This window comes from Callionymus lyra, chromosome 16 (assembly GCF_982586985.1).
Source record: "Callionymus lyra chromosome 16, fCalLyr1.hap1.1, whole genome shotgun sequence".
NCBI lineage: Eukaryota > Metazoa > Chordata > Actinopteri > Syngnathiformes > Callionymidae > Callionymus > Callionymus lyra.
The window spans coordinates 20,964,856-21,079,774 of NC_141833.1; the positions used below are offsets into that span (position 1 = coordinate 20,964,856).

The window sequence follows — 114,919 nt, forward strand, 5'->3', positions numbered from 1 at the left end:
TTTCACGACTTTTTTCTTGATGATATTTTGCTCAAAACATTTCTTAACACTATCTCAGATCACCCTTCAGTATCCTGGCTGCTGATTGGCTCGAAGAAAATGTTTAGAAAAATCTCATTTTTCTAAGAATTAAAAGCTAAATAACACACGAGGGAGAAAATCCAACATTTCATCAGACTGTAAAACTGTTTTTTTTACGTACGATAATAAAACTTTTCTCTCTCTATTTAGCTTATACGCGTAGTTAGCTTGCTGCTAACTTAAGTGCTAAATAAAAGCTAATTCAAGATTTTCGTTGATGATTTAAACATCTTAACTCGCAATAAATTGGTAGTTCAGCTCTTTAAATGTACTTGTATATCACTGGATTTCTACATTAAGCGGATTTAACTGATAATGCTAGCTTATGTGCTAGCTTATGTGCTAGTTTAGCGCTCATGTTAAGGTGTTTCCGAAGGTCATTTTTCTACAGTTGACATTCCTTTTTGCACTAAAACGTAACAATTTCCATTAAAGCTTAACAGGTAACATTAAGTTAGTACTTTAGTTGAGCTAATCATGTGTTTTGTTTACAGAATATAGCACGAAAATAAGTAGCTAACAAAGATGCTAATAAAGACGCTTACAAATATGCTAGCTACTGTAAGGTAAATTAATAACAGGCCAAAAATTCCACTCGAAAGCTAAAACGATTTTTAAACTTTAATACGATTTAAACACATTTAATAGTATTTTTGATTGTTAATTATATAAAGTTTTATATAAATACAAAGACACAAAATAAAATCCCAAACATATTTCAACACATCCTTCAATAACAGTTTATTAGTATTAAATATCACCTGTTATCACTATTATATGATTCATTATTTTAATCTGTTTACAGTTTTATTATTTTAATCTATTTACAGTTTTATTATTTTAATTTATTTACACTTTTATGGACGCGGTGACTGCGCAGATACCTGTGCCCTCGTGACCCGTGACGTCACGGGCCTGTCATGTAAATGACGGACACTTTGAGCAACATTTGCACCTGAATGGGATTCGAACCTTGACATCAGCGCGGGATCGCGCCTGTAGAGCCGTTTGAGACGCGCCTGGCGCCTGTTTGGACAAACCTGCTGAGTCCAACAAAACAAACCCGCTCCATGATAATGAGCCGCAGACACTGACCCGGGATCAGGTCCACGAGACCCGGGATCAGGTCCACGAGACCCGGACCGACCGGTCAGCACTGACCGCACGGACACGACGTGGAAACATCACACGCGCACGTTTGTCACGGACTTCAGTGGATCTGATTCAAGACTGAGATCAAATTAATCATAAATATTTTGAATAAATGACGTCATATTTCATTTTAAAACGATTAAAACACGTTTGATAATGATTAGTCTGACCATAGAAAGGTCATTAAAAAAAGTATTGTTTGTACAGTATGTTTGTAATTAATATATTTAAAATATATGTATTTGATTTCTATCACAAAAGTTCATGTGAGAAGTTTTATTGTATAATATTGTTTTTTTGGGCAGAAAAATGTTATAAATGTGTAATAAATGGATAATTTAATGTGTCCACTTTACACGCTTTTATATGAAGGTTGTTTTTTTAAGTATATTCAAAAAAACAAAAACAGACTTAAAATATATTGTAGAATGAATTGATGTCATCAATATGGAATTATTTTTTTACTTATAAATGACTCGTAAAAAGTAAAAAATAAAATAAATAAATAAAGTATTAAAAAAAACGTTTTTAATAAGAATTTTTAAGTAGATGAAATTTTTATGACAATGACATTTTTTTTTACTGTTTTGAAGTAAAATGTTTTTTCAAGTGTAGATACAATAAATTGACATGATCAATATAATAATAATAAATAAAATAAAAAACATGACTTTAAAAGGTGTTAAAAAGATAAGAAGCAAGAAAAATGTCTTATTTATGTAATAAAATTGATGATTTAATCTGTACTTTTTTTTACTAACTAAAGCTTGAAAAATGATACAATAAAATAATATTATTAATATGGATTTATTTATTTCTTGCTATAAAAATATGACTAAGTTTAAATAAAGAGTCTATTAAGTAAACTTAGTTGGTTCAGTTCAAAATATATACGTTTCTTTTACACTCAACTAATCTTATATAACGTTGTTAAATCAGTTAAAAACTAGAGTAACATTTAAGTAACATTAAAGTAACATTTAAGTTACATTAAAGTAACATTAAAGTAACATTAAAGTAACATTTAAGTAACATTAAAGTAACATTTAAGTTACATTAAAGTAACATTAAAGTAACATTTAAGTAACATTTAAGTAACATTAAAGTAACATTAAAGTAACATTTAAGTAACATTAAAGTAACATTTAAGTAACATTTAAGTAACATTAAAGTAACATTTAAGTAACATTAAAGTTACATTTAAGTAACATTAAAGTAACATTAAAGTAACATTAAAGTAACATTTAAGTAACATTTAAGTAACATTAAAGTAACATTTAAGTAACATTTAAGTAACATTAAAGTTACATTTAAGTAACATTTAAGTAACATTAAAGTAACATTTAAGTAACATTTAAGTAACATTAAAGTAACATTTAAGTAATATTTAAGTAACATTAAAGTAACATTTAAGTTACATTAAAGTAACATTTAAGTAACATTTAAGTAACATTTAAGTAACATTTAAGTAACATTTAAGTAACATTAAAGTTACATTTAAGTAACATTAAAGTAACATTTAAGTAACATTAAAGTAACATTTAAGTAACATTTAAGTAACATTAAAGTAACATTTAAGTAACATTTAAGTTACATTAAAGTAACATTAAAGTTACATTTAAGTAACATTTAAGTAACATTAAAGTAACATTTAAGTAACATTTAAGTAACATTAAAGTAACATTTAAGTAATATTTAAGTAACATTAAAGTAACATTTAAGTTACATTAAAGTAACATTTAAGTAACATTTAAGTAACATTTAAGTAACATTTAAGTAACATTTAAGTAACATTAAAGTTACATTTAAGTAACATTAAAGTAAGAGTTGAGTTGAAGTGACGTAGAAACTCGTCCCTCGAGCAGCAGGTAATGATCCTGTAATATCAGTTTCGTTGTGTAATAATAATCCTCGAGTCCGTGTTGATGCTGCTGCTGGAGGCGCGTGCCCGCGGGTCCCGCGCGTCCCCGGGTCCGAGGAGGAGCCTCGCGCTCATAGGTCCCGGACCCCGAGCCCGGACTCCTTTATAAAGTCTCTGGATCCAGCAGCAGCGACGCTTGTTTCCTGAACCCTCGCCATTAGACGCGTGCATGTGTGAGAAGCGCAGCAGCAGCGCAGGGTCACCCGAGAGTCCACACCCGAGAGTCCCGAACCAGAGATGGCGTCACCCGCAGTGATGCTGCCCTCCTTCTCCACCTTCACCTCCATCAAGACCTGGGACCAGGACGCGACCCCCTGCTGCGTCCAGCTGGCCTCGGACTCCCCCGGGGGGTTCCCGCGGTGGCGCGTGGACGAGTCCGCGGGCGTCCGGACCGACGACGAGGACCTGAGCGACTACCTGGATCTGGACTTTATCCTGGCGAACACGACCGGGTCGGAGAGCGCGGCGGCCGCGGCGGGGTACGCGGACCACCAGCACCACCAGTACCCGGCGTTCCCGGGCGAGGAGCTCCGGTGCCCGCCGCCGCCGCCGCCGCCGTACGGGCTCATGACCGAGCTCATGCGCGCGGACGCGGGCGAACACTTCACGTCGCGGCACCACCTCCAGGCGCGCGTGTACGCGTTCCCGCGGCCGGACATCAAGGTGGAGCCCGCCGGGGACGGGTACGGCCCGGTGCTGGGTCACGCGCCCCAGGGGGCCAAGATCAAGCAGGAGGGCAACGTCTCGTGCATGATGGGCTTCGAGCGCCAGCCGCGCGTCGCCGTGTCCCCGCGCGCCGCCGCCACCATGACGCCGCCGCTCAGCCCGGACGCGCCCGCGGACTGCGGGACCCGGATGTGCCGCTTCACGCCCGCCTTCGCGCCGATGCAGTACCACGTGCCCGCCTTCATGTACGACGAGGGTCTGCAGCCGCCGCGGGTCATGCTGACCCCGCCCGCGTCCCCGCTGGAGCTGCTGGACCAGAAACCCAAGCGCGGGCGCAGGACGTGGCCGCGCAAGAGGACCGCCTCGCACACCTGCACCTTCGCCGGATGCGGGAAAACCTACACGAAGAGCTCGCACCTGAAGGCGCACCTGCGGACTCACACCGGTAAGTTCCAAACTCACCTGTGCGCATGCGCGCCCCCTCACCGCACACCTGTCCAGCTCACCTTCATCTTCTCTCTCCTCCAGGTGAGAAGCCGTATCACTGCAGCTGGGAAGGATGCGGATGGAAGTTCGCGCGCTCGGACGAGCTGACGCGTCACTTCCGGAAGCACACCGGCCACCGTCCGTTCCAGTGTCACCTGTGCGAGCGCGCGTTCTCCCGCTCGGACCACCTGGCGCTGCACATGAAGCGACACATGTGACCGAACTGTTTATCTCTTATCTCTTAATTTAAAAAACGACCAAAGCCATTTTTTTTTTATATCTTTAATTATTGAAATCGTTAATATTGGCGGGAAAAACGCTTTACGATGAGGTTCGCGCCAGTTAGCTTTAGCCGCGCTAGCTTCAGCACCGACAACAACTTCTGTAAATATGCGCCCGTGACGTCACAGCCGAGCACTTTACAAACGAGTTGAGCTCAAGTTTGTAAAAACGTCGAGATGAAGGAAGAAAAAAAGTTATTTATTCCGCAGTTCGAACCTCATCGTAAGGTCGCCATGGTAACGTAGCTGGTACTACACGTGTTGTTGTTGTTGTTGCTGCTGCTGCGGCTTCAGAGAAGCTTTCCTCAGCAACAGGGGCTGGAACCTGTTTCTTCTCCTGGAACCTTCGACAAAACTGGACCCGTGTTCGTGCGACACAGGAAGTGCCTCGGACTCTGCTACTGTAACTCTTTGATGTTGTGATTGACAGGAGTGAAACGTGCACATACAGCCGCGCACGTTTGCAAAGACAATGTTTTTTTTTTTGACCCGAAAACTGCCTTTTATTTGTATCTCGGTCGGGGCTTGATGTCCTGCGCCTCCTTTTCTACCTAAATTTATATAATTATGGACTTTTATACTGCAAGATGTGTATTTATTGTAAATATTAAACAAAATCAACTTCAACCTTTTGTGTTCGATGGGTTTGTTCAAGGATTTAACCTTTGATCTCGCTTGAGATTCGGGTCAAAAGGTCAAAGATAAACGACAGAAAAGGAAACGTTACGTCAAAAGAAAGCGATATTTAGATAAAAAGTGAAGTTAAAATGTTGTGTAATTTGTAGAAAGATACAAATAAACGAGGACAGATTTGTTAAATTAAAATAAATCAATGTAAGAAGATGAAAAAAAGAAGATATTTTAAAATAAAGGGTAAAAAATATAAACAAGAAATACAAATTTTTGGAAATATATTCAAAGAAAAATTAACTACGAATGAAAAATACAACAAAAATCAAAGAAGGATCACAAACAAAATAATGGATCAAGGAACCAAAATATACAATAAAAGATCAACTTTTATTTTAGAAAACATATTAAACTTTGTTTTAAATACATTTTTCTAAAAATAAATCTGAAAACATTGAATCCATTTATTTTTAGAGATTCAAAACTGTATTTGTACTCGTAAAATATTAATTTATAGAATTTATATCATGATTCAGAAATAAATACGTGGAATAAATAAAGACAAAAATGAAATTTATTTAATTAAATTTGATTTTAACTTGAAAAATACCGACAATTATTTCTGTATTATTTTCTTTCTTTATTTACAAATGTATTTGATCATTACGTCACTTTAATCATTTAATTAAATAAAATAAAGAGATAAATTAAATATAATTACGACATATCTCGGAAAAACAATTAAATTAAAATTAAATTAAATTAAATAACCTCATGTTTCACATTCAAATAAAACACATTTTCTCGCCGCACGAGTCAAATAAACACAAACGACTTCAGCATTTATAGTTTCATTGTAATTTATTACTGGTCGAGGTCAAGGTCGTGACTCCAGAGTATTTTTCTCTCACAATCCGGCGACGGGTTGCGTCACTCGTTAAGATGAGGTTCCTGGAAAGCCGGCGTCGTGAGAGGAATCTAGTCGAGGAGCTCGATGCTCTGCAGCTGCTCGACTTGTGTCTCGGCCTATAAATACAAACACTGCATTTCCATAATTACAGAGCACGCCGGAGCCGTCTGGACAGGGGGGGTGTGGGGGGGTAGTGTGTGGGGGGTGTGTGTGTGGGGGGGGTTGTGGACCGGGCCCTCATCAGGGAAGTCCTTCTGATGGCCCCGAAATTATAGTCGCACATCAAAAGACTCCTAATACTACAATTACACACACGAAGACTCAAGAGCTGCTTTGTCTGAGTCGAGACGTCGCTTCCACGACACACAACTCACAGTAGACACGCACGCACACACACACACACACACACACACATGCAGAAGTACACACACACACACACACACGCACGCACGCACACACACACATGCAGAGGTACACACACACACACACACACACACGCGCACACACACACACGCACACACATGCAGAAGTACACACACATGCAGAAGTACACACACACACACACACGCACGCACGCACGCACACACACACACATGCAGAAGTACACACACACACACACACACACACATGCAGAAGTACACACACACACGCACACACACACACACATGCAGAAGTACACACACACACACACAGAAACGCACACACACACACACACACACATGCAGAAGTACACACAAACACACACACGCACGCACGCAGACACACACACACACACACCTACACACACACTCACACACACTCACACACACACATGCAGAAGTACACACACACACACACACGCACGCAGACACACACACACACAAACGCACACGCGCACACACACCCCCACACACACACAATAACACACTCTCTGAACAAAATAGTTTAACTTTCTCTCCATCGACCGCCTTCAGTGAAGACTTGACATCCCACTGCTGACGCCATCTGTCGCCGACACTACCGTCTCTTTACGCAAGAACATCAGCGTCATCAGTGTCTCTAGACCATCCTACTGCTGACGCCATCTGTCGCCGACACTACCGTCTCTTTATGCAAGAACATCAGCGTCATCAGTGTCTCTAGACCATCCTACTGCTGACGCCATCTGTCGCCGACAGACACACTAACATCTGTTAGTATGAGTGTCATCACAATATTGGATTTAACGTTTACTTGAAATGTTTTTGGATTGTTCTGGTAAAAATGTCTCCATGTTGTTTTTATTTTGAATTTGAAAGACTGGAAATTAAAACATATTTAACTCTGAACATTTATTTTTGAATAATTGTATTTAGAAAATCAAACTATGTGTAAAAATAATCATTCACTAAAACATATGTTCACATGTTTAGATTATATTATTCAATAAAAAAAAAACGAATTGAAATATATATATTTAAATATAGAAAATATTGGATGAAATAATTCAAATAAATGCCTAAAAACAACAACATTGTAATGAAAAATAATCAAAGTTTCACCGTTTGAAAATGTTACATAAATATACTATGTTGGAGGAAACCAGAGTTCAGCGACAGGTGTCACCATCCTACTTCTGACGCCGACAAGTCCGCTCTTTGAGGCGACTCTTGCGTCGACTCAACTTGTTGGTTTCTGCGTGGACCCCCTATGTATGCATCCTTGAAACTCTGGTTTAACTCCCACCGGTCCTGCCTCTCACCCCGAGGAGCTGGGAAAAACATGCTAAGCTAGCCGCCTCGACGACACGCGGCGCAGAAACAAAAAAAAGTGTAAAAACGTTCAGTTTGTGTCGCGGCGGCGCGTGTCGCGGCGAGAGAAACCGTCGTGTCGGAGAGAAAAGAGGAAGCGAATAAGAAATATTTGCAAATCACTCTCACTTCAGATCTGGAAGCAGAAGTGTGACCTCTGACCCCCTCGTTTGTTTGGAGAGAGAGAGAGAGAGAGAGAGAAAAAAACAAGCGTTTTTCAAATCACTTTTATTTATTAAAAATAAGGCTGGAAGAGACTCCGTGCTCGGTGATCACATGTGCAAGTTCAGGATTAAAGCACTTCTTTAAGAACATTAGTGTCGACGTTAAAAACACGTTAGTGGACGTTTGAACCTCGGACCATAAATAAAGTGTTTAAGACACTAAAACAAACAAACAAACAAAAGGTATTTACAGGAAAAGACGTCCAGAGATTTTGGTTTAAAAACCGTCTTTTAAAAGAGTTTTTTGTCGCAGCTGGTTTAGGTTTGAAGCTGCAGGAGGAAGAAGAAGAAGAAGAAGAAGGAGAAGAAGAAGAAGAAGACGTAATGATTATAGTCGTCCTGCGGTGGAGCTGCAGTCAACCCTGGCTAGCTGCTAAACCTGGAGGCAACTGACCAGAGGCTCCGACACTAATTGGTAACAGGGTCTGGAGGAGGAGGAGGAGGAGGAGGAGGAGGAGGAGGAGGAGGAGGAGGAAGAGGAGGACCAGGAGGACCAGGAGGACGAGGAGGAGGAGGAGGAGGAGGAGGACCAGGAGGACCAGGAGGACCAGGAGGACCAGGAGGACGAGGAGGAGGAGGACCAGGAGGACGAGGAGGAGGACGAGGAGGAGGACGAGGAGGACCAGGAGGACCAGGAGGAGGAGGAGGAGGAGGACCAGGAGGAGGAGGAAGGGTCAGTGTGGTGCCTGGTCAGACCTGGTCAGCTGCCCGGCATGTGGGCCCGGCTCAGAGCGAGGGCCAGGTCCAGGTCCTGCTGCTCCTGCAGCCTGAGCCTCCGCAGACGCTCGTCCTCCTCGCGCCGACTCTCCCTGGTGGCCCACTCCAGCTGCCGGGTCTCACTTCCAAACTACACGAAAACAAACAAACAAAAAGTCATTATTAGTCCAGAACATGTTTGACTCTCCGTGATCTTCTCCTCGTATTGCCGCTGCCAAGGAGGTCGAGGTGAGCGTCCGAGTGTCCTTCAGAAATATCTCAAGGGAGTCTCGAGTCTGAGGGATTATTGATTATTGATTATTGAGGATTTATCCGATCATTTTCTACTTAGTTGAGTTGTTGCTGGAGCAAGTCAGGAATGCTACTGCCCCCTGCTGTCCACGTCAGCAAATGTGACTGAAAATATCATTTATTTATTAATTAAGAGCTCAAAAATAAATATCAATACACTTAAATATTGCAATATTGTTCTCCTATCATACAGTACTGGAGTAAAAAAAAATGTAAACTTCTTTTAATTCACCTTTCAATTCTAATTTTTCAAAGTTATTTAACAGTTTATTTTTCTATGAAGAGAGTATGAATTAAATTTATATTTAAAAGTAACATCCGAATATAAACGGCGTTTGTTAGTTTCTGAGTTGCTATTAAACTTCCGGCCACTAAAGAAAGAATTAAATCCTGCGAGATCCTAGCGATGACTGAGGACGAGAGGATACAGTGAGTCCAGTAGTTTTTAAAGCTGATGTTTGGACATATTTTGGTTTGAAAACAAAAGAAAGCAGTTACGACTGAGGACGAGAGGATACAGTGAGTCCAGTAGTTTTTAAAGCTGATGTTTGGACATATTTTGGTTTGAAAACAAATGAAAGCAGTTACGACTGAGGACGAGAGGATACAGTGACTCCAGCAGCTTTTAAAGCTGATGTTTGGACATATTTTGGTCTGAAAACAAATTAAAAGCAGTTACGACTGAGGACGAGAGGATACAGTGAGTCCAGTAGTTTTTAAAGCTGATGTTTGGACATATTTTGGTTTGAAAACAAATGAAAGCAGTTACGACTTCGTCAAGAGTCATGTGGTCTGTAAATACTACAACACCAGAGTAATTTACTGCACAATACTACACATATATACTTGTTACTACACTATCACAACACCAGAGTCAAGTACTACATGATACTACACATGTATACTTAGTTACTATCACTTTATATCGTATCGTTGACCCTGTATTCAGATTCTTACCGATACTCACTCCTACTGCTAAGTACCTTTGCCAAATAAGTCTTGTACAAATCATTAAATGACAAAAATACTACTTTTACAATTTGAAGTAAAACTTTTAGGACGTGTATAAAACTGGAGAAGAAACCAATGATTAGATTTGTTGCTGATCTGGATGATTCATCAGGATCGAGGAAGGATTTGAAGAAACAAAGCTTCACTTGAATTAACTTCTCAATGTTGCGTCTCAAGCGGCTACTAAGTTCTAAATTAGCGGAAAAAAATACAACATTCTTACAACACTTCACACAATCCAATCAGTTAAAATTTAAAAAAAAATCAATGCCACTGTCCTGGGAAATTTGTTGCCACTATTAATTAAAAGATTTAATTTTTTTTAAAGATGGGATTGTAATTGTTTTAACAATATTTTGCTAAGCTAACGTCAATGTTGCGGTGAGTTCTTAGCAATACTCATCGATACCTGGATTGTTTGTTTTTTCGGGGAAATGATTCTGGAATTATTGACTTTTCATTGATTGCATTTCATAAAAATAAAAATCTGAAATGAGGTCCTTGGCAGAGGTATGCATCGCCTCAGTGCACGTCTAGTTAGCATATTTACCGAACATCTGCATCGAGATGTTGATCATCAAATTGTTTGTGAAATAAATTAAGTAATTTTCTACTCTTTGATTGGACGATTCATTGAAGATCAAGTCATCACAGCGTTTTCATGCAACTTCGTGTCCGATCGACGTCTCAAAAGCACAAAAATCAAACACGGCAGAAAAGCTGGACATCTTCACCAAAGAAGCTTCAAACGTGCGGTTTTTAAACGAGACTCTCGTGCAGACAGTTTCTTCCACATGCAAAGGTTCACCACAGAGAGACGTCTTACCTCGACTGCTTCAGATCCTGCCGGAGAAACAACAACACAGTGTGACACACAAGTCATGCTTCGCCACACATGTTGGAAGAAGATCAGTGACGTCGTGACGCTCCATGGATGGAACTCATGTTGAAAATATTTTTTTCATTTTAAGTAAATTAAATATCTTTATATTTAAAGGTTGAATTCGTTTTTATTTAATAATATCTATAATAATATGTATGTTATATCTTATTATCATTATTATTTCTTTACTCAAAGTTTTAAATTAAAAAATAAATGTTCTTCATTCAATAATTCTTTAGTTCTTAGCATTTTCAAATTGTCTACATTTTTTTACATTGAATTAAAAGCACGGAGATACTTCATCAAACTTTCAGCCAATCACGCGACGTGCAGACGATCACGTGACCGGTCATCTCGCTCTAGTAGCTCAGAGAATTATTGGAATAACAATATCAAACTTATTGAGTAAAATAAATAATAATTGATTTAGAAAATATGAAATGGTTTTAAAAGCATCAAATTAACCTTTAATTTAATTTTCTGAACAATTAAATTCAATATTTTGCTCATTTAAATTCCTAAAAAACAACATTTTAATTAAAAAAAACAAACCGTTTCAACATTTGAAATGTTAAACTCAAGCAGTGGATATTTCAAAGCCTCTGATATTCTTCCAAACAGCCGACATGATGCACCGGACGAGACAAAAAGAGACTTCAAGTGTTTAAACTCTTAACTGGTCACAGATCAGGTTTGCTGCACCTGAAGCGACGACTCGTCTTCACCTGTCAAACATGCAACTGACCCTGGACCACAGAGTCCACGACGAGATCTTCTCACGTAAACACGGACCTCTTCAGTCGTCTCTGCTCGTGAGGCGACAGAAGTGTTGCTCGTGTGCGAGAGAGAGAGCGACGGCGTGACTCGACGACTCGACGACTCACGCTCGTGTCGAGAGACGACTTCCGTCCGACGAAGGCGACACTTACTGAGCCCGAAACCTGAAACCCACCACACGGTCTTGACTCGGGTGCGTCCGCACTAAAGGGTCAGTGAGCGGACCTCCTGGAGAGGGGGGACAATCCAGTGAGACTGGAATTCGATGTTGAAATTTAAAAAAGAAAGAGGAGCGGGGAATGTTCCGTGAGGAACACCACAGCCATCTTAATAAAGTCCCAGGAGGGACCCAGGAAATTCTTGTTGATCCGGGAACATCGTGATGATGGAATGAAGGAGATTTTGAAGGTCACTTGTGTGGCCTCTGACTGCTGCTGCTGCTGCTCACTGACCCGACTATGTTTAGAATTAACTCACAAGAAACTAAAGACATGAATTAATATCCAACAACCTTTGACTGCATCTCTGCGGCCATTATGACGTCGAGTACATTTTTCAGTTTACCATTTTTTTTAAATACATTTTCTTTACTGCATTAACACTAAATACAACTCGGCCCTTTTTTACTTATTCCTTTTGGTGTATATTTGTTCCCCTCAAAGGTTTTGAGTGATTATTTAAAAGAAAGTTAATTTATCTAAATATTTTTTATTAAAAGGTCTAAATATTTTATTAGCATATTTAGGTTTATTTTAAGTTGACCTTCGTGTTTGATATTTTAATTCCAATAATGTAAAAGTACATTTTCTAATTTGATGTACATTTTAATTTGTTACTTTATAAAGTTGCTCTGAAATCTGGGCGAACGAGAGGTTACGAGAGTCCATGATGATGTAACAATGGCTTCACTCCTCCAGCCGGCTGTGATCAGGCCCTGCTTTGTTTATACAACAAGTCCCTTGGAGAAGGAGACTTCCTGGATTGATGACGCGCGGTGACCAACCTCAATACTTGACCAATCACAGCAGAGTGGGCGTGGCTATGATCAACAAGATTTTTTTTCTTTTTCTTGCCCCTTATAATAATTCGAGTAAATATTGAGATTAAACCCAACATATATTTTTAAGGTCTACAAGTATGTTATTTGCATATTTAGGTTTATTTTCTTTCCTCTTTTCGTACAGTTTTTCCATCATATTCTGGCTCTTCTCTCTTTTGGCCCCACAGCAGTCTCAGTATATAAAGTGGCCCCTGAGGAGATTAAATCGCTCAACCCTGATTTACACAATAACAAAACCTAGCCTTAAAAAGGTTTTTTTTGTTGCCAGGGCCGATGAAGCTCCTTGGCTGAGGTATGTTTTCCAGTGGCGCATCAAAAACCATTACAATACAAGAACGCCGATAATGACTCATCAAGAATCGCAGAGGATTCTGAGAATCCAGAACATGGAAGAAGATCCCAGCACCAGCTGCGTCTCTTTCGTCTCTCACTTCCTCATGCGACGGGCGAGTGGACGGTCCAGCAGCGCCGCAGAGCAAACATCTCCACCAGCTCGACGGGTTGGAAAAAAAAGAAAGAAAAAAGGGGAACACACTCTTTCTCACGCTGTGGTTCTGCTAAAATAAGTGCTGGGTCAGAGAGGAGGGGCAGGTGATGGGCACGCTTCACCAGCCACTTCTCATGTGAAGAGTCTCCGACGATTACGAGAAGAAGCTTATCAGCCTCGCGATGGAACATCTCAACATCTCAACGCCCGCCGACTATCTCCGCCCGCAGGTTTCCTGTCGACCGCTTCAAAAGCAGAAACTAATTTTCGCCGCCACGGCTTTTACTAGCATCGTTTGCCGGAGCGTCTCCGGGGAATCCAACCCGGGACGGTCTCGGAAAAAGATAAAACCGTCCCCCCTGACAACAAGTCGAGTCACAATCACCTCAGAGTTAGGACTCACCGTAGGGAGGCGCGGGACGGTTCGGTACGTTCTTCTTCGACGGGAGGACCGGAGGGTCCGGCTTCTGTCGGGGCAGAAAAACATGTTCCGCTTTTTTTTTTCACACAAAGATGAACGACAGTTTTCATGCATGTCAATCAAATTTTAGTTTCTTATCTTCATTAAAAATGTTTTTCTCAAGAACAGATTTTAAATTATTCCATTTTTTTTTTTGCAAGCTGGAAAATTTTCGATCAGACGTATAAGACGTAGAAGTTATACATATAAAGATCCAGTTAAACACAAATGTATTTTTTTTTTTTAGGAACTATCATCAAAATTTAACATCTTCACTTTCGGGGTCTTTAAATTCTCCCTTTTTCTTATCTTATTTTCACAATGAATTTAAAATGTAACTGTTTAAGAAAACACTTTATAACAGAGACTTTAAATGATTACGTCTCTGGGTCCGACTTTAGCCATGCCTGATACGAGTCATGTCAGCAAAAGACTTCTAAAGTAGCTACTAAATGAAAAGTTGTAAAAATGTCTATTCATAGTTTAAAAGGAAAAACATTTTTTGTTCTATGACAAAAGTATCCGGCTTCATGTAGCATTTTAAAAATGTATATTTTTGCAAAAAGTACTAGTTTACCATGATAAGTGTCATAGTGAGGATGGAAGATGTATATGTATATATATATATATATATATATATATATATATATGTATACGTTTCTATCGACTATAATATCTTTTGCATTACAACTAATTAGAAAAGAGAGGAACTTGACTCTAAGTTCTTCTGAGAAAGAAAATAATTTTTCAGGGATTAGCATCAACACCAGTAAATCTACACTTCGGGGGATTTGGATCTTGTTTTTTTTTTTTACAATTAATTGTATATTTTACAGGCAAAAGGACAAATTAAAAGAATACTTTATATACTTTGGACATGCCTGATATAAGGACAGTAAACAACTCAGACCATGTGTATAAGAAAGTTCAGAGTAGACTGGACTTGGAGAGCACGAACGCTCCTTCCCATGATGCAACACTAATAGACTCAGGGACTCATTCATTCCTCGTGATATTATACTTTATAATTCTAAAGTTTGGGGGCAGGAGTGAAAAGATGATGATCTTCCATTTTAATCTTGGTGTGATTTTTCTCTATATTCTTTATATTTGCCCTTTGTTCTTGTTTTAATGCAACTATTATCTGCTGTGAACTGGAAAACCCAATTTCCCGAAGGAGATCTCCAGAGGGATGAATAAAGTGTATCCATCTAGTCAGCAAAAGACTTCTACAGCAACTACTAATGGAGAAGCTGAAACATTATTTTCACAGCTTCAGGGGAAAAACCGTTATGTTACAATAACGGTCTCTCCCTTCATATGGCATTAGAAATACACTTTGAATAAACTACTTCCTCAACACGAACAAAGCTTTGAGATGATGCTCGTTCTCATCCTGGATAGAAAGTTACGAGAGACGTTTCATGGCAGTGATGAGCGTCATATATTAGTGAGGATGGAAAAGTGTGTCGTTGCTGCTGTGTGTTCGATGGACTTGAAAAGAGACTCGTTGGAAAAGCTGGAAATTCTCCCCAAATCTTTTGTATTTTAAAGTCACTTTACAGGAATATTTAATATATTATTTATTTATTCTATGTATAACATATTGCACTATTTTTAACTTATTTATATTTATACTTTTATGTACATTCATTATTATATGCAATATTTAAACGTTATTTATTTATTCAGTTTATACTATATTGCACTTTTAACTTATGAATGTACATAAAAGTATAAATATAAATTATTATATGCAATATTTAAAACGTTATATATTCTGTTTATACTATATTGCATTTTTAACTCATGAATGTACATAAAAGTATAAATATAAATTATTATATGCAATATTTAAAACGTTATTTATTCCGATTATACTATATTGCAATTTTAACTTATGAATGTACATAAAAGTATAAATATAAATTATTATATGCAATATTTAAAACGTTATATATTTATTTATTCCTATTATACTATATTGCATTTTTAACTTATTTATATTTATACTTTTATGTACATTCATTATTATATGCAATATTTAAAACTTTATTTATTCTGTTTATACTATATTGCATTTTTAACTTATTTATATTTATACTTTTATGTACATTCATTATTATATGCAATAATTAAAACTTTTATTTATTCCGTTTATACTATATTGCATTTTTAACTTATGAATGTACATAAAAGTATAAATATAAATTATTATATGCAATATTTAAAACGTTATATATTTATTTATTCCTATTATACTATATTGCATTTTTAACTTATTTATATTTATACTTTTATGTACATTCATTATTATATGCAATATTTAAAACTTTATTTATTCCTATTATACTATATTGCATTTTTAACTTATTTATATTTATACTTTTATGTACATTCATTATTATATGCAATAATTAAGACTTTTATTTATTCCGTTTATACTATATTGCATTTTTAACTTATGAATGTACATAAAAGTATAAATATAAATTATTATATGCAATATTTAAAACGTTATATATTTATTTATTCCTATTATACTATATTGCATTTTTAACTTATTTATATGTATACTTTTATGTACATTCATTATTATATGCAATATTTAAAACGTTATTTATTTATTCTGTTTATACTATATTGCATTTTAAGGTACTTATATTTATATTTATACTTTTATGTACATTCATTATTACATGCAATATTTAAAACTTTATTTATTCCTATATACTATATTGCATTTTTTTACTTATTTATATTTATACTTTATGTTTTTTAACGGTTGCCAAGCAACGAAGTTTCGCTGCTTGTTTCACTGCTGTGTTTTCTGTGCAACGACACTAAAAGAAAGACTAAAGTCTAAAGAATTAAACCACAAGTTTCATTCTTACCTTCGACATTTGACTAAAATCGGCGAATCCGCTCTTGCTGCCGTAAGAGTTGCTGCCGAACGGGTCTGCGGGTCACAAACACAATCGTCACAAACACAATCGTCACAAACACAATCGTCACAAACACAATCGTCACAAACACAATCGTCACAAACACAATCGTCACAAACACAGTCGTCACAAACACAGTCGTCACAAACACAATCGTCACAAACACAATCGTCACACACACAATCGTCACAAACACAATCGTCAAAAACACAATCGTCACAAACACAATAGTCACAAACACAATCGTCACATACACAATCGTCACAAACACAATCGTCACAAACACAATCGTCACAAACACAGTCGTCACAAACACAATCGTCACACACAAAATCGTCACAAACACAATCGTCACAAACACAATCGTCACAGTCGTCACAAACAATCGTCACAAACACAATCGTCACAAACACAATCGTCACAAACACAGTCGTCACAAACACAATCGTCACACACACAATCGTCACAAACACAATCGTCACAAACACAATCGTCACAAACACAATCGTCACAAACACAATCGTCAAAAACACAATCGTCACAAACACAATCGTCACACACACAATCGTCACAAACACAATCGTCACAAACACAGACGTCACAAACACAATCGTCAAAAACACAGTCGTCACAAACACAATCGTCACAAACACAATCGTCAAAAACACAATCGTCACAAACACAATCGTCAAAAACACAATCGTCACAAACACAATCGTCACAAACACAATCGTCAAAAACACAATCGTCACAAACACAATCGTCACAAACACAATCGTCACACACACAATCGTCACACACACAATCGTCACAAACACAATCGTCAAAAACACAATCGTCAAAAACACAATCGTCACAAACACAATCGTCACACACACAATCGTCACAAACACAATCGTCACACACACAATCGTCACACACACAATCGTCAAAAACACAATCGTCACAAACACAACCGTCACAAACACAATCGTCACAAACACAATCGTCACACACACAATCGTCACAAACACAATCGTCAAAAACACAATCGTCAAAAACACAATCGTCACAAACACAATCGTCACACACACAATCGTCACAAACACAATCGTCACAAACACAATCGTCACAAACACAATCGTCACAAACACAATCGTCACAAACACAATCATCACAAACACAATCGTCACAAACACAATCGTCAAAAACACAATCATCACAAACACAATCGTCACAAAAACAATCGTCACAATCGTCACAAACACAATCGTCACAAACACAATCGTCAAAAACACAATCATCACAAACACAATCGTCACACACACAATCGTCACAAACACAATCGTCACAATCGTCACAAACACAATCGTCACAAACACAATCGTCACAAACACAATCGTCACAAACACAATCGTCACAAACACAATCGTCACAAACACAATCGTCACAAACACAATCGTCACAAACACAATCGTCACAAACACAATCGTCAAAAACACAATCGTCACAAACACAATCGTCAAAAACACAATCGTCAAAAACACAATCGTCACAAACACAATCGTCACACACACAATCGTCACAAACACAATCGTCAAAAACACAATCGTCAAAAACACAATCGTCACAAACACAATCGTCACACACACAATCGTCACAAACACAATCGTCACAAACACAATCGTCACAAACACAATCGTCACAAACACAATCGTCACAAACACAATCATCACAAACACAATCGTCACAAACACAATCGTCAAAAACACAATCATCACAAACACAATCGTCACAAAAACAATCGTCACAATCGTCACAAACACAATCGTCACAAACACAATCGTCAAAAACACAATCATCACAAACACAATCGTCACACACACAATCGTCACAAACACAATCGTCACAATCGTCACAAACACAATCGTCACAAACACAATCGTCACAAACACAATCGTCACAAACACAATCGTCACAAACACAATCGTCACAAACACAATCGTCACAAACACAATCGTCACAAACACAATCGTCACAAACACAATCGTCAAAAACACAATCGTCACAAACACAATCGTCAAAAACACAATCGTCAAAAACACAATCGTCACAAACACAACCGTCACAAACACAATCGTCACACACACAATCGTCACACACACAATCGTCACAAACACAATCGTCAAAAACACAATCGTCAAAAACACAATCGTCACAAACACAATCATCACACACACAATCGTCACAAACACAATCGTCACACACACAATCGTCACACACACAATCGTCAAAAACACAATCGTCACAAACACAACCGTCACAAACACAATCGTCACAAACACAATCGTCACACACACAATCGTCACAAACACAATCGTCAAAAACACAATCGTCAAAAACACAATCGTCACAAACACAATCGTCACACACACAATCGTCACAAACACAATCGTCACAAACACAATCGTCACAAACACAATCGTCACAAACACAATCGTCACAAACACAATCATCACAAACACAATCGTCACAAACACAATCGTCAAAAACACAATCATCACAAACACAATCGTCACAAAAACAATCGTCACAATCGTCACAAACACAATCGTCACAAACACAATCGTCAAAAACACAATCGTCACAAACACAATCGTCACACACACAATCGTCACAAACACAATCGTCACAATCGTCACAAACACAATCGTCACAAACACAATCGTCACAAACACAATCGTCACAAACACAATCGTCACAAACACAATCGTCACAAACACAATCGTCACAAACACAATCGTCACAAACACAATCGTCACAAACACAATCGTCACAAACACAATCGTCAAAAACACAATCGTCACAAACACAATCGTCAAAAACACAATCGTCAAAAACACAATCGTCACAAACACAACCGTCACAAACACAATCGTCACACACACAATCGTCACACACACAATCGTCACAAACACAATCGTCAAAAACACAATCGTCAAAAACACAATCGTCACAAACACAATCGTCACACACACAATCGTCACAAACACAATCGTCACACACACAATCGTCACACACACAATCGTCAAAAACACAATCGTCACAAACACAACCGTCACAAACACAATCGTCACAAACACAATCGTCACACACACAATCGTCACAAACACAATCGTCAAAAACACAATCGTCAAAAACACAATCGTCACAAACACAATCGTCACACACACAATCGTCACAAACACAATCGTCACAAACACAATCGTCACAAACACAATCGTCACAAACACAATCGTCACAAACACAATCATCACAAACACAATCGTCACAAACACAATCGTCAAAAACACAATCATCACAAACACAATCGTCACAAAAACAATCGTCACAATCGTCACAAACACAATCGTCACAAACACAATCGTCAAAAACACAATCATCACAAACACAATCGTCACAAACACAATCGTCAAAAACACAATCATCACAAACACAATCGTCACACACACAATCGTCACAAACACAATCGTCACAATCGTCACAAACACAGTCGTCACAAACACAATCGTGAGAGACGAAGATGTCGGGCCTACAGTGTTTACAGAAAGTGGCGACACTAAAACAAACGTTAAGACCTCGACCACAGAGAAGCGTCACAGACTTCAGCTTCTATTCTCCTGCACGCGTCCAACGAGACGCGACGGGTTTCAATTTCCACGACATTTCCTCCAGATCTCAAGAAGAAGGTTCTGTTGGACCTGACGGTGCATCTAATCATCTCATTAGAGGCGTCGGTCGCGGCTCTGTTTTTGAAGCCGACAGGAATGCGGTAATAAAGTCAAAACCGTGGACGGTTGCAGTGGAAAAACAAAACATTGTAACAGAATCTGTTTGTTGTGAGTGCGCGCCCACAAAAGACCCCATTCATGTGTGTTTTCTCTCGGGGCGCAGCGACGCGGCTCAGGTCCACAGTCGGGCCTGTGTTTTTTTGTTTTTTTCGATGGCGCTGCCGGACCCCCAACTTAAAACCGCCGTGGATGGACAGAGGAGCCTGGACCTGGACCTGGAGCGTCACAGAGTTCCTGTTATGTTTGGCTGCTCCTGTTTTTCCAGCGTTATTCGCGGGTCTGGTATTTATAGTTAAATGCGTGGGTCGTGGGCTAAAAATAGAGCCTTCGAACCCACAGGAAAAATTGAAGCCACAGCGAGAGAAAAAATGGTTTTGCCCCTGGTGTGCCCTCCTGGAAATATAAGATCTAATTCTGACGCGGCACCAGGACGGGGAAGAAAAAGACTCTTTTATAAAAACGTCAAACAACTGGAACACTCTTAGGGTGAAGTAGGAGCTAATAAAGTCACACTCGCGGGAGTGTTGTTCGGTCCAGAGGAGGTGAGGCGGCCATTTATAGAAGTACTGGGTGTTTAAATGTACTTCACTATGAATGTTTCATTGATTTAAAAAAATAATAATATTCATTTCTATATTGAACGGTTGAATTTAATCATTTAAACATTTTCAAAATGACTTTTTTTTTTTCTTTTTTTTTTTTACACAATACGTTTGAGATTCTAATTCAAAATATTTAAAAATACTATTTCTAAACTCAATATAATAATAGTGACTCCAGACATTAACAAACGAGTACCGAGCGACTGGATTGAACTTTTAGGCCAATCATGCGACGCACAGATGATCATGTGACGCACAGATGATCATGTGACGCACAGATGATCATGTGACGCACAGATGATCATGTGACGCACAGATGATCATGTGACGAGATTAAAAGGCTACGAATTAAAAATATATAGAATTTAGAGCATTTATTTTTGTATTATTGGAATTTCAATAGCAAACTATGTATATATTCATTAGTTTTATATAAAATTCATTTTTTAAATATTATATATATCCAATATAATAATTATTCAATAAAAACAAATTTGCCCTTTTAATAAACAAATTATTCAATAATAAATCAATTCAAAGGTGAAAAATGATTAAATATTCTGATGTCACTGATGTACTTTCATAGTAATTAAAAGTACACTAGGATAAAGAAGACTTTCATCATAAGTATGAGAAAGAACGAGTGAAGGATGAAACCGAAAAACAAGCAAATTCCTACAAACATCAACATCCAGATCACACACAGAAGAAGAAGAAGTTCAGATATCGAGATAAAAATCACTTTCTCTTCATTTCGTACCTGAATCTTTAGACTTAAAGCTGCCTGAAGAAAACATGTCTCCACTGTTGAAGGCGTTCGGCTGAAAGATGGAAGAAGTCGATCAAGTTTGTCAATATGTTCCCAAACAAAAGTACATCATTCAACATCAGTAGAAGTCAAGTCTGTGTATAACTGCAGATATGAATCATCTCTAAACTTAGTTAAATGTTCCCACAGCATGATCTTATAATCCATGTGTTTGTTTCTTCTCATCTGGACTATTGTAACAGTTTGTTTTCATGTCTTAACAAGAAGGATGTGTTTCGCCTGCAGTTGATACTAAACTCTGCAGCCTGAATTCTGAGCCGCTCTAGTAGAAGAACTCACATTTCTCCTTCAAACTCTTCACTGGCTGCCAGTTTCTTTCAGGATCATTTTAAAATTCTGGTTCTTACTTTCAGATCTATTCATGGTCAGACCTTCCATCAGTGATCTGATCCAGACTTACACCCCAGCTCGGGCTCTGAGGTCTGTGGATCAGAATCTACTGATGGTTCCTGAACTTCCGGACCAGAGGAGAGAAATCCTTCCAGACTGTTGCTCCTAAGCTTTGGAACGATCTCTGTGTTTGATGATCTACTGACTCCTTCAAGAAACATCTGTGTTTGATGATCTACTGACTCCTTCAAGAAACATCTGTGTTTGATGATCTACTGACTCCTTCAAGAAACATCTCTGTGTTTGATGATCTACTGACTCCTTCAAGAAACATCTGTGTTTGATGATCTACTGACTCCTTCAAGAAACATCTCTGTGTTTGATGATCTACTGACTCCTTCAAGAAACATGTGTTTGATGATCTACTGACTCCTTCAAGAAACATCTGTGTTTGATGATCTACTGACTCCTTCAAGAAACATGTGTTTGATGATCTACTGACTCCTTCAAGAAACATCTGTGTTTGATGATCTACTGACTCCTTCAAGAAACATCTGTGTTTGATGATCTACTGACTCCTTCAAGAAACATCTGAAGACACTTTTTTTCGTGCTTTTCCCTGATTCTCTGAGACTCTTGTGTTTGTCTCGGTGTTATTTTGACCTTTAAAGTATATATTTTATTGAGTTTGTTTTAATTGTTCAAGCGCTTTGTGACCCTGGTCTAGAAAAGCGCTCTATAAATATTACTTACTAACTTATTTGAAACATAGCTATAGGTCATGAAAATGATCCTCATCATTTGAAAGAGAAGAAAAGAGAAGAAGAGACACTTGTGATGTAAATGAATAGATGTCATCAGAACCAGAAAGGTGAGAAAAAAGGCGATACCTTGGCAGGTGGAGCGGGTCTTCGGGCGAAAGGGTCGGAGGAGGTGAACAAGTCCGACTTGTCCGTCCTCTTGAAGAAGTCCTCCGACGAGGTTCCTTTGAAGGGGTCGCTCTCCTTGAAGGGGTCGCCCCCGAACGGATCTGGATTGAAACAGAATTGAATGAATCTGTGTCCAGGTGTCCTCGCGAGGAGCCGGTCTCACCTTTGAACACGTCCGACTTGAAAGGGTCTTCCGACTGAAAGGGGTCCGCTTGAGGTTCCTTGGTGCTGTTGACGGTGCTGTTGACGGTGATGCTGTTGTTGCCGGTGCTGCTGTTGTTGTTGAACATGGCTAACCTGGACTTGAACGAATCGTCCTGGTCCAAACAAAAAACAAATGAAGAAAGAAGAACGAGGAGAAAGGTCTGGTGTGGTTCTCACCGCTCTTCTGAAACCAGGACTCTCTCTCTCGGCGAAGGACTCGCTGACGTCGGGAATGTTGCTCAGACTTCCTCCGTTGATCTGGCTGATGGCGGCGTCGTACTGCTCGATGGTCTTGGTCACTTCCTTCTGGTTCTCCTGGATCAGCGACACTTTGCTGCGAGCCTGAGGACAACCATCAGTCAAGACCAGCAATTTAACCACCAATATATCGGGGTCAAGAGGACCCAAAGGCCTGAAAACAAATGTGTTTGTTTTATCCCTCGTGTTGTCTATAGATCAACGACCTCCCTGGCTCTCATAAATACATATGCAGTGGTTGAGGTCGTTCACCCTGACCCAGAGAAAACACGAGGGATAAAACAAACACATTTGTTTTTGGGCATTTGGGTCATTGTGACCCAGAAAAAACACAAGGGATACAACAAACACATTGCTTTTCAGGCCTTCTGGTCACCTTAACCCTGAGAAAACACAGGGGCTAAAACAAACACATTTGTTGCTGGGCCTTTGGGTCATCTTGACCCAGAGACAACACAAGGGATACAACACATACATTTGTTGTTGGGCCTTCGGGGCATCTTGACCCTGAAATATATAATTTAATTGATATATATATATATATATATATAAAATTATGAATATACTGTATATACATTTAAATGTATTTCAATTATTTGTTTATTAAATGGTTGAAGATTTTCAGTTTAAAATTGTTAATACCAAAAATTTTAAATCTAAATGTAATGTTTTAATTTGTAGCCATTTAAATTCAGTATAAAAATGTATTACCAATAGAGTACCGAGCTAACACACTTCAATCACGTGGTCGTTGCATAACAGGTCAAAAGATCTCAAATTAATTTAGCAATTATTGGAATTTTTAATAATAATGTTAATAAAATGCAATAAAATTGCATAACAGGTCAAAAGATCTCAAATTAATTTAGCAATTATTGGAATTTTTAATAATAATGTTAATAAAATGCAATAAAATTGCATAACAGGTCAAAAGATCTAAAATTAATTTAGCAATTATTGGAATTTTTAATAATAATGTTAATAAAATGCAATAAAATTGCATAACAGGTCAAAAGATCTCAAATTAATTTAGCAATTATTGGAATTTTTAATAATAATGTTAATAAAATGCAATAAAATTGCATAACAGGTCAAAAGATCTAAAATTAATTTAGCAATTATTGGAATTTTTAATAATAATGTTAATAAAATGCAATAAAATTGCATAACAGGTTAAAAGATCTAAAATTAATTTAGCAATTATTGGAATTTTTAATAATAATGTTAATAAAATGCAATAAAATTGCATAACAGGTCAAAAGATCTAAAATTAATTTAGCAATTATTGGAATTTTTAATAATAATGTTATAAAATGCATGCAATTAAAACAAAGGTCAATTTAAAATGTTATTTAAAAACATAATAATAATTAATTAAACCGATTTACAAATGATTTAAATAAATTATAAGATAATAAATAAAAAAAAATATTCTAATTTATCTTAAAAAACAAAAACATTTCAATAGAAAATGTTGGAACACTTGAAATGTTAATCTAAATCCTTCATCACGACTGATCTACTTTCATGAACATCTGATTTCAAAGGTCTCTCTTAAAGGAGGGGCAGGTGCCACTCAAAGTAACTGCTCTCTCACCTGGCCGATTTCATCCTGCGTGGTCTTGAGCGACTTGATGATTCCGTCCAGCTGGACGCGACCCGAGAGCAGACTCTGCTCCAGCTGGGCCTCCTCGTCCTGCAGGCGGCTCAGGTCCGCCTTGGTCCGGCTCACGTCGTCCTCCTGGCTGCGCAGGTTGGACTCCTGCGAGCGGATCTGACTCTGCATGGAGGAGATCTGGAGGAGCGGGAGATGATTGAGGGCCTGGTTCCTCACGGAGAGAGGAGAAGATCGACCCAACCTTCTGCGACTCCTCCTGACACTTCTGCTTCATGTCGTTGACCATCCCCTCCAGCCTGGAGCGCTGCTGGTCCATCTCCTCCAGCCGCTCCTGGGCATCCTGCTTCTGCGACTCCAGGTCCTTCAGACCTCCGCTCTCTCGGTCCAGATCGTTCTGCATCTCCTGGAGCACGAGTCGCATGAAGGACCATCCGCTCACCAGTCAAAGATTTGTGTTTTAGTTTCAGATCTTACTTGAACTTCGGTGTTTTGTCGCCTGATGGCTTCTTCTTTCTCCCTGATCTCGTGCTCCAGGATGAACTTCTCTCTGCAGACAGTCGAGTGTCGACACAACGTTCAAGAAGAGGAAGAGTTTTCAACGTAAATCAATCATCTTCCATCGTTTCATCGTCTGGAACTTCTAACTTCCTTCATCCAGGCCGCACGGAAAGAAATTTGGTTGAGTCATTTATCTTCTATCGATTACTACTGTCTGAAAGTTGGCGTAAAACACCGTATTTTCTCTAAAGTAACATAAGCATAAAAGTCATGTTTACTCCAAAAATACACCAAGTGACTAAATTAGAGAAAAATTTGTGAAAATCAAACTTCATAAAACTAGTTTTTAACGTTTCTACTGTTTTTCCCTGAAGCTTTAGTTCCTGATTTTAATGCAGACATTTAAACCGGTTCACGGTGAAAAAAAAAAGATTGGGGACCCCAGACCCCGAGACACAACATCAACAAGAAACCATTATGTTGATCCAAATATTATCGCCAACTCAACCTCTTGCATTCTTGTCAACCACCACCAGGGTGCAGCAAAAACAAGCGGTGATTTAACTTTTAACGGACATTATCGCATGAAAATATATCTTATAAAGTAACAAATACATAAAACTATACGTGTCTTTTGTGAGCAAGCGGGAAAAACCATGAAGAAAGAAACGCAACACATGTTTACCATAATAATAAGATACTTAGTTAAGGAACAAGTAGCAAACGAGTCAAGTATTACACTTTTTATCCGGTATGGGCCTCGCACAAGTTCATAGAACTGGAGTTACGTCCAGGTAACTATATATTGGGGGTGAGCTTGAGACAGATTCTCGCCCGATATTAGAGCAAAGTAGTAGAAAAGTCTAGTTTTGTGAGCCTGCGTGAATCAAAAACACATCAGATACTTTAACCAAATCCTCTCTTGAAGCTGAACATAAGGAGCGACAAATGTTAGGTGATATTTTGTAACGAGTCCAATGAAATAAAGACATCAAAAGTGCATCATGTGAAACATGATTTCCTTCCTTATTGAGGCGGGTATTTTCCTGCAATAATGTTGGACATAATATGTGAGAAAATGAAGTAATAATATATAATATACACATGTGTTTGTGTCTCTCGTTTAGACTATTATAACAGTTTATTTTGGTGTCTAAACAAGAAGGATCTGTTTAAGTGCTTCGTGACCCTGGTCTGAGAGAGGCGTAAATAATAATTACTTACTAATATATTTGAATATATATATATATATATATATATAAAGAATGTCTGAAGCAACATAGATCCATTTCTTCAAGCTCCTCTGATGAACTGCTGCAGTGGAAGGATCCCCGACAGTGAATCTAACTCACCTCTGCAGCTGAGCTATTTCCCGGCTGAGGTCGTCCAACTCTTTGATGCCCGTCGACTCGGCTGGTCCTGCAGAGACGATGTTGTCCTGAGGAGAGAAGATCGCTGTGAGAAAAGTTCTCGTTGAAGGAAGACGTAATAGATTCATGCGGAGAAAAGTGTTGAAGGAACAGAACGTGCAGAGAGATAAAAGCTTCCTGCTGTTAGTGAACAAAAACCAATCATGTGATGATGAAGTAAAAGTGACACAAAGTTATCCATCCATGGATTCATCTAGAAATACTACCAACATCCAAATATTATCGCCAACTTAACCTCTTGCATTCTTGTCAACGACCACCAGGGTGCAGCAAAAACAAACGGAGGTTTAAGTTTGAACGAACATTAACGCATGAAAATATATCTTATAAAGCAACAAATATAAAACACTATACGTGTATTGTATGTGAGCAAACGTTAAAAACCACGAAGAAAGAAACGTAACACATGTTCACCCCAATTATAAATTACTTACTTTTTATGGTAAATAATGAGTAATTAAAGTGTCTTTTAGAGTGAACGCCTGGTTAACAACCCGCTATTTTTTTTTATTACTCACATTAATAAAAGACTAATATGCTACAGATAGGAAGATTATTATACACGTTACCAATACACACACACGCACACACACGCACACACGCACACGTTATTCGGTAAGAAAAACAAATTAATCAATCTGTTCTTTCTTGATAAACTTGAATATTATTTTAGTTATTTTAATGTTAGTAACATGGAAGTATATTAGTCCCATCAGAATATTGAATGGTTGAATTTAAACTTAAAATCAAACTTTGTGTATTCTTTTTGTTTTGTTTAATTTATTATGGAAATATTCATATTTTTCATTCAATCACAAAGAAATAAGGTAAGGTAAGGTAAAACATTCAATACAAAATGTATGCAACTATTACTTTTCAAATCACCATTTCAATAAATTATAATTTATATTTTAAATGTTAAATTCAACCCTTAAATAGACAGTTTTTTATTCATCACATCTTATCGACCACAATATGGATGCCTGGAGGTCAAAGGTGAATTAGTAGGCTTTAGGTTTCATGATTTAAAAAAATGAGGACAAGTGTTAGTAAGTTAAGGTTATTTGTGAAGCAACTTTTCTAACGTGTGGCAGCAACCAACGTATCTACAACATGCTGCACCGCTTGTGACACACGACGGAACAATAGCGCCACCTGGTGACAGAAGGCTGCATTACTCACTCTGTGAACACTAGCTAAGGCTGCTGCAGGTCTTACAGAAGCCGACACAAGCCCCACCGAGCTCTGTTTGACGGGACAGAGCAGCAGAAAGATCAGACCTCCAGGAAAACATGGAGCAGGTGAAAGAGGGAAAAACTGCGAGAAGCTATAATCACAGAAGGATCTTCAAGAACGTTTGATTCGTGGCGTGAATTTTTGAAGGAGGCGTTAGAAACGCGGCGTCGAAGGACCCACCGCTGACATGGAGTTCCTCTCCGAGGGCGGGATCATGTCCGAGGTGAGGCTGGAAGGAGGGTCCACGCCTTTGTTGACCTTCTGCTGGATCAGATACATGGCCAGAGAAAACTGCTCGCGATTCAACTTCCCCGTCTGTTTGGTGTCGGCCAGACCCCTGCAGACGGAAGACAGAACCTTTACTCCAATAAAATGTCACCTTTTTATTGATACAACGCTAAATGTTCATAAATATTATACATTTATTCTGTTCTAAATAATCACTTTACTGTATATATTTTTATTTCACTTCATGGTAACGTCTTTTATTATTATTAATCTCTTGTATTTTATTTTATTTAATGTATATTATAAGATGAATTTACTCCGTCACCACAAAAATGTCCTGTGTTGTGTTTACAACATTGTCAATAAAGATTCTGATACATCAAGGAATTATTTAATCTGATCTGATTTGTTTGATAAAATAAAGATATTTATTTTATTTTTAATAATTATTTATTTATATGTAATTTTACATTAACATCTCTCATTTTACTTTATTGTATTTCATTCATTTCTTTATTTCATTTGTATTATTTCTTATATATTCTGTAATGCTGAAATTGTGTTTAAAAACGTTGGCAATAAACGTTTTCCGATTGTAATTATTAGATCATTTTATCCTTATTAATTATTATTATTATTAATTATTTGATATTGTATCCTTTGTCTTTGTTATTTTTCTTTGATCTATGTTCTTTATCTTTAGACTTAGATTGTATCATCTTGTTCTTTCTCTTTGTTCTTATTTTTATTTTTATGAATAATTGCTGTATTGCTGTGTCTAATTGGAAAAACAATTTCAGTAAATCAATAAAGTTAACCTAAAAAATAACCTAAAAACTATCAATAAATGTTTTCTGATTGTAATTATTAGATACTTTTTCTATACTCACCTTAACATACGAGTCTCTTACTCTATTTTATTTTATTTGTGTTTATTTTATTCACTTTATTCTATACTTTCAACACCACAAATAAACCTTGTGTTTACGATGCTGTAAATAAACGCTGAACGGCCACTAGAGGGCAGCAGACACACAGCGCATCAACGTATTTCTCACCATATCTGCGCCAACATGGTCTGCGACAGGCTGGACTGCATGAAGATCTCTATGACTTCGCTCCCCGTGACGAGTCCGTCGCCGTCCGAGTCCGTGCTCTTGAATATATCGTCGTATCGACCCCGGTCTGAGGCCGGAACCACCCAGGTGTCCGACACCTGTCCAATGTTTAGACTCGTAAGTAAACACATCATGACTCTCACGTCATCAGTTCACTCATGATTATTCAACATTACATTTTTGACCTTTGACTTTGATAATTGATTCTGTTAATAAACGTTAATATTTATACGTAGGTACAACTGATGGATCAACCCTCCAAAAAGTTAGAGAATCAACCAATCGGCGGCTGTTATTTCTCATAAGCTCCGCCCATTTGTTCTGATCAGTAAAGATTTCATCTTGGATCATCCAGATGTCAATGTTATGAAATTAAAAGTTATTTACCGTCTGTGAATGTTGATTTATTTTGTGAATTCACCAGATGAGTTTACTTTTATCACTCGTTTCCTGCCTGAACCATCATGTCAACATCAGTGCCGCGACACACACAGTAGAAATAAATCCTGATGATGCGGAGCTTGTGAAAAAAACGTGCCCCTGCTTTTTTGTGAGTCATGCACGAGTTCTAGTTTTCGTAGGGTTATGAGAAAATATCAACATTCAAAAAATATATATAATCTTATGTTGAGTTTTTCCCATTTTTCTTTCCACAATAAAAATGCGAATATACACAACATTCATTCATAACCAAAAGTAAAAATTAAATCCCGCAAGATCTCGGCGATGACTGAGGATGAGAGGATACCGTGAGTCCAGCAGCTTTTAAAGCTGATGTTTGGACATATTTTGTTTTCAAAACATATGAAAGCAGTTACAACTGAGGACGAGAGGATACAGCGAGTCCAGCTTTTTTTAAAGCTGATGTTTGGACATATTTTGGTTTGAAAACAAATGAAAGCAGTTACGACTGAGGACGAGAGGATACAGTAGCAGCTCTTAAAGCTGATGTTTGGACATATTTTGGTTTGAAAACAAATGAAAGCAGTTACGACTGAGGACGAGAGGATACAATAGCAGCTCTTAAAGCTGATGTTTGGACATATTTTGTTTTCAAAACATATGAAAGCAGTTACAACTGAGGACGAGAGGATACAGCGAGTCCAGCTTTTTTTAAAGCTGATGTTTGGACATATTTTGGTTTGAAAACAAATGAAAGCAGTTACGACTGAGGACGAGAGGATACAGTAGCAGCTCTTAAAGCTGATGTTTGGACATATTTTGGTTTGAAAACAAATGAAAGCAGTTACGACTGAGGACGAGAGGATACAATAGCAGCTCTTAAAGCTGATGTTTGGACATATTTTGTTTTCAAAACATATGAAAGCAGTTACAACTGAGGACGAGAGGATACAGCGAGTCCAGCTTTTTTTAAAGCTGATGTTTGGACATATTTTGGTTTGAAAACAAATGAAAGCAGTTACGACTGAGGACGAGAGGATACAGTAGCAGCTCTTAAAGCTGATGTTTGGACATATTTTGGTTTGAAAACAAATGAAAGCAGTTACGACTGAGGACGAGAGGATACAATAGCAGCTCTTAAAGCTGATGTTTGGACATATTTTGTTTTCAAAACATATGAAAGCAGTTACAACTGAGGACGAGAGGATACAGCGAGTCCAGCTTTTTTTAAAGCTGATGTTTGGACATATTTTGGTTTGAAAACAAATGAAAGCAGTTACGACTGAGGACGAGAGGATACAGTAGCAGCTCTTAAAGCTGATGTTTGGACATATTTTGGTTTGAAAACAAATGAAAGCAGTTAAGACTGAGGACGAGAGGATACAGTGAGTCCAGCAGCTTTTAAAGCTGATGTTTGGACATATTTTGGTTTGAAAACAAATGAGAGCAGTTACGACTGAGGACGAGAGGATACAGCGAGTCCAGCTTTTTTTAAAGCTGATGTTTGGACATATTTTGTTTTCAAAACATATGAAAGCAGTTACAACTGAGGACGAGAGGATACAGTGAGTCCAGCTTTTTTTAAAGCTGATGTTTGGACATATTTTGGTTTAAAAACAAATGAAAGCAGTTACGACTTCATCAAGAGTCATGTGGTCTGTAAATACTACAACACCAGAGTCAAGTACTGGACAATACTACACATATATACTTGTTACTACACTATCACAACACCAGAGTCAAGTACTCCACAATATTACACACATATATACTTGTGACTACAGTATCATAATATATCATAAAGTGACACGTATCTTATCACCAAATTATTGCCAAATAAACACTCATAGCAACAGCAGGTGAAAAAACCTCAAACACTAATGAATTCATTCATTATTTCATCTTAACAGGAAAATCCCAGCCCTGCTCTGAGGTCATGTGACCCCTGCAGGGAAAACCAGTTCCTCAGAGTCCTGAAGTGAAACAGTCGAGGGTGAAAACACAAACCTCAACAATGTTGCAGAACGAGTTGAGCTGTTAGCAGCATATTAAGAAAGAAACAAAAGAAACGACATAAACCTTCAGGTGATTCACTTTCAGCTGTAACGACTGTTTGTTGCTGCATCTTTAAATACTTTATTCAAGTAGTAATATTAACTTAGTGACTCAAGTGTCAAGTTGGTTTTAAATATATCACTGACATTATAATATTAAATGGTTGAATTTAACATTTCAAATGTTGAAACTTTGATTTATAGATGTGTTGCTGTTTATTCAAATATATATATATATAGATATATATATATAAAATGTATTTTTTTTATTTTCTACATTGAAATGGAAATTAGTTTTAATTCCATTTAAACACTTTCATATATAAATATATATATTTTTTTTTACACAGAGTTTAATATTTTAATTCCAATAATTACAATTTTTTTTTCTTTTCTGAATTCAATGTTTTTTGATCCGCAGTCTTTTAAATTCAATATAAAAATGTGGATGTGGTTCTCGTCACATGATCGTCAGCGTGTCGTATGATTGGTTGAAAGTAGCTCGGTGCTCTGTTGGTGTTTCCTGGTGACTATAACATTTTTATATTGAATTTAAAATTAAATAAAAATTAATTCAGCACATTTATCTTTAATTATTGTAATTAGAATATCAAACACTATGTGTGAAACAATTATTTAATTTAAATTTTTTTAGAGTTTTTAAAAGTCAATAATTAAAAAGAGACTCAAACTTTGAATAAACAAAATATTCAATTAAATTATTCAACAATAACTTTTCCATTAAAAATTCAAAGTTTCATTAAACATGTTCAATATTCTGATGTACTTTCAGAGTATTAACTAATATCTAAATCACACCAAACGTACCGGTTTGCTGGCCTTGAAGGAGTGTTGGGGCGACAGGGTGACGGCGGCGCCGAGCGGCGTGGTGCTGATGAGGGGGGACGCGGCGACGAGCGGGGGGGTGCTCCTCAGGGCGTCTTTCAGGGGACTGGACCCGAACATGGACGGCAGCACCGCCACGGCGCCGGGCATGGTCACCGCAGACTTTTTCCTCTTGGAGGGAGGAACGAGGGAGGGCGGGAGGACGGCGGGAACCGGCTCCTTGTCCATGGCCCGGTACACCAGGTGCATGACCTGACAACGACCAGGACCGTTAGGACCGTTAGGACCCGCAGGATCATGTTTCTCCTGATCTTCCTGCCGTCATGAATGTCGCAGCAACAAACTCACCACCGTGAACTCTTCTCTGTCCAACTGTCCGTCTTTGTCCACGTCGCTCAGCTCCCAGATCTAGACCAATCAAGAGAGACTTCAGTGACACGTTTTTTTTAACCTTGATTCTGAAACCACAAAACGGGGATATTTGTAAAAGAATGTTCGCTATAACGTGGTTCACATGTTCACCATGGCCTCGCGGATTGTTTATAGTATTATTTAGATGCTTTTTTTTTTACAACATTTACAGTATTAACACGTATTGTGTTCTGCGTCCTGATTGGCTAAGAGAGTACAGAATGCTAGCCAGTGCTGTATGTTTGCAAGTTTTCTACCCAAAACCAAGTTTTAAGCTTTTAAGACGCTACGGCGGCGCCAGGACAGAGTCACCGTCAGACCAACTTTGAAATACACCTGAGTCACTGGTAATCATTTATTATGCGTCAAACCTCATAGATTTATTATTAAAATGAGATTTGTTAAAAAAAATTGGCTTGAAAACAGGTTCTGAAGTAAGGTTTCATTTAGTAATATTGTACTGTGAGACCATGTTAATGCCTTTTCTGAGAGAAGTGTGTGTTCAGGGGTTTTATGGCCTTAAAACATGTATAATAATTGTTAAAAATGAAGCTGAATTCTTCTATAGCTGGTTATTTTTAGAATGCATGCCCGGCTTCTTCTCTACTTCTCAAAAGTATTGATGATACTTTTGAGAAGATTAGGACGTTCTAAGAATCTGAAAACGTTTATTTCCTGTAAAATATAAAATCTTTCAAATCTTTATGGTCTTGTGAAAATAAAATATCAAATAAAATGAAGGAAATAAAACGCAATTAAATGATTGTTTCGTGAACTAAAGTGAGATAAAGTGCAACTTTAATTTGACAATGATCGCAATAAACTGTAAATAATAGAACAAAATAAACAGTAAAGAGCCGAAGTTGTGAAACGTATGATTTTTTTTGTTTGTAGTTTTAAGTCCAAGTTTGGTATTTAACAGTAGAAAAAGATAAATAATAAAATAAATCGATAAATCTTGGAAATAAAATTGTAACCAAAGAAATTCAGTTATTGCAGTCATAAATAAAAACAAATATATTAAAATAAAATGTGAGAAATTATCAATATTCAACAACAATATATATTATTATTATTATTATTTATCTTTTTAAATAGCAGTTATTTAGTTTATATTTCAATAAAGTGGGTTTTTTTTCCACAATAAAACTGATCAAGTATATATTCAAGCGTGAAGAAACTAAAACAAAAGCATCTTAAAATGTGATCATATGTTCAATTCCTTCAAAATGATTGCATTAAGATGAAAGAGTAGAAGGTTCTAAAGCGTCACTACCTTCCCCAACACATCCATGGGTAGTTTGGAGTTGATCAGAACCGGCTTGACTTTCTCTCCGGACAGGAGGCCGTTCACCGGCGCCAGGCTCTCGAAGATTCCCTCAAATTTACCTTTTTCATCCGTCTGGACACAAGAAACACGTGTTAAAACAAAGAAACGATTGACTTTAGTGGTGAATCTCACTCTTATGGCCCAGTGTGCGTCTATGGAAGAGGTTGAAACTCCCAACGAAGGACTCGCCGTGTCTCTCTGTGAAGTCGAGTCGACACAGAAAAGGTTTATAAACGTGTTCGTCGCTGGACGAACGAGCAGAAACTCACAAACTTGGGTGCAGCCATGCTTTGGTTGAGGTTGTTCAGGCTGATGTCGTTCCCGCCCTGAGCCGAGGCCACGAGCCTCAGCGCCACGAAGAAACCCTTCACGAGAGACAGAGGCGTCAATTACGAGTTAGTCAGCGATAATGACGCGGTTTATAAGAAGAGGAAATGGTTCTGACCCGTTTGTCCAAGTAGCCTCTGCGCTCAGAATCGGCCAGATCCCAGATCTGCAGAAGAAACAAGTGTTTGTAACATGTGGAGAATTTATCTTTTCTTTCAGTAAATACATCCTTTTTTACATCACAACAACACACGCACACACACACACATGACACAATAGAGTCACACATCACAACAACACACACACTGATAACACAGTAGAGTCACACATCACAACAACACACACACTGATAACACAGTAGAGTCACACATCACAACAACACACACACTGATAACACAGTAGAGTCACACATCACAACAACACACACACTGATAACACAGTAGAGTCACACATCACAACAACACACACACACACACACACAGATGATACAATAGAGTAACACATCACAACAACACACACACACAGATGATACAATAGAGTCACACACCACAACAACACACACACACAGATGATACAATAGAGTCACACATCACAACAACACACACACTGATAACACAGTAGAGTCACACATCACAACAACACACACACTGATAACACAGTAGAGTCACACATCACAACAACACACACACACACAGATGATACAATAGAGTAACACATCACAACAACACACACACACTGATGATACAATAGAGTCACACACCACAACAACACACACACACAGATGATACAATAGAGTCACACATCACAACAACACACACACTGATAACACAGTAGAGTCACACATCACAACAACACACACACACAGATGATACAATAGAGTAACACATCACAACAACACACACACACTGATGATACAATAGAGTCACACACCACAACAACACACACACACAGATGATACAATAGAGTCACACATCACAACAACACACACACTGATAACACAGTAGAGTCACACATCACAACAACACACACACACACACAGATGATACAATAGAGTAACACATCACAACAACACACACACACTGATGATACAATAGAGACACACATCACAACAACACTCACACACAGACTGATAATACAATAGAGTCACACATCACAACAACACACACACACTGATAATACAACAGAGTCACACATCACAACAACACACACAGACTGATAATACAATAGAGTCACACATCACAACAACACACACACACTGATAATACAATAGAGTCACACATAACAACAACACACACAGACTGATAATACAATAGAGTCACACATCACAACAACACACACACACTGATAATACAATAGAGTCACACATAACAACAACACACACAGACTGATAATACAATAGAGTCACACATCACAACAACACACACACACTGATAATACAACAGAGTCACACATCACAACAACACACACAGACTGATAATACAATAGAGTCACACATCACAACAACACACACACACTGATAATACAATAGAGTCACACATCACAACAACACTCACACACAGACTGATAATTCAATAGAGACACACATCACAACAACACTCACACACAGACTGATAATACAATAGATTCACACATCACAACAACACACACACACACTGATAATACAACAGAGTCACACATCACAACAACACACACACACTGACGATACAATAGAGTCACACACCACGACAACACACACACACTGATAATACAATAGAGTCACACATCACAACAACACACACACTGATGATACAATAGAGTCACACATCACAACAACACACACACACTGATGATACAATAGAGTCACACATCACAACAACACACACACACTGATAATACAATAGAGTGACACATCACAACACACACACACAAATACACACTTTAGTTCAACTTTAAACCTAGGAAGCCATTTTGTATGACAGTTTTATTGCACAACATTCTGTTCATCAAGTGATTGTTTCACAATAATAATCACATGTTAGATTCAAACTGTAATTATGAAATAAAGTTAAGAAATTACAATAGTATATATAATTGTATATAGATTTGTTTTAGATTGTATTCTAAAGATAGATCAGGTACTATCGATACAATATTTAAGCATGAAGGCACTTCATTTGAAAGACAGTTCTGACAGTAGGTTAAGTCAAACGTAAAACATTATTTCTACATGAGAACATGAACAGATGATAAAAACTGAAGGCCTGGGTGATAAATTCTGATATTCTCTTATGAAAATACAAACTTCAACTGTTGTCGTTGTCGTCTTAATTGCGTGTCAACTATAAAAAAAATTCTACATTTCAATTCTGGAAAAGAAACTCAAAATATCATTGTTACTTCAGTATTAAGTATAAAGTGTGTATAGAATGATAGAAGTATTTCAATTAAAATCCAAACGCTCACAGCCTTATTTTTGTGTTGCAATTAAACTTCTGCTCGCTATATGGCAGCAGTTTTTACGTCCTCCGCAGCTAATGGAACAATCGAATCCCGGCTATGACTGAGGACAAGAGGATACAGTGACTCCAGCAGCTTTTAAAGCTGTTGTTTGGACATATTTTGGTTTGAAAACAAATGAAAGCAGTAACGACTGAGGACAAGAGGATACAGTGAGTCCAGCAGCTTTTAAAGCTGATGTTTGGACATATTTTGGTTTAAAAACAAATGAAAGCAGTAACGACTGAGGACGAGAGGATACAGTGAGTCCAGCAGCTTTTAAAGCTGATGTTTGGACATATTTTGGCTTAAAAACAAATGAAAGCAGTTACGACTGAGGACGAGAGGATACAGTGAGTCCAGCAGCTTTTAAAGCTGATGTTTGGACATATTTTGGCTTAAAAACAAATGAAAGCAGTTACGACTGAGGACGAGAGGATACAGTGAGTCCAGCAGCTTTTAAAGCTGATGTTTGGACATATTTTGGCTTAAAAACAAATGAAAGCAGTTACGACTGAGGACGAGAGGATACAGTGAGTCCAGCAGCTTTTAAAGCTGATGTTTGGACATATTTTGGTTTGAAAACAAATGAAAGCAGTTACGACTGAGGACGAGAGGATACAGTGAGTCCAGCAGCTTTTAAAGCTGATGTTTGGACATATTTCATTTTCAAAACAAATGAAAGAAGTTACAACTGAGGACCAGAGGATACAGTGAGTACAGCAGCTTTTAAAGCTGATGTTTGGACATATTTTGGTTTGAAAACAAATGAAAGCAGTTACGACTGAGGACGAGAGGATACAGTGAGTCAAGCAGCTTTTAAAGCTGATGTTTGGACATATTTCGTTTTCAAAACAATTGAAAGAAGTTAAAACTGAGGACCAGAGGATACAGTGAGTCCAGCAACTTTTAAAGCTGATGTTTGGACATATTTTGGTTTGAAAACAAATGAAAGCAGTTACGACTGAGGACGAGAGGATACAGTGCGTCCAGCAGCTTTTAAAGCTGATGTTTGGACATATTTTGTTTTCAAAACAATTGAAAGAAGTTAAAACTGAGGACCAGAGGATACAGTGAGTCCAGCAACTTTTAAAGCTGATGTTTGGACATATTTTGGTTTGAAAACAAATGAAAGCAGTTACGACTGAGGACGAGAGGATACAGTGAGTCCAGCAGCTTTTAAAGCTGATGTTTGGACATATTTCATTTTCAAAAAAAATGAAAGTAGTTAAGACTGAGGACGAGAGTCATGTGGTCTGTAAATACTACAACACCAGAGTCAAGTACTGGACAATACTACACATATATGTATTGTGATACGTATCGTATCGCTACATTCTCGTCAATACACACCAATATCATAAGTGCTGGGAAAGATCCAGAGTGAGAAATCATATAACATTAAGTAGCTTTTTGACCTAAAAGGCAGATTTTGTCATCTTAACGAAGGGACTCTGACTCGAAGCGACTCGTCTCACCTTCCCCAGAGTGCTGCCCGACAGGCCGGACTTCTTAAGAAACTGTGCTGCATCGCCGGCCGATACTTTCCCAGTATTTAACGGATCGAGCTGTGAGAAGATAAAAAACAAAATCACATATAAGAATATGAAACATCATTTTAAATGTCTTCTTTAATCTGACATCCATGTCATAAACACACCTGTCTGTAGTAGGTTTCGTAGGCAGGGTTTCCACCTGACAACTGTGAGAGAAACACAAACAACAACAGTTAGCAGCATTAAAAGCTAATATTACAGTCAAATAAACGTGATAATAGTGACTTTGTTGATAAGTTAACGTTAGTAAAGAGTGATAAACATAACTTAAAGTTGATAACGTCAAAGTCTTTCAATACTACCTATAGTTTATCAACTTTTTTTAAACCTTTAAGAACCGTTTTCCTCTCGAACAACGCTCGCCCAGATGTCAATGGAAACACTAGCAGGTTTGACTCAACCTAGCTAACCGTGTTAACTCGCTGGTTACCAAGTGACTTTAACTGCCTTCACGCGCACAAACTCGTGTCTACGAGCACGTCAAGTGTCTCCGTGCGCGTCTAACACTCGAGCGACGGCGTGAGTTTCTGTTGTTCGCCGGGAATAAAGCGACTTTTGGCGAAGGATGAGCTGGAAGTTGTTACCTGACTGAGCGTCATGAGCGCCGCCATATTTCCTGGTGTGGCGAGAGTGCGCGCACACGCCCCTGAGCCGCGCGGGCACGAGCACGCGACTATTCCACAACAAAAACGCTGATGAAAGATTGGAATAAATGTCTTTAATGTTGTTATTATCGGAGGATACACGTCACAGAGGAGAGGGTTTGGAATATAAAGTCCGATCGACAGGATCGCGTGAAATCAAAGTTGGATTTTTTTTTTTATGAATGACGTGTAGATGTTTCTCATGACGTCACGGTGTTATAGAAGTTGGTTTATCGTAAACAGGCTTTACATTTTCTAATAATTTCACTTTCAATTGTTTTTATGCTTGATGTTTAATTGATACAGTTTGGACGGCTTGTTTAAAAAAAAAAATTAAGTTAGTTTAAGTTGATAAAACGAACTTTTTTCTTTTTTTTGTCCAAAACAATCATTTTAAACATTTCCCCGTGACGTCATTATCATTTCAATGTAAACACAATGCCAGGAATGTCAGCGAAAGACTTCTACAGCAGCTTACATGTAAACGGTTAATAAAAAAAATAATAATTTGAGGGAAAACGAAATGTGTCTCACACTCAAAAGTCAGAAATATTAAAATTTAAAGTAACACTTTGGGAAAAGTAGAAAAATGTAGCAGATACTATTCCTTCTTGGTCTAAATAAATTATATTCACTCACAATAAAACTCCAAATCAGATATGGATCAAAACAAAAGCAAATTTTCTGAGCTTATTTAGAAAAATAAATATTCAGAAAATATGGCGTACCATTGATTTGAAAATATTAGGTGCACTTTATAGTCCAAATAATACGGTAGTTGGCATTGGACACACAGTATGTTTTTAATCCAATTTCGACAGCAGCAAAGAAACACACAAGTCAGTCTCATTTTTCATTTTCTTTTTAATAAAAAGTTATCAATAACATTCTGTCCAATAAAATTCAAGGTGGGCGTGTCCATTCATGGTGGAACCAGGTGACGGGCGTCGTGGGTTTGACGACCTTCTGATGTGCAACACAAATCCTCGACCGACATCACAATCATCGTCAATGCACTCTTAGATTAGATTAACAGAACATGATTTTTTTTATTATATCAACTACCTGCGATGACACGGGAATCAAAAAAGTCCTGGAGATGTTTTTGTTTGTTTTTTTGGGTGGAAATGATGTTGATTCTGTTCAGAAACGTTTCACTGCATCGTTGCTCCCGTGTTTGGGACGCGTCCCAGCTCCCCAGGGTAAGGATGCACAGCAGCCACAATGTCCCTGGAATGATCCCGGGGGCAAGTTCTCTAGAGCTCGTCTTTCGGCGTCGACTCGTCGTCGTCCAGGTCCGTGATGGGATCGTCGTCCTCGCCGTCCTCCTCGTCCAGGTCTTCCTCGTCGTCGTGGTCGTCGGCCTCCGCCGCCTCGTCTTCCTTGTGTTTCTCCTCTTCTTCTTTACGCTTCTGCTCGTCCTGGACGCGTTTCATCTCCTTCTCCGCCTCCTGTGGACCACATTTACCTTCGGTCAGTTTTCAGAGGTTTTTATACGAATCAAAGTTACGTTCTAAAGAATCTGAACTTAATTGAAGGAGATTTTCCTTTTCTCTCAAGTTACCGTTTCATCTTCACGATCATCAGCCTAAGAAAAGCTGAGCCAAAGTCATCAAAACACTTGAAATTAAAGAATAATTTCTTTAAAATACACAGTTTGGAGTAAATCATAATTGTAAAAGATGATCAGCAGATTTTTCTCTTTTTTATTTAATGTATTTTTTTTTTTTTTTTTAAATCACTTAACATCCCATTTATCAATACTTAAAAAAACATTAGTTTTAAATCATTTGTTTTATTATTATATTATTAATTAACTAAATTTACATTTAACATGCCATTCACAGCATTTTTCTTTTGTGTTGCAATTAAACTTCTGGCCTCCAGATGGCAGCAGTCATTACATCCTCCGCAGCTAAAGGAAGAATGCTGACTGAGGACGAGAGGATACAGTGACTCCAGCAGCTTTTGGATGTTTGGACATATTTTGGTTTGAAAACGAATGAAATCAGTTACTTCGTCAAGAGTCATGTGGTCTGTAAATTCTGCAACACCAGAGTCAAGTACTGGACAATACTACACATATTATTATTATTATTAGTATATATCCTTGTTACTACACAATATATATCGTATCGTTGACATGAAGAGTATCGGCAGATTCTTGTGAATACACACACCTTACCCTAAGTAGACCCATCAAAATACTAACATTTGTAGGTAGCACCTACCCCTCCTTCAATTCGAAAAAAATTATATTAATATAAATAAATAATTCCAAGTATAACTACGAGCTGGTTGTACCTTCGTCGCGCCCCACGTCTCGTTGGCGAAATCCTCGGCTTCCTTGGCATCATCCGAGATCAGGAAGTTGTCGAAGATGGTTCCAGATTTCACCTGATCGGAAGACGGTTCGTCAGCTTTGACTTCAACAATGATAGTGAAACCGGTTCTTCTGGTCCTCACCTGCCAGAGATCCAGACCCAGGACGCCGACGTTGTCAAACTTGTAGATGTTGGAGTCGGGGCTGTACTCGGGGTTGTCGATCTCGGGGTGAACCCAGGCTCCCTTGTAGTCGGGGTTGTCGATCTGCTTGGGTTTCCACTCGCCCTGCGGGAGACATTGAACGCGTCACAAGAGCTTCTTACTTTAACTTCGTACTGGACCAAAGGTTCAAAGTGTACCTTGTATTCGGGGTTACTGATCATGGGAGGCTCCCACTCTCCATCCATGTCTTCATCCCAATCTTCAGGCATTTTAGCGTCAGGGTCCGGGATGTTCTCGGGTTTATCCCACTCCTGAAGGAAAACGAAACGTTAAGACGAGGGACTCAAGAGACAGAAACTGGTGGAACGAGGCGTCACCTCCGGCTTGGCGTCGGCGGCGTCGTCGATCTGAGCGCGGTCGTCCCAGTCCTCCGGCTTCTTGGCCTCGGGATCCTTGATCTTCTTGGTCGGCAGGAAGTCCCAGTCCTCCTCCAGAGTGCCGGACTCCACCTTCTCGTTGTCGATCTTGACCTCGTAGGTCTGGTCCGGGTTGAGGACGAGCGTGTACACGTGCGTCAGCTCGTCGTCCTGGAGGGGAAAAAAAAACATTTTAAGAAGCGGTTCAAGAGTTTTATAAGAACCAATCGTTACCTTGCATTTGATTTCCTTCTTGATCAGGTGGTTCTTGCCCTTGTAGTTGAAGATGACGTGGACCTTCTTGGTGCTGTAGCCGCAGATGTCCGGGCCTGTGGGGAGGAAAGCCATGAGCAAGTCCGTCCCGTCGTCTAGGAGACTACAAACGACTCACCGAACATGATGTAGTAGGAAGACTCTCCGTGCATCGCCGTCTGATCCAGGTCGGCGGGGAAGACCTTCACGTATCCGCCGCCGCAGTCGATCTTCTGCTCGTGCTTGACCGAGAACTGGACCACCAGGGACTTGCCCTCGTTGCTGAAGGGCTCGAAGCGCACGGACGAGGCGTAGAAGCGAGCGTCTTGACTCGTCTGCAGACCTTTGAAGCGACACCGATGTCAACAAGTGACATGTTTTCGACGTCATTTTTTAGAATCAATACCTTTGTCTTTTTCAACGTCTCCGTAGAAAACTCCAGACGACAGTTCCCACTGTCCGTAGTCTGACTTGTGTTGGGAGCTGATCCATCGACTTTTCCATTCGGCTGCGAAAAGATTCATAAAAAATATGATTAAAATAAACTTCACAGAATTAAACATGAGATTCATGGAGACGATAGTCTTTTATCTGAAACGTTTATCTTTACGACGTCATAAGCAACCGAAAGTGAAAGTTTTTTGTTTTTTTTAATAGATCTTTCATGACTTAAGCTTTTAAAATCATTCAAATTCACGCTATTTTCATTTAAAAGTGACATTTTCTGAAGAGGTCAAAAGTCAAGCGTGGATCGACACTCGAGCACAAACAGCTGAGCTAGCATGAAGTCACGATGGAGCTCAGACTCGGACTCACCTCCGTCCAGAAACTCCTCGCGGAGGAAGATGGTGGCGTCGACGCCGAAAGACGCCAAAGCGAGCGCGACCAGGCAGAGAAGCTTCATGTTTTTTTGCGCCGCAGACGAGCCTCGATCCTCGGCGGAGATTCTAGTGCGGAGACGGAAGAGACTGAAGCACTTTTTAGAGGCGCCCCAGTGAACAGATGGCGGCGCGCGATTGGTCGACGGGCTGGTACGGGTGGACCAATCAGAGACGACCACGAAACACTGCTCCCGTAAGAAAGCCGACCCCGGATCAGGAAGTGTTTGGGGACTGCAGCTGCCGCGAGTGACCGATAGAGGCCGCCAACGTACAGAGAGTAGTTTTTTTTATGCATCTTTTCGATTAAAATAAACGGATTACATGAGTTTTCTCCGGGTACTCCACGCGTGGTTTGGCGGAAAAAAATAATGAGCTCTTTAAAAACTAAAGATAGTAGGAAATAGAAATAATAACTGTTCAATAATGAATAAAAGGAAATAATAAGGATGAAAAAACAAGAATGTGTTAAAATAAAATCACGAAAAAAGATAAATAAGTAGCAAGAAAAAATAGCAAGATAATAGGCATGGAAAAAAGATAAGACATTACCACGAAAAAAACAGTAAATAGCCCAAAAACAGAATAATAATTAGCATAATAAGAACATATTAGCACAAGAAACAGAAGATAATCAACATTAAATAGAAAAAGAATAGGAGAAAAATATTATAGTCAAACTCAAAATTATAAGCACAAAAAGCAGACAAAATAGCAAGGAAAGAAATGAGCTCAAAAAAAGGATTAGCATGAAAACATCAAAATAATTAGAACGTAAAGCTTAAGAGAATAGCTCTAAAACAGAAGATAATTATCACAATAATTACATTAATATTAGCAGAAGAAACCGAAGATAATCAGCACGAAAGAGAAAAATAATAAGCATAAAAACGGAGAAACAGAAAAACGAAAAACATGAAAACAGAAAATGAATAGAATCAAAAACATGAAAAATTAGCACAAAAGAAGACATATAATTAGCATTAAAAACAGAAAATAAATACCATGAAATAAAACTAAAAGAATATAAGCATGAAAAATGAAAACAATATTAAATAAATGAAAAGTGAAATCAGTTCATTTCTGTACAAAACATTTTTATTTTCTGCTTCTTGACACTTTAGAGACAAATATTTGTGTTTAATAAAGTTTTCTCTCTTCAGTTCAAGGAAAACTTTGGTCGAAGTGAAGAGACGTCTTTGAAGGAGTGAAAGAACTTCATCATCGACCAGGAAATGTCTTGATGGACAAACATCAGAGTCGGACACATGTTTACTTCCTGTTCCGAGCATCAGCTCGACTGCTTCTCTCTCCTCGTGGTTCTTCTCTGACGTTCCTTCAGGTTCTCCTCGTGATCTTCTTCCTCCTGAAACACGTCACAAGTTTTATCAACAACATTTTTTACAGGGTTTGATCCTCACCGACCGGAGGACCGACGGCGTCCAGCAGGTCCAGCGTCGGCACCAGACACGTGGCTTCTCCCAGAAAGCAGACCAGGATGTGGAGGACGTCGGTCCAGCGTCCCACCGTCAGCATCAGGACCAGCAGACCCCCCAGACGCACCACCACGGCGTTGATGGACGACTGCCCGGCCGGCCGACGATGCTGCTCCTCTGCTGGACCAGTGGGTGAGGTCAGAGGTCAACCCAAGGTGGGGGTCACGTGTTTACCCTGCATGTAGACCACCAGCAGCGTGTAGCAGATGGTCAGCGGCGTCCAGAACTTGAGGGCCTCGCCGGCGGACAGGAAGTGGCGGTTGATGATGGACACGGAGGCGAGGACGGCGACGCCGAAGGTCACGACCGCGGCCCGGGTCAGAGCGGGCAGAACCAGGCGCCCCGAGGTCAGCAGAGCGATGCAGACGCCGCAGTAGCGCTGAGAGCTGTGGAGGGGGTACAGGGCGTGGACGTGGCGCAGGAGCCGGGACGCCTGCCGGGTCAGGAACCCGCTGAGGCCGGCGGCCAGAACCAGACACAGCCAGCGCTGAGACGCGCCGTCGTGGAGGAAGTGGAGGCTGCAGCTCAGAGCGCAGCCCAGAGAGAACTGACTCTGGACCAGCAGCTTCTGCAGGAACGGACCGGACTCCTGTGGAGAAGAAACACCAGTCATGATGATGATGATGATGTCGTCGACCTTTGACCCTCCGACGCACCGGCCCGCTGGAGATCCACCCGGAGACCCCCCGCAGACAGAACTCCAGAACCACCAGAGACGCCACGCGGGACCCCACGAGGGCCAGGATCAGGGTCACGAGGGTGAAGTAGAGGGTCTTTCTCAGTCCACCGCCGGTCCTGCTCGGAGGTCCTGACGTCTTCTGACCCGGATCATCTTGACTGTCGTGAGAAGATCAGAGTCAACCTTTATCTTAATGTGGTTCTGCTATTTGTCTACATGGATCCGAGAGAAAGAAGAGTTTTGTGTAAAAAAAAACATCAATTTCAAAATACAAATAGTAAATTTAAATGATACAAAGAAAGAAGAAAATAAAAATAAGTTAAATAAATGAGCTAAATGTTGGTTAATAATAACAAAATCAAAACAAATATGACAATTTAAAATCATTTAAAAAACGGATTCATAATAATAATAAACAATACAAAAGAGGTTAAAATTAATAAAAAAAACTAAATACTTATTAAAATGTAAAATATTTTTTATTTGAATGCAGTTTTATTTAAATATAAGTCTATTTAAAGACTCGTGAATTAAAATGACTTAGTCTATTTAAAATGCTGTCCAAAAAATTTAAGAGTAAAATTTAAGAGTAAATAATTATAAAAATCAGTTAAATAAAGCGAAATTTTGCTAAATAATAAAAACAATGTGAATAACAAATATTGAATATTAAAATCAAAGAAATTATATTAATTTATTTTTTATTTTTATCAATCACTATTTTCCATACAAACGTAAAAGGTAAATTAAAACAAGCAAATACAATTATTAAAATAAATAAAAAAAATAAAGGTCAGTCAAATAAATGATCAATAACAAAGAACTATAAGTAAAAAATAAAACAGTTCAACATGTGATAAAATGTCAAATAAATGTTGAATTAACTCGCAATTTAATAAAATACAAGTCGATTAAAAGATGGTAAATATAAACGGTTGAATTAGAAAATAATTGTAATATTTAGTCAAATAAATCATCAATCACAATGACAGGTAAGTAAATAATACGAATATATGAATCAATATTAAAATTATTTTCAAATCATTTATTTAGCAATCTAATAAAAAATAAGTCAATAAAAACTATAAATTAAAAATGGTTAGAAATAAAAATAATCACATATATTAGCAAGAAATCTTTTTTTAAATAATATTAAAATGTCAAATGTGTAAATTTAAAAAATTAATGACGACAAATAGCAAGTTTTGAAGCAGAAAAATATTCTAAATATAATAGACTTAATGGTCACGTCTGTTAACATCGTCCTTCTCTCTGTTTTATTTTGAAATATGTTGTTTTAATAACAGGAACAAAAGTGACCTTTGTTTCTGGAGGAACAGATGCAGCCTCAGGAGCGAACACAGCAGAGAGATGCCACAGGCGCCCACCACACCTGCGGGTCAGAACCACCTGGTTATGGATCTCATCCAACGGATCCGTGACACACAGGAAGTCATAATCTATGTTAGCATTAGCATTAGCATGGTTGCTTTCTATGACATAAAAGTCAAGTTAACGGTTTATGACCTTTGACCTGGAACCACCTTTCAATTCCACTCACATGTAAATAAACATGAATCTACTTTTTTTTAAGTCCACTTCGAGGTCCAGCACCGACCCAGGTTCTCACCTTGAAGGACACTATTGATCGGATTGGTGTCCAGGACGAACCATCCCGGCAGGAAGTCGAGCGACGGCAGCCACGAGGTGACGAAGGACAACATGACCACGAGAGTCGTTTGGATCCTAAAGGTCAATCGCTGGATTTAACTCATGATTAGTCGTTTCAGCACCGGCTCCGCTCGTCGCGCCGGGATACAAAGGTCGGGGACTCGGGAGATAATGGAGACGTTATTGCATCACGACGTGGTTTCTTCTACGAGTCGCTGACGCTCCGACCTCAGGTGAGCAAAACTGTCTCCGATTTAACGTTTGAACTTCCTGTCGCGCGCGTGTGTGATCGGAGAACAATCAGCTGCGTCAATATTAGTGTTTGTCTTCGGGTTTAAACTGGTTTATTTGGTCAAGGACGTTTACTGGACCCTCGAGGTCGACGCCTCGGCCTGATCCAACACACCGTGACCTCCTGACCCCTCGGTCCACGTAGTCTGGGTTTAAGGAAAGGCTGCATGTTTGCAAATGTTTCAATGAAAAGGAGAGAAAATCTTGAGCACAAACAATAAGAAGAGAAATTAGGTAGAAAAGATGGAAAATATTGAGCTAGAAAAGAAAAATATTTTACACAGAGATTTGAGAATCTATTCCAGGAAAAACAGCAAACGTAAAAAGGATCAAATAGAAAAATTATGTGCACAAAACAGAAGGATTAAGAGTGAAAAACATAAAAATAATTTGCCAAAAAAAATCTAATAAATTGCATGAAAGGCACAAAATTAATAGAGGAAAAAAACTCTGAAAAATTACAGTAAACTAAATATTTAGCAAGGAAACAGGATTTTTTTTACATAATAAACCAAAAAATAAAAGGACAATAAAACTGAAAATAAATTTGCACAAATACAAAAAAAAGGAACAAAAAACAGATTCATTTATACCAGAAAATAATGCACAAAAGATTAAAAAAAATAATTATTATATATTTAGATAAGAAACGGGTTGTTTTTTTTTTACACAGAAGACAACAATAAAAATGTTTGCACAAATACAGTTAAAACACGGATAGAAAAAGAATAATTACCTGCAGAAAAAGTAAAATAAAATTCAAGAAAAACGAAAAAAAAATTAACTGAAGATAATTAGGACAGAAATCTTAAAGAAATTGTTTGCACAAAAAAATAAACGTATTCAATGTGTGAACAGAAAATAAATAGCACAAAAAAATCATGAAATACAAGAAAAACAATTATGATAAAAGAGTGAAAAATAATAAATAACTAGTACAGTTACAGAAAAAACTAGGCAAAAAATTAACTAAACGATTCACGCAAAATAATCCTATATATAATGCACAAAAGACAGAAAATAAAAAGCAAAAAAAAATGTTCTCAAAGAGATAAAAAAGTTAGCATGAAAAACTGAAAAAGAATTTTCACCAAAAAAGGAAATAATTGTTGTGAAAAACAGTAAAAAACTATTAGCAAAAGTCAAGTAAAAGCTTGAAGACATTAGTCATTGTTGATATGTTTGATCCGTCGATTAGTCGTCATTGACCCACTTTAATGTGGAATCATCTGTTAATCTGTTCCTTATTAGCCAGAGATGGTTCCTCAAGACGTCATTTATGAGTCAGTGACCTTGAGAAGCTGAACTTTGACCACAGAGAGAGTCTTGCTCGGACGAGCTCGGGAAACAAACGGGTCGGGACAAGAAGAAGCTCGATCAACATATTGATTTTCATTCCTCGCGGTCACTGTTCTCAGACTCCAGCAGAAGATCTTCCATGGAGGCCGACAGACCCAACAGTGTCCACTATGACCGCTGGAGTGGGGACAACGTCCAGATCGAAGTGGGGTCTTCAGAGTCGCCCATGAAGAGGTAAAACCTAAACATCTTGTTTTGTTTTTCCATCTTTTTCTACAGAAAAAAGTATTTCAAAGTTTAAAATAATGATAGTATTGAGACAAGTTTCATTAAACATGATCTGAGATGTACTTAATAATAACCATAAAATAACCTACTCATAAGTTAAGGAAAACGTAAAAAATACAAAATAAATATGATTAAATAGCATAAAAATAGAAAAAGAATAGAAATGTTGAAAGAAAGAGAAAATAATATAAATATAAGATACATGATATTTTCATACAAACCAATTATTTTAGTAATATATAAAATAAACCACATTATTATGTAAATAATCTTTAAAATGAATAGTTAAAAAATATCCATATGACGCAATAATTTATAACATAAAACTATCATGATTTTAAAAATTACTATAATTACTATTAATATTTTATGATGAAATAAATATATATATGTTTTACAATATTAATACTATAATTCCAGGATATAATAAAACGTCTAATTTCGTGCGACTATAAGTAAAAATGTTTTATTTTATTTTTTTAATTTACACTTTAAGAAAATGTAACTTGCCCCTCTGGACAGTACCTATTCTAACCACTAGATGGCAGCCCATAAGCGTCACCTCCTCATAAGAAACTTTAAATATAAAAACACAACTTTATTTAACTTTATTTAACCTCCAGGTTCTACAACTGTGTGTGTGTCGGAAACACCGGCGTCATCGTCAAGTCGACCGGATGTTTGGCTGCGCTCGTGTCGCTCTACATCCTGGGATACGTCACCGGATATTACGTCCACAAATGCTGACCACGTGGTTGAGACTTGTGTTGCTGCGTTTCAAACAGAGTTACATGAAGTTGTTTCACTTGTTAAGTCACTCATTTCTGGTAAATTAACAAATAAATATTTGCTGAATAAAGTCTGTAATATTTTTTATTTTATTTCGGTTTTATTGTGTACATTAAAATATACCGATTAAACTGTGAGAAATAGTGTTCATTATATTTGGTTATATTAACTATAATAATATTCTACCATAACATACAATATATTTTAAAAAGTATTTGTAAATAAAAGTATTATCTGGTTAACTAACCTAACTCTGTGCTATATTTTTTTTTGTGTAATAAAAAGAAAAATACTATAATTAGAAATGTTATATATTGGACTAATATTGATATAATTGATGATGCATTATTTGACTTACGTTACTGTAAATCAAATATTATATCAGGACGTTCAAAAAGAGGCCGAAAAGTAATAATTGGCCTGAATATTAATAATAATTTATAATAATAATAATAATAATAATACATATTCCACATTTTGGAATTAATTTTAAAATGATCAACACAAATCACTTAGTGTGTGAATATAGTATTTTTTGAAGGATGTCTTGTTATTATTATTATTATTATTATTAGATGAAAATAAATAAATTTGTAGTCGTATATCTTGTAGTATTTGTGGCGTCAGAACAGAATAAAAGAATACAAATAAACCACAGAACAATAATAAGAAATAGCCTTATATTATTATATTTGTTATTCTTATCGTCAGGTACAGACAACTTTAACTCTATTAGATGGAAATAAATACTTTGTTCTGCCAAACATTCACGTATTATTATCATCATAATCATCGCTGTTGTTGTAATTACAGCAAACCTCCGATAGAGGGAGACAAATTCTAAATGTTCAGCTTCACATAGCGACAGCGGGTCACGGTTCAAGTACATCATTTTTATGTCATATTCATGAACAGTTTAAGGACATTTCCTTCACTCAAATGTCGTAAAATTTAACTTTTTCTGAGTAAATGTGTGTATGAAACTTTATTAATTGCATCGTTGCTCAGTGAGAGAATCTAGAGCGGCTCAAAAGTAGGACAAGTTCTTCTAACGATAGAAGGGGGGGGATTCTTTCTTGAGTGACAAATCCTTTTTTTTTTTTTTAAAGCTAACACCATGGCGAAGACAAGCAACTGGTGCCAGCCTTGGACCCCCCACATCCCGACCCTCCTCCTCCGAGCGATCCCCCAATTATGTCAGTGAGGGTCAGAACTGGTGTCTCTTTGAAAAAGTTTTCTTAATCAAACTCCATTAATTCCGCTTCTTTCCCTTATTATTTCCACCGTGGGCCACGTCTCGCTGCTCAGCCTGTTAACTAGAGCCCGGGGCCCCTGGCCGGGGTCACGCTTGGCCGAGCAAATAACATCATTATGTGAGTAATTAATTTCTAGTCCGTTCTGCGTCCCAACATCGAGTGTTTCCGACAAAAGGTGTGTCGAGGCTAAACTTAGCCGTCCTGCTCCGGACGCCAAGATATTCCACTGATGGTATATATTTAAACCAGGAGAGACACTAGTGTTTGTCTTCTATCATGGTTTTAGTGTTTGGTCGCAGGAGCAGAGAATATTATGAAAGATTCCAGACGTTACCTTTGGATTGTTGGGAGATTGTCCAGCTAGGAGGAGGTCAAGGGTCGTGTCCAGAAGGAAACTGGTGTCTAGGATAAAAATAGATGGAAAAAACTGGTTAAAAAAATGATATAATTACTGAATAACTCATGAAATTCTTGAAAATATACATATTTTTAAATAATAACATGACATGATTATTAACACAAATTAAAAAAACACATTATAATTGTTTTCCTTCTTCGAAATATGTGCACATATTACTATTATCTTTTAAATAAAATAACCATTGAAATAATACTACATTCTATCTAAATAAAATGTAATTTAATTTAAAGGCCACTTTCCAAGTCGATAATATTAATAATAAGAAACAACAATGATAAATAACTTAAAATGTAAATAATAAAATTGTATTTAATTTTATTTTAATAAGGAGGAAAATAAACCGTTGAATTGCAACAAAGTACACGAGTGCGAAGGAGCAGGAGTTAAAAACACTTATTTAAATGTTAAATGTTTTTATATATTTTATCACAATATATCGTATTTTTTAAGAAGAATGTGGCAAAGAAATAACAATAACATTTCATAATAATTAAACACAGTAATCAGCTGAAATTCAAAAATAAATACATAATAATAAATCAATCAATATATAAAAAATAAAATAAGATTATTCTTTATTTTTCCCCCGTTGGGGAAAGTTGTGTTTTCATAGTTCACAGCAGGGAAATATTAAATTAAACATAAAGAGCGTATATTAAAATATTAAACAATTATACACACATAATAATGAATTGTATCTTAATAATTTTATTTAAAGGTCCCTTTCTAGACACTATTAATAATAATACTAATAATACATGATTGAAAAAAGATGATACTAAAATAACGATTACAAAAAAACGTAGTACAGTCATAGTACTTCACTTTAAGTGACACTAATTAAAATGTTCAATATATATTTCATCACAATACACATAATACTTTATTAGGGTTTTAAGAATTTGCCCCAAAACAGAAATAAAAAACCTTTAATAATAATTCAACATACAAATCAACTCAAACAACAAAATACATTATATTTTAAAAACATTGAGACATTTTTCTAACAAAAAAACATTTAATAATAATTCAACATCATCTAAAAGAAAACTAACGAGGCTAAACTTTGACGGTGATACAACAGGACGCGGGATTAGTCACTTCCTGAATCAATATTGATTATTGGCTAAAGACAAAAAGGTTAATTAGAGCCGGAGCCCTCGTGGCCCCTGCGAGCGAGCGGGCGGGGCCTCCTGACACCCCTGGTTGGGCCTGATGGAGTGGACTCTCATCTGCCTAACGGCCTGGCAAATATCCACAGGCATGGCCGAACACAACAGGCCTCCATCAGGGCCGGCTGCTTCTGTCACAGCTTACGTGGCCTATTGTACGCCGGCGCTCATTAACGGCACCGAGTCAAGTCGTGGCCGCATGTGTGAGAAGAAAAACAAGGTCCAGCACTGGTGCAGCGGTGCCTCATGGGAAATATAGCCACATACACTTACGAGTGTAAGCATCACAAACTTGCTTTAAATCATTATTTTATTATTTATTGTCACACGTGTTGCATTCAGGTGCTCTTAAAATAATCATTAAAAAAGCTACCAAAACAACCATAAAAGGCAGATTTTTGCTACACAACCATATAAAACGATTAATTTGGATACATGTAAGTAAGTAAGTCATTTGTATTTATATACTGTAGCGCTTTTCCAGACCAGGGTCACAAAGCGCAATCAAAATTCAATAAAATGTATACTTTAAAGATCAAGATAATACTGAGAACAACACAGGAGTTCCAGAAAATCAAGGAAAAGCCTGAACAAATAAAAATGTCTATATATTGAAAAAACATCGCGATATTTGCATGTGCGATATGCATATTGGAAAAAATTGCGATAATTTATCATTTTTTATTGTATAAATCAATAATTTCTTAAATGCGCACTTCGACCAATCAGCACGACGTTCTGTAAAGTTGTCAATTTGTACTTCTATGTCTCGTTGTCGTTTACGTCTCCGTCCGTCTGTGAACTGTGCGGCGCAGCTTGATAGACTCGGTTGCTATGGCGACGCGTCTTGTCTCAGTATATCCACGGAAGTTATACTAACTTATGATCTAGTCAAACACTAGTGATCCAGTCACTCGTCTCTTTCAACCTCCTTTGTTAAACATATTGTAAGAACTTTTCATCTCGTCTCAGTTGTTTTCTTAGAAGATCGTGAACTTCCAAACAAACCTGTCCGTCTTCACCGTATGCTAACGAGCTAAGTTGTTAGCGTCATTTATAAAATGTTATGTGTCCGTCTTCACCGTATGCTAACAAGCTAAGTTGTTAGCGTCATTTATAAAGTGTTATGTGTCCGTCTTCACCGTATGCTAACGAGCTAAGTTGTTAGCGTCATTTATAAAGTGTTATGTGTCCGTCTTCACCGTATGCTAACCAGCTAAGTTGTTAGCATCATTTACCTAAAAATAGCCGGAGACAAATTCCATGTATATGTCAAAGTACAGATTGGAATCCAGTAGGATCTGGGTTCCTACTAGTACAGATTGGAATTCCATGATTCAGTGTTTTTTCCTAAACATTTTGATGTAATCCAAATTTCGTTAATTCAAATTAGAATTGGAGATTGTCCAGGTAGAATTCCCATTTGTCCTCGGACAGATGGGAATTCCAATATTCAGATCCCAGTTCAGTAGTAGCATACCAACTGTATTAGTAGGATCTGGAATCCTACTCAGAATTCCAATCTGTACCAGATCCTACTTGGAATTCCAACCTGTACTGTCACATATATATCATGAATATTTTTGGCGAATACATTTCCGAGTCTGTTGAAATCCAAGTTTTCTTTTATCTACCGGAAGTCGTACAAAAATACCGTCCACAGATGTTCTTTTAGACTAGAGGTGAGTTCAGCTAAAAGGCTCTTTTTAAGTGTCAAAGGTAAAGACTTGTCTTTTCCAATTAGTGGTCTGAGCAGCAGATTATACATCAGATTATACATCAGACCATCTTTCCTGTACTGAGTGTTCTCCTCTGACGGCCAGATTATGACAAAGTGGCTTTTTATGCTTCGCCGTCAGCGGCTTGAGGGGAATAATCTGAAGCCTTCAAAATAGAAAGATGTTCGAATGGGGAGATTACAGGTGCTCATCATGTTCCCGTCCATATGGTCTACGGAAACCATAGGGTTTCCTCTGGGTCCTCTAATCTCCTCCCGCGGTTCATCTACAGAGATTTCTTGAAAGAAATAGGAATTCATTAACAATCCCCAGAGAGAAAACTTTAAAGTCTTTAAAAAAGGGCATCATTGTAGAGTTTGTAAATAAAACTTTGACGATAACGATCACCATGGACACAGATTTATTGCTTCCTGTTTTTATTTCCGGCGATCCGGCAGAAGGATCACGACAGACACTGAAACAATCGACTACAAAACACGAGGATCGTCCGCACGGATGATTCGAAAAGAGGTTCGCGGTCGTCGACGGTGACTTTAAAACATTTAAACGACAAAAAAGTGTCTTCGTTTGAGTCTCTTCTTCCAAAAAAAAAGATGTATCACAATATATATTATCGTTCAAACCGGTGTGCACTTAAATATGAAGTTTTGAAAGCTGCGAAATGATGTGGTTGAGATAGAAAAAAAAACCCTTTTTCAATAAATACAAGACTGTAGTGACGAACGTGTGGTGAAGTCGTTGATGAAAGTTGATCGTCTAAGATGTGGAGCGAGAGAAGGATAAATTAATCATAGCGACAAAGATGATGATGAAAAACCTGTGACCTCCGTAGACTCACGAGACATTCCCTCGTTCAGAGAAGATCCGTCGATCTATGAGGAAACATCCTCACGACGTCCTTGCCGAGTCCTGAGACGTCTCGCTGGATTCTGACCCTTTAAACTGGACTTGGTCTCTTCTCCAAAGAAGTCCAACGACACACGAGACCAGGAGACTTTCCACAGAAAAGAAAAGTAGTGAAACGACAGATGATTGACGTGAAAAAGCAAAGGTTGAAGTTTGTATCTGGTTCGACTTCAGCGGGAATTGTGACTTCAAAAGTAAAAAAAAAAAAAACAAGACAAAAGATTTTATCAATAATTCTTCAAGTCAATACATTTTTCGTTCTCTCCTTTTTTTTCTTTTACATTTCTTTGTGTCGTGGAAGTTTCTTTTCTGACCTTTTTTTTTTTCTCTTCTTCAAAAGGTAGAAAAACATTCAGTTCCTTCAGTCTTGGGATCACATGTGCTGCCATGTCTTGTCCATGGACTGAATGTGCTCTTTGGCTTTCATCCTGAGCGCCGCGATGCTGGAGCTGCGCTCGTCCTCCATCGGGTACTTGTCGCTGTAATTGCACTGGTAGGCGGGCGGGCCCATGGGCTGCATGGGTTGCGTCATGCCGGGCTGGGGGTTCAGGTACCCGTGGCCGGGGTACGCCGGCTGCAGGCCCTGCGGGGGGCCCATGAAGCCCGAGATGGAGTGCATGGACGCGGCGCTGGATATGGGCGAGGTGAGCCACGGGTCCAAAGGCATGGGGTTGGACACCGGACCCATGCTGGGCGTGAGCGGCGAGCGGTTGAAGGACAGCATCGGAGAGTCGTGCATCTTCATGGCGCTGTTGTCCATCTTCTCCTGACGCCGCCATTTGGCCCTTCGGTTCTGGAACCAAACCTGAGGGAAGAAAACACACAACAGTTTGTAGTGACAACGGTTTAAATATGGCATCGATGGAAGGATGTAAACGTGAATCGTATTATGTGTGACGTTAAAGTTTTATTTCGATATCATTTCAGTAACTATTGATCAAAATTCCTTTTAAACTAAACTAACAAAACCACTGATCAGAGATGATTTTTTATAAACCTCCAAAGAAATGATCATTTACTTAAAGGTAAAAATACCTTTATTATTATTATTATTTTAAATATAATGCTGAGAATAGGGAAAATATACTAACAAAATTCCACTCATAAGTTTAAGAATATTTTGGGGGTCATTTTCCTCCAAGAAGACCAAGTTTCTACGAGTCTAGAACCTTTTTTAATAACCTGAAAATCTGTAAAAAAAAAATGGTTGTAGAACTTCACCAAGCTACTGGTTTTCCAGCCAATATTATTGCCTTATATGTATATTATCTCAAAAATCTTTATTTAGTATGTCAAAAATAGAATATTCTATAACTCACGGTTGGCAACTTTAACCAAAAAGTGGGATCAGGAGGTAATCGGAATGTAATCCTCTGATCCTCTATGAAGAGGTCCCGCAAAATACTGTGAAAATCCATGAATCTGTTTTTTAGTTATCATGCTTATCAACAGATAGTGAAACTGCTTGGCAGAGAAAAGGATCATTTTTTAAATGTTAAATGGTTTCATTAACACGTGTTAATAGTAAAAAAAAAAAAGGAATGAATGATCATCAACTAACTTTCAACCATCATCTGCAAAAAGAGTTGCTTGAGGAAAACATAATTATTTTATGGTATAATGATTATAAAACCATAATAATTTATCAATGAAATGAAGCCAAAAACTCCTCATCTCACCTGAACTCTGACTTCAGGTAAGTTCACTTTCATGGCCAGCTCCTCTCGGCTGTACACGTCGGGGTAGTGAGATTTCTCGAACGCCCTCTCGAGCTCGTGCAGCTGGAAGGTGGTGAAGGTGGTTCTGTTCCTCCGGTGCTTCTTCTTGGCGTGATCCTCGTCCTTCCCCATGTCCGGGGAGTCGTCGGCGTTCAGATCCTTCTGCATGTCGCTCATGTCGTCGCTGCACTTGTCGTTGGGGAAGAGGTCCGACCCTGTGACGGAGGTGAAGGTCAGCGACAGAACCAGAGACTCGGATCCTTAATGTGATGCGGTTCTAATAGAAAGAGTTTCCTAAAAGGTTATTAAAGCTGAAGATGGTGAACCTTTTGGCCAAACTGTCAAGATAACTTTCAAGATGCTGAACTTTTGACTTTTACATGAGGTGCCATCGAGGTGGTTTCACTCACTTTTCGGCACTTTTTGAGGAATTCAGGAAGCGATATTTTACAACCAATCCCTATAATATTCTACATCCAACCAACGGCAAACATTTCCTACAGACACAAGGCTTCATGATTATATCACGAGGATTTATTCATGCAGGTCGGTTTGGTCAAAGTTCGATGGCAGCTGTTTAGTTTTTCTTTTTTCTAACAACTCATATTATTCGTAATAATCTGTATTCAGAACCAACTAAAACATGGCTGGTGTTCAGTGAAATCTCTTCTAAGTGACTCTGATCAGCTTAATGACCGGCGTCCCGTGTCGCCAACGATGCCCGTGGACACCGGGGGGTCTCAGGAACTATCTATCCGCAAAACGACTTGAACCTCTTTCACTGAATTCTTGCAGTAATCCCCCAGTAACAGATGCTCCCAGTTAAAGCTGCAAGTCTCCGCCTCCTCTAATCTAACAAGAGACTTAAGTCGTCCTGCGGTCAAGCCGAGTAAACGTTCATTGTCCAGATTACCCGCTCCGAGTGGAAGAAGAAGCTACCGGGCGACATATGTGTCCACAGAAGCTTATCGATCTCAAGAGGCTGGATTGATGGATTGATAATGAGGAGCTTGTGTGGGCGGACTTGTTATGAAGTACCACAATAAAGTTCTATCTATCTTGTTATGAAGTACCACAGTAAAGTTCTATCTATCTTGGTATGAAGTACCACAGAAAAGTTATATCTATCTTGGTATGAAGTACCACAATAAAGTTCTATCTATCTTGTTATGAAGTACCACAGTAAAGTTCTATCTATCTTGGTATGAAGTACCACAGTAAAGTTCTATCTATCTTGGTATGAAGTACCACAGTAAAGTTCTATCTATCTTGGTATGAAGTACCACAGTAAAGTTCTATCTATCTTGTTATGAAGTACCACAGTAAAGTTCTATCTATCTTGGTATGAAGTACCACAGTAAAGTTATATCTATCTTGTTATTAAGTACCACAGTAAAGTTCTATCTATCTTGGTATGAAGTACCACAGAAAAGTTATATCTATCTTGGTATGAAGTACCACAATAAAGTTCTATCTATCTTGTTATGAAGTACCACAGTAAAGTTCTATCTATCTTGGTATGAAGTACCACAGTAAAGTTCTATCTATCTTGGTATGAAGTACCACAGTAAAGTTCTATCTATCTTGGTATGAAGTACCACAGTAAAGTTCTATCTATCTTGTTATGAAGTACCACAGTAAAGTTCTATCTATCTTGGTATGAAGTACCACAGTAAAGTTATATCTATCTTGTTATTAAGTACCACAGTAAAGTTCTATCTATCTTGGTATGAAGTACCACAGTAAAGTTATATCTATCTTGTTATGAAGTACCACAGTAAAGTTCTATCTATCTTGGTATGAAGTACCACAGTAAAGTTCTATCTATCTTGGTATGAAGTACCACAGTAAAGTTCTATCTATCTTGTTATGAAGTACCACAGTAAAGTTCTATCTATCTTGTTATGAAGTACCACAGTAAAGTTCTATCTATCTTGGTATGAAGTACCACAGTAAAGTTCTATCTATCTTGTTATGAAGTACCACAGTAAAGTTCTATCTATCTTGGTATGAAGTACCACAGTAAAGTTATATCTATCTTGTTATTAAGTACCACAGTAAAGTTCTATCTATCTTGGTATGAAGTACCACAGTAAAGTTATATCTATCTTGTTATGAAGTACCACAGTAAAGTTCTATCTATCTTGGTATGAAGTACCACAGTAAAGTTCTATCTATCTTGTTATGAAGTACCACAGTAAAGTTCTATCTATCTTGTTATGAAGTACCACAGTAAAGTTCTATCTATCTTGTTATGAAGTACCACAGAAAAGTTCTATCTATCTATCCACCTATCTTGTTATGAAGTACCACAGTAAAGTTCTATCTATCTATCCATCTATCTTGTTATGAAGTACCACAGTAAACTTCTATCTATCTTGGTATGAAGTACCACAGTAAAGTTCTATCTATCTTGTTATGAAGTACCACAGTAAAGTTCTATCTATCTTGTTATGAAGTACCATAATAAAGTTTTTTTCTATCTATCTATCTTGGTATGAAGTACCACAATAAAGTTCTATTTATCTTGTTATGAAGTACCACAATAAAGTTGTTTCTATCTATCTATCTTGGTATTAAGTACCACAATTAAGTTCTATCTATCTTGTTATGAAGTACCACAATACAGTTTTTTCTATCTATCTATCTTGGTATGAAATACCAGAGTAAAGTTATATCTGTCTATCTATCTTGTTATGAGGTACCACAGTAAAGTTCTATCTATCTTGTTATGAAGTACCACAGTAAAGTTCTATATATCTTGTTATGAAGTACCACAATAAAGTTCTATCTATCTTTTTATGAAGTACCACAATAAAGTTCTATCTATCTTGTTATGAAGTACCACAGTAAAGTTCTATCTATCTTGTTATGAAGTACCACAGTAAAGTTATATCTATCTTGTTATGAAGTACCACAATAAAGTTTGATCTATATATCTATCTTGTTATGAAGTACCACAGTAAAGTTATATCTATCTTGGTATGAAGTAACCAGATAAAGTTTTATCTATCTTGGTATGAAGTACCACAATAAAGTTTTATGTATCTTGGTATGAAGTATCACAGTAAAGTTCTATCTACTATCTATCTATCTTGTTATGAAGTACCACAATAAAGTTATATCTATCTTGTTATGAAGTACCACAATAAAGTTCTATCTTTCTATCTATATTGTTATGAAGTACCACAGTAAAGTTCTATCTATCTATCCTGTTATGAAGTACCACAATAAAGTTGTATCTATCTTGGTATGAAGTACCACAATAAAGTTTTATGTATCTTGGTACAAAGTACCACAGTAAAGTTCTATCTACTATCTATCTATCTTGTTATGAAGTACCACAATAAAGTTGTATCTATCTATCTATCTATCTATCTATCTTGTTATGAAGTACCACAATACAGTTCTATCTTTCTATCTATCTTGTTATGAAGTACCACAGTAAAGTTCTATCTTTCTATCTATCTTGGTATGAAGTACCACAATAAAGTTCTATCTTTCTATCTATCTTGTTATGAAGTACCACAATAAAGTTTGATCTATCTATCTATCTTGTTATGAAGTACCACAGTAAAGTTATATCTATCTTGGTATGAAGTAACCAGATAAAGTTTTATCTATCTTGGTATGAAGTACCACAATAAAGTTCTATCTTTCTATCTATCTTGTTATGAAGTACCACAGTAAAGTTCTATCTTTCTATCTATCTTGGTATGAAGTACCACAATAAAGTTCTATCTTTCTATCTATCTTGGTATGAAGTACCACAATAAAGTTCTATCTTTCTATCTATCTTGTTATGAAGTACCACAATAAAGTTTGATCTATCTATCTGTCTTGTTATGAAGTACCACAGTAAAGTTATATCTATCTTGGTATGAAGTAACCAGATAAAGTTGTATCTATCTTGGTATGAAGTACCACAATAAAGTTTTATGTATCTTGGTATGAAGTATCACAGTAAAGTTCTATCTACTATCTATCTATCTTGTTATGAAGTACCACAATAAAGTTATATCTATCTTGTTATGAAGTACCACAATAAAGTTCTATCTTTCTATCTATATTGTTATGAAGTACCACAGTAAAGTTCTATCTATCTATCCTGTTATGAAGTACCACAATAAAGTTGTATCTATCTTGGTATGAAGTACCACAATAAAGTTTTATGTATCTTGGTACAAAGTACCACAGTAAAGTTCTATCTACTATCTATCTATCTTGTTATGAAGTACCACAATAAAGTTTTATCTATCTATCTATCTATCTTGTTATGAAGTACCACAATACAGTTCTATCTTTCTATCTATCTTGTTATGAAGTACCACAATAAAGTTCTATCTTTCTATCTATCTTGTTATGAAGTACCACAATAAAGTTGTATCTATCTATCTATCTTGTTATGAAGTACCACAATAAAGTTTTATCTATCTATCTATCTTGGTATGAAGTACCTCTTAAACACTGCACCACTGTAACAATCCAACCTAATCATGACTATCATTTGCAGACCGTCTGGCTCTTCTACTTTAAAAACACACGGCATATATTATTGTTTTTACATCATAAGAGTTTGGGCTGACGCTAGTAGTTCATCTTCTTCTTTAAGTACAATCACAAACCAACGAGAATAATATCATGAACATGCCAATGTTGTGTGTCCATGAAGTCTCTCTTTGAGGAGTTAGTTGTGATGATCTTGTGACTTATTCCAGTTAAATATTCCCGACTATATTCCAGGCTAACGTACGACACGTGGGGTCAGAGGCTAATATAAGTTTACATTGGCATCACGGCTTAAGCCAACTAAGCCCCTGATGAATCCATTTTAAAAGGCCGTTACAGCAATTACACCTGTTAACCTGATAGTTTTAGATGATTCCACCACGTTGAGAAGAATCGTACGATGTCTCCGTACACCTACCATGGTAGGAGGAATGCTGGGAACCATCTGCCAAATCCTGAAGATGACCGTACGGATCTGAAGACAAGTGTTTCTTCTCCTGCTGTGAGTTGTCATGGTTGGCTTTAGCTCCGTCCTCGTCTCCTACCGAGTGGAGCAGAGGGTCCTGGTCCTTGGTGAAGCCGAGGATGACATCGATGCTGTGGACCCTGCCTCCGTTACTGGACCCGGCGCCTTTGGCAATGTCATAGTTTTCCAGGCAGTTGTCGTCCACTATTCCCAGGGTATCCATTGATAAATGCATCCGAGCCTCTTGGGGGGGGGGGTTTGTCGTCCCTGTCCGAGACCACAAGGACCTTCTGAGAAGTCCCGAGAAAGGGAAGAGCAGCTGACAACACTGAACTGGTCCCGGGTCACACCAGAGTCGTGGAGAAGAGTTTCTTCAGAGGAGCATCTAACATGGTTTTCTGTGGGCGTTGAAAAGAAAAAAAAACTTTTTAGATGAGGAGTCGTGGTGAGAACCTCCTGACGATCACGACATCAAATCTCAAAACCAGAGAACGATGTTATTAATAATGGATAATCACAATAATTGACTATAAGCGGTTATAATGCAATTATAAGCTTCACAAGTACACAAACATCCACTGATCACAAACCTAACAATGACTACACTTCAACTAGTCATTGTACTTTATATTAAAATAAGAAATAAGTGACTTACGAAGAGCGTCCTCGCGACACGATCTCTCTCAGAAGACGAGCGAACGACTGACAGAATCTTCAGGAGCCACTTATTAACCTCGTTAAGTCTTCGAAATCTCCTGCCCACAAGTCAGCGAATGACGTCCAGACTGGATCCCGGAGCCGCCGTCGCGAGCCTGCTCCTCCTGGCAGAACCTCCCAAACAGAATGGGACCTCACAGTTTCAGGGAAACCGCTAGTAAAACCATTAAGGTTTCGCTGGGTTTATTAATTGGGATCTGTCCTCTTTAAGAATGACTGACAGTTGTTTTCTGGCCAAGTAATTGCTCCAAATGTGTCCTGCATTCAGACCACAGAGGGAGGTCATTGCTAATGAAGCCTTGACAAAACTTTCTTTCAAAAAAGCTATTGTTTGAAAGATAAAGGCTGCGACTGAGGGGTTTCCACTAATCCCTTCATTATAGACAATGCAGACGAGCAAAGATGGACTTTTAACTTGAATGGATACACTCTCCAACCTTCTGTGTCTTTCAAAGTGGCATTTTTTATCAACACACTCAGTGTATAAACAAGCACTTTAAATGGTAAATACACTGTGTGGTAACATTTGTTTTGTCTAATATAATCTATATCTATTAGACTGTATATACATTTAATGGTATTTCCTTTTAATTACTCTCGATTCCTAGTGTTTTTTGTTTTTACAAAATAAGAATAAAGAACCACATCCGCTTATCACAGATTTTTATTCCATCATTATTATTATAACTATTATTATAAATAAATAAAAATCAAAATATATTATATATAGTTTGGGTTTCGCTCATCAGTTAACAGGTTTATTGTTTTAGTAAATGAGTCACAGACAATTGTTACTTCTAAAAAATTTGAACTTTAAAAAAAAAAAAAAACCTTTTCAGATAGTAATAGTCAATACATTCTGATCTAGAATTAGAATAATCTATAATTATTATAATTATTATTACTAGATTATAATCTAGAATTATAAGTGAGTAAGTAAGTAAGTAATTTATATTTTTAGAGCACTTTTATACGCTTAATTCAAATGATCCTTCCTCAAAAATGTTGTCGTTGTAACTTTCAGTACAGTTACAAACTCAGAGATGTATTTTAAATGACAACCTTGTCCCTCAAAAGTAGATGGAAACATTTACACAGTCTGTATCGAAAAGCTTTTATTTTTATATAATAACATTTTATTTCTGCATTGCCAGAATGTGTCTAAACATTGAGAATAAAATAATAACATAATAAAATAATGAAATAATAAAATAATAAAATAATAAAATAATAAAATAATAAAATAATAAAATAATAAAATAATATATAGTAATATGATGCTGTGCACCTGAAGTTATTTTATCAACCCACTTTTTGTATTTATTGGTTAAATAAATATGTAATATAGTTTTTGTTGTTTTTTAAAATCACAATAAGTCAAAGTCTCATCCAAATTCATTAGCATACAGCTGTCATCTGTTGCCATGTCATCAGTAAATTAAGAATATAACATCAAATAAAATGACAAAATAAACATCTTCTCAGGTAAAATAACATTCCAACATGCCAAGATATGTATTCATGCTTAACTTACACTTAACGCAGTGAACTGAGAAGGTTTTAATTCACCTCAGGAGGATTTTTAAGCAGAGTTTACTATCCGGTATTTCAGCTGAGATTATAGCGGAAATAACAGACCCGTCAACATGGACAACAATATGAAACATCTGTTGAGATATGAACATAAAATATAGAAAAGTGAAGTACTTACATGGTCTCGAACTTCTGATATCCTGACAGTTTGCGTTTGTAAAGGTGCACGGACACACACCCCGAGTCAAAGTCGAGTCAAAGTCGAGTCAAAGTCGAGTCAAAGTCGAGTCAAAGTCGAGTCAAAGTCGAGTCAAAGTCGAGTCAAAGTCGAGTGTTTTTAAAGCCATATATAATCCAGAATGTTGCCTTGAAAATGAGTTGAGAATAGCTGTGCTTGGAAAATGTCTTCATTACCTTCCTTTAACTCAAAAATCGCTTGGATTTATAAAAAATAGTACAAGATTGAATCAACTCAAAGCCTTCTTATACTCTTAGAAAATCATCTTGTAAAACAGTAACAGCAGATTTTATTAATACGGTCAAATAAATCTATTCATTCTATCTATTATTATCATTAATCTATTTTTAGACTTAGATTGTATCTTTAGACTTAGATTGTATCGTCTTGTCCTTTCTCTTTAATTCTCTTTGTTCTTGTTCTTATTTTTATTTTTATGAAAAATTGCTGTATTGCTGTGTCCAATTGGAAAAAAACTATTTATTGTGGTACTTCATAACAAGATAGATAGAAAGTTAGAACTTTACTGTGGTACTTCATAACAAGATAGATAGAAAGATATAACTTTACTGTGGTACTTCATAACAAGATAGATAGAAAGATATAACTTTACTGTGGTACTTCATAACAAGATAGATAGAAAGATATAACTTTACTGTGGTACTTCATAACAAGATAGATAGAAAGATATAACTTTACTGTGGTACTTCATAACAAGATAGATAGAAAGATATAACTTTACTGTGGTACTTCCTAACAAGATAGATAGAAAGATATAACTTTACTGTGGTACTTCATAACAAGATAGATAGAAAGATAGAACTTTACTGTGGTACTTCATAACAAGATAGATAGAAAGTTAGAACTTTACTGTGGTACTTCATAACAAGATAGATTGAAAGATAGAACTTTACTGTGGTACTTCATAACAAGATAGATAGAAAGAAAGAACTTTACTGTGGTACTTCATAACAAGATAGATAGAAAGATTAAACTTTATTGTGGTAATTCATAACAAGATAGATAGATAGTAGATAGAACTTTACTGTGATACTTCATATTAAGATACATACAACTTTATTGTGGTACTTCATACCAAGATAGATAAAATTCTACCTATTCCTCAAAAGTCTTCAATTGCGCACGCGTGTCTTCTGGATTACGAGTATGAATATGTGGTGAAGTCAATGCAACTCAATAGTACGAGTACACATCTCATGATACGAGTATGTGGGACTTATGCACCCGTTCTGACTTCATAGAAGGTCCTGAACCAACACCTTCTGTAGGAGAACAAGGAGTTCTTGTAAGATGTTAAGCAGCTTTTAATGAAAACATGCTCTTCATGGACGAGTATTCAGCGGCGTGTTAACTGCGTACCAACTCATCGGCGCTGGTGCGATTCCATCGGATGCTCTTGTGAACTTTTATGAAAAAAAAACTGTGGATTATCTCCAGAACACCTCATGATATCAGCCAGTGATGAGCCTGGTTCACAGGACCCTCACACTTCTGTGCACGGGTGGATCCATCCTAAGCAGATAAGACATTTTTAAAGCTAACAGGTTTAAAACCATCTGTCTACACTGGGCTGCCTTCCTAAAGCTCTCCATGGACAGCATGGTGGACGGGTTAAGTGGCTTTGACTGAACACCTTTTCGTGGTTGTCAAGTTAGTTTTCCAGGTAACTGGCGACAGAAAAGCTCATTAAAATGGCCTGTCAGCAATTAGGATTGTATCGAGAGTAACGAGATAACATGTGTGGCCAAAGCATGTTCTTGGTAAAAGTAATTTGAAGTACAGTACAACATAAGTCAGCGCCAAATGCCAGATTATCCTGTTCGACATCTGTCTTTTCATTTTCTCTCCAAGAAGGGCTGGAGCTCTGTGGTTGGAGCTCCACTCACTGGTGACAGTTGCAGAGAAGAGATCACTGGACGGGCGACTGTCCATCATGGATGATGACATCAATGAGTCCGGTTCCGCTCAAGGTTTCTGCCTTCTAAAAGGAAGTTTTTCCTCGCCATGGCTCATTGCACAGTGTTTCGCTTATTGCTCATTGTTGAATTGCTGGATCTGTTTTTCCTTAATCAACTATAGTCTTATTTCAACTGTAAAGTGACTTGAGATAACTTTGTTATGATAAGACACTTTAAAAAAATTGAATTGAATTGAATTGAATCATCCTCTGCCATCCATCCGTCTGTCCATCCGTCCGTCCGTCCCTCCCTCCCTCCCTCCCTCCATTTGTCCGTCCATCAGTCCGTCCATCCATCCATCCATCTATCCGTCCAAGTCCCTCCCTCCCTCCCTCCCACCCTCGCTCCCTCCCTCCCTCCATTTGTCTTTCCGTCAGTCCGTCCATCCATCCATCCATCCATCCATCCATCCATCCATCCATCCATCCATCCATCCATCCATCCATCCATCCATCCATCCATCCATCCATCCATCCATCCGTCCAAGTCCCTCCCTCCCTCCCACCCTCGCTCCCTCCCTCCCTCCATTTGTCTTTCCGTCAGTCCGTCCATCCATCCATCCATCCATCCGTCCGTCCGTCCATCCATCCATCCATCCATCAATCCATCCATCCATCCATCCATCCATCCATCCATCCATCCATCCATCCATCCATCCATCCATCCAGCCGCCCGTCCGTCCGTCCGTCCGTACATCCATCCATCCATCCATCCATCCATCCATCCATCCATCCATCCATCCATCCATCCATCCATCCATCCATCCATCCATCCATCCATCCATCCATCCATCCAGCCGCCCGTCCGTCCGTCCATCCATCCATCCATCCATCCATCCATCCATCCATCCATCCATCCATCCATCCGTCCGTCTGTCTATCTACCATCTGCATCTCAATCACGCGACGGGATGGATGATAGGCTGATGTCATTCATTCCTTCATTCATTGTCTACTGCTTCTGATCTGCTTGATCGATTCGTAGATCATCTTTACCAGCCCATACCAGTACCAGCTCCACCTTGCTGGAGTCCGAGTCCAAGTGGAGCTCTGTGTCCATCAACACTCTCATCTCATCCGTCCATAAAACCTTCTTCTAAAACTCTTTCTTCAGATGTTTCTTGGCCCAGTCTTGACAGTTCAACCTTGGCCAAGTCTCTAAGCACTGAACACCTTGTACTTCTGGAAACTCCGGAGTAGGTTGCAGTTCTGGAATATGGCAGCACTGAAAGATAATGGGTTCCTGGTAGCTTCACGTTGGATTCTTCTCGCCCCAATATCTTTAAGTGCTGCATCTCTCTGAAGTACTTCTTACAACCTTTGACTTTTCAGAGTCCGTCAAATCCTTTTTTTCGGCCCATTTTGCCTGATAAAAAGAAGCTAAGAGAAGCCTATGGACACCTACATATATAAGCTGTGTCTAAAATCTCACACTTCTCTTAGTACACTAGAAGTTAGTATCCATCAGGATAGTGTACGTACTAATAGTAACTAATCCTCCAAAGATAGTATGTCTCAAATCAAACACTGCTGCTACACACTAACAGGAAATGACGCGACAGCTTCTTCTTCTACTACTATTTAATGATTATTTCAACCAGCTTGTTTGGGATTTTGTGTTCCGATGAAGCGACCCCTCCCCAGCCTCGTACGTGGTGGTGGAATGAAGGACAGACACATGGATGAGTTTAAGAAAAATGCTCGTTTAGTGAATTATGCAAAAGTCAGAGACAAACTCACGTGAACACGGGCGCTAGTGAGCAGAGAGATCTATCGCAGACGTCTTCGCATGCCAGAACGCAAAGATCAGACAAAATGGTGGATCTTTATAGTAGAATATTCAGGTTAACGCCTCTAGTCAAATATGAATGTAGGATTGGTCAGTAACTGTAAACACTTGATTCTAAGATGGCCGTCGCACGTGATCGTAGTGGAAACTTACCAAAGGTTTGTTGTTTTCTAGAGAGAGTTTGTTCCCAGCTTCTTGCTGGACTGTTGTGTCTTTCAGTGTGAGTTTTCAAACAGGTGTCCACAGATTTGCTGGGAGTCTGGGATTGTTTAATCTTTCTGTGTGTGCGAGGCTTTGTGACCTCGGCCTTGTGTTGCAGTCAGTGAATGCAATGCAAGAATAGGATTATTTAGTATGAATTAAATATGAAAGATTATCAGTTAATCAAGTTACTATTTGAAATGTGTGTTAAATCTAGGTGATTGATTACAGTAAAGTTGTCATTTCCTTACAAGCTGTAGGAACACTATCGCCACCTGCTGGCAGCACGTTTGGTTTGGATCAAGAAATATGAGAAACGAAAAACTTACATCGGTGTAAAGATGAAATATTAATCTCTCAATTTGGCATACTAAGAATTGAGACGCTCTTATGCACTTAAAATACTAACTTTAAGTACGCAAGTATGCGATTTGAGACACAGCTATAGTGTTCAGCCACACCCTCAATCATTACACAAATACACATCACCTGGTACGCATTAATCCAATAAGCATTCAAGTTGATACAGCTTGAAGTTCGGAAATATGCACAAAAAACTACGATATGGCCAAAAATACTCGCCTCATAATTGTGCATACAGTGTTGTTGCTCCTGGAGATCACAGTACTCGTTTTCTCACGAGGTAGTGTAATACTCTTGATACATGTTGAAATAAAGCCAGTTATAGATCGCTTAACAGGAAAAGAAATCGCATTATTGCACGTCACTAGGACCGATGTCGAGAATTGTTTCCTACTGTTCAAGATTCATATGAACCACTGATAACCGCAGACGCTAAAGTATTACATTTCACGACACTTGACCTCCTCCGGCCCGACGGAGCCCTGAATGGATCACCTAATGCCGCCCGAGTCAACCAGCAAGAGAAAATGATAATCATTTTATCACATTAATATATTAAAGCTGTCCCTCTTTGCTTGTTTCTCCATTATCCTAATTGAGTGCAAATTGGTTAAGAGGGTGCAGCATAGGTATCAAGCTTCTTAGTTTTATCAGATGACAATTTAAGTCCAGCAGATCCTATTAGAAAGAAAGCTGCTAATGTTTAAAGGCGCTGTGTCAGCTTACAGGGGAAAGGGGGGGATGGGACGCATCACAGGATAACAGGAAGATGATGGAAAGGGAGGGTAAATGCTTAGTGTGACCATGTGACCAGCACGTGTCATACAGTGCATGGAACGTCCCGTGTTATCATCATTAATTGATAGTGTTGCTGCCATTGAGTCTTTAAGAAAATACTGGATTGTTTTGTTTTTAATTCAATCAACAATTTGTGAAATGTCCTAAAATTGGAAGTGGGTGGACACTAGGAATGTCAGATTATATCACCATATCTATATATATATATACTGTATATATATATATTTTTACGATACTATATTGATATTCGACCGCGCGTTTTAAAATACATTTTTTGGGCTTCAGATCAACAATTTACATGCAAATATTTTCCCTGTTTGCTCATTTTTTTGTGTCATAGTTAAACTTCTTTATTCATATTATGTCCTCCACAGATGCAAGATCCATGTGAAGACTGAGCACGGGAGGATACAGTGAGTCCAGCAGCTTTTAAAGCTGATGTTTGGACATATTTTGATTTTAAAACAAATGAAAGCAGTTACGACTGAGGACGAGAGGATACATTGAGTCCAGCAGCTTTTAAAGTTGATGTTTTGACATGTTTTGGTTTGAAAACAAATGAAAGCAGTTACGACTGAGGACGAGAGGATACAGTGATCCAGCAGATTTTAAAGCGGATGTTTGGACATATTTTGGTTTGAAAACAAATGAAAGCAGTTATGACTGAGGACGAGAGGATACATTGAGTCCAGCAGCTTTTAAAGCTGATGTTTTGACATATTTTGGTTTGAAAACAAATGAAAGCAGTTATGACTGAGGACGAGAGGATACAGTGATCCAGCAGATTTTAAAGCGGATGTTTGGACATATTTTGGTTTGAAAACAAATGAAAGCAGTTACGACTGAGGACGAGAGGATACATTGAGTCCAGCAGCTTTTAAAGCTGATGTTTTGACATATTTTGGTTTGAAAACAAATGAAAGCAGTTACGACTGAGGACGAGAGGATACAGTGATCCAGCAGCTTTTAAAGCTGATGTTTTGACATATTTTGGTTTGAAAACAAATGAAAGCAGTTACGACTGAGGACGAGTGGATACAGTGAGTCCAGCAGCTTTTAAAGCTGATGTTTTGACATATTTTGGTTTGAAAACAAATGAAAGCAGTTACGACTGAGGACGAGAGGATACAGTGATCCAGCAGATTTTAAAGCGGATGTTTGGACATATTTTGGTTTGAAAACAAATGAAAGCAGTTATGACTGAGGACGAGAGGATACATTGAGTCCAGCAGCTTTTAAAGCTGATGTTTTGACATATTTTGGTTTGAAAACAAATGAAAGCAGTTATGACTGAGGACGAGAGGATACAGTGATCCAGCAGATTTTAAAGCGGATGTTTGGACATATTTTGGTTTGAAAACAAATGAAAGCAGTTACGACTTCATCAAGAGTCATGTGGTCTGTAAATACTGTAACACCAGAGTCAAGTACTGGACAATAATACACATATATCCTTGTTACTACAGTATCACTATATATTGTATCGTTGTCCGTGTATCGTGATAACTATAATATCACCAGATTCTTGTCAGTACACGCCATTACTTGACTAGGGTCAAAGGAAATTATTGTTACTGCCTGAAAGTCATTTTGTTTTGAAAAATAATAGTATTTTCTCTGAAGTAATAATAGTCTAACTCTAATAGTCGTATCTCTTGACAGATCAAGACGCTCGTTTCAGTTAAGTTGACTCAGAAAATAAACCTGTAAACTAATGGAAAAAGGGAAACACAAACTATACATGACTTATTTGTACGTTTTTTATCTAAACGTCTGCGAATATAATGCCAACATAAAACCAGTGGTAAACAGATTGTGGACCCTTGATGTCGATAACCTGACCAAATCTGAACTGAAGTTTCTCAAGATGGTCCTCGTAGAAAATTAGATCTAAATCAAAAACATATGTTTTTATTAAATCTTTCAAAAGCATTATGAGTGAGTAAAGACAAAAAACGACACTGTTGTACATATAGATGACAATGATGTTGTGTTGCTTCTGTTAATAGCAGTTAATAGTTCCGTTTAACCTTCCTCCTGCTTACACTTACTATTATGGGCTGCCCTGTGTCCCTGCACCTCATTTCTGGCACAGTAATCTGAGCAAGAGAGCGCTTACATGAGGCATTAAGAGGTTAAAGGAGGCAGACAGCGAGACAGATGGCATTTAAAGATGCTCCCTGCGGAGATCACTGTCTTTTCCTCAAGTATTATTACAACATTACAGTAATGTTGTTAGTCGGAGAAAACGCTTCACACCAGTAGGACTAGTGACAGTGAGATCGTACTACAGTACTCGGTTTTGAATCAGGCATCCAGGCATTTTCTCTTTAGGTTCCAGTGAAACTAATATAGAAAAGATATATAATCTGTTTTATCCAGGGGTGTTGGAAAATATCAATATGGAAATATATTCCAATGCTTTTTTCGCTTCATGATACTGCAAAAATATCATATATATATATATATATATATATATATATATATTCATCATAGTTCATTTTTTTTATTGACAATTTCCATGAAAATATTCACAACGTTTGTTAATTTTTGTGTTGCAAATGAACCTCTGGCAGCAGTCATTACGTCCTCCACAGCTAAAGATACAATGAAATCCTGCAATATCCCAATGGTGACTGAGGACGAGAGGATACAGTGACTTCAGCAGCTTTTAAAGCTGATATTTGGACATATTTTCGTTTGAAAACAAATGAAAGCATAATGTTTTAATAATCTTAGTAAAGTTGTACTATATGAAATGTGTATTATTTGGGATATATTAAGTACAATATATGACAAAAAAATCCACAAAAATTACACTAAGTAGATTTGATAGATAGAAAACCCTTCCAGGACTTATCCGCAGTACCAAAGCACGATAGATACAAATTAAAATAACAAAGATGATCTTAAATTAAATCAGATGGAAAGGAACAGGAGATTAATACAAATCAGAAGTGTATTTTCTTATTTTTAACATAACAAAGAAAATGTTAAAAGTAGTTTTTTTGTATTTATTTTTGATATTGGGATTCACGACTATTTAAATTAAAGTTTGTATTTACATTTTTATTTAGACAACCTGGAATTCTGAAAAAACACTGTAGAATCACGGATCAGTGGATACAAATGTCAATCAAACGTTGCTCCGCCCTCTTCCACATCTCCTTTCTAAGGACCTTTAGAGGTTTCAGGGCATAATTCTGGACACAGCGTATAGATTTTTAAACTTTGAAACTGTAGCTTGCATACACTTTTATTAATATCATCTACCCCACATAAAAGAAGTAGTTTTTTCAGAAACCCCAAGTATGAAAAATAGTTTTTATAGCTGGAAACATCAGTTTTACTCTTATTTCAAAAGCGCCGCAGACACATCCAAAGGACCACATGTGACCAGTAAGCCATCAAACTTGCCAAGGTATGAGCTGATGGGCTTGAAGGGAAAAAAAAGGAAGTCTGGGGCGCTTTGCTTCAGCTGCTGCCCCGCTGACACTACCTTGAATGGGGGGAAGAAAAATAGATTTCCGTGACATAAAAGCGTAGCAGTCAACAACCTTTCGCACACAAACCAAAAAAGGACGAGCATTTTTCAGATAAAAGGACATATTCAGATGAACTCTGACCTCTCTACAAACACAACCGCTTACTTTTTTTGAACATGGCAGCGCTCCGTGATGCCCTTTGAGCCGAGTCAAAGCAACAAGTGCCTCATTTAAACCCTGTTCTCTACTAATAGCTCCCCGTTGCTTGGTCTTTATCCTATTTACTGACTTACTTACTATCAGCAAACTGGCCGAGCGTCTCTCTAGCACATTCTGTATTACACACTTCTATAAACCACTTTGTGTGTTTGTCTACAAACCTGTGAATGTAGAGTATTTTCAAAATATTGATTCAATCAAGGTCGTGCCGGACGAATTTGAGACCGAATTTGACTTTGAGCCAACATGAACATTTCTTCAAATATTTAATAGATTCAAATATAATCTCTCTTCCTCTGACCTTTTGACATAGTTTCCCGCCGACTCGGGACTTACATACTACTGTACTACTGTATGTAAGTCACTTATCCTTTGGATCGGATCCAGACGTCGCTTCTGACGTCAGCTTTTGTGTTTACTTTCGGCCTGCGTCATCAACACTCTCATCTCATCCGTCCATAAAACCTTCTTCTAAAACTCTTTCTTCAGATGTTTCTTGGCCCAGTCTTGACAGTTCAACCTTGGCCAAGTCTCTAAGCACTGAACACCTTGTACTTCTGGAAACTCCGGAGTAGGTTGCAGTTCTGGAATATGGCAGCACTGAAAGATAATGGGTTCCTGGTAGCTTCACGTTGGATTCTTCTCGCCCCAATATCTTTAAGTGCTGCATCTCTCTGAAGTACTTCTTACAACCTTTGACTTTTCAGAGTCCGTCAAATCCTTTTTTTCGGCCCATTTTGCCTGATAAAAAGAAGCTAAGAGAAGCCTATGGACACCTACATATATAAGCTGTGTCTAAAATCTCACACTTCTCTTAGTACACTAGAAGTTAGTATCCATCAGGATAGTGTACGTACTAATAGTAACTAATCCTCCAAAGATAGTATGTCTCAAATCAAACACTGCTGCTACACACTAACAGGAAATGACGCGACAGCTTCTTCTTCTACTACTATTTAATGATTATTTCAACCAGCTTGTTTGGGATTTTGTGTTCCGATGAAGCGACCCCTCCCCAGCCTCGTACGTGGTGGTGGAATGAAGGACAGACACATGGATGAGTTTAAGAAAAATGCTCGTTTAGTGAATTATGCAAAAGTCAGAGACAAACTCACGTGAACACGGGCGCTAGTGAGCAGAGAGATCTATCGCAGACGTCTTCGCATGCCAGAACGCAAAGATCAGACAAAATGGTGGATCTTTATAGTAGAATATTCAGGTTAACGCCTCTAGTCAAATATGAATGTAGGATTGGTCAGTAACTGTAAACACTTGATTCTAAGATGGCCGTCGCACGTGATCGTAGTGGAAACTTACCAAAGGTTTGTTGTTTTCTAGAGAGAGTTTGTTCCCAGCTTCTTGCTGGACTGTTGTGTCTTTCAGTGTGAGTTTTCAAACAGGTGTCCACAGATTTGCTGGGAGTCTGGGATTGTTTAATCTTTCTGTGTGTGCGAGGCTTTGTGACCTCGGCCTTGTGTTGCAGTCAGTGAATGCAATGACGAGAGGATACATTGAGTCCAGCAGCTTTTTAAAGCTGATGTTTTGACATATTTTGGTTTGAAAACAAATGAAAGCAGTTACGACTGAGGACGAGAGGATACAGTGATCCAGCAGCTTTTAAAGCTGATGTTTTGACATATTTTGGTTTGAAAACAAATGAAAGCAGTTACGACTGAGGACGAGTGGATACAGTGAGTCCAGCAGCTTTTAAAGCTGATGTTTTGACATATTTTGGTTTGAAAACAAATGAAAGCAGTTACGACTGAGGACGAGAGGATACAGTGAGTCCAGCAGCTTTTAAAGCTGATGTTTGGACATATTTTGGTTTGAAAACAAATGAAAGCAGTTACGACTGAGGACGAGAGGATACATTGAGTCCAGCAGCTTTTAAAGCGGATGTTTTGACATATTTTGGTTTGAAAACAAATGAAAGCAGTTACGACTGAGGACGAGAGGATACTGTGACTCCAGCAGCTTTTAAAGCCGATGTTTGGACATATTTTAGTTTCAAAACTAATGAAAGCAGTTACGACTTCATCAAGAGTCATGTGGTCTGTAAATACTGTAACACCAGAGTCAAGTACTGGACAATAATACACATATATCCTTGTTACTACAGTATCACTATATATTGTATCGTTGTCCGTGTATCGTGATAACTATAATATCACCAGATTCTTGTCAGTACACGCCATTACTTGACTAGGGTCAAAGGAAATTATTGTTACTGCCTGAAAGTCATTTTGTTTTGAAAAATAATAGTATTTTCTCTGAAGTAATAATAGTCTAACTCTAATAGTCGTATCTCTTGACAGATCAAGACGCTCGTTTCAGTTAAGTTGACTCAGAAAATAAACCTGTAAACTAATGGAAAAAGGGAAACACAAACTATACATGACTTATTTGTACGTTTTTTATCTAAACGTCTGCGAATATAATGCCAACATAAAACCAGTGGTAAACAGATTGTGGACCCTTGATGTCGATAACCTGACCAAATCTGAACTGAAGTTTCTCAAGATGGTCCTCGTAGAAAATTAGATCTAAATCAAAAACATATGTTTTTATTAAATCTTTCAAAAGCATTATGAGTGAGTAAAGACAAAAAACGACACTGTTGTACATATAGATGACAATGATGTTGTGTTGCTTCTGTTAATAGCAGTTAATAGTTCCGTTTAACCTTCCTCCTGCTTACACTTACTATTATGGGCTGCCCTGTGTCCCTGCACCTCATTTCTGGCACAGTAATCTGAGCAAGAGAGCGCTTACATGAGGCATTAAGAGGTTAAAGGAGGCAGACAGCGAGACAGATGGCATTTAAAGATGCTCCCTGCGGAGATCACTGTCTTTTCCTCAAGTATTATTACAACATTACAGTAATGTTGTTAGTCGGAGAAAACGCTTCACACCAGTAGGACTAGTGACAGTGAGATCGTACTACAGTACTCGGTTTTGAATCAGGCATCCAGGCATTTTCTCTTTAGGTTCCAGTGAAACTAATATAGAAAAGATATATAATCTGTTTTATCCAGGGGTGTTGGAAAATATCAATATGGAAATATATTCCAATGCTTTTTTCGCTTCATGATACTGCAAAAATATCATATATATATATATATATATATATATATATATATTCATCATAGTTCATTTTTTTTATTGACAATTTCCATGAAAATATTCACAACGTTTGTTAATTTTTGTGTTGCAAATGAACCTCTGGCAGCAGTCATTACGTCCTCCACAGCTAAAGATACAATGAAATCCTGCAATATCCCAATGGTGACTGAGGACGAGAGGATACAGTGACTTCAGCAGCTTTTAAAGCTGATATTTGGACATATTTTCGTTTGAAAACAAATGAAAGCATAATGTTTTAATAATCTTAGTAAAGTTGTACTATATGAAATGTGTATTATTTGGGATATATTAAGTACAATATATGACAAAAAAATCCACAAAAATTACACTAAGTAGATTTGATAGATAGAAAACCCTTCCAGGACTTATCCGCAGTACCAAAGCACGATAGATACAAATTAAAATAACAAAGATGATCTTAAATTAAATCAGATGGAAAGGAACAGGAGATTAATACAAATCAGAAGTGTATTTTCTTATTTTTAACATAACAAAGAAAATGTTAAAAGTAGTTTTTTTGTATTTATTTTTGATATTGGGATTCACGACTATTTAAATTAAAGTTTGTATTTACATTTTTATTTAGACAACCTGGAATTCTGAAAAAACACTGTAGAATCACGGATCAGTGGATACAAATGTCAATCAAACGTTGCTCCGCCCTCTTCCACATCTCCTTTCTAAGGACCTTTAGAGGTTTCAGGGCATAATTCTGGACACAGCGTATAGATTTTTAAACTTTGAAACTGTAGCTTGCATACACTTTTATTAATATCATCTACCCCACATAAAAGAAGTAGTTTTTTCAGAAACCCCAAGTATGAAAAATAGTTTTTATAGCTGGAAACATCAGTTTTACTCTTATTTCAAAAGCGCCGCAGACACATCCAAAGGACCACATGTGACCAGTAAGCCATCAAACTTGCCAAGGTATGAGCTGATGGGCTTGAAGGGAAAAAAAAGGAAGTCTGGGGCGCTTTGCTTCAGCTGCTGCCCCGCTGACACTACCTTGAATGGGGGGAAGAAAAATAGATTTCCGTGACATAAAAGCGTAGCAGTCAACAACCTTTCGCACACAAACCAAAAAAGGACGAGCATTTTTCAGATAAAAGGACATATTCAGATGAACTCTGACCTCTCTACAAACACAACCGCTTACTTTTTTTGAACATGGCAGCGCTCCGTGATGCCCTTTGAGCCGAGTCAAAGCAACAAGTGCCTCATTTAAACCCTGTTCTCTACTAATAGCTCCCCGTTGCTTGGTCTTTATCCTATTTACTGACTTACTTACTATCAGCAAACTGGCCGAGCGTCTCTCTAGCACATTCTGTATTACACACTTCTATAAACCACTTTGTGTGTTTGTCTACAAACCTGTGAATGTAGAGTATTTTCAAAATATTGATTCAATCAAGGTCGTGCCGGACGAATTTGAGACCGAATTTGACTTTGAGCCAACATGAACATTTCTTCAAATATTTAATAGATTCAAATATAATCTCTCTTCCTCTGACCTTTTGACATAGTTTCCCGCCGACTCGGGACTTACATACTACTGTACTACTGTATGTAAGTCACTTATCCTTTGGATCGGATCCAGACGTCGCTTCTGACGTCAGCTTTTGTGTTTACTTTCGGCCTGCGTCATCAACGCGGTCCAGTCTTCTTAGTTTTCTTAGAGTCTATTTAAGGGTGGTCTGTGCATGCCCTGACCCATTTTTAATAAGATTAGAAGCAGCTTGGCACAGATCTGCAGGTACTTGATTCCATGACCCGGGTTGTACCGCTTAGCCCCAGTTAGAATCTCTGGGGCGGAATTACAAAGATCCAAGTTGGTGCATGCTAGACCTTTTATAGTCTACTCTCAGGGCAGAACGGGCGTGTGATTACCATGGCTGTGTTTAGTGTTTAACAACAATAGTAACAAGAAAGTATTTCATTCAGAAGTACAAAGTATGAAGCATCAATATCTCCATCTGGTTTCCAATAAACAGCAGACATTCTCTAATGCAGCTAATAACGACTGTGAGCTGAATAAAATCTCACTTTGTTTTGATGAATCCTCCTTTATGTGTTGCTTGTGTCGACATCATGACGAAGCTTTGATACAAAAGATATTCTTTTGTAAACATATATGTGTCCTTCTCACTTCATTTTAAAACAGAGATGTGTCCTTCTCACTTCATCTCAGGTGTTGGCAACAACACATACAAACTGATGAACATATTTTCGAAGCATAAAAAAATGAAGAAGCTCTTTCAAAGGCTCGATGAATAACATTGTGTGTTAAATGTATGTATTGGTAAGAATCTGGTGATACTTATTACAATACAGGTGCAATGATACGATATATAGTGATAGTGTAGTAACGAGAATATATGTGTAGTATTGTCCACTACTTGACTCTGGTGTTGTGATAGTGTAGTAACAAGTATATATGTGTAGTATTGTCCAGTACTTGACTCTGGTGTTGTGATAGTGTAGTAACGAGAATATATGTGTAGTATTGTCCACTACTTGACTCTGGTGTTGTGATAGTGTAGTAACAAGTATATATGTGTAGTATTGTCCAGTACTTGACTCTGGTGTTGTGATAGTGTAGTAACAAGTATATATGTGTAGTATTGTCCACTACTTGACTCTGGTGTTGTGATAGTGTAGTAACAAGTATATATGTGTAGTATTGTCCAGTACTTGACTCTGGTGTTGTGATAATGTAGTAACAAGGATATATGTGTAGTATTGTCCAGTACTTGACTCTGGTGTTGTGATAGTGTAGTAACAAGGATATATGTGTAGTATTGTCCAGTACTTGACTCTGGTGTTGTGATGGTGTAGTAACAAGTACAGTGCCTTGCGAAAGTATTCGGCCCCCTTGAACCTTTCAACATTTCGCCACATTTCAGGCTTCAAACATAAAGATATAAAATTGTAATTTTTTGTCATGAATCAACAACAAGTGACACAATCGTGAAGTGGAACGAAATTTATTGGATCATTTAAACTTTTTTAACAAATAAAAAACTGAAAAGTGGGGCGTGCAATATTATCCGGCCCCCTTGCGCTAATACTTTGTAGCGCCACCTTTTGCTGCAATTACAGCTGCAAGTCTCTTGGGGTATGTCTCTATCAGTTTTGCACATCGAGAGACTGGAATTCTTGCCCATTCTTCCTTGCAAAACAGCTGGAGCTCAGTGAGGTTGGATGGAGAGCGTTTGTGAACAGCAGTCTTCAGCTCTTTCCACAGATTCTCGATTGGATTCAGGTCTGGACTTTGACTTGGCCATTCTAACACCTGGATACGTCTATTTGTGAACCATTCCATTGTAGATTTGGCTTTATGTTTTGGATCATTGTCCTGTTGGAATATAAATCTCCGTCCCAGTCTCAGGTCTTTTGCAGACTCCAACAGGTTTTCTTCCAGAATGGTCCTGTATTTGGCTCCATCCATCTTCCCATCAATTTTAGCCATCTTCCCTGTCCCTGCTGAAGAAAAGCAGGCCCAAACCATGATGCTGCCACCACCATGTTTGACAGTGGGGATGGTGTGTTCAGGGTGATGAGCTGTGTTGCTTTTACGCCAAACATATCGTTTTGCATTGTGGCCAAAAAGTTCGATTTTGGTTTCATCTGACCAGAGCACCTTCTTCCACATGTTTGGTGTGTCTCCCAGGTGGCTTGTGGAAAAAAAAGACTTTTTATGGATATCTTTGAGAAATGGCTTTCTTCTTGCCACTCTTCCATAAAGGCCAGATTTGTGCAGTGCACGACTGATTGTTGTCCTATGGATAGACTTTAAGTGTGTTTCCCCTCTGGGGATGAATAAAGCTTTTCTATTCTAAGCTTTTCTATTCTATTCTGATCATGGGCCTCTTGGCTGCATCTCTGATCAGTCTTCTCCTTGTTCGAGATGAAAGTTTGGAGGGACGGCCGGGTCTTGGTAGATTTGCAGTGGTCTGATACTCCTTCCATTTCAATATAATTGCTTGCACAGTGCTCCTTGATATGTTTAAAGCTTGGGAAATCTTTTTGTATCCAAATCCGGCTTTAAACTTCTCCACAACAGTATCTCGGACCTGCCTGGTGTGTTCCTTTGTCTTCATGGTTCTCTCTGCGCTTTAAACAGAACCCTGAGACTATCAAAGAGCAGATGCATTTATACGGAGACTTGATTACACACAGGTGCATTCTATTGATCATCATCAGTCATTTAGGACAACATTGGATCATTCAAAGATCCTCACTGAACTTCTGGAGTGAGTTTGCTGCACTGAAAGTAAATAATATTGCACGCCCCACTTTTCAGTTTTTTATTTGTTAAAAAAGTTTAAATGATCCAATAAATTTCGTTCCACTTCACGATTGTGTCCCACTTGTTGTTCATGACAAAAAATTAAAATTTTATATCTTTATGTTTGAAGCCTGAAATGTGGCGAAATGTTGAAAGGTTCAAGGGGGCCGAATACTTTCGCAAGGCACTGTATATATGTGTAGTATTGTCCAGTACTTGACTCTGGTGTTGTGATAGTGTAGTAAAAAGTATATATGTGTAGTATTGTCCAGTACTTGACTCTGGTGTTGCAGAATTTACAGTCCGCATGTCTCTTCAAACCAAAAATACTGTATGTCAAAACATCAGCTTTAAAAGCTGCTGGACTCACTGTATCCTCTTGTCCTTAGTCATAAATGCTTTCATTTGTTTTCAAACAAAAATATGTCCAAACATCAGCTTTAAAAGCTGCTGGACTCACTGTATCCTCTCGTCCTCAGTCGTAACTGCTTTCATTTGTTTTCAAACCAAAATATGTTCAAACGTCAGCTTTAAAAGCTGCTGGACTCACTGTATCCTCTCGTCCTCAGTCGTAACTGCCTTAATTTGTTTTACAAACCAAAATATTTCCCAACATCAGCTTTAAAAGCTGCTGGACTCACTGTATCCTCTCGTCCTCAGTCGTAACTGCCTTAATTTGTTTTACAAACCAAAATATTTCTCAACATCAGCTTTAAAGCTGCTGGAATCACTGTATCCTCTCGTCCTCATTGGAATCCAGAATTGGTTTTGAAAAAAATAGAAGACAAAATAAAAAATATATACGGAAATAACATGCACAAAAATATCCAAAAAATAAATAATAATAATAAAAAAAAAACTGCAAAAAAATCTAACAGTAAAGTATAACTGTCATGGTGGGAACGATCTATTCATGAGTGAGATGGTGGAGGACGTAATAGCGACCAGAAGTTTCATTGCAACACAAAAACGTTTTGAATATTTGCATTTTAATTCTCAATAAAAAAGTAAATATTACTTGAAAGCCAATAGACAACAAACATTATTTTAATATATATGTAAATATATATTATTTAAAAAATGTAAGGATATGTTGGACTTTGAATTGACACAACAAACCTGGTGATTCATGGGAGATTCACTCCTGGTTCGATCTATTCCAGACCAGGTACGAGTCAGACGGTCTCTCTCGTGGGTTTCGCTGCCACGACTGTTACTAATGAAATCAAAAAACCCCAAATGACAATCTCAAAGCTGGTTAAGTCGTTCCGTGTTCACAACACCGAGGGGACATTTAACATGCCCTTAATTCATGTGAGAAAATAAAGACACTTTAAACGTATTAGTTGTAGTGTCTGTTACAAAAGAGGTCGACTCGAATCAGCGTTAACCTCCAGACAGTCTTCTGCTCCTGCGTCTTCAGATAAAGAACTTAACTTTATAAGCTTTGTTTTTATGCTTAATGTAAGATGTGGGCATCACTGGCATCACCGTAAGGGAATTAAATGCTTATTGTTTTAAAGCTTGAATGCTCAGAGACCTCTGCTTTCCTGCCGCCCTGACATGTCTTTGCACAGAGAGTTTAATCTTCTTTCTTCGGCTAATTTGAGTCGGTAGGAAGTAAACACACGCCCAAGCTACGGGATAAGCTTCACTCACATCCGTTGATGTCATGAAACACACACGTAGTTCCAAAAATCAGCCTTTTCACGCAACTTTTTATACGTCACTATCATAAATGAAGTTTGTAAGGTTTGGTTTCATCCAAACATCAACGTCGACACATCTCTTGTCGCTGTTTCCACTATCGCACACAAGCTCCAGACTCTTGGCGCCGAATCCAATGTCCCGCTATAAATCTCTGCCCTCGGTTGACTCCGCGGCCCAGGAAGTTGTCGTCGATACTTTTCGGCGTGGGCGAGGTGATCCAGGTGGAATCAGGCGGTAGATGACGTCAACAGCTTATACTATTTGATAGAGGCGTCCGATGGCAATCGAGGTCAGGGCGACGTGATGATGCAACTTGTTTTATTTAGATTCAATCTGATTAAATCGATGATATCCATCTGGATCCGAGGCCGTACTACATAACTACGCTTCAGCTGTTGTGTAAAGGCAGCAGAGGAAAGTTTTCCCAGTTTGATGTCAAGTTGAAGTTTGAAGACAAGATAGAAATATAAGGAAATGTCTTTTTTATCAGATCTTGTTATTTTTTTCACCCTTCGTTTTCTGTCTCTTTAGTTTATACACTAAATTAGGAATACCCTGGTGGCTGTAAATGCTATTAAAAGCAAGAAAATAAAATCTCATTAAACATACACTTGTTGTATTACGATTTAATTTAGGTAAACAAAGTATTCTCCTTTGTCTTTGTTATTTTTCTTTGATCTATGTTCTTTATCTTTATCTTTAGACTTAGATTATATCATCTTGTTCTTTCTCTTTAATTCTCTTTGTTCTTGTTCTTATTTTATTTTGATTTATTTTGTATGAAAAATTGCTGTATTTGAAGTGGCTATTGGAAAAAAACAATTTCACGAAGGAGACCTCCTGAGGGATCAATAAAGTTCTACCTACCTACCTACCTACCATTCATATAGTTGTATATTCAGAAATGCGTATATATATAATTTTTTTGAAGGTATGAGTTAAAGTGATAAGCAATTCATACCATATCTTTGTTTATTTATTTACTAATGCGAGTGTGTAGTTGACGCTCACCTGTTTGGATGACGTGACGTGCACTGCCCTCTAGCGACAGAGTCGTGTAAACACACAGGAAACTTCCGCGGTGACTTCTTTCTCCGCAGCTACAAAAGTAGGTGAATTTAAACATATTATTGTTATTATTATATTTTCTTATCTCAGCAATATATTTTTTGAATATATTTTTATTAAACAATCAGGCTCGTGTTTGTTGGTTCGCTTTGTTTTTTAAATTCACAGAAGAGCTCAACGTGGACTATATTTGTCGACAAATATATATATTTATTATTTATAGTGACATGTGATGGTAAATATGTATTTATTATTCCGTTAAGGCGGACTTACCTTGGTTGAAAGAAACATTGTTGAGTGTTATGTAACGGTTTGGTGCTAAATGCTAACAGTTAAAACTGTTAGCTGCTAAATGCTAACAGTTAAAATGCTACACGCTACATTAGGAACAGAATAAGTTTTTCTTATTATTAAGACCTAAGTCTTAACGATAGTTAGTCTATAAGTTAGAAGAGTTTATTAATTCGAGATTAAACTTTTTGTTAATGGAGTAAAAAAAAACATAGCAAAGAAAAGCCAAGAAACGTAAACATTCGTCACGTGACTTGTAAACTCGACAGCGCCCCTTGAGGTTCAAGTATTTAAAGTAAATTTAATGAACTTATCTAGTATAAGCTTAAATTGTTTTAAGACAGTTATACATTTTAGAAATACATCCTTTTTGTTCATTTATTTATAAATAATAAATCTTTGTAAATTACATGTATTGAGTGGATTTAAAAATAATCAATAATGGGAAATGATCGATAGAGTTTGATAATTAATTTGATATTAATTTATTCTTCCCATATTAGTTTAAGCAGCACAGACACAAATTGGGTTAAAATCAATTAAACAATTGAAAAAATATGATTTAATTAATGAGATAAGGATGAAATATAAATGATAATAATAAATAAAAATAAGGACGCACAACTATTAAATAATAACAATAAATTAATCATTAAAGAAAATTCCAAATATATCAACAACAATTAACATTTTGACCTGCTTTTATTATATATATTTGTTATGGACACACTAGTAAAATACAGAAAATATCTACTGGAAAACATATATTTTTATTAAATGACATTAATAATTCATCAATATATTTAATTAAAATATATAAATAATTATTTTCTAATAGGTAGGAAAACAAGTTTTAAAGAAATGATAAAGTCAATAACATATTTATATAGATACATTTGTCATTTTGTATTATTAATTGAATATATATATTGTAAATTTAATATACATTTTAAAATATCCATAGTAAGAAAATAATCAACAGAATTATATATATATATACATATACATTTAAATATATGTAGTTCCTTTTAAAAAACTCCATAAAAGGGGAAAAAACGTCGTATTTTTTAAATATATATTTGAAAATTAAATGAAAAAAATATAATAGGAAATTATCAATAAAACTTTATATAAATATACACTTTTCAAAAACAGTCAATAATATTTTAGAATAAAGAAATACCAATTATTTTATTGTATTTATTTTTGACATTTCAAAATATAAAACGATCAATACACTTTTATATCAATATATACTTTTTCAAAAGCTTTTCTACTCTGCAGGAAAAACAAGATTTGTACAATTTTAATTCATTTAAAGCACATAATAATTCCAAGTAGTGTTGATATTTGACACAATAATACTGTAAAAACTATCTTTTGCTCTCATAACATGTGTTTATTCAACCAACACAACAGAATAAAACATGTTTCAAGTTCAGTTTCTGTAAAAATGCAGTCAAACATCAGCCAAAACATTAACAGAAATCAAGTTCCAAACTGTAATGTAATCAAGTTTCTTCCTCACATGACAGATGATTGTTTTCAGTGACTCCATCCAGACTTTGGGAGGAAAAAAAGTCCAAAAAGGAGGAGGTTTTATAGGCGGGAGGAGCTTCATGGTGAGCTTCAACTGGCCTGTGAGGAAACGTGAGTAGGAGGGGGATGCTGTTGCCAGGCAACGGTGCAGAAGCAAACGTCAATCACTTCTGTCTGACGACAGGAGGAGGTAAACAGAGCGAAGCGTGGGAGACGAGGACGCAGAAGATGACGACCTGAAGGCTCGGCGGACCAGAATCTGAGCGAACAGACCTGGTTACATAATCACAACAAGCGTGACATCATCATCATCATCATCATCATCATCATCATCATCGCTGGATTACAGCCTGGGTGAGAGAGAGCGAGAGAGAGAGAGAGAGAGAGAGAGGGGGAATGATACATCATCACGAGTCCAGCTTGAGGATTATCTTTTGAGATTCCGACGGACGTTCCTGCTGCAGGAGCCATGACTGTTTCCTCGGCGAGTCCGTCCACACGAGAGGACATGGAGACGTGAGACCTGGTCGAGGATCGTCTTCATCACTGTGAGTATCTACAGGTGCAGGTCCTCAGTCGGTGGAGGGTTGAGAAAACGTTGATATACTTCAATATTGTGATATTAATATATATTTTATATTGATATTTATGTTGTATAATATAATGTGACTCCAGCAGCTTTTAAAGCTGATGTTTCGACATATTTTGGTTTGAAAACAAATGAAAGCAGTTACGACTGAGGACGAGAGGATACAGTGACTCCAGCAGCTTTTAAAGCTGATGTTTGGACATATTTTGGTTTGAAATCAAATGAAAGCAGTTACGACTGAGGACGAGAGGATACAGTAACTCCAGCAGCTTTTAAAGCTGATGTTTGGACATATTTTGGTTTGAAAACAAATGAAAGCAGTTACAACTGAGGACGAGAGGATACAGTGAGTCCAGCAGCTTTTAAAGCTGATGTTTGGACATATTTTGGTTTAAAACCAATGAAAGCAGTTATGACTTGGTACGAGAGGATACAGTGAGTCCAGCAGCTTTTAAAGCTGATGTTTGGACATATTTTGGTTTGAAATCAAATGAAAGCAGTTACGACTGAGGACGAGAGGATACAGTGACTCCAGCAGCTTTTAAAGCTGATGTTTGGACATATTTTGGTTTGAAAACAAATGAAAGCAGTTACAACTGAGGACGAGAGGATACAGTGAGTCCAGCAGCTTTTAAAGCTGATGTTTGGACATATTTTGGTTTGAAAACAAATGAAAGCAGTTACAACTTAGGACGAGAGGATACAGTGAGTCCAGCAGCTTTTAAAGCTGATGTTTGGACATATATTGGTTTGAAAACAAAATGAAAGGAGTTACGACTGGGGACGAGAGGATACTCTATATTCAACCAAAACAAATACTATTCTAACTGTGATCAATTTCAATTCACAGCTAAAAGCTTAACGTCTTTTTTTTCTAGCACAGATTGAATAATTTTATTATTTTTCATTATTTATATTGATATTGTAGTGGCGGAGAAAATTATAATAGTTGTAAAAAAAATGGTGTGTTTCTCCTGTAATATTAATCAAAAATGTCAAGATAATCATATTAATGAATTAAAGGCATATTTTCCTCCCAATTTTTAGCTCAAGTGTGAGAATTTTAAGTGGTCGTAATTGAATGTTAAATTGTTGAAAACACCTTTTGATTCGTAAAATGATATTGAATTGAAGTGTCGGAAATTCCTGTAACATAATTGGGTATAAAATGGCGACCTTTCAGTGGTCATAATGTAATTAAAGATTATTTTATCAAATGACAAATGAGACTCTTTGTTTCACTCTTATTTGATAAATTCCACACACATTATCGAAGTAAAATTCATCCTCCGTTCCCCGAAAATCCAATCTTAAAAATGTGCTGCTGTTTACAAACATCCAAGATGGAGGACCTTCAAGTCCCTGCAGTTGTTTCGAGTTAAAACGCAGCAGAAGTCGCTCCGAGTTCGACGTTTATTTTTGTACTCGGAGCAGCTTCAGCGGCCGCAGGGCATCGCAGCTTTTAGCCCACTTTCACTTCCCGGGCCCGGTCAGGTCCATCAGTGCCACGCCAGTGGACACATGGACCACAGTCTCCTCCTCCTCGTCCTCCTCGTCCTCCTCCTCCTCCTCCTCCTCCTCCTCCTCCTCCTCCTCCTCCTCCTCCTCCTCCTCCTCCTCCGCCGCATGTTTCCGACACAAGACTGGCACATGATGAGCAGGAACCAGTGGAGCCTCAGACCAGAAAACCCAAAATACTCCTCCGCTCTCTTACGCAACAGAACATATGTAGGTTTGATTATAGGATCCCGAGTTGTTCGGGGCCTCCAGGGCTGAGACGCATTAGATGCGCCGGGACAAGTCGACACTGCTGGACATTGTTCCGTGAACTGAGTCACTCTTTAGATCACCGCCCTGAAGAACATGTTGAACCAGTTCAACCGTCGCTGCTCCTAAACCCGATTCGCCAGAGACTGATCCGATGCTTGTTCGTCCACAGCCGTCCTCTCGCTCCAGACATGGGGTCGGTTCGCATGGACAGCATGGAGGTGAAGGACGAATGGCAGGACGAAGACTTCCCGAGGTCAGATGTTTTTTTCTTCTCTCGCTGTTCAACGCTCGTGCTCGAGTGAAGCTTTTCTGCATCAACGTGTCTCGTCAGGGACTAAAGATGGATGTGAACGATTATACAGAGACTTATATATGGGAGATATCTATCTATCCATCCATCCATCCATCCATCCATCCATCCATCCATCCATCCATCCATCCATCCATCCATCCATCCATCCATCCATCCATCCATCCATCCATCCATCCATCCATCCATCCATCCATCCATCCATCCATCCATCCATCCATCCATCCATCCATCCATCCATCCATCCATCCATCCATCCATCCATCCATCCATCCATCCATCCATCCATCCATCCATCCATCCATCCATCCATCCATCCATCCATCCATCCATCCATCCATCCAGCCAGCCAGCCAGCCAGCCAGCCAGCCAGCCAGCCATCCATCCATCCATCCATCCATCCATCCATCCAGCCATCCATCCATCCATCCATCCATCCATCCATCCATCCATCCATCCATCCATCCATCCAGCCATCCATCCATCCATCCATCCATGCATCCATCCATCCATTATAGATATGTTATTGTTTATATTAAATATAATAATTATATTTTTTATTATTTACAATTAACCTGCAAATATTCACGGAAATTTGTTGTTGCAATTAAACCTCCGGCCGCCAGAGGGCAGCAGTCAGCACATCATCTGCAGCTAAAGGAAGAATGATGTCTCAGTCTCACGATGTGAATTAAACCCAAGTGCAGAGTGAACAGAAAACACAAAATACAAGTGGAATGAACAACAATTTAATACGTAACAAAAATCAAATCAATACAACTGCAAATATACTAAAGAGTCTCTGGCGTCCATGCCGGCCAAAGACATTTGCGGGTTAAGCGACCACTTAGGGTCCCTTCATCACTGATCTGATCCAGACTTACACCCCAGCTCGGGCTCTGAGGTCTGTGGATCAGAATCTACTGATGGTTCCTGGATCACACGGTTCAGGACCAGAGGAGAGAAATCCTTCCAGACTGTTGCTCCTAAACTTTGGTCTGTAAATTCTGCAACACCAGAGTCAAGTACTGGACAATACTACACATATATACTTGTTACTACAGTATAGTTGATCCTGTATCGTGATAAGTATCGTAACAGACTCTTGACAAAACCCAACCGTACTTATACTACTTTGAAATAACTGGTCTAGTAAATTATCTCAATGCAACAAGAGATAGTTTTACTCATAATAACTGCATACGTGTGTTTATATATCTTAAATTTAGGCGTTTTTGCCGAGCAAATGTACTTCCAGTGGGTTCAATCCCGCTTTGTCTTGGCTCCGGCTGAGTCGATGAAAACATTAACAGCTTGTACGAGAGATAATCACGAAGCTCACACAGTCTGCTGCAGCTGAAGAGATAATCACAGTTATTACTCAGTCAGAGGCAGCAGCAGCAGCAGGAAACAAAGAGCATCACAACAGACACTTTATTTTATACACATTTGTATATTTCAAGAGCTCAAAGGACATCTTTTGGGGGGAAATTGTTAAAACTAAAGTCTCTCTATCCTTCCATCCATGATACTTTTAATTATTCTGTTATTTAGGTTCTTCACAGTTTCAGTCAGTGTCATTTTGAATCGTCATGTATCACGATACAGTGTCAACGAAGCTGATGTTTGGACATATTTTGGTTTAAAACAAATGAAAGCTGTTACGACTGAAGATGAGAGTCATGTGGTCTGTAAATTCAAAATATGTTTTATTTATAGTGATAGTGTAGTAACAAGTATATATGTGTAGTATTGTCCAGTACTTGACTCTGGTGTTGTGATAATGTAGTAACAAGAACATATATGTGTAGTATTGTCCAGTACTTGACTCTGGTGTTGTGATAGTGTAGTAACAAGAATATATATGTGTAGTATTGTCCAGGACTTGACTCTGGTGTTGTGATAGTGTAGTAACAAGTATATATGTGTAGTATTGTCCAGTACTTGACTCTGGTGTTGTGATAGTGTAGTAACAAGTATATATGTGTAGTATTGTCCAGTACTTGACTCTGGTGTTGTGATAGTGTAGTAACAAGAATATATATGTGTAGTATTGTCCAGTACTTGACTCTGGTGTTGTGATAGTGTAGTAACAAGAATATATATGTGTAGTGTTGTCCAGGACTTGACTCTGGTGTTGTGATAGTATAGTAACAAGTATATATGTGTAGTATTGTCCAGTACTTGACTCTGGTGTTGTGATAGTGTAGTAACAAGTATATATGTGTAGTATTGTCCAGTACTTGACTCTGGTGTTGTGATAGTGTAGTAACAAGTATATATGTGTAGTATTGTCCAGTACTTGACTCTGGTGTTGTGATAGTGTAGTAACAAGAATATATGTGTAGTATTGTCCCGTACTTGACTCTGGTGTTGTGATAGTGTAGTAACAAGTATATATGTGTAGTATTGTCCAGTACTTGACTCTGGTGTTGTGATAGTGTAGTAACAAGTATATATGTGTAGTATTGTCCAGTACTTGACTCTGGTATTGTGATAGTGTAGTAACAAGTATATATGTGTAGTATTGTCCAGTACTTGACTCTGGTGTTGTGATAGTGTAGTAACAAGTATATATGTGTAGTATTGTCCAGTACTTGACTCTGGTGTTGTGATAGTGTAGTAACAAGGATATATGTGTAGTATTGTCCAGTACTTGACTCTGGTGTTGTGATAGTGTAGTAACAAGTATATATGTGTAGTATTGTCCAGTACTTGACTCTGGTGTTGTGATAGTGTAGTAACAAGTATATATGTGTAGTATTGTCCAGTACTTGACTCTGGTGTTGTGATAGTGTAGTAACAAGTATATATGTGTAGTATTGTCCAGTACTTGACTCTGGTGTTGTGATAGTGTAGGAACAAGTATATATATGTAGTATTGTCCAGTACTTGACTCTGGTGTTGTAGTATTTACAGACCACATGACTCTTGACGAAGTCTTAACTACTTTCATTTGTTTTCAAACAAAATATGCCCAAACATCAGCTTTAAAAGCTGATAGAGTCACTGTATCCCCTCGTCCTCAGATTTCATTGTTCCTTTAGCTGCGGAGGACGTAATGAATGCTGGCATCTAGCGGCCAGAATTGTAATTGCAACACAAAAATGAACAACAAGTTAATTGTAAATAAGAACGTCAAATCATTTAACTTTAAAAACACTTTATTAAAATATAAAGCATAAAATGAAAGTGTCAAAAATAAAATCTGATTCGAAAGCACTGAGGAAAAAGAAAAAAGAAAAAAAATGGTTACAGAGCTACTAAGACTTGAGACTTTGGGCTAATTTAAGTTTAATTCTGGTGCAAAAACGGTACTTATTAGTAACTGGTGTAGCTAGTGGATGTTAGCGGCACGTAACTGATGATGTCATCACTTATGAGGTCATCACTTATGAGGTTATCACTTATGAGGTCATCACTTGTGTTCGACACGCAGGTTTCTCCCGGAGGACGGAGACGCCACATGTGGCCTCAGCGACCACAGGAGCAGTGAGTCACACGTGAAGATCCTTCTTGACCCTGAAGCATTAAAAACTCTTCCGTCCTGTCAGACCCTCCCACCAGCCTGAGGGTGGGCGAGTCGGCCGCCCAGCGTAAGCGCCGCACACTGACCGCCCCCGACATGAACCTGTCTCTGGACCGCAGCGAGGGCTCGGCGCCGTCCGACGACTTCCTGGGGACGCCGGACGACCTGGACATCGACGTGGACGACATGGAGACCCCGGACGAGACCGACTCGCTGGAGTTCATCAACAACGGCAACGAGCTGGAGTGGGAAGGTCAGAGCGGCGGCCATTTTGAATCCACCTCGACTCGATTTTGGAAGTGAGGTGTTTTTCTACGTCGTGCGGACAGACGACACGCCCGTGGCCAGCGCCAAACGTCTCCCCGGGGAAGGCGAGGAGGAGAGAGATTCGTCCGGGCGTCTGTGGCGAACCGTCGTCATCGGAGACCAGGAGAGACGGATCGACATGCAGGTCATCAGGCCGTACCTGAGGGTGGTCACGCACGGAGGTGAGTCCACACGTCAACACCACGCAATTGAACAACTTTGTTTGACTTCATTCGACTGTAGTTTGATCAATATTTATTCACCAATATTTAGATATTGTTTAAATTAATACAACGAATAGATTTGGTATTTACTATTACTTTGTATTATCTGCGAACACTACACACTGTCTAATTAAAGAAGAGAGTTCGCCTATTATTCAATGTTCAATTAAATGCTTTAGAACAGTTGCTGCAGGAGCGATAGTTGTGGGATCGACATGCTTTAGTTAGTTTCACCTGTTTAACCAATCACTGCCTTAGACTGATGTTCGACCCGCCCACTTAATTTGCATACGGACAACGAAATGTCAAGATGACAAAATGTCAAAATGTATTAATACCTAAATAAATAGAAGACAAAATGTATAAATGCATAAATAAATGTCAAAATGTGCATTTATACGTAAAATAGCTCCATTCTTTGACAAAAATTAAATCAGAAGTCATTTATTTTTGACATATTGATATTTATACAATATTTTCTTAGAAATTTTGTAACGTATTTATTTATACATAAGTCATTTATCGTCCTTCATAAAAAAGTATTGAATACAGTCACTAAACTAAAAGAGTGCTAATAAAAATAGTGGAAATATGCTATGCTAATGCTAATGAAAACAGTGGAAAGATGTTGGATTTAGCAACCGTTCACCAAATGATGAATTCTATCACGAAAATATTGTGTAATTCACAATAAAAGATAATTTATATTTAAGTAAGAAAAACCGTCAAGATTTACTGAAAATCTGAGGGAAATATATATTTATATTTACTGATAACCTCTATGTAAACCTGTACTATTTACTATTTATTTAATTTTTGAATAGTAAATATTGGTATTAAGTAAATACTTTAGTTGTATTAACTATAGGAACAATTACAATTCAATACAAAGATTATTATTATCTTTATTTCACACCGTTTCAAAGAGGTGATTTTATTAAAACGGCTGATTGGTCAATAAAATATTGTCATATTTATCCATCACTTAAATAATTGTTGAAATGGTTCAAAAGTACCTCCCTGTCAGTGAATGTATTTATGTTCTTTCCTGGTAAATATGATATAATTCTTCTCAGTTGTTCTGAGTTGATTAATATAATAAAAACCCATGAATAAAGTTTTCAAATTTGGTTAATTCAACTCATTGGGATTCTTAGTCTTTGTCATAACGTATAGTTTACTTTATATATTTTATGTTTTTCCTTCCATTTTTGTTTCAATGCGGCCCATAGTGTCTGTTACAAACTGATATTCAATGTAAAACATAGATGTATTATTATTATTATATAAAGTAGAAATACATTAAAAGACAACATCTCAAGAGTAAAATAAAAAGATACGCTTTGATGCTAAATCCTTAGTTCATTTTTCACTTCATCAAATGTTAAAAAAAAACCTTGATTTAATGAAAATTAAGTTGCTAATTTCGCTATTTCTCATCAATTAAGTCAAATTTTCCTTTTTTATTAAGAGATGTAATTACCGCATACGGACGCCAGGTGGCAGTGTCTAATTGTAATCAACTTCCCTCTGGTTTTTCAATTGGTTAATTGAGAAGATAAAGAAGATGTAAACTCTACTAAACTGTGCTTGTTTGAACCCTATAGGAAAGTATCTGCTTATTAAACATATATTTTCGTGTTTTTGAGGTGAATGTTATTGTAATTTTGTGCTGTAAACACGTGTCAATCTTCCTCCAGGCTACTACGGCGAAGGTCTGAACGCCATCATCGTGTTCGCCGCCTGTTATCTTCCTGACAGCACCTGTGAAGAATACACCTACATCATGGAGAACCTCTTCCTGTGAGAACCTCTGTCAGTTCGGTCTTGACTCGTCTGCTCGACGCAGCCGTTGGTCGACCGCCGTCAGCTGGTGACGTCACTTCCTGTCTGCCCCCCCCACACAGGTACGTGGTCAGCAGTCTGGAGCTGCTGGTGGCCGAGGACTACATGATCATCTACCTGAACGGATCCACGCCTCGCAGGAGGATGCCCGGGATCAGCTGGCTGAAGAAGTGCTACCAGATGATTGACAGGAAGTAAGGAAGCCTGTGTGGGTCACGTACTTGTTACACTTTAATTTATTATTACTTATAAATATATATATTCTTGCTGCAGACTCAGGAAGAATCTCAAGTGTCTCATCATCGCTCACCCGAGCTGGTTCATCCGGACGGTTCTGGCCATCTCCAGGCCGTTCATCAGGTGAGCAGCTCCTCAGGCTACACACGACAAAACACAATAAAAACATTATTTTTGACTTTAAACACATAGTTTTCACATCTGTTTGACAGTAAACATAACTGTACTGTTTTGATAAAAATGTATTTAATCACTTATTGTCTGTTAACTTGTTGCTATAGTGAACCAGGAAATTGTAAAAGGCCGTTTTTAAATCTCATTTTCTGATCCAATAACGTGTAGAATTAAAAATTTTATTTCTCTAAATAACTTTGACATATCTACACAACTGACATGACTTCAAATATCTCTCTTTTTTTCATAATAATATTTAATTTTTCCATTTATTTATGTATCTAAATGTATTAAGAGTATTACTATTATTTTTATTATTATTATATTTTACACTTAAATACTGTTAAAAGTCATTATTATATCATTTTTACAATTTAGATTTAATTATTTATTATGATTATTTTTTACACCTTAATATTTTAAAGAGTCATTTTTATTTTATTATTTTATGTTGTTTATTTAGATTAATGAATATATTATTTATTATTAGTAGTAGTTGTAGTATATTCTACACTTATTATTATATATAATAATAATACGCAATATATATATTTTTTTTTTTTACAATTTAAATGTATGTATTTATTATTATTATTACTATTATTCTTATTATTATATTTTACACTTAAATATTTCAAGAAGTCATAATTAATTTTCTATTTTTTTTATTTGTTTTGCAATTTATGTTATATATTATTATTATTATTATTATTATTATTATATTTTACAGCTAAATATTTTAAAAAGTCAATTTTATTTTTATGTTGTTGTTTTTTTTATTTGGATTTATTTATTATGTACTTTATTTATTATTATAATGTATTATTATTATTTATTTATTTATACGTCAGTGGGCCCCAAGATAGTATTTCCACAAATTCAGAAAATCATTTTTGTTCTTTAAACGACACTTTAGGTCAGTAACGCTGATCTACAGTAGTATCCAGATTCCACGAGTTCCACAGTATCTTTTTCAAACAGTATTATTCCATGTAAAATAGATATTTATCCCATGATAAAAAGTTTTAATGCTACTGTTTACAAGTAGATTTTTTGTTGATCTGGTTAAAAATATATATATTTTGAACTTATGATGACTGTTGACGTTTGGCCCCGGTTCATTTCTCACTGTATCAAATGTGGCCCTCAGAGAAAAAAAGTCTCAACCTCCCCGATCGAAGGTTATTTTCCCTCAGTTTTTATCAGTTTATGACGTATTTCTGTGACGTTTCAAACTGCGAGAGAAACATCAACGTCGTTCTTCGCAGCTACAAGTTCCTGGAGAAGATCCGTTACGTGCACACGCTCCAGGAGTTGAGCCTCATCGTGCCCATGGTGCACGTGCAGATCCCGGACTGCGTGCTGCAGTAAGTCCCGCCCACCGCCAGGGGTCACCGCGGAGCTGTGACTCTTAACATTTTCAACACATTTTCATGATGAGTGATGTGAACTGAAGACCCTCATGTGTCGCAGGTTCGACGAGGAGAAGGTTCGAGCTCAGAGCGAGAGGCGAGTAAATGATTGACACGTCGATGCGACATAAACTCACAAGTATTTGCGACCTATAGACTCCAGGAGCAGCTCAGCAGTAACTGAAGAAAGGTGACCTGGTTCCTGCACATACAGTCCTCCAGTTACTTCAGGTTCAATACTGCCTGTAACCACACATGACAGGGTTGTTGGTTGAAATCCTCCTCTGGGGGCACATTAGCTTCAGACCACACACATTTAAATACCAAACTCTAATCTTCCCATCAGGCTGTAAACCAGCGAAAGAACAAGTGGTCGAGTTGAACCTCCTAAAATAACAACTGGGGATTAAAGTGCGAACACGCCCGTCATAATGTTTATGTTATCTGAGCTGGATCCACAGAACACAAGTCTGAGTCTGAGTCTGAGTCTGAGTCTGAGTCTGAGTCTGAGTCTGAGTCTGAGTCTGAGTCTGAGTCTGAGTCTGAGTCTGAGTCTGAGTTTACTCTGTATCTCCAGGACGAAGTCCATGGAGGCAGAAGTGGGTCAAGACGTCTGACATTAACGTGAGTATATTATATAATATATTATAGTATAGTGTAGTGTTATATAGTTTAGTATAGTATAGTATAGTATAGTATAGTATAGTATAGTATAGTATAGTATAACATAGTAAAGTATAGTATAGCAAAGTATAGTATAGTCTAGCATAGTATAGTATAGTATAGCAAAGTATAGTATAGTGTAGCATAGTAAAGTAAATTATAGTAAAATAAAGTATAGAAAAGTAAATTAAAGTGTAGTATAGTATAGTATGGTAAGGCATAGTAAAGTTAAGTATAGTAGAGTATAGTGTAGCATAGTAAAGTAAAGTATAGTATAGTATAGTATAGTATAGTATGGTATAGCATAGTAAAGTTAAGTATAGTAAAGTATAGTTTAGTAAATTAAAGTGTAGTATAGTATAGTATAGTAAAGTAAAGTAAAGTATAGTATGGTATAGTATAGTATAGTATAGTATAGTATAGTATAGTATAGTATAGTATAGTATAGTATAGTAAATTAAAGTGTAGTATAGTACAATATGGTATAGAATAGTAAAGTTAAGTTTAGTAAAGTATAGTATAGCATAGTAAAGTAAAGTATAGTATAGCAAAGTATAGTATAGTATAGTATAGTATAGCATAGCATAGCATAGCATAGCATAGCATAGCATAGTAAAGTAAAGTAAAGTATAGTAAAGTAAATTTAAGTGTAGTATAGTATAGTATGGTATAGCAAAGTAAAGTTAAATATAGTATCGCAAAGTATAGTTGATTCAAGTATAGTATAGTAGAGTAGAGTAGAGTTGATTAAAGTATAGTAGAGTAAAGTAAAGTAAAGTGTAGTTGAAGGAAAAACATGTCAATTAATCCCCTAAATTAATATAAAAAAAGACAAAATAAGGTCAGAAAAAAATGTCAACGTTTGAAAAGCGATAATGTTCCATAATGAGTGATAAAGAGTCAAAGTCTAAAAGCAAACGCGCTGATATCTTGAACACGTTGAACGTCTGAAGGACTGGATCGACTGGAACAAAGTGTCCTGCAGCAGCAAACTGTCACTCACTCGTCAAACCTCCTGCTCAGTCATGTTTCCCTTCATCACCTTCATCTTCATCTTCCTCTTCCTCTTCCTCTTCCTCCTGCACTGCTTATGTAAAGCTCAGCTGCTCTTCTCCTCAAGTCGCACCGAACCAACTCTATTTCCATCAGACACTCACACCAGACATGGATCCTGCTGCCTCTGACCAGGAACGTCCAGTTACTCTAGAAGGTTCCGCTCGTAGATCACCTGAGACATCTGGACACTCAGACCTCCATGTTATATAAGACATTGTGTAACCTCAAGAACCGTCTGCAGGGATGAGGATCAGCACCTCCAGATCTCAAATATAACCTGAAATCAACTAGTCAGATAAATACATGTTAAATATGTAAATATGAAGTGACCCCCATCTTTCTTTCTTTCTTTTAGTAGTATTTAGTATATTGAGTATTAGTATTATATGTTTTATCAGATAAATTATTTTTGTATATATTTAATTCTAATCAGTTGTTCTAAAGATGTATTGAATGAAATGACATCATATAATGTATGGGTTTAATGGATAAAGGTTTGAGGGTTATTTGTGAAAATATTAATGAAATACCTCTTTTTAATATATATATATACATATTAAATATAAGATAAAATCACAAAAATATAAAAATTATACAAATAGATCAATCCAAAATATACATTATAAAATCAACATAGATAAAATAACATATTTAATAACGAGTTAATTGAATACAATAGTAATAAAAAATACTTTCTTATATATATACTCAAATATTTCTTAGTCTGCAGTCCTGAATGTATTTATTCTATATGGATATATTTTAATTTAAAAATATATATGACAGATTTGAAATATTTAATATTTAATATAAAATTAGGTTTCATCACAAAATATATATAACATAAATATTTGTTTAAACATGTCTTTTGTGCAAAACAATGAAAACATATTATATATAAATAATTTTCTAATGTTTTGTTTTTTTAATACTCGGAAGAATATAACTGTGACTGTTATATTTCTTTCAGTCAAATAGAATAATATTAATACAAAATAAATATATATATATATATATTTTGTCTCACATACTTTATAAGACTTTTAATTATCGATTAAATTCAATAAAAATTTACTCTCAAAAATCCAAACTTGTTTCCCACCATTTTCCTTAATGAAACTTTTTAAATAAAGTTCGATAGTTTGATAGAAGTTCTTCTAACGAGCTCAAAACAAAGGTTAATATCAAATTAAATTAATATTAATCTGTTTCTAAATGTGTTTTATTTCCAGAGCTTCAAACGAAGGTTCAAGATTCTACCGAACAGCACCAGGTCGAGACCAGACTGTCGTCGTCAGTTCATTTTAACTCACAGATCCAGGACCAGCAGCTTCTCAAGGAGATTTAAGTTAATATAAAGTAATCGCTCCAACTTGTTGCGTCTTCCTGAGCTTGTTTTTCTGATGCTATGCAGCGTGGCATGCTGGGTAATATCCCTCTGTCGTTCTTTTGTGTAAACATGTTGTGTACTTGCTGTCGAATATTAAGAAGATGATATTTATGAAAATGTGCCATTTAATGTAAAATAAATATATAAACAGAACTTTGATCTACTGAGACTTTTTATTAGGGTTCCCCTGAGATATAGTAATAATAATTATTATTATAGTAATAATAATAATAATACATTATATTTGAAACACAATCATCTCAAATGTCTACACGGTAAAAACAAGAAACATCTCAAACATATAAAACCAGAATAATAGCTAAAGAAATCAAAGTTTTAATATAAATAAAACCGTTTAAAGACAACATTTAAAAAATAATATTAATGGTTTACCTTACCTTAGTAAAGTAAATGTTTTCCTCAAAAGAAATGTTTTTGACTTATGACTTTAGGGATGTTTTTTATAGTTGTGTTGATCTTTTGTTCTTGTTTTTAACTTCATTATTTTTAACCATAAAAACAACATTTACTACAAGTTCAATTACTTTTGAATCACATTTGAGATTTTATTCAAAACTAAATCCACGATAAACCAAACATTTAAAATAAAAATAAAAAAACAATGTCAATGACATAAAATTAACATAAAAAACTAAAGTTAATATCTAAAAATAAATAAGTTACCAAATAAATTGTACATTGCAAACTAACATAAATCTTTGTTATCATGTATTTAAATGTTAAATACTTTATTTTTAGTTTCATGATTTAATGTCTTTAAGGACTTTTCTTAATAAGAATCCGAGGGAAACATTAAATCTGAGTATTTAACTTTATTCCATATATTCGTGTTTAAATATCGAATGAAACAAACACAGAAATAATGTTTCTCTAAAAGAAAAGCTGAATATGTGACATATTTTTGTTAGAAAACAAAATAATGAACTTAAAATCAAAGTTATCATCAACAAACAAGAAAATCGCTTTTTTTACTCTTGGTTTTATTACGACACTCGAAGCGGCAGCGCCCCCGTGTGGATGGAGGGCAGAGAAATAATTCAATAATATTAATAAAAATAGTGACGTTGATTCTAAACTAATATTTTTCTGATACTTTGTCACACAAGAGCTTCCTATTAAAACACGAGCTCCAGACCTGGATTGTTGACCTTTAATGAAAGTGTAATTACTTATTAATTATCCTTCAATATTTCCTGATGTTTAAGCAGATATTTCACGTGTATAAATATATATATATTCGAAGTATTCAGGATCCATGTCAGCGTTTCCTCCTCAGACAAATGATTGTGTGAAGTTGAGTCGAGGCTCAAGTATTTGGAGCACATGCTTCACATGCTGTGCTCGAGTCCTGTGGTGGAAAGAAGCCACGAGGGGAGGTTTTGTAAGAGTCTGTGGAGCAGCTCGAGGTGCTTTATAAAATAAATATTTAGTTTCTCCCGCGAGTGCAGACAGTGACACATATCTCATGTTTTTATTTTTCACAATATTACGTCCAGAGATGAAGAGAAAATTGAATAATTGGGTCAAATTTAAAAACTAATTATTGGACCATAAATTAGCTTGAAATGTTTTAAATATGCAAATATTAGATAAAAGTTAAATCCCAAAACATACACGTTTTTAATTAAAAAAAATAAAAAAAATAAAAGTTTCTTCTTAATAGTTAATTATTATCGTCAATACAGTTTTAAATTATTTTAATATTAATTCATTGATACTTTTACAACTGAAATTTCCCCACGAATTCGTGTGACGAATAAAGGAAGATCAGGAACATATGATTTATTCATATTTTTAATTAATTAATAGAAAATTAATTCACTGGAATGTTAAAATAAAATCGTAAAAAAAAGACTGAAAATGTATTAAATAACAAAGATTGAATGTTTTCGTTAAAATAAAATTAATACATTAAAAAAAATACAAATAGTCAAGTAGAATAAATGTGTGTTTCATTAATTAAAATAAATTAGTTTCTATTATAATAAATAAAAAAATATATGTAAATGATAAAGAGAATAAATGTTAAATCCAAAAATAATTTTATTTAAATATTAATAAACAAAAATATATGTAAATGATAGAGAGGTTTTTTTAATCAAAAAATAATTTATTTTTAATATTAATAAATACAATATATATGTAAATGATAAAGAAAATAAATGTTAAATCCAAAAATAATTTCATTTAAATATGAATAAATAAAAAAATATGTAAACAATAGAGAGGTTGTTTTTTTTTTAATCCAAAAATAATTTATTTTTTAATATTAATAAATAAAAAACATATGTAAATAATAAAGAGAATACATTTCTGTTTAGTCCAAAAATAATTACATTTTTATATTAATAAATAAAGTTATTTTTAAATTAATAAGGAGAATAAAAGTTTGTTTGATACTTTAATAAATAAATGTCTTTAATAATAAATAAATATATATTTAAATTATTAGTGATAATAAAAGTGTTTTGGATCCATAAAGACATTCATTTGTATAATAAAAATTACTAATGTAATAAAAGTCATTTTAATCAATGGATTGCAAGTTAATTATTAATATAACGTTATTAACTCTATGACATTAAACATTAATAACACGGAAACGTGACACGAGATAAGGCAGTAAAAAAGTGTTTTTCCGTGAAAACCAGGCCATGTGACAGTGACCCTATAGAGTGACCCCGTAGAGCGACACGTTCTAATCCCGGCTGATAAGAGTCGTTGCTCAAGAGCGGCTCCGTCCGGATCCACATCAACCTCATGAGTCTGAGTCGTCGTGACTCAGCGTCCAGACAACAATGGAGATCAAGACTCCACCGGTCTCTTGAGATCCGAGCCTCAAGTCACTTGACCCTGGACGACAGGTGGACCCGAGCCCCCCCACCCCAGCACCCCCCACCTCTGGAATCTGCCGTCTGATTGGTCGAGGGAGGAGGCACGTGGTTGGTCGGCCGAGGCGTGACGCGGCATCTGGACGCTTTAAAAGCCGGCGAGTGAGATCCACCATCAATGAAGTAGTAAAAGGAGGGAACGCCGGAGAGAGAAAGAGAGAGAGAGAGAGAGAGAGAGAAAGAAAGAAAGGTTCCCTTCTTTTACTCACTGAGTTCCACCGCTGACCAACATCCAGTAGAAATGAAGTTCATCATCGGCATCGGAGGGTGAGATTCCACTGGATTCTTCACTGACCTTTAAGAGGTTTTTGTCTAAACTTGAGCTTGTGATTCCAGAGTGACCAACGGTGGGAAGACCACTTTGACAGATAGACTCCTTAAGACATTACCCAACTGTTGTGTTGTGCACCAGGACGACTTCTTCAAGGTACGATGCTCCTCGTGTCACGTTGTTCTGTGTCTGCTACGGTAAGATGTAGACGTTTGGCCTCCAGTCTGACCTGCAGATGTCATGTGACCTAGTAACGCATCTGTGGCTGATTGTGACCTGGACAGCCAACGACAAGGTTGAGCGTCGCCACTTTAAGTCACATCTCAAAATCGACATTTTTTCCTAAACGTTCAAGCGTTCATCGAGTCTTTCAGCGATGAATTATCGATTATAATTATTCAAGGGGAAGAAAAATTTTTGGAATCTTCGTCGCCAGCCGAGCTGTCTTCGAAAATTCCCGTTTAATTCCTTTTATGGGAGTATATTAGTGACATCAGAAACACTTTTTTTTAAAATCACACATAGAGTTAAATATTCTAATCCCAATAAGTGAGAAATAAATTGTCTAAATTCAATATTTTTTAATTTGTAGCCCTTTAAATTCAATCTAAAAATATCCAGTGACTTCGGGTTACGGCACCAATTGAATGAACTTTTGGCCAATTATGGGACACGCAGGTGATCATGTGACCTTTCAATTATGAAGCTTGTTTTTATTTATTTAGTTAAACGATTTTTATATTCTGATGACACTGATATAATTGAGTTTTAAGTCTTACCTTAAGTCTCTCTATTAGGGTAGAAATTCTTTATCTTATCTTAAACACCGACGTCTTTATACGTAACAAATTATCAACATGAACGTTAATATACATTACATTTTGGGAAAAATTTGCCCTCCGGACCCACATGTGACGTAAGAGGCTAAGAAAATAGGTGAGAATCACATCGTGACCTCGTCTCATGATTGGCTGAAAGTTCAATCGATTTTACCACCAATTTTTTCATTCAATTGGTGCCGTGACCCGGGGTCACTAGATATTTTTAGATTGAATTTAAAAGGCTACAAATATATAAATATTGAATTCAGAGAATACATTTAGCAATAATTGGAATAAGAATATAAAACCCTATGTGATTTTTTTTTTCATTCGTTTAGAAATACTTTAAAAATAACTTAATTCAATTATTTAAAAAGTAGTCAAATTTCTTCTTTCAACATAGAAACGATTACATTTATTGAATAAAAAAAAGAAGTTAATGTTTGAAACGCAGAGATCCAACCACGACCGCGTCGACCGTCACGCTTCCTCACGTCCGACCCGCGGGTCGAACCTCCGCCGGCGCCGTGACTTGGCGTGGAGACGAACTCCTCGACTTGCTCTGTCCGGGCGCGATCAGCGCCGACTGTTACTAGGTTGCAGCAATGTTTTGTTGGTGACTGTTATTTCAGAAACCCGATCAGATAGAAGTCGGGGAGGACGGCTTTAGACAGTGGGATGGTAAGAATGGATTTGGCGTAAGAAACCCTGCAGTAATGTAACATCTTTCTTTCATTCATTTCTTTTTTAACTGGTAAAAAAAAATGACGTCTCAGACGTTAACGTAAAGAAAATACTATTTAAAAAAATAAAAAAAAATGGCCGATGCGCGTCTAGAACGCCATCGCTCAGCAGCCTGTGGCGGCTTGTGTTCGCTGACAGCAGCTCTTGTGTCTTCTGCTCTCCAGTGATCTCGGCTCTGGACATGGAGGCCATGGTCAACACCGTCCGGGGCTGGCAGGAGAACCCGGCCAAGTTCGCCCGATCCCACGGCGTCAGCCTGTCGCCCGAGGAGCCCGAGGACCAGAGGGTGCACGTCCTGATCGTGGAGGGCTTCCTCATCTACAACTACAAGTGAGCCGGCTCGCTAGCTCGCTAGCTAGCTAGCTCGTGGTGACCCTTGACCTCTGAGTCGTCGCTCAAACCTCTCTGTGCGTCTGCAGGCCTTTGATCGACGTCTACGACAAATGTTTGTACATTTCTCTGCCGTACGAGGAGTGCAAGCTGAGGAGAAGGTACTTGGTTTATGACTACAGCAGCTCTCGTGGACAAAAATATTACTAGTCTTATCTCATTTATCTGTAGCCTCAAAGTTAAAACTATGTTGTATCTAAGAACTTTATACCAGGTACAAACCATTTTGATTTAGAATTTATTTATCAGTTCATTGTTTTTTATCACTTAAAGACATTTAAAATCTTGAAAATACTAATGTTTTACAAAAGACAATTATTTAAACACACAAACATTTTTATAATAATAATAATTAAAGATTTTAAAAAATGTCATTGAATCAATAAAAAACATGATAATATTTACTTCAAACAAAAAACATTTGAGTACATAAATAAATATGATATATGTAAAGATATTTACAAGTGTTTTAGTTGTAGACAAGTACAAATAAGTAGTAGACATTCACAGTTTTCATCACATATTTGAGTTCTATTTAAATAAATAGATAATTTAAATAAATTAAAATAAATAATAATAATAATAATAAAAAAAAATAATATTTAAAATCTTTAAAATACTAATATTTTACAAAAGAAAATTATAGGTGAGAGCAAAAATAACCAGCAAAATGAATAATAATAATAATAATTAAAGATAAAAAATGGAATTGAATCAATAAAAATAAATAAATGATAATATTTACTTTAAAAAATAATAATTTTAGTACACAAATAAATATAATATATGTAAAGATATGTAATAATATATGTAAACATTTTCATCAAATATTTGCAACATTCAAAATAGTAAGTGTTAAGACAATTATATAAGCACACAAAAATAAACAGCAAAATGAATAATAATAATTTAAGAAAATAGTTCAATCTAATTTGTAGAAAGAAAATAATGATAATATTTACTTTCAACAAAAAAACTTTTAGTACAAACAAAAGATATGTAAGTAAGTAAGAAGGTAATATTTGTATAAGATATTTTTACATACATAGCAAAAAATAAAACGAAGACGAAGTAGAATTTCATCATAAAACAAAAATAACTAACTAGCAAAAACATTTGTGTCACAAATGACTAATGACAATTAAGAAATTAACAAAATAATTAAAAGAACATTTACTTTGAATGGAAAATACTCCAAAATTGCCCTGAAAAATGTATTTTCCGCAAAAAAAACATTATTTAATTTTTATATTTGAGTTTAATGCAAGTAAAATGGTTAAACCTAAACTGGAAAAGAAATTAACAACATTTCTTTAAAAAGTAGTTGATATTAAAACACAAATAACTATTTTACGAACACAAACTTTGTATTCTATTATAACAAAGATAACGGTGAACAAATGTAACAGGAAGTAGCGTCACGAGTCCAACATGTGCTTCCTGTGCGCAGCACGAGAACCTACACCGTCCCGGACCCTCCTGGTCTGTTCGACGGCCACGTGTGGCCCATGTATCTCAGGCACCGCAAGCAGATGGAGAGCTACTGCGACAGCATAGGTGAGCAAAACAAACCTCGCCTTCATCTCCACCTGTCACTCAAACCCTCTGCGTCTCCATCAGAGTATCTCAACGGAACGACCTCCAAAGACGACATCTACACCAGCGCCTTCGAGAGCATCCAGAACCTGCTGCTCAACCACTCATAGCAGACGAGCGTCCATCTTTGTATAGACTTGTAAATATCTTTGAATGGTTCTCCCGCCACGAGCCCACGAGCCCAACGTGTAAATACTTCCCTGTAACTTATTGAGAACCAACGGCAGAAGTGCTGACTTTTATATGATCCTCTGTAACTGTGTGTTTCCACGAAGAGAAGCCGGAGCAAAACATCGGCTCTGATCCTGTTAAATGAAACAAGTGCCTCCTTTGATGGAGGGAATTGAACCTTCAACTAAACACTGAATCCACTGAAGACTCCTCTCTTTGCTGCACACGTCACCCACACAGAAACATTATTAAAATGGCTTCTTTTAACATGTTTAACATACTTTAAATCAGATTTAACATCATTTATTTCACACTTTTGGTTGTATATTTGTGATCAAATGTATTATTTTATATTTAAAAGCTATTTAAACTATTAAGAGTTAAAAGTAAAACATGTTTAAATCTTTATTTCTAATAATAAATTGATATTTTTACTCATCAGAATCAAATAAATATATACATATATACTTTTAATATTGATAATTATTATAACAGCAAAAGTGTTGGTTTTTTTTGCTTTTTCTCTGATTAGAACCAAACGATCAAACAATGTTTCTCTATTATTATCAGAACAAAACAAATTCTATGAAATCTATTCCTGACTTTATAAGGAAACTGGTGTTAAATAATTTTATGAAAAAAAAGCTGATGTTTTTGACATATTTTGGTTCAAAACGAAAGAAAGCAGTTACGACTGAGAACGAGAGGATACAGTCGACCGGCAAATAAAAATTACTTACTTACTTCTTTTTTTTTAAACAAATTCTATGAAGTATATTCCTGACTTTATAAGGAAACTGGTATAAAATATTTTTTTGTTTTAATGTTTCTAAGATCTCAGTATCTTGACAAATGCATTTTCTTTTTTTTTTAAGTGTCATTATTTAACGTTTGAAATGTTTATATAAATATAGATAGAAATTCTAGGTTTCCAGTTCACAGCAGACAATAGTGTCATAAGAAAAAGAATAAAGTGCAAATAAAGAACAAAGGTAAAGGGATGACAAAGTGCAAATATAAAGGACATAGATCAGAGGAAATAACACAAAGACTTAAATGGAACAAAACTAATAATAATATCTGTCGACATGTACGACTTATTTATAAACATATTTTTCATTTACTGCATTTTAATGTTTCTATGGATTAAAACGTTTTTTTTGGCTTTCTATAAACATGTTACACTTTTTACACTATTATATTTTCAATTTTCTAAATCATAATTTAAACTTTTTTAACGTTTCAATGCCTTTCCATAGACATGTATTTTTTATCTTGTGTTTTAACTTTTTTTTAATGTTTCTATGGCTTTCTGTAAATATGTTTTTATCTCATAAGTGAACTTTTAAATGTTCAATTATTCTACTTTTTGTTAAAGGAGCCTTAATTCTTAACCTGACAAATAGATCATCAATAGATTCAGCAACAGGTTCAGCAAACATGTTTTTTTTCAAGCCTTTTTTGGTGTTTATGTCAAAAAGATATTATTATGAATTAAGAAGAACATTTGAAAGTCACTGAATGAAACTGGATGAAGACAAATATTCCTTGAACTGAAGTTCAACTCGTGTGAAACTACAACCTTCTCCTGACATAGTAGTAAATGTTCTTCACGATACAGAATCTGGACGAACGAGAGGTTATGAGAGTCCACTCACAATATCCTCTCGTCCTCAGTCGTAACTGTTTTTATTTGTTTTCAAACCAAAATATGTCCAAACATCAGCTTTAAAAGCTGCTGGACTCACTGTATCCTCTCGTCCTCAGTCGTAACTTTCTTTTTTTTTTTTTAAACCAAAATATGTGTATGTAATAATGGCTTCACTCCTCCTCCAGCTGTAATCATGCTTTGTTTAAACAATGAGTCCCTTGGAGGTGGAGACTTCCGGGATTGATGAGGCGCAGTGACAAGCCTCGATGCTTGACCAATCACAGCAGAGTGGGTGTGGTTATGGTCAACAAGATTTCATCTCCAGAAGAACAAAGTGTTTTCAGTTGGCGGAGCTTAAGATCAATTTCTAATGATACAATAGAGTCACACATCACAACAACACACACACACACTGATGATACAACAGAATCACACATCACAACAACACACACACACACTGATGATACAATAGAGTCACACATCACAACAACACACACACACTGATGATACAATAGAGTCACACATCACAACAACACACACACACTGATGATACAATAGAGTCACACATCACAACAACACACAAACTGATGATACAATAGAGTCACACATCACAACAACACACAAACTGATGATACAATAGAGTCACACATCACAACAACACACATACTGATGATGCAATAGAGTCACACATCACAACAACACACACTGATGATACAATAGAGTCACACAACACAACAACACACACACACTGATGATACAATAGAGTCACACAACACAACAACACACACACACTGATGATACAATAGAGTCACACATCACAACAACACACAAACTGATGATACAATAGAGTCACACATCACAACAACACACAAATTGATGATACAATAGAGTCACACATCACAACAACACACATACTGATGATACAATAGAGTCACACATCATAACAACACACACACTGATGATACAATAGAGTCACACAACACAACAACACACACACACTGATGATACAATAGAGTCACACATCACAACAACACACACACACTGATGATACAATAGAGTCACACATCACAACAACACACACACACACTAGTGAGTCAACATTAACTTCACTATCACTCACAGATGAAACTGTCACTCGAGCAGCAACTGATGTGTTTTTATGACTCGTTCACTTTCCTTTGAAGGATCAATAAACCATGTTATCAGCAGAAGATAAAGATCAAAGCAGTCGTTACAACGACATCTTTACTCTCTTGATAACTTCACCTGAAGAAATCGTTTCCTGCTGGAAAATACACACTTCCTAACATGTGGCAACACCCTGTGTGTAACCGTAGACGCACAACAGTTTGAGTATATTTTGGTTTGAAAACAAATGAAATCAGTTACGACTTCGTCAAGAGTCATGTGGTCTGTAAATACTACAACACCAGAGTCAAGTACTGGACAATACTATACATATATACTCGTTACTACACTATCACAACACCAGAGTCAAGTACTGGACAATACTACACATATATACTTGTTACTACACTATCACAACACCAGAGTCAAGTACTGGACAATACTACACATATATACTTGTTACTACACTATCACAACACCAGAGTCAAGTACTCGACAATACTACACATATATACTTGTTGCTACACTATCACAACACCAGAGTCAAGTACTGGACAATACTACACATGTGTTTGTATTAAATTAAAACATACAGACACATTGATACACAACAAACAAAAACAAACACAAAATTACAAAATATTATTCTATTCATCATTGCTGTGACTCATTGTTATTCTACACTCATTATTGTTGTTGTTTTTGTTAATATTTGTATTCATTTAGTGTTTTTGTGTTTTTAAATATAATATACTGTATGTCATGAATATCTTAATGAAATGTCTTTGTATTTTTATTTTACTCTGTTGTGTGTACTACTGTGACAAAACAAAATGTCCTGAGAAGAATAAAGGTATAAACACAAACACATCAAGATATACTTTTGTGTTTGTGTTTCATGAAAGAAGTCTGAAAGAAAATGTCAACTTAAAAGCTTTATAAGGACAACTATTGTTTCTATGTATTTATCTAATCATCTTGACAGTTAATAAACTATAAACATGAAAGTATTTTTTAACTTCTTGTCAGTTCATTTGAAACAAAAGCTCCTGTGATTAAGAGAATGATCTTGTGTGAGAAAGAATCTATGAAACGTTGAGTCATGATTGAAGTCATCGACACTGTAGCTCAGAAGATAAGAGACGCCCACACACAGGAAGCTCGGATCATATTTATCATCATATTTGATTCTTTAATCCGCCGTACGAGTCCAGGACGAGTGTCCCACTGACTCTCACTGTACTTTATTTTAAGACCCGGACCCTCCCGAGGGGGGTTTTCGGGGGTCTTGTGATGAGTCTTGACGTGTCGACATTTGGCCCCGGACCCCTCGGAGCTTTTATATTTGGACGAGCGGCTGAAGTGTCAAGGGAAGATAAATATAGACGCACATGTTCGCGTGAGATCGCGGCCAATCACAGACCAGCACCGAGCGGTGGTCCGACCCGAGACCCTCAGCGCCGACGGTAAGGTGAGACCAGGAGGGGGGAGCATGTGCTGTCACGTCAGCTGACGCCACAGCGACCCCCGAAATACCGGCGGTCGCCTCCATGTTTGGGCCGAAGAGAAGCAGCTGTTGGTGAGCGGAGGCTCGTGGTCACGACGGCGAACGACTGGAAGATTCACACGTGACGACCATGAAGACACGGAATCTGATGAATCATGATCTTTAAAACTGTCACCGAACCCGAGTCAACGTCAGGTTGAGCAAATGTAGAAATAAAATGGATCCAGGTGGCGCTCTTTTCCACTACATTCTCCTGCCTATCCTATATTACATCACCTTAAAAACTTTGAGCTAATGATGGATAATAAGGTTTATTTTGCTTAAATAAACAAGATACAAATAAAAAAACACATTTTAATTATACTATAACATACATAATAAACCAATTTATTAAAAAACTAAAAACTATTAACAACCTGTTCTCTGCACCAGAACATCAGAGATACCTTAAGAAAAAAATGATCACAAACGCACAAATACACCGCGAAGAAAAATAAATATTGACAAAAATGTGTTAAAAAAAACTAAGGATAAATAAAAATATTGAGACGAGGCTTCTGTGTTGCTTTTGTGACGTCTATGAGTTACAGAAATATGAAGGACGATAAAATGACAGAGCAATTAAAGTATAAATATATGTATAAATGTATAAATATATAACAAAAAATAAGAATAAATGAGTAAATAAATATAAATGTGTCAAAATGTCAAAATAAATAAATGACTTTTAAATTAAATTTTTGTCGAAGAACAGTGCATTCTTACATTTTATACTTTCATTTATGTATTTACACATTCCATCTTTTATTTATTCATGTATTTATACATTTGGGCTTTTGTTTATTTATACATTTTGTCATGTATTTATACATTTATTTATACCTTCAAACAGAAACCTGACGTCACTGATGAGCTCTTCAAACAGCGCCCCCTAGATAGAGGAATACGACGAATGACGACACAATGAAAATGTAGTTCATCAGTTGTTCTACAAACTACAAAATGATCGAAGTTAATCATAATATGTTATATTTAAACAAGAAAAGAATAAATAATAATAATAAATTTAAGATAAAAAGGTAAATCGTTTTTTTAAAAAACAAGCAACCGATGGTTATTGCTATGATGAGCAATTATAACAATTTTGCTAAAATTTCCTTTCTGTCATTATTTATATACATAAATCATAGAATCAAACATGGAAAAATCATCATCAAACTTGTTTTAAAACGAATTAAAGCAGTAACAACTGAGGACGAGAGGATGCAGTCGATCAGCAGCTTTAAAAGCAGATGTTTGGACTTATTTTGGTTTGATAACGAATGAAAGAAGTTACAGCTGAGGACGAGAGGATACAGTGATTCCAGCAGCTTTTAAAGCTGATGTTTGGACATATTTTGGTTTGAAAACGAATGAAAGAAGTTACAGCTGCGGATGAGAGGATACAGTGATTCCAGCAGCTTTTAAAGCAGATTTTTTTGGACATATTTTCCCAAATCTGCGCCCCCAGCGCCCTCTATTGGCCAGCCTATGATGAGCAATGGTAGCAAATGTCGCTAAATGTTCTTCTGTGTTATTATTTATTTACATAAATCGTAGAATCAAAACATGTGAAAAATCATCATCAAACATGTGACTAGTTTTTAAATATATTTACATAAATTATTCATTTAAAGCTAGCTTTAATATTTTCATTATTTTCATTACTTCCAATCACGTGGACCGACCAGAACGTGACGCGACACCAGGCTGTTGAAACCCGATCGTCTCCGGTCCAGTTTGGCGACGCTTCACCAAAAAAGAAACGTGAGATCATGACTCGTGATTCATCGACAATATGTTTCTCTACGATACGAAACAGGTTTTTCACCAACAGTTTTATTCACTCGTCAAAAACATTTGTGATTTTTCCAGCTTCTCACCTGTCATTGTCTCCCCATGATCTGCAATAACCCTTCTGGGTCTATGATCTAGTGGATCAGATCCTCAGTGAGTGTCAAATCCTTCCTTGTCTGGCGGTAAAACCATTTTAAGAAGCTTCGTCTTCCTTTTACCTCACAAGATCAAAGCTGGTCTGGACACCTGGAGTCACGGGATAAGATATACCATAAGCGTGAGACATTAGTGTTTCACTCAGGGAGCTGCTGCTTCACCAAAACTTTATTGACACAGTCACAACAACAACAACAAAAGGGTGACGTGATTTGCTCACTTCCATATTAAAAAAAACAAGAATTCAACGTTCATACTTACTAGCTACATTTTGTTGCGTAACATGTTCCGCTCGGAAGGTCTTGTGCCGAACCAGTGCCCAGGATCTGGGCTCTCTTATAAAGTGGGACATGGTGGCTGAGGGGGGGGCGGACCCGGGACTCCGGACGAGAGGGAAAGGCATGCGTCTAAGAATAGACCCGACCGGGCCGGTGTCGCCCTATTTGGCCGAGGAGACGCACACCGGCATCTTTGGAAGGGCGACGGAATAAGTCGGTTGGCGAAGATAAACCGACGGTGTTTGATATGAAGCGAGTACAGTGTGTTGTTTACGGGCCGCACTAGTGAGTCCACTTTAGAATCCAGGAGGATTTCAGGGATCATATCGATGTGACACTTATCTTGGTCGCCCGCCAAAGAACACTGACGAAGGAATCAAGCGAACGCAGCGACAGTCGTGTGGATCAGACCTTCTGGATGTAGAAATGTTCGTCTGCGTGGATGGACAACTGTCCAGATTGTTACTTATGAAGTACAATTAGAAGTACAAGCTATAACTAGGTGTGTGTACTGGCAAGAATCTGTTCATAGGTATCACGATACAGTGTCAACGATACAACATGTTGCAATATATATATCGTTATACTGTAGTAACAAGGATATATTCGTAGTATTGTGGAGTACTTGACTCTTCCTGAAGGAGACCTCCTGAGGGATCAATAAAGTTCTACCTAACCTAACCTAACAACTAAATATGTGTACTATTGTCCAGTACTTGATTCTGGTGTTGTAGTATTTACAGACCACATGACTCTTGACGAAGTCGTAACTGCTTTCATTTGTTTTCAAACCAAAATATGTCCAAACATCAGCTTTAAAAGCTGCTGGACTCACTGTATCCTCTCGTCCTCAGTCGTAACTGCTTTCATTTGTTTTCAAACCAAAATATGTCCAAACATCAGCTTTAAAAGCTGCTGGACTCACTGTATCCTCTCATCCTCAGTCGTAACTGCGTTCATTTGTTTTCAAACCAAAATATGTCCAAACATTTGCTGCCATCTTGAGGCCAGAAGTTTAATTGCAACACAAAAAATGTATAAGTGCAATGACTTTGCTTCTTGATATTAAATAAAAATAAAAATAAAAAATTATATTAAAAACACAATTTAGTGAAGAGTAAACCATTAAATAAATAAGCTAAACAATAAAATATGATTTGAAGACAAAATAAAAATCAATACATTGATTTTGAATATTGATTGAGTATAGGTATGAAGTCTATGAAATGACGTTTAACTAAAACACCTTAAGTGTGGTTTTCTTAACTTTTACATTATTATTTATAGCTTGACAGTTTCCTGGTTTCAGCTGCGATCGAATTGGTGCAAGGCATTCTGGGATACCACCTACTATTACTAATGTCAAAAGGAATGAGTTTGAGGAATGAGGAGCTTATTGGGACGCAGCCTTTCTTGAGCTGCTAATGACTGCTGCCATCTAGTGGCCGAAAGAAGCTATGAGAAAGTAAAATGTGATTTGGCGGAAAAAACAGTAGTTATTTTAAATATCGATACAGTATCGGGTTTAAAAAATATAGTGCTATAGATCCTGTATCCATATTTTCTCACACCATTATTTATTGCTGTTTGAATAAGACAGAACTCAAACTTTTGTTTACCTTTAATTTGTGATAAATTACGTGATACTTTTTTAGCAAGTTTCCTGATTTTAACCATATTTATCCCCACAAATATTAATCAATTCAATTGAAAAATGACAGTAACGTGTAACATCTTTATCATTCACTTGTAGTTCATTAAACCTTTCTTTTTTTTGTCTCTCTTTTATTTATTTATTTTCTTGATGTGTTGTCTATACTATCTATGTTTTGTCTCAAGGTAAAAGTGTATTAAAGATACATGAAGTTATTTTAAGGGGAAACATTTTAGTTTTAGGAAGAAGTTGTGTCAAATGTATATGGGCTAATGCTAGTTGAGCTAGTCTGAGCT

The 114,919-nt window shown here is 37.0% G+C and overlaps 8 protein-coding genes across 11 annotated transcripts; 4 read left to right on the forward strand and 4 right to left on the reverse strand.

Annotated features, from left to right (window-relative positions):
• The first annotated feature begins 3,271 nt into the window (after nt 1-3,271).
• Nucleotides 3,272-5,214, forward strand: LOC148064123 (Krueppel-like factor 2). Its single transcript, XM_087811729.1, has 2 exons — nt 3,272-4,265; nt 4,349-5,214. Exons 1-2 carry the CDS (start codon nt 3,392-3,394, stop codon nt 4,522-4,524), a joined length of 1,050 nt encoding a protein of 349 aa, XP_087667855.1. The 5' UTR covers nt 3,272-3,391; the 3' UTR covers nt 4,525-5,214.
• A 2,895-nt stretch (nt 5,215-8,109) lies between these two features.
• LOC148064124 (epidermal growth factor receptor substrate 15-like 1) lies at nt 8,110-39,891 on the reverse strand. Of its 2 annotated transcripts, XM_087811964.1 has the most exons (24): nt 39,847-39,891; nt 39,367-39,408; nt 39,185-39,274; nt 35,350-35,397; nt 35,174-35,269; nt 35,037-35,102; nt 34,851-34,976; nt 33,512-33,571; nt 33,146-33,415; nt 29,802-29,959; nt 28,696-28,852; nt 28,462-28,524; nt 27,202-27,287; nt 25,826-25,898; nt 25,593-25,754; nt 25,331-25,528; nt 23,653-23,817; nt 23,435-23,588; nt 23,233-23,372; nt 21,944-22,004; nt 16,701-16,765; nt 13,750-13,813; nt 10,966-10,982; nt 8,110-8,967 (listed from the first exon to the last, which is right to left on the reverse strand). In XM_087811964.1, the coding sequence occupies exons 1-24, from the start codon at nt 39,871-39,873 to the stop codon at nt 8,821-8,823; spliced, it is 2,535 nt and encodes an 844-aa protein (XP_087668090.1). In that variant the 5' UTR covers nt 39,874-39,891; the 3' UTR covers nt 8,110-8,820. The 2 variants fall into 2 exon arrangements, with proteins under 2 accessions (XP_087668090.1, XP_087668091.1); XM_087811965.1 differs by lacking the exon at nt 28,462-28,524.
• An 861-nt stretch (nt 39,892-40,752) lies between these two features.
• Nucleotides 40,753-44,040, reverse strand: calr3b (calreticulin 3b). Its single transcript, XM_087811919.1, has 9 exons — nt 43,878-44,040; nt 43,468-43,569; nt 43,201-43,404; nt 43,044-43,138; nt 42,771-42,980; nt 42,591-42,704; nt 42,373-42,516; nt 42,211-42,303; nt 40,753-41,357 (listed from the first exon to the last, which is right to left on the reverse strand). The coding sequence occupies exons 1-9, from the start codon at nt 43,963-43,965 to the stop codon at nt 41,163-41,165; spliced, it is 1,245 nt and encodes a 414-aa protein (XP_087668045.1). The 5' UTR covers nt 43,966-44,040; the 3' UTR covers nt 40,753-41,162.
• Nucleotides 44,041-45,050: 1,010 nt separating this feature from the next.
• On the reverse strand, nt 45,051-47,913 carry tmem82 (transmembrane protein 82). Of its 3 annotated transcripts, none has more exons than XM_087811921.1 (6): nt 47,745-47,913; nt 47,435-47,507; nt 46,092-46,272; nt 45,610-46,024; nt 45,365-45,552; nt 45,051-45,305 (listed from the first exon to the last, which is right to left on the reverse strand). In XM_087811921.1, exons 1-6 carry the CDS (start codon nt 47,836-47,838, stop codon nt 45,231-45,233), a joined length of 1,026 nt encoding a protein of 341 aa, XP_087668047.1. In that variant the 5' UTR covers nt 47,839-47,913; the 3' UTR covers nt 45,051-45,230. The 3 variants fall into 3 exon arrangements, with proteins under 3 accessions (XP_087668047.1, XP_087668046.1, XP_087668048.1); XM_087811920.1 differs by having other exon boundaries at nt 45,365-45,555; XM_087811922.1 differs by having other exon boundaries at nt 45,217-45,555.
• Nucleotides 47,914-47,938: 25 nt separating this feature from the next.
• On the forward strand, nt 47,939-50,410 carry smim1 (small integral membrane protein 1). The gene is made up of 3 exons (XM_087811925.1): nt 47,939-48,018; nt 49,495-49,609; nt 50,287-50,410. Exons 2-3 carry the CDS (start codon nt 49,515-49,517, stop codon nt 50,408-50,410), a joined length of 219 nt encoding a protein of 72 aa, XP_087668051.1. The 5' UTR covers nt 47,939-48,018; nt 49,495-49,514.
• A 5,164-nt stretch (nt 50,411-55,574) lies between these two features.
• On the reverse strand, nt 55,575-62,907 carry LOC148064128 (retinal homeobox protein Rx2-like). Its single transcript, XM_087811924.1, has 3 exons — nt 62,592-62,907; nt 57,626-57,879; nt 55,575-56,751 (listed from the first exon to the last, which is right to left on the reverse strand). Exons 1-3 carry the CDS (start codon nt 62,872-62,874, stop codon nt 56,320-56,322), a joined length of 969 nt encoding a protein of 322 aa, XP_087668050.1. The 5' UTR covers nt 62,875-62,907; the 3' UTR covers nt 55,575-56,319.
• A 25,630-nt stretch (nt 62,908-88,537) lies between these two features.
• Nucleotides 88,538-99,661, forward strand: LOC148064129 (caytaxin-like). The gene is made up of 11 exons (XM_087811923.1): nt 88,538-88,615; nt 92,112-92,164; nt 92,227-92,454; nt 92,531-92,689; nt 94,432-94,534; nt 94,639-94,770; nt 94,850-94,936; nt 96,256-96,354; nt 96,461-96,496; nt 96,977-97,023; nt 99,351-99,661. Exons 1-10 carry the CDS (start codon nt 88,551-88,553, stop codon nt 97,014-97,016), a joined length of 1,002 nt encoding a protein of 333 aa, XP_087668049.1. The 5' UTR covers nt 88,538-88,550; the 3' UTR covers nt 97,017-97,023; nt 99,351-99,661.
• A 2,893-nt stretch (nt 99,662-102,554) lies between these two features.
• Nucleotides 102,555-106,624, forward strand: LOC148064130 (nicotinamide riboside kinase 2-like). The gene is made up of 7 exons (XM_087810612.1): nt 102,555-102,687; nt 102,757-102,847; nt 104,145-104,193; nt 104,421-104,586; nt 104,676-104,747; nt 106,097-106,203; nt 106,267-106,624. The coding sequence occupies exons 1-7, from the start codon at nt 102,662-102,664 to the stop codon at nt 106,350-106,352; spliced, it is 597 nt and encodes a 198-aa protein (XP_087666738.1). The 5' UTR covers nt 102,555-102,661; the 3' UTR covers nt 106,353-106,624.
• The last annotated feature ends 8,295 nt before the right edge of the window (nt 106,625-114,919 follow it).

Excerpts from the sequence above, each read along its gene's own strand:
- smim1 (XM_087811925.1), top strand. The coding sequence starts at position 49,515 with ATGGAGGCCGACAGACCCAACAGTGTCCACTATGACCGCTGGAGTGGG. Across the intron at positions 49,610-50,286 it reads TCAGAGTCGCCCATGAAGAG|GTTCTACAACTGTGTGTGTG; the intron begins GTAAAACCTAAA and ends TTTAACCTCCAG.
- LOC148064124 (XM_087811964.1), bottom strand. The coding sequence starts at position 39,873 with ATGGCGGCGCTCATGACGCTCAGTCAG. Across the intron at positions 27,288-28,461 it reads CCTTAGCTAGTGTTCACAGA|GACAACATCGTCTCTGCAGG; the intron begins GTGAGTAATGCA and ends TTCTCTCCTCAG. Across the intron at positions 25,899-27,201 it reads GAAATAGCTCAGCTGCAGAG|AGAGAAGTTCATCCTGGAGC; the intron begins GTGAGTTAGATT and ends GACTGTCTGCAG.
- LOC148064128 (XM_087811924.1), bottom strand. The coding sequence starts at position 62,874 with ATGCATTTATCAATGGATACCCTGGGAATAGTGGACGACAACTGCCTG. Across the intron at positions 57,880-62,591 it reads CCAGCATTCCTCCTACCATG|GGTCGGACCTCTTCCCCAAC; the intron begins GTAGGTGTACGG and ends CCTCCGTCACAG. Across the intron at positions 56,752-57,625 it reads TACCTGAAGTCAGAGTTCAG|GTTTGGTTCCAGAACCGAAG; the intron begins GTGAGATGAGGA and ends TTCTTCCCTCAG.
- tmem82 (XM_087811920.1), bottom strand. The coding sequence starts at position 47,838 with ATGTTGTCCTTCGTCACCTCGTGGCTGCCGTCGCTCGACTTCCTGCCG. Across the intron at positions 47,508-47,744 it reads GATCAATAGTGTCCTTCAAG|GTGTGGTGGGCGCCTGTGGC; the intron begins GTGAGAACCTGG and ends TCTGACCCGCAG. Across the intron at positions 45,306-45,364 it reads TGGACGCCGTCGGTCCTCCG|GAGGAAGAAGATCACGAGGA; the intron begins GTCGGTGAGGAT and ends GACGTGTTTCAG.
- calr3b (XM_087811919.1), bottom strand. The coding sequence starts at position 43,965 with ATGAAGCTTCTCTGCCTGGTCGCGCTCGCTTTGGCGTCTTTCGGCGTC. Across the intron at positions 42,705-42,770 it reads CCGCCGACGCCAAGCCGGAG|GAGTGGGATAAACCCGAGAA; the intron begins GTGACGCCTCGT and ends GTTTTCCTTCAG. Across the intron at positions 41,358-42,210 it reads AGACGTGGGGCGCGACGAAG|GAGGCGGAGAAGGAGATGAA; the intron begins GTACAACCAGCT and ends TGTGGTCCACAG.
- LOC148064129 (XM_087811923.1), top strand. The coding sequence starts at position 88,551 with ATGGGGTCGGTTCGCATGGACAGCATGGAGGTGAAGGACGAATGGCAG. Across the intron at positions 92,165-92,226 it reads CCTCAGCGACCACAGGAGCA|ACCCTCCCACCAGCCTGAGG; the intron begins GTGAGTCACACG and ends CCGTCCTGTCAG. Across the intron at positions 92,690-94,431 it reads GAGGGTGGTCACGCACGGAG|GCTACTACGGCGAAGGTCTG; the intron begins GTGAGTCCACAC and ends ATCTTCCTCCAG.
- LOC148064130 (XM_087810612.1), top strand. The coding sequence starts at position 102,662 with ATGAAGTTCATCATCGGCATCGGAGG. Across the intron at positions 104,748-106,096 it reads GAGTGCAAGCTGAGGAGAAG|CACGAGAACCTACACCGTCC; the intron begins GTACTTGGTTTA and ends TCCTGTGCGCAG. Across the intron at positions 106,204-106,266 it reads GAGCTACTGCGACAGCATAG|AGTATCTCAACGGAACGACC; the intron begins GTGAGCAAAACA and ends CGTCTCCATCAG.
- LOC148064123 (XM_087811729.1), top strand. The coding sequence starts at position 3,392 with ATGGCGTCACCCGCAGTGATGCTGCCCTCCTTCTCCACCTTCACCTCC. Across the intron at positions 4,266-4,348 it reads GCACCTGCGGACTCACACCG|GTGAGAAGCCGTATCACTGC; the intron begins GTAAGTTCCAAA and ends TCTCTCCTCCAG.